Source organism: Capricornis sumatraensis, chromosome 7, assembly GCF_032405125.1.
Source record: "Capricornis sumatraensis isolate serow.1 chromosome 7, serow.2, whole genome shotgun sequence".
Classification (NCBI taxonomy): Eukaryota; Metazoa; Chordata; class Mammalia; order Artiodactyla; family Bovidae; genus Capricornis; species Capricornis sumatraensis.
This window is the reverse complement of record NC_091075.1, coordinates 106,631,603-106,775,781: the sequence shown is the minus strand read 5'-3', so window position 1 is coordinate 106,775,781 and position 144,179 is coordinate 106,631,603.

The window sequence follows — 144,179 nt, the reverse complement described above, 5'->3', positions numbered from 1 at the left end:
TCTGGGGCTTCCCAGGTGGTGTAGTGGCAAAGAACCTGGCTGCCAGTGCAGGAGATGGAAGAGATATGGGTTTGATCCCTGGGCTGGGAAGATGCTCTGGAGGAGGGCATGGCAACCCGCTCCAGTATTCTTGCCTGGAGAATCCCATGGACAGAGGAGCCTGACGGGCTACAGTCCATGGAGTTGCAAAGAATCGGACACGACTGAATTGATTTAGCATGTGCGATCTTTCTCACTTATTCGTGTATTCTTACGAGATGCCAAGCCTGGTGGTTAAGCAGTGGCAGGACAGACACGGAGGACACCCTTCCTTTCCAGAAAGTCACTGTTTAGTTGTAATGACAGTCACTAAGTTACGCTAATCATTTAATAGTTGCCAGTGTGATGGGTTATATGAGGGAGACTCTACAGGGGGCTGTAAGAGCAAAGTCAGGGGGACCGCTCTTATGGGAGGTTACCCTGGGGAGGGTCAGGGGAGGGTCTCCTCACAGAGGTTAGTTTTAAACAGAGACCAATCTGCAGGTTGAGGGGACTTTGCCCCTAATGCAGAGGGGCGGGACGGGGATGGGGAACACGCCATCTGTGGGGCAGCGTGTGCCAGGTCCATTCGGGGCTGGGAAGGGACAGAAGGCTGGTGTGATGTGGGGGCAGGGAGCAAAGGGGCAGAGGTGCCAGAGAGAGCAGGACGGGCGGCTAGGGACATCACAGGCCTCCCCCACGGCTGCCCCCCACCCCTAGCAGCTGGGCAAAGCTTAGCAAACATTGTCAGCACAAAGCTCTTATCCCAATACAATCCATCCGTGTTTATTCTGACGTGTCATGGCTGGCAGTATCCCCTTGGGCCTTCGGCTGTGGGTATTTGCAAATTGTCCTTTCACGGCTCTGCAGTCTGTGCTGTTAAAACCAGCTATTTTGTGCCCAAAGCACAGAAGCAATATGGTCCCAGTGGACTCTGTCCAGGGATCCAGGACAGAAGCTGGTGCAGAGCAGAGGGATGAGCCAAGAAAGAACCTTCTTTCGTAGCCTTGGTGAGCTCAGCACTGTCTTTTCTCCTTTCCTGATGATGCTTGGTCAATGGAGAGACAGTTCCCTAAAGGATGCTGTGTTTGATGGCGCTAACCTCCCAGAGTCCTCTCAGCATCCCCACTGAGTTGGGAATACCCCTGGTTTGTGGAGGAGAGAACTGAAGTTGGAGGTTAAGTGACTCACTGAAGGTGGGGTCAGGATTTGAACCCAGGCCTTGCTTAGGCTTCCAGCTTTCAGCACCACGTTCTGTGCTAGGTCAGTCAAGGGCAAGTCATTTAGATGGTGACTGTTTAGTACAGCCTCCTCTGACATGGGCTTTGGCTTCTGGGCGTTACCAGGGATCCTGGGGTGCCTGAGAGCTGTGTTTGGGTTCATTTCATAGACAGAGAAACGATCACAAGAGTGTTTGCTAGAGAAAGAGAATCAGTACTTTGGTCTCTCAAGTTCAACCATCAGTGGCTCGGCAGAGAATTTTCAAGCCAGAAAGGAGGTAGTCTTCCATCAGTCTGAGTTTCTGCTTCTTGTCGATGAGGAAATAGACCCAGAATGGTTGGGGCCAGCTGGTGGTGGGTGGTGTTGGGCTGAGTCCAGGACATCTGTGTCCCATTGGGTGGGCTTTTCACCTCAATCAACTCTGTTAACATTGACCCTACAGAGGCAGCCACTTCCCACTTCAGTCCTTTCCTGGATGAAATATCCCCACAAGTAATCCTGCCATGAGACACCTCATTAAATGACATTTCATCCCTGGAAACGTTCTTTAAGAAACACATGATTTTAGGTTTTCAGCTCTAAATCTCTCATGAGGTATTTCATACTGAAACTTGAAACTAGGGGAAGATTGGCAGGTAAGAAAGTGGGTGGCTAAGTGCGGTGTCTTGAAGGGCGGGTGCAATTCCATCCCTCTAGTTGCATGAAGTCAGATGAGAGATTAAGCTCTCCAAGCCTCCAATTCCTCACCTACAAAGTAGGCATAAAAATACTTCATTTCTCCTTGACCTTGCACGGTGGTCGTGGCCATGAAATCAATACAAAGAGGCAGGAGGTGGGGAACATCATTGTGGTTTTCATGTGAAGAGTGATTTTTCTAAAGCCTTAACAGAATCAAGTTACTCTTTTTATGACAATGTGGCAGTGGCTTTCTGTTGTCCTCGTTCATTCATTCATTTATTCAACTCAGATTGAACATCTTGTATGTGCCAGGCACTCTTTCAGGCACCAGGGACACAGCGAGGAACAAGGCAAAAGCCAGATCTTACGCTTACAAGGCCATAGGGAAGACAGACAACAGAGTAAGTAAACGGACTTGCTGTGTTTGGGGTGTGTCTGGGATGCCCTTGGACACAGAGTGAGGTAATGAGTAGCAATATTAAAGGTGAGCTGTCAAAGGCCGTCAAGGGCTGGGGGATGTTGAGCCCCGCAGCTTTTTACTCTATATGAGATGGAGAAGCACTGGAGGGTTTTTGAGCAGAGCAGAGATGTGATCCGGTTATGTTTTAGCAACTGATCATCAAGGTTGATCATAAACTGCGGAGAGAACACGGGCAGAAGCAGCAATTCCACCCGGAGAAGGTGGTGAGAAACAGTAAGCTACGATAATTCTATTATTAGCGTTTGGCTGTGTCTGCCGACTCACTCTCGTTGTTTTGTGATTGTAGAGTGTGAGCCCATTTTTGGTGGACACACTCTGCTGCTGAGGTTGAGGGTTACATGTTCAAGGAGATTTGGCTCATGCTTCTCCAGGCACAGCAGATACCCACCCCCAGCACCACTGGGCTACTAACTTAATTTCTAAAGCAATCAACAAGGATGGATTGATGATGCTAGCTAACCTGCCCTCTTAGGTTAATTCGTCTGCTGGAAAGGGGGAGTGTAACTGCTGATACTGAGGATGAATGCAAATAAGCCATGGGAATGTCTTAAAGGACAGTGTGGTTGAGAGAGATCGGCTTGTCAGTCAGCTCCCAGGGGTGGTGGAAGGATTCTTCTAGTCCATCCCTCTCTGAAGTTGTAGTCGGTTGAGGGTCCCCACTTCCTGGTGGGGTCCTCAGTTCTAACTTCCCATCGTGCTTGGGCTTAGGGCCTCATCTTCTGGCCCCAGTTAGCCCCTAAGGCCCCAGCCTCCAAGTTATCCAAGCTCTGCACCTCCCCCACCCAGGCCAGACACAGGTCACCTGTACTGTTGCTCTGACTGTCAGTTCTCATTTCCTGAAACCCTAGAAATTGCCTTTATTTGTTTTCAGGGGCTTAGCTCTGCATTTAAATTGAGTTTCCTGTGTTTTTTTTTCTAGCCCATTGCAGGAGGGTTATCTAGTCCCACCATATTGCTAGAAACCTGCCTGATTCCCTGTGTCACCATGAGTATCTCTTGACAGAGCCCATGTAAGGTCTGTCAGTGCCAGAGTCACCTTGAGAATGTGTAAGGGATCAAGCTGTCAAATCAGACCTGTGGGCATTTGGCCTGGGAACCTGCATTTTAACAAATGCCCAAGGTGATGATGATGACGCGCATACAAGTATGAGAACCTCTGCCTCTTTGACAGTTCAGGTTCATCAATCAACCTGGTCAACATTTATGAAGCACCTACTATGTGCCTGGCACTACACAGGCCTCACAGGTCGTGGAAATGAATGAGACGTTTTCTTTCTTCAAAGGGCTCCTGGCATCATTCAGGAGTTGGCAAGCTTTTCGCTGTAAAGGGACAGGGATCTTGTGGTCTCCTGCCTTAGAGGATATATCAACCGTGGGTGTGGCTGTGTGCCTTAACATTTTATTTACAAAAGCAGGTGGTGGGCTGGCTTACCGTGGTTTGCCAAACTCTGGTGTCATTAAAAGAGAAACATGCCAAATAAAGGCTCATAATGCATGCTGTTGCTGTAGTGGAGTTGTGGAGAGGTCCTGTATTCTTATCCGGAGAATCCCATGGACAGAGGAGCCCCAGGCTATGGTCCACGGGGTGTTCAAGAGTTGGACATGACTGAGCAGGCACACATGGAGAGCTATGGTGGGAGCAGGGGGTTTAAGGGATGTCCAGAGGGCTTTCCAGATGGGCTGACTCTGGAGCTGAGACTCAAGGCATCCAAGAGGCAAGCTGCAGGCTCTCCTTAAACATTGAGGTTGTTTGCGTTCTTTGCTATTTTAAACATCGTGGACCGTCTTTGACATTAACTTGTCTGATTTCTTCCTTAGGGTAAAGGCACTGTCTCAGGCTTTGCAGGCACATTTTCAAGATGTCCTGGGAAAAGGGAGGTTTGTATCAACACTCACACCAGCCAGGTGTGTGCCTGAGGGCACATCTTTCTCCCCTCTCATTCACACTAACTCACTAACTGAATTTCTAAAAACACCAACAAATACCAATTCATGATAAGACTCAGCCTAGCCTTTAATCACAAAAATTTAAACCTAGACCAGAAAAACTTGCTTGCCTTTTTATTTTCATGAGCTGGTCCAGAAGTTTTTCTAAAATTGAGATATAACTGATATAGAGCCCTGTGTGAGTTGAAGGCATAAAACGAGTGGATTTGATACATTCATAAATGGCATTCTGGTTACCACTTTAGCATACCCTAGCCTGAATTTAGCCTGGGCTTCCCTGGTGGCTCACGAAGTAAAGAATCTGCCTGCAATGCGGGAGACCTGGCTTTGATCCCTGAGTCAGAAAGACCACCCCCACCCCCACCCCCGCCTAGGAGAAGGAAATGGCTGTCTACTCCAGTATTCTTACCTGGAGAATCCCCATGGACAGAGGAGCCTGGTGGGCTACAGTCCATGGGGTCACAAAGAGTTGGACACGACTGAGTGACTAACACTTCCACAGCCTGAGCTCAAGGATGTTCCAGGTTTGTTTCTACGTGTTGGGCAACCTAGACTGTAGGATCTGGGAGCCTGAGTGTTCCTCACAGGGGGTGTGGCTTCTGGTGTCTGACTCTGGAAAAGGCTTGACTCTTCATCTCTTTGCTGTGTGAACAGTGCAGTCTGCCCAGCCCTCTCTGTGCAGGAACCAGCTTTTTACACCATGGCTAAAGGCACACCCACATCAGTAGAAAGGAGACCCGGGAGTCTGTTTGATCTCAGTAGAAAGCTGGCCCAGGCTGGCATGTGGACATTTGGAAACAGTGAACACAATTACCCATCTGTAGACCAAAAGGAATTCTTTTTTCCTGTAAGGGAATTGAAGGTATTTTGCCCATGGTAGCATTTCTCTCTAAGAGGCCCCTTCTGACTTGAGCAGTGTGGATAATCCTCCACAAAGCTTAATTCAAAAAAGAGGGCACCCCAGGAAGAGAAGCTGGGCTCGTGCCAGAGATACGTCTTTCTCTGGAGCTGACCTTTCAGCCAGAGGAGGGCGAGAGGCAGAGAATCACCAGCATTACCGATCAGGGTTCTTGGCCTCCTTGTGTGTGTGTGTGTGTGTGCAAAGTCGCTTCAGTTGTGTCCTACCCTTTGTGATCCTATAGCCCTGACTGTAGCCAGCCAGACTCCCCTGTCCATGGGATTCTCCAGGCAAGAATACTGGAGTGGGTTGCCATGCTCTCCTCCAGGGCATCTTCCCAACCTAGAGATCAAACCCACATCTCTTATGTCTCCTGCACTGGCAGGCAGGTTCTTTACCACCAGTGCCACCTGGAAAGCCCTTTGACCTCCTAAATCAATAGAAATGGACAAGAAGCCAGATGAGAAATTCAGGCAAGGTTTTACTGGGGTCCCTGCTGCAGGAGAGGGGAGCAGGAACAAGTAATGGGTTTCTTTGCTTGCTCCTTGAGAGGGGCAAGCTGGTTCCTCATAGTGGATGAGGGTAAGAGCGGGTCCAGGGGTCAGGCCGGAGGGGTAACTGAGGTGGTTTGCCCACCCTTTGGCTGTGCTGTGTGCCGGGGGCATGTGCAGAATCCTGTTTTTGCTCCTGGCTCTCAAGAAGTGGCAGTTGGGTTCTTTTGGTCTTTTTGTGTCTTATTGTCCATAATTTGCCTCAACTGTGCATGCACGCAGTTTTGGGGTGTTTTTTTTTCAGTCCCTTATAGTTTCTGTGTATTTTGTTGCTCAAGGACAAGTTTGTCCATTTGTCCAGATGGAAGCACTACAGAAAAGGGGTCAGGTTCCAGCCTGTCTCACTGAGGCCCTTCCCAGTTTTCTTGAGGCCTTTGCCATGGTTATTTCATCTTTGAGGTCAATGAGACCAGGCCTCGTGAGATTGTCCACAGCTAGCTGATGGCAGGGCTGGGACACGAACTTGAGTGTCCCGAGTGCTCTCTTCCTGCTTGTGATGAGTTGAATTGTGCCTCCCCCTAATTTGTACGTTGGAGTGCCCCTCACCTGGTACCTCAATGTGATTTTTTTTGGAAATAGGGTCTTGGCAGTTAGTTAAGGTAGGGTCACAGTTGAGTACGGTGAGTCCCTAGTTCAATATGACTGGCGTCCTAATGGAAAAAATACATGTGAAGAGACAGAGACACATACAGAGGGAAGATGAGGTCAAGACCTATAAGAACGTGATCTACAAGCCAAGGGATGCTTCAGCCTCCCAGGAGCTGGGAGGGGGGCCTAGGACAGACTCTTCTCTTACAGCTCTCAAAGGAGCCAACCCTGTGACAGCCAGACCTCAGACTTGCAACCTCCTGAACAGTGAGACAATAAATCTGAATTATTTAAACTCCTCCCCAATCCCAGTCTGAGATACTTTGTTATGGCAACACAAGGAAACGGACTCATCACTCACTGTAGTAACAGGATTTGGAGTTCTTGAGGACCTGCTCTGGGTGGCAATATTATTTATTGAGACTTGTATTCTCCCCATATTTTTTCCTCATTATCTCCTCAAAACTAGGGCAGAGATGGCTAACTGTTCTTCTTCCTTTTAATAACAGAAACCCAAAAGAGAGCAAAAGTGGCTCAGTCATGTCTGGCTCTTTGCAACCCTATGGACTACAAAGTCCATGGAATTCTCCAGGCCAGAATACTGGAGTGGGTAGCTTATCCCTTCTCCAGCAGATCTTCCTAACCCAGGAATCAAACTGGGGTTTCCTGCATTGCAAATTCTTTACCAGCTGAGCTACCAGGAAGCCCAGAAACCTCCTTCCTTTTTTTCTTTTTTGGCTGTGCTGGTCTTCATTGCAGCACATGGGCTCTGCTGTCCCCTGGCATGTAGGATTTTAGTTCCCCGACCAGGGAAACATATCTGCACTGCAAGGTGGATTCTTAATTACTGGACCAAGGAAGTCCTCTCCTCCCCAATTTTAATAACCAGAAACTACATCTCCCAGCTTCCCTTGCAGCTCACGTGTGGCCACGTGACTGTGTTCTCATCAATAGAAAGTGAGTGGAAGGGTTGTATGCCACTTCTGCAACATTTCCCTAAAAGGAACTTACTAACCCTCCAATTTCTCTTTTTTCCCAACTTCTTAGAATCTGGAATGTGGCCATGGATAGGCATGGTCAATTCCTGTCACATGGGCATAGAACAAGATGGAAGGAACCTGGTGGACCCCACCCAGCCTGGGCTGCCTGCCTTCCTCTGGGCTGTCATGAGACAGGAAGAAGCTTCTGCCTTGTTGGGGCCACTGTGTCTTAGGACCTATGGGTGACAGCAGCTTTACCTACTTACTATATATAACTCACGCGTTTGCCCCTTGCTGCCTTTGGAGACGGTGATGCTACCAGCCTGAAAGCAGATGTTGCCACTCAACCATCTGATTAGTTACTGTTAAAAACAGCTTTCTGGGAGTATAATCAGCATACAGCAAACTGGATATAGTTAAGATGCATGACTTGACATAGATTTATACCTGTGAAACCATTGCCACAATCATGACAATGAACCATCACCTTGAAAAGTGTTGATCACTGGTTTTCATTGTCCAAGAGCCCCAACTCCTTGATGGGGAGAGGAGAGAAGTGAGTTCTTTTGAGATCATTTAGAGGCAAGAGAGACCCTGAGCTGGGAATGGGACAGAGAGAGTGGAGCCTTATACTTGGAGGCTGAGAATCTGAGGGCCTGGGAATCTGATTTCTTAAAGAAGGCTCTCAGGTGATTCTAATACAGTCAGGTTGGGGAAAATCTGGTCTTGAGCCTTTCCTGGGAGATGTAGTGAGTCTAAGGCAAGCCAGGCTTCCATTCTTCATTTTGTGTTCCTTCCACACATCCATGTAGCCTCCCTAAAGAGAGTATTAACTTTATGTTCTACAAAGAACACAAGGAGAAAAATTTTGCTATTTTTCTGATTAACAGGGAAGTGGTCCAATTGGCTATACTTGAATTACATCCCCTGAATATTAAACTCTGGCTTCTTTAGTTTTCATTTGTTTTATTGGATTGTATGGATTTGTTTTAAAAGAGGATGGTGGGGAGTATTCTGGGATAGTGGCCATTTTTGCCACATACAGAAGGCCAATACTGCTTCCAGGAGACTTCAGTAGACACAAGGATACCTTCACTCAGTGGAAGGTTTTTCTCCTCCAGAGAATATCTGGGTTCAGAATTTATAACAAGCCTAAGGCTTTTTTGGTTCTTTATTTAAACAATGATTCCTCACTGTGCACTTCTAGTTCACAGCTTCCTTCCCGTGGTGGCAGTGTGGCTGCTTAGAATATAAATTCTTAGAGGATTCGCCAAAGCCCACAGGCACTTATGTTCTTCGCCGCTCTTAAAACGTGGTGATTTTCAATAAATAACCCACAGCCAAGGCATGGGGTTTTGTTTCGATTTGTCATAAAGAGTTTTCCAGCCTGTTTCTATTAAAGTGAGAGCATCTTAGTCCAGAGCTGATTCTGGGGGAGCCGGCTGCTGTTAGGGAGGCTTGCTCTTCCTGGGAGCATCTCTGGGCCCCGCAGGTATCCATCCTGCAGAGAATACACAGAGCCTAGCAGCACATGTCCCTAGCAGAGTGAATGCCGATGCGTTGGGGGAAACTTCCAGCAGAGAAGCAGCTTGGTGCAGGACCAGTGGCCGCCAGGCGATCAGTGCTCCACCTTGTATGGACATGCCTGGGAGAGGCGTCCGCAGAGGGACACTGCTCTAGGGAGGCTCTACAGACAAAGAGAATGGGGGTTCACAGGAAGAAGCCAGGCAACTTGTTAGGAAGGGGGAGCTAGTTGAATTTCCATCCTTCTCCACGAATGCAAATCTACTGACCTGGCTGAGCTCTCAGAGCAGGAGGGAATGAGCTGCTGAGCCTCCTGAGTTGTCTTTCCTCCATATCACCTCTATGCGACTTTGTGTGACTTTCATGGTCAAGGACTACCCTGGTGGCTCAGACGGTAAAGCATCTGCCTACAATGTGGGAGACCTGGGTTCAGGCCCTGGTGGGGAAGATCTCCTTGAGAGGGAAATGGCAACCCACTCCAGTACTCTTGCCTGGAAAATCCCATGGACGGAGGAGCCTGGTAGGCTACAGCCCATGGGGTTGCAAAAAGTCAGACATAACTAAGCGACTTCACTTTCACTTTCTTTCACTTTACGGTCAAGGAAAGAGTTCATAATCTGAGCACCTTGGACACAGAATGTGGGGTCCATGGGGGACCTCTATGACTCTATAGTTCAATTCCTATCTTGCTCTAAGGAGAAAGCACAGTTAAGAGAATTCATGGGATTTATCCCAAGTCACATAACGAATTTGTGCAGAGTTGGATAGACTTTCAAAATTTTTATATCTAGCTAAAGGCCCTTTGCCATGACAACCAAAGTTGTCTTTAAGTTCTAGGCAGTTTTGGGCTTTCACTTGAGCTCACAACGAGATTTCTGTTGTTTGTTTTTTTCCCAAGATTGCAGAATGTAACCTATGTCTTCTTTCTTTAAATTTTAATTTTTATAAAAATTTACATGTACCCAATGTAAAAGGGTCAAAAAATTTTCCTGTGCTTGCTGTGAAAAACAGAAGCCTCCTTTCCAGTCTTTCTGCTTTCTTCACAGGTCACAACTTTCAACAGTTTTGCCTGAGTTTTTGTTTTTAAATTACCTTCTTATTACAAGATAATGTGCTTATGTTATACTGATAGGTTTTTCGTTTTTGTCTTTTCACTGTGGAATATTGGGTTTTGTTTTCTTTCGTCCTCCTCTATCCGCCTCCCCCTCCAACCTTTGAATCTTTCCAGCTTCCCAGTGCATTTTATCTTCATTTTGCTTAGATTAATATTTGCCTTTACATTATTATAACCACATAAATGCTGTTCAGATATATCGGATTTTGCACATTTTTCTTTCTGAGAAAGTCTCTCCTGGAGATTTCTGACTTGAGCCAGTCAAGGTTCAAATGCAGAGTTATATTCTGGGCTCTCCATCTACCAGCATCCCAGGGCTTCCCACAGCCTCTCTCCTGTGATGAATCTTGTTTAGTTATGTGCTGGATTCTTTTTTCTTAATTGGTTTATTCCTTTTTCTAGAAATAAACATGCATTCTTGTGTAGGTTTCTGTTTTAGATTTTTTAATGTAAAATTTTATAAGGCTGAATGTCTGAAAAGATTCTATGTTATAGGGCTGAGTGTAAAATTCTGGGATAAAAATTACTTCCTTCTGAGTTAAAAGATTTTGCACCACTGCTTTCTGGGGTTGTTGTGGTGAAGATGCCTGATGCTGTCACGTTTCTTGTCCCTTTGCAAGTGATCTACTTTTTCTCTCTGGAAGATCACAGTATCTTTTCCTTATCTCTAGTGCTCTCAGATTTCTTGACGGTGTGTCTTGTAGTGAGTTGCTTGTTTACTGTGATGGACTTTTTCAATCTGAAAACTGCTGCCTTCAGTTCTGGAATATATTCTTGAAGATTATTTCTTTAAGAATTCTTCTTGTATTTTTTTTTCTTTTTGATAATTTCTGTCATTTGTATATTAAACTTCCTGAGCAGAACTCTCATTTTCTTTCTTGTCTCCACTTTTCTTCCTTTTTTTTTTCATTGCCATTTTCTCAGTTTTTGCAAATTTTTTTTTCGAATTCCTAAGTTTATTGTCAAAAACTTTAATCTTATCATCTCTATTATATTTTAAAATTCCAACACAGCTTTTTTTCGTTGTGGTTCCTTTTATACAGCAGCTTATTCTGGCTTCATGGATGCAATATCTTTCTTCTTTCTTCCATAGTCTATTTCCTCAGAGTTGCTTTTCCTCCCTGTTTGTTTGTGTCTCTATATTTCAGCTTCAAGAGTTCTTTAGAGGTCTAGTGATTGCCTCCCACTTCCTTCCTTCTGCCTTTGTCGCTATAATCATCTCTGAGCTGACCTACCAACCCTTGGTCTTTCTCATCTTCTAGTTTATTTTGCATAATCCTGTCAAGTCAGTCTTTCTCAAACGCTGGTTCAGCATCTTATTTCATTGATGAAAAGCCTTCAGTATCTCCCTAGTTCCTACTTCTTCAGACCTAAACTCTGACATTTTTAACATTGTTAAACTCTGACTCCATCAAAGCCAGGCACCGCATCTCTCATCCTTATAATATGGATGCCCTTACGTGGTCAGAGTTGTAATAATACTAATAATGCTAGGACTGCAAGGAGATCCAACCAATCTATCCTAAAGGAAATCAGTCCTGAATGTTCATTGGAAGGACTGATGCTGAAGCTGAAACTCCAATACTTTGGCCACCTGATGCGAAGAGCTGACTCATTTGAAAAGACCCTGATGCTGGGCAAGATTGAAGGCAGGAGGAGAAGGGGATGACAAAGGATGAGATGATTGGATGGCATCACCAACTCAATGGACAAAAGTTTGAGTAAACTCTGGGAGTTGATGATGGACAGGGAGGCCTGGCCTGCTGCAGTCCATGGGGTCACAAAGAGTCAGACACAACTGAATGACTGAACTGAACTGAACTGAATAATGCTAGGAGACACAGTAATTAATGATGATAAAGACTTTAGACATTTCCATACGCTTTTTACTTTTTCTAACAGCTCTGTGACGCCTATGTCATTATGCCCATCTTGCAGGTAAATACGTGGAGGTGCATACAGGTGAAGTGGCAAACCCAAGACAACAGAGCAGGTAAGTAGTAAAGCAAGGATGGTCTACATCTCAGTGCATCCACCACGCTGTCCACTCATAGACTTAGGTGATCCACCTGAGTGATGAGGCTTTATCTAGGCCTCTGGAGGAAAGTGGCAATGCCACACTCATTCATGTGGCACGTCTCCCACATCTTTCTGCTAAGTGCCAGCTCCTCTCTCTGCGTACAGCACACATTCTGCACCTCACTCACAAGTTTGTGAAAATCCTTGGCTGCTCCCTGGTGGCTCAGACGTCTGTCTACAATGCGGGAGAGCCGGGTTTGAGCCCTGGGTTGGGAAGATCCCTTGGAGAAGGAAATGGTAATCCACTCCAGTACTATTGCCTGGAAAATCCCATGGACAGAGAAGCCTGGTAGGCTACAGTCTATGGGGTTGCAAAGAGTCGAACATGACTGAGCGACTTCACTTTGCCTGCTCTGGTGCCTGGGTTAATGGAAGTTGCTTGCCATCTTCGAAGGCAATCAGGCTTGACCTCTTGCTTTATTTCCATAGAATTTTTAATAAACCAGTAATAACTCTGCAAGCCTTGCAGACCTCTGGCTTGAAAAAACAAACCTGGAATTGCTTAAGAGAGCAGTAATTTCCTATGAGCTGGGATTACAGGCTGTCTAAAGCTTCTTAATGAACAGCTAGCTACACTGCCTTTCTGAAATATGAATGTATTTTCCAATGCAAATTGGAAGGTTGTGCTAAGTTTGTCTTTTCTGGAAATTTTGGACTTCTAGAAATTGGCCAGTGATGGACCCTGGTGCTTGGTTATTTCTTTGGTGAGCCTTCAGGACTTTCTGTTACTCTTTTTCTCTCCATATCTTCCCCTGACATGTTATCCTTTTATTTTTATTTTTTTTCATAATTACAACATTTTAAGATTCAATCTCACTATTTTGTTGAAGACAACAAAATTTGCCCTAAGTGAAATCAAGTTCAAATCTTTCTCTTTTATTTATTTTTCAGCTGCTTTTCCCTTAGGCTAGAATGAGGAGACTACCTAAGCAAAACCCAGAAAACCTAGGTTCAAAGTTGATGTTAATTCACTGAATGATGTTGAACATGTCAAAGTACCTTTGAACTTGAGTTTTTCAAGTGAAATGAAGTGTTAGTTAGTCAATCATGTCCTACTCTTTGCAATCCCATGGACTGTAGCCCACAGGGCTCCTCTGTCCATGAGATTATCCAGGCAAGAATACTAGAGTGGGTAGCCATTCCCTTCTCCAGGGGATCTTCCAGACCCAGCAATGGAACCTGGGTCTCCCACACTGCAGGCAGATTCTTTACTGACTGAGCCACCGGGGAGGGTTAGACTAATTGATTCTCAAAGCAGCTCTGACAGTCTATAAATGAAGCATACTTGCTTCTGATTTTGCAGTTTCCGTGGGATCAGGGGATTGAAATAGCAGTGAACCCTCCTTGATGTCACCTTAAGACCCTACATTGAAAGTGATGAGGACCCTGTTAGGAAACTCCAATGGTACCTCCTCCAGGGAAGAAAAGTGGAGGATGCTTTGCAAGAAAGATTGTCTTGGCCTTTACCTCCTGATTTCAAACACAATGGTTCTGTTAAGCTGCTCCCCCCCCACCCCCATGAAAATAATTTTGTGGGAAATTGTGACCAGTGCAATTATACTGAACTTTCATAAAATGAAATGTTAATAAAATGGAGGTTTGACCAATAAAATTAAATTAAATGGGCCTGAAGGGAATTCTGTTTTGGAGCAAACTCCATGGGAAACAGGATGAAAAGGAAAATAATAATATTTTTACACAAGTATATGAATTTCTCCAAAAGTAAAAACATATAAGTTGCAACATCTTTGGCTTGCCTAGAAGGACTAAAATATAGTTGCCAATGATGTGAATCTAAGGACAGATTTCTTGAGTTCAGATTCCAACTTTGCTAGTTCTTATCTGTGGCCTTGGGTGACTCAATCTCTTTGTGATTCTGATTTCTGGTCTGTAAATTGAGGCTCACAACAGTATTTTCCCCATAATGTTGTGAGGGTTGGGGTCTACATATAATTGTTCAGTCACTTAGTTGCTAAGTTATGTCCGACTCTTTTGTGACCCCATGGACTGTAGCCCACCAGATTCTTCTGATCATGGGATTTCCCAGGCAAGAATACTGGAGTGGGTTGCCATTTCCTTCTCCAGGAGATCTTCCTGACCCAGGGATCAAACCCCCATCTCCTGCACTGACAGGCAGATTCTTTACCACTGAGCCACCTGGGAAGCCCGTGTATATGGCAGTTATTAATGCTAGGTGCCCATGAAATGTTCAGTCTACATTATCGATCACTGCTATTACAAAGCCACTAACGTGAGATAAAACTGTTCTTGAGATTATGTGTTCCGATTGCTGCCCTGAGCACAAAGTTTGGTTCCCTAATTTATCTAGGGGGCATCAGGAGCCTAGAGCTGTTGAAGGACTTCCCCAAAGCCACACAGCTAGTCTGCAATGGGAATAAAGAATATTAAGGTCCAGCACAACGAGCGACCAATAGACTCCACAATCCCTGCACATTTGTATAGGAACAAAGAGATGATGACCCAGAATTCTTGGGAAAAAAACATTCTGGTTAATTAAGCCAGCAATCACCTTCTCCAGGGGTAACCTAGAAAGTAAATTAGGGTAGAGGCTGCAAAAAACTATGGTCTAGTCCACCGTACCTGTTGCCAGTGGTTGCTCCCTTCCTCTTGTGCCTGGATTCCCTTATCCAAGAATCTCTGCGGGGACACTGCATGTGGCCAGGTGGCCAGGCCCCCAGGTCCTTCACAGCCACTCTCTATCTGCTCCTTCAGCCCCATTTGCTCCTTGGAGCCCAAAGCTCAGGACACAGCAAACTATCAGGGCTTCCCAGTATGGAATACGTCCTTGTGTACTCCTTGGAATGGGGACGTATGCTTGTCTTTTTAGGAGAAAACCCAAAGGTCACCTCCTCTGAGAACGTCTTCTGCTTCCTTCATATTATCCACTTGCCCCCCACCCAGTATCATCTTGTAAAACCCCTATTATAGCACTTGCCATAAGAAATCATACATTTCTAAAACAAAACAAGTCTGTCCCTCCAACTAGTTGGAGACCTTCTTGGTCTTTATGTTTTGATTGATTGATTGGCTGTGTCATGCAACATAAGGGAGCTTAGTTATTTCCCCCAAAAGTGAGGTGAAAATTGCTCAGTTGCGTCCAGCTCTTTGCAACCAAGCAAGAATACTCCAGGCCAGAATACTGGAGTGGGTAGCCATTCCCTTCTCCATGGGACCTTCCCGAGCCAGGGATTGAACCCAGGTCTTCTGCATTGCAGGCGGATTCTTTACCAGCTGAGCTACCAGCGAAGCCCCTTAGTTCCCTGACCAGGGATTGAACCTGTGGACCCTGCTTTGGGAGTGCAGAGTCTTAACCACTGGATTGCCAGGAAGGTCCCAAGACCTTCTTGAAGACAGGAACCAGGCTGCATTCTTTCCTGGACACCTGGTTCATTAACTGTCTTCACCTGCTTGCCTAGGAAAGTTCAGAATAACCAACAAACTGAAATGTTCCTTGACAACCAAGACTCCTACATTTTCTTTTTCATTTCTTTCTTTGAAAAGGCCATTCTAAAACTTTTTACTGAAATCTAATATACACACAGATAGTACACACATTATAAGTAGACAGCTCGATCAGTGACTTTCACAGGCTGGACACAGCTGTGAAACTGGTGTCTAGACCATTATCAGTTGCCCAGACCCCTTCTCTGGCCCCCTCTGGTCATTATCCATCTCCCCTCTGCCTCCAGAGAATCAAACACAACAAATCATGTCACCGATCAAACCCTCTGGTAGTTTCCTATGCTACTCAAAATAAAATCACAAGTCTCACCATGGATTTGGAGCCTTTTGTATTCTGGTCCTTTGCTTCCTTTTTGTCACTGTCTCATATGATTTCCCAGTTGATCAATGCACTCTAGACCTACTTCAGCTGGAAGGAGGAAAAGTCCTTTATCCTTGGGTAAGAGGCAAGAAGCCATCCTTGACCCAGAGATTCCTACTGCTCGAGAAGGCAAAATTACTAAGAAAGGCCCACTTATGAGCCCCAGGAGCACAGGGCATGCCTAATATTGGGCTGCTGCTACTGCTGCTAAGTCGCTTCAGTCGTTTCCGACTCTGCGTGACCCCAGAGACGGCAGCCCACCAGGCTCCGCCATCCCTGGGATTCTCCAGGCAAAAACACTGGTGTGGGTTGCCATTTCCTTCTCCAGTGCATGAAAGTGAAAGTGAAGTTGTGTCCGACTCCTTGCAGACCCCATGGACTGCAGCCTACCAGGCTCCTCCGTCCATGGGATTTTCCAGGCAAGAGTACTGGAATGGGGTGCCATTGCCTTCTCCAATATTGGGCTAGCAAGCGCCAAGTAGCCAGGAGCAGAATTCTACCACTGGGGGTTGAGCAGGGCTGTGAGGAGAGACAGCTCTGTGGTATAGGCTCATAACAGAACCTTAAAGCTAAGGGTAAAGTGGGGATATTGTGAAAAATCTTACGACAAGCCAGGCTCTACTCTAAGTAAAATGTAAAACCAGAGAAATTTGAATCTGGTGATGTATTGATGACAATCACAATAACAACAAAACTTAAAGCCAATTCAAAACCAGACTAGATTGAATCAGTCTTGAAAATAACAGCCTACTAGAAGAGATGTGCTCATTTCCAGGCATAAACACTGTTTATATTAGTCTCTACTGTTCCAAATATGAGGCTTAGAAATCAATTTTTAAAATAAGACACATAAAAAAGTGAGGAGAAAAATTTCAGTCAAGAGAAGATGCCATCAACATAACCAGACTAAAAGAGGGCCCATGTTCTGTAACTATCAGAGAGGAAATTCAAAGTAACTGTGAAGAAGGCTGAGCACCGAAGAATTGATGCTTTTGAACTGTGGTGTTGGAGAAGACTCTTGAGAGTCCCTTGGACTGCAAGGACATCCAACCAGTCCATTCTGAAGATCAGCCCCGGGTGTTCTTTGGAAGGAATGATGCTAAAGCTGAAACTCTAGTACTCTGGCCACCTCATGCGAAGAGTTGACTCATTGGAAAAGACTCTGATGCTGGGAGGGATTGGGGGCAGGAGGAGAAGGGGACGACAGAGGATGAGATGGCTGGATGGCATCACTGACTCAGTGGACGTGAATCTGAGTGAACTCCGGGATTTGGTGATGGACAGGGAGGCCTGGCATGTTACAATTCATGGGGTTGCAAAGAGTCGGACACGACTGAGTGACTGAACTGAACTGACTGATGACTAATTAGGTTAAAGGCTCTAGTGGGGAAGGTAGATAACACACGTGAACAAATAGCATTTCAGCAGTGAGCTGGACACCAAAAGAGTCAAAAAGAAATGTTAGAGATAAAAATATTAGTGAAATAAGTAGAGAATGCTTTCAAAATCTCATCAGTAGACTCAACATAAATGAAGAATCAGTATACGTGAATATAGGATAATATGAATCATGAAACTGAAATATGAAGGGAAAAAAGGAGAGCAAAAAAGCAGAACAGAGCATACAGGAGCTGTGGAACAACATTAAATGTTCTATGATATGTATCATTGGAATCTTAAAAGAAGAGAAAGAGATCAGGACAAAGGAATCTTTGAAGAGATAAAGCTGAGCATTTCCCAAAGGTAATGAAGGACAACAAGCTCAAGATCCTAGAAGCCCAGAAGACTTCAAGCAGAAGTAGAAAAAAAAAAATCTAGGCACATCATAGTCACACTGCTGAAAACTAAAAATAAAGAGAAAATCTTGAAGGCAGCCAGAGGAAAAAGGACACATTACATACCAAGGAACAAGGGTTAGAATTATAGCAGATGTGTTATCAGAAGCTATGTGAGTCAGAAGACAGCTGAGCAACATCTTCAAAGTGCTGAAAGAAAAAACAAATCTGTCCAGAGAAAAAAACGCTCAGAACTGAAAGAGAAATAGATAATTTTAAAAAGCAAACAAAAACTAAAAGAATTAACGAATAATGCCTTACAAGAGAATAATGGCCAACCAACTTTGAATTATGAAGCTGGCAAAGATATCCTTAAAAACTGAAAACAAAAATAATCCTAACTCACCTAATCTAATTCATATATATGATATGTGAATGTATAAATGAAATGAGGCATATCCATACAGTGGAATGCTATACTGCAATGCACAGGGATGAACCGATACAGGCAACAATGTAGATGAATCTCCAAAATCAAACTAAGTGCAAGTAACCGGTCATAAAATTACTACATACTATGTGATTCCATTTGTTAAATTCTATAAAATAAAAAATTATAGTGATAGAGCAGATTAATAATTCATGGGGCTGAAGGTGTAGGAAGGGGTTGATCATTAAGGGCCAAGGGAGATTTGGTGGGGGGATATGATGAACACGTTCTTACACTTGATTGTGATGGTGTTGCCCAACTGTATACACTGATCAAAGCTGGTTGACCTGAACATTTAAAATAGGGTAATTTTACTTATGTGAATTTATATTTCAAAGCTGTAAAAAATTAATTATTCTCAACTGAAAATTGAGCAAATGAATAAATCAAAATACAATAGTAAAATAAGCCTTTGGGTCTTGAAACTTCTATGAAAAATACTGTGGATCATCAAAGTATTTTAATGATCCAAATTAAGCTTGATAATTTTGGGGAAAATATGAATATAAGACAAAACATATTTCTAGACAAAAAAATCAAGCGTAGAAAGCCTACACTAAAGCAAACCTACACCAAATGTTAAAAGGAATTTCTCAGGCAGAGAAATGGCGCAGAGGAAAGGCACAGTCCCAGATTGGAACGCTGAAACTCAGGAAAAAATAGAGCGATGAATTGAGTAAATATGTGAGTAAGCGTAAATGAATATTGACTGTATACACAGTTAAGAGTGCCCTGGCGTGTTCAAAATGCATGTAGAATTAAACTATGTGACAACAACACAGAAGGCAGGCGAATATTAATAGAGTTAAAGCATTCCAAGTTCCTTTTATTATCCAGAAAGCAGTAAAAATACACATTTATATTAGGCCCTAATAATCAAAGAAGCACATTGTAATGTCCAGAGTAAGCACTGAAAGTGTAGCGAAGGAATGGATGACAAACATGCACAAGGAATAAGAAAATATTTGACTAATAAAAAGAAAGGGTAATATAGAATAGTTGGAACAAAAATGAGAAACAGTAAGATTCTGATTTAAACCAACCATATAAGAAATGGTATTAAATGTGAATGAGCTAAATAGTTCAATTAGAATAAATGTCAGACATGATACAAATAAAAATGCCCAATTTTATGTAGCTTACTAGAGCACACATTAAAAGTAAAGAGAAAAAAGTTGAGAGCAAAAGAATGAAAAATACTTCCCATGCAGCACTAAGCAAAAGGAAGCTAAATGTGCTTATACTAACATCCGACAAGGTAGACTTTAAGATGAGAAGCATTATTAAAGATAAAATGATGCTTCATAAAATCACTGATTCACTAATAATTTATAGCAATTCTAAATTTATATGCATGTTTAATAGCACAGCTTCAAAATTCATAGGGCAAAAATTGAGAGTGGTAAAAAGAGGAATAAAGCCATAAAAAATAAATAAAGTTACAGTGAAAGAGTTTAGTGAACTTATTCGATAATTAATAGAATACACAGATAAAAATTGGGTAAGAATGTACAAGAGTTAAATAATAGAATTACAAAACTGAATAGAATTGACGTAAATAAGATACTACAGCTGTCAAATGCAACAGTAAGTATCCACATAATTAAGTTAGAAAAAGGAGAGAACAAGCCCAAATAATGTAAAAGGAAGGAAATAACACAAGTAAGAGTAGAAATACCAATATAGAAAATAAGTATTAGCATTAGAATCAGCAAAGACAAAGGTTTTGTGATTTGAATAGTTCGATGTGCGCCTGGTGGGCTACAGTCCATGGGGTTGCAAAGAGTCAGACACGACTAAAAAGACTTAGCACACACACTCACAACATAGTTATTAATCTGTATACCTGATTCTGTATTTGAATAGTTCAGAATGTTATTGATAAAACACCAAAACGCCAAACTTGGTTTTCTGATACTTCATCCAGATTTCTTTCTTCTACTCTTAACAGTACTGCTCACTTCCTTCTTTTTGTAATTACTGATGAAAAAAACGGAGACACATTGGGCGTCTATGAAGTGCCAGCACTGCTGTAAGAAGTCTCCATGTTATGTCCCTGCATCCTCGTAACAGCCTGATGAGATATACCGATCTCCTCTGTGTAAGAGAGGGGCCAAAGGAGACTCAGAGATCAGCTGCCCAAAGTTACTCAGCCACACTAAGTGTAGGAGGTGAGATTCAAACCCGTGGAGCTGATGCCCGAACCTCAAGTGTTCATGGATGAAGGTGTATGAGGCAACTCTGTCTTCTCGCTCTGGGGCTATGCAGCCATCACGGCCGATGTGGTCCTTACCCTGTGGACACGCAACGGAGTGAGTGGTTCTCTTGGGAGGGGGTGTGGAACCCTAACATAGGAAAGAAGCCGGAGCCTCCGGTGGTCCACGGTTCTGCCAGGAGGAGAGACAACGTGTTAGGGTTTCCATTTGCTGGGGTCTGTATTAGCGTCCTGAGGGTGCTGTAACAAATTACCACAAGTTGGAGGACTGGAGTAACAGAAATTAATTCTCTCACTGTTCTTGAGTCCGGAAGTCTGAAATCAAAGGGTCGACAGGGCTGTGCTCCCTCCAAAGGCTCTGGGCAGAGTGTGATCCTTGCCTCTTCCAGCTTCTGGCCCCTGTGGGCAGTGCTGGATGTTTCTGGGCTTGGGGACACGTCATTTTAACTTCTGCCCCATCTTCACATCCCTTTCTTGTGTGTCTGATCTCCCTCTGCCTGACTTTTATTAAGGACATGTTATTGAATTTGGGGTCCTTGGTGGCTCAGACGGTAAAGAATCTGCCTGCAGTGCAGGAGTTCAGTTCAGTTCAGTCACTCAGTCATGTCCGACTCTTTGCAACCCCATGGACTGAAGCACGCCAGGCTTCCTTGTCCATCACCAGCACCCGGAGCTTGCTCAAACTCATGTCCATCGAGTTGGTAATGCCATCCAACCATCTCATCCTCTGTCACCCCCTTCTTCTCCTGTCTTCAAGCTTTCCCAGCGTCAGGGTCTTTCCCAATGAATCAGTCCTTCACATTAGGTGGCCAAAGTATTGGAGCTTTAGCAATGCAGGAGACTCAGGTTCAACCCTTGGGTTGGGAAGATTCCCCTGGAGAAGGAAATAGCAACCCACTCCAGTCTTCTTGCCTAGAGAATTCCATGGACAGAGGAATCTGGTGGGGTCCAGCCCATGGGGTCACAAAAAGTCAGACATGACTGAGCAACTAAACACTGCGTAGTCTAGTCTTAGTGTCTCTTGTTGAAAACCTCGATGTAGGCACTTCCCTGGTGGTCCAGTAGTTAAGACTCCATGCTCCCAATGCAGGGGACCCAGGTTCGATTCCTAGTCAGGGAACTAGATCTCACATGCTGCAATGTTTGCATGCTGCAACTAAGACCTAGCACAGCCAAGTAAATATTTTTTAAAACCTTAACTTAGTCACATTTTTTGCCATATAAAATAAAATTATTTCCCTTATCATGTAAGGTAACATTCACAGTTTCAGGAACTAGGATGTAGACATGTTTTGGAGGGCCACCATTCAACCTACTAAAGTGTTCCTGGGCTGTTGGGTTGCAGCTGAGTCAAGCTTGACAGTGTGTAGCAAATCTGCTGGGTGGCAAAGAGGAAGAGAATTAAGCTTGACATCAGAATAATTTGGAAAGCACAACAGCTATAATTACACAGATCATATTTTGCAGTTGAGGGCCCTCACAGATCACTAAAAATCTGTAGGCAATCTGTTGAAGGCTGAGTGGTAAAGAATCTGCCTGCAAAGCAGGAGACTCAGGAGACTCAGGTTCTGTTTCTGGGTTGGGAAGATCCCCTGGAAGAGGAAATGGCAACCCACTCCAGGATTATTGCTGGGACAATTCCATGGACAGAGAAGCCTGACATGCTACCGTCCATGGGGTCATAAAGAGTCAGACACGACTGAACACACTGGCCATTATGCAATCTGTTGAAACATTCAGGTTCAATGAAGACGGCTGGTTATATAATACAAGTACTACAGAATTATCGCCAGCTCACATTTTCTAAATGGAGCCACATGCTTTAATGCAGAGAACACACAGAGCGTCAAGTCTTTTTGTTCTGATGATATCATGGACAGGAGTATGTGACTTTGAGTCAGACCAGAAATTGAATCTTGGCTTCACTTCTTCCTTATTGTGGGAACTTAGACAGATCTGGCCTTTCTGAACCTTGGTTTTCTCATCTGTGAAATGGGCTACTTGCCTTGAAGGGCTATTGCGAGGCTCCCAGCATAATGCCTGTTCCGCAGAGGCTTTGTGAATGCATGGCTCTTCTCCTGGCTAGATGCTCAAGAAACAACACAGGAAGAGATCAGCCCAAGACTCACATTGGGTAAGGAGAAGTAACCAGAGTTTAGCCATCATCATTACCCCTGTGGGGGAGGAGGTGTAGACAGAGCTTTAAAACCCGTTTCTTTTGATGGCAGACTTCCATCAGAGGGGATTCACTGGGATGATGTGAGAGGTGATTTCTCATGCAAACATTAGTTCAGAAAGCACCAGCTCTCGGAATAGGTCCAGCAGGAGAAACAAATCTCATCTTTTGTTTTACTAATCTTGAATGGAAATCTAGCCGTTTCCTTCGCTCATGAATACAGACAGTGAACCACTGAAGCACTGGCAGTCCCCGTGAATATGTCACTAGTAGAAATCATAGGTATTTCACATCTCATGGTTATTTACTTGGGCCATTGCTACTTAGAAATGAGGCTTTATTTTATAGCTTTATTGAGTCGTAATTGACATATTACATGTGGTGATTTGCATACATACATTTATATTGTGAAGTGACTTCCACCATTAGGTTAGTTAATACACCCATCACCTCACATAGCTACCTCTGTGTGTGCATGTGTGTGTGTGTGTGTGTGTGTGTGTGTGTGTGTGTGTGTGTTGAGACCATTTAAGATCTATTGTCTCAGAAACTTTCAGGTCAAAAACATGGTATTGTTAACTATAGTCACCATGTCATACTTTAAATCCCAGAACTTATTCGTCTTCTAACTGGAAGCATGTAGCCTTGGACAAACATCTTCCCACTCTCCCACCCTTCAGCCTCTGGCAACCACCATTCTACTTTGTTTCTATAAGCTTAGTTGTGTTTTTTTTTTTTTTGGATTTAACAACTAAGGGAGATCATATGGTTTCTGTCTCTGTATGACTTATTTCGCTTAACATAGTGGCCTCAGGCTTCATCCATGTTGTTGAAACCAGCAGAATCTCCTGCTTTGAAGGCTAAAAGATGTGGTCTCTTTCCTCTGCCATCATGCACTACTGCAGCAAGATACGGTCTTGCCTCCCTCTGGAGAGGGTCCGGAAGGGCACCAAATTCTGCTCTTCCTCAAACATGCTGGGCACATTCCTGCCACAGGGCCTTTGCACTGTCTGTTTCCTGTGCTTAATACTCTTCCCTCAGTACCCACTGGACTCAGCCCCTGCCACCGTTTGGATTATGCCCCTCACTGCCTGTGAATGTAACCTTATTTAGAAATGGTCTTTGCAGATGTAATTACTAAAGTTAAGATGAGGTCATTCTGGACTAGCTGTTGTTCAGTCACTCAGCCGTTTCCAACTCTTTGCAAGCCCGTGGACTGCAGCACAGGCTTCCCTGTCCTTCACTATCTCCCAGAATTTGTTCAAACTCATGTTCATTGAGTCAGTGATGCCATCCAACCATCTCATCCTCTTTCACCCCCTTCTCCTGCCCTCAGTCTTTCCCAGCATCAGGGTCTTTTCTAAATGAGCCAGCTCTGAATCAGGTGGCCAAAGTGTTGGAACTTCAGCTTCAGCATCAGTCCTTCCAATGAATATTCAGGATTGATTTCCTTTAGGACTGACTGGTTTGATCTCCCTGCAGCCCAAGGGACTCTCAAGAGTCTTCTCCAGCACCAATTTTTTATGTTAATTTTTATTTTAAAATTTGTATTAAATAGAGTTGATTTACAATCAGTTGTAAAACTGATTTACAATGTTGTATTAGTTTTAGGTGTACAGCAAAGTGAGTCAATATTTATATATTTTTTCTTTTTCAGATTCTTTTCCATTATAGGTTATTACAAGATGTTGTATATAGTTTCCTGTGCTATATAGTAGGTCCTCATTGTTTATCTGTTTTATATATAATTATGTGTATATGATAATCCTTGACTCCTAATTTACCCCTCCTTCCTTTCTCCTTTGGTAACTGTAAGTTTGTTAGCTATGTTTGTGCATCTATTTCTGTTTTATAAATAAGTTCATTTGTATCATTTTCTTAGATTCCACATATAAGTGATATCATATGATATTTGTCTTTGTCTGACTCACTTCACTTAGGGGAATCATCTCTAGGTCTGTTGTTGCGAAATTTTTAAAACACCAGAGCTACTTAGCACCACTGGCCTCAGTTTCCTCATCCAGAAAATGGGATAATTCTAATATCCACCCTTTGAGACTTCTTGGTAAGGAAGCAACATAAAACAGGAACTTTGCAGAACAGTGCTCAGCACACGGGAACCAGATGGGGCCAGGAAGGGTGGGAGCTGTGCGGGGGTGTGGCGGTGACGCTGCTCACAGCATTTGGGGGTGACAGAAAAGAAGGGAAACTGAGCTCTAACACAAATCAGGAAGATGCTCACTCGGGCTCCCGACAGATCCACCAGCCGCGAACTTGCAAGCCCACTTCGAAACAACAACAAAGAGGCCGCTTGGGGCCTCCTGCCCCGCAGGCACCTCTGTTACGACTTACGGACGGGTTTTGAAGACTCTAGCGAAGAGCTGAATAATTGATTTTGAAATATTTGTGTTCTGGAACATGAAATGGAACCCGTTAAGCTTTTCATGTACCTTCCTCTCCTCCATAACAACATGGAGCTTATTTTAAACTCCAGAAATAACAAAAAGAACCCGGAGACCACCCCCTTAGACTAACTCCCGGCGGTCGATGAAAGGAAAGCATATCAAATTCATTTTGGGATAGAAAGGATTCTAAGAAATGGATTTTCACAATGTCAAAACGGGGCTGGCCTATGGATTTTCACAAGGATTAGACCAGCCTGCTTTGCCTTTAGGATGAATGCAGATGGTTAAATTCATTTCATTGGACTTATGGGAAAAAAAAATTTTTTTTTCAGGAGGGTTTAATGTTTTAAAACCATGTGAAATTCTTGAATAAAATGGCTTTTTGGTAAAAACTTTTTTTTACATTAATAGATTTAATTTTTTAAAGCAACTTCAGATTTATAGACCAAATTGAATGAAAAGTATAGACAGTTCCCATGACTCCCCTCCACTCGCATAATTTCCCTTGTTATTAACATCTTTCACTGGTGCTACATTCTTACAGTGGACGAGCGCCTCTGTGGTTTCACTGTGTGTGCTCAGTGGCTCCTGCGTACTCCAGGCTCTTCTGTCCAAGGAATTGCCCCAGCAAGAATACTGGAGTGGCTTGCCATTTCCTCCTTCAGGGCATCTTCCCAACCAGGGGGCTGAATTCTCGTCTCCTGAATCTCCTGCATTGGCAGGTGGTTTCCTTACCACCTAACCACCTAGGAAGCACCTGGGCATTCTATAGATTTTGACGAATGTATATGACCACACCCCCTCCATTACAATATTATCAGTTCAGTTCAGTTCAGTCTCTCAGTCATGTCCAACTCTTTGCGACCCCATGAATCGCAGCACGCCAGGCCTCCCTGTCCATCACCATCTCCCGGAGTTCACTCAGATTCACGTCCATCGAGTCCGTGATGCCATCCAGCCATCTCATCCTCGGTCGTCCCCTTCTCCTCTTGCCCCCAATCCCTCCCAGCATCAAAGTCTTTTCCAATGAGTCAACTCTTCGCATGAGGTGGCCAAAGTACTGGAGTTTCAGCTTTAGCATCATTCCTTCCAAAGAAATCCCAGGGCTGATTCCTTCAGAATGGACTGGTTGGATCTCCTTTCAGTCCAAGGGATTCTCAAGAGTCTTCTCCAACACCACAGTTCAAAAGCATCAATTCTTCGGCACTCAGCCTTCTTCACAGTCCAACTCTCACATCCATACATGACCACAGGAAAAACCATAGCCTTGACTAGATGGACCTTAGTCGGCAAAGTAATGTCTCTGCTTTTGAATATACTATCTAGGTTGGTCATAACTTTTCTTCCAAGGAGTAAGCGTCTTTTAATTTCACGGCTGCAATCACCATCTGCAGTGATTTTGCAGCCCCCAAAATTAAAGTCTGACACTGTTTCCACTGTTTCCCCATCTATTTCCCATGAAGTGATGGGACCAGATGCCATGATCTTCGTTTTCTGAATGTTGAGCTTTAAGCCAACTTTTTCGCTCTCCTCTTTCACTTTCATCAAGAGGCTTTTTAGCTCCTCTTCACTTTCTGCCATAAGGGTGTAGTCATCTGCATACCTGAGGTTATTGATATTTCTCCCGGCAATCTGGACTCCAGCTTGCAATATTATACATATCCTATTGTTCTAAACATCCTTAGCTCTGCCTATTCATACCTCTCTTCCACCAAGCTCCAAACAACCACGGATCTTTTACCTGTCTCTGTGATTTGGTTTTACGTTTTTCGTTGTTTCTTGTGTCTTGGGATATTAGCTATTAATTACAGGACCTGTATTGCATTTATAAAGAAATTAACTAACATGTATTAATGGTACAAATGTGCTTTTACTAAATGAGTACCAGATCAAAATAATTTGGAGACCACTGCCATAGCAATGAGCTGACCACTAAACAACTTTCAATCAGGGTCCAAAAGCTTCCATTCCTCAATGAAACATTTATTTTTAAAACTAATGTTTCACAACCAGAAAGTGTAGTTTTGAGTCTGCAAAGTGCCTTCATTGCTGTTTGCTCCTCTTGTTCCTCTGTGGGGCAAGAAAGGGAGGTATTTCTGCCTTCGTTTTAGTGGCAATATTAACTGACTCTCTTGCTCGCCTGCTTCTTTTTCCGATTTTCCTTTTTCTCCTTCTCTTGCAGTCATGGGCTCAAGAACAGAAGTTTTCTCCCACTGAACTCAGCTTGTCTTATAAACCTTCCAGTTACTTTGTTGATGGGAATGTTTTGTCGCCAATTCAAGGTTAACTCAGTCACTTCCGGTTTAAAACAGCCTTTTGGGGCCAGTAGTCTACTAATTCTGGACTCGTAGCTTCCTCCAAAATTCTCCCACATCCTGGGGTGATATAAATTTGGAGCTTGGGCTGCCAGTATATTGTCCAGAATTGTATTGTCAATAAATCCTTCATGTCTAGACTATATTTCATGCTCAGTAAATATTGAACAATTGACTAACCGTCTATTTGGTCTTGGCTCTGGAAGGTTAGACTCAGAAACTCCCCAAATGAACTCACATGTTCCTTCCCTGCTGCTCTTCCTCTGGGGCTCCCCATTGGAGGCATGACCCCAACGCATATCCATTTGTTCAAACCAGAAACCAAGCATCAGGCTGAGGAGTCAGCCCTTGGGTCCCTGCCAGGTCTGGGCTGTCATTCCCTCCTCATTGGTGCAAAATCTATGGGCTATAAAATAAAAATTCTCATCAGTAATCAGCTCAAAGAACAGCAGAGACAGCCATCTGTTAAATCCATTTATGTAAACATCTATGCCAGGTGGCTCAGTGGTAAAGAATCTGCCTGCCAATAACAGGAGACACGGGTTCAATTCCTGGGTAGGGAAGATCCCCTGGAGAAGGAAATGGCAACCCACTATGGTATTCTTGCCTGAAAAATCCCATGGACAAAGGAGCCTGGAGGGCTACAGACCATGGGGTTGCAAAAGAGTTGGACTCAACTTAGCGACGGAACAGTAACAGTCTCTGGTGTAGACTTCTTTGTGGGACATTCGAACCTCACTTTTGGCTTGTCTTTACCTTGGCCAGATCCTGGGAGACAGTGTCCAGGAAGAAGAGAAAGAAGCTTTAACTGATGATTACCACTCTTTGTCCCAGTTTTCTTTTTTTTTTTTAAATATGGACAATTTTTAAAGTCTTTATTGATTTTGTTACAATATTGTTTCCATTTTACATTTTTTGTTTGTGTTTTTTGGCTGTGCAGCATACAGGATCTTAGCTCCCTGATCAGAAATTGAACCCACACCCCCTGTATTGGAAGGCGAAGTCTTAACCACTGGACCACCGGAGAAACCTCCATACAGTTTTAAAAAGAAGATCCTTCCTCATCCCTTTGGTTTACAAGTTCTGTCTCCCAGGCTCAGAGAAGGCCCTGCCCTGGACAAGCGAGAACACATTTCTCTCTAAAGGGTCTGCTGTTTGCAAAACCAGGTGCCAAGCTGTCTTGGCTGCAGCTATTCCCTTCTGCTCCACTTTGCTTCCTCTGGGCGCTCCTAGGGCGTGTGAGGGGCAGGGCATTTTGAGGGATAGAAATTGACTGGAAAATTGATTTTAAGAACCTTTGCCAGTTTCAGCCCTTCACGACTCCACTGGAAAGAACTGCCCGAGCCCGTGGAGGATGGGCGTTCTGGGCTTGGGGGAGAGGAGCGTCAGATCCAGGCAAGGGGAGAGGAAGTTGCTGGACTAGACGTAGAAACTCGCCCCACCATCCAGCCATAACTGTGTCTGTCTCTGCCTAATCAAATGGCCCTCCTCCTCCTCAGTAACACAGAGGTTGGGGCAAACCGTCAGGGGAGGAGGCACCCCCAGAGGTCTGCAGCCCGTATGTCGGGGCGGTGGGGGGGGGCAATTATTGCACAGAAACCTTGCAACAGCCAAAGAGGGCATGAGTGGTAGGCCGTCAAACCTTGTTTTCCAAGGGACTCTGCCGGTGGAGTGCTCGGCCTTGCAAACATTTTAAGGGAAGCCATTTCCTATTTTCATGGTAGGCTTCAGCCCAGTGTTATCATCCCTGCTTTACCAGTGTGGAAAATGCAGATAAAGAAAGGCCAAGGTATTCAGTGAGTCGTCCAAGATTTTGTAGCCAATAGTGTGAGCCAGAAGTAGCATCTGGGCCTTGGAAATGCTCAGATTATGAAGGTGTTACCCATATTGGAGAACAGAAGGGCCTTGGGGCCTCGTTCTCTCCAGAGCAATGTTCTACCCCTGGACGAGCCCCAGGCTGTCTGTCAGACCAGAGCCTGTTGGACCATGGGACTTGGAGGGGACTTTGCACTCTCCAGTTATGCCTCTTGTTTTTACTGGGACTCAGAAAGATGGAGTGTCTTTTGTAGTGTCGTATACCTAGTTCATGCCAGACTTATCCCAAAGGTTTGGGACACAGTCAGAACTTTCTGCTTTTCCATAACCACCAGATGGAATAAACTCTGAGTTCTCCATAAACTTTATTCGAATACAAAAAAATAAAAGGCAGAACAGAGAAAATTATTTTTCCCATCTGGAAGAAGCATGGCAATTAGGATTTCTGGGCCTCCATCCATTTTTCATAAAGGGATGGTGGGGGAACAATATGATAAATAATAGATATTATCAAGTTTTCATTTCTATATAGTGCTCAACTTTTGCTGGAAGTTAACAGCTTGGCATTGCTAAGCACACTCCCTAGAAGCTGTTTTGTTCCTGGCCAATCAATCCAAAAATGGTTTTAAAAGTTTGGAGTGTAGTCTTGCTCCAAGACAGCTAAAATAGGTTGAAGATTAAGGCACAAATCCAATTTTACTTTTCTATTAAAAAATAGCATTTTTATTAAAATGTTATTATGAACTCTGAGGGGCATATTAGCTTTGCCACTGACCCATAATGTGACCTGGGAGAAGTGACTCACTTTGCCAGGCTTCTTTCTCACTGTGAAATGTATAACACCCGCCTCCCAGGACTAGCAGAGAATCCAATTAGATGAGAGAGTCTATGTCAGGCACACTAAGTAGGCCCAGAGATGGTCCTGTCTGTGACTGCTTCCGACTGTCAGAAGCCAGCCTGGGATTCTCAGCCCCTGGGAGTTGGAGCAAAGAATCTTTGAGAAGCCCGAGTTTGTAAATATAAGGCAGATGGACCCTCGTTGCTCAGACCACCTTGCTTACATAGTTCAGGGAGTCAGTTTCCTGTGTCCATTCTCTGAAATTCCAAATTGAAGAATGTTATCAGGAAAGACTGAACTCACTGCAACAAAGATCTGAAGGTAGGACAAAATATCAAGAGTCCTGATCAGAACAGGGGAGGAGGATGTATTTGTCGGAGTCCTCTGGAGAAACAGAACCAATGGGATATATAAATATATACACGTGTGATTTATTTAGATTTATTTATTTACTAGATTTATTTATTTATTTAGAAATTGCTTAAATGGTTTTGGAGGCTGGCAGATTTAAAATCTACAGGGTAGTTGGCTGGTTGGAGACCCAGGGAAGAGCTGATGTTGCAGTTTGAGTTCAAAGGCTGGTAAAATTCCCTTTGGCTTGAGGAAAGTCAGACTTTTACTCTAGTCAGGCCTTCAGCTGATTGGATGAGGCCCACTCACATTACAGAGGTCAATCTGCTTTATTCAAAGTCTCCTGATGTAAATACTAATCTCTTCTAAAACCATTTTCACAGAAACATCCAGAGCAATGTTTGCTCAAATGGCTGGATTCCGTGGCCGAGCCAAGTTGACACATAAAATTGACCGTCACAGAGGGTTGGCAGGGAAGGAACTGGTCTGGGCATAAGTTAAGAACTATTCTGAAACGTCTTCTGGATCCAGTTACCCTTGTATGGTGGGTATTTGGGGGAAAGCAGTGGTTGAGTATGGGAATGTGGGAAAATGAACCACAATCCTTGTATTTGATTGCTCCAAAGAACAAGAGTGGGTTAGCTGCAAGAGCAGATGTTACCCAGACTGCACCAAGCCCTTCCTCAACAGTGATATCTTGTGGCCACAGGGAGTAATGACAGTAGTGGGCAGATGAGACTCCATTTCCCAAAGGGACCACAGGGGCAAGAATAATCCCTTCGCGGCTGAGTGAGTCTCCAAGGATCCAAATAATTATGAGACAGCTGGCGGGGGAGGTTCAGTATGTAGAAAGGGATCCTCAAGAAGGAGATAAGAACTTCCTGCTAGTTGAGCACCACTGCCGCTGCTGCTGCTAAGTCACATCAGTCGTGTCCGACTCTGTGCAACCCCAGAGATGGCAGCCCAACAGGCTCCTCTGTCCCTGGGATTCTCCAGGCAAGAACACTGGAGTGGGTTGCCATTTCCTTCTCCAATGCATGAAAGTGAAAAGTGAAAGTGAAGTCGCTCAGTCGTGTCTGACTCTTAGCGACCCCATGGACTGTAGCCTACCAGGCTCCTCCGTCCATGGGGTTCTCCAGGCAAGAGTACTGGAGTGGGTTGCCATTGCCTTCTCCGAGTTGAGCACCACATCCCTCAGCAATTCAGTGGGAAAGTAGCAAAGTGTCTGCTGTACGCTGACTTGGTGAAGCAGACCACACAGGCTGCCTTATTAGAATTCAGAAGCGCTGCTTCCCTCACTGCGAGCATACACAGACATGGCAGAAGCCTCACAAGCGGCCCCCAGGCTTTACGTGACAGAGTTTGAGCTGAGGCTGCTGCTGCTGAATCACTTCAGTTGTGTTTGACTCTGTGTAACCCCATAGATGGCAGCCCATCAGGCTCCTCTGTCCCTGAGATTCTCCAGGCAAGAATACTGGAGTGGGTTGCCATTCCTTCTCCAGAATTTGAGCTACAGCTTCCTATTGGCTCAGATGGTAAAGAATCTGCCTGCAATGCAAGAGACCCGGGTTCGATCCCTGGGTCAGGAAGATCCCTTGGAGAAGGGAATGGACACCCACTTCAGTATTCTTGCCTGGAGAATCCCTTGGACAGAGGAGCCTGGTGGGCTACAGTCCATGGGGTCAGAAAGAGTCATTCACGACTGAGCAACTAACACTTTCCCAGGAAATCTGCGTAAGTTTAAGGCCAGTGAGGTGAGTTTCATTCAACATCTCAGGTTCAGAACTGTGGGAGCACCCCTCCTCTCTAGCAGCAGGTGCCTCCTGCCTGGTGGGAGAGGGGTGCGTGCCCGTGACGCTTAGAAACGTGACGTTTAGCAAAGCTTGCTGTGCATCAGGACTGGGCTAGGTGCTCCCCTCTGCCAAGTCTCCGTATCCTCTAACCACCCCGGCAGGTGGGTCTCGATGCCTCTATACTACTGAGGCACAGAGGGAGGTTCCGTTGCTTAGCCGTGGTCACAAACCCCTACAGGAGACAGAAGCTTGAAAAGGAGACGGTGACCCTTCTGGGTGCTGCCCAAGAAATGGGATGAACACTATGGATACTTTCTTGGGAAGCACAGGAACGCCGCCCCCCCCCCGCCCCCCAGAACTCCTTGGCACAAAGACAGTCTTTTTTCCACCGCAACAATTTGCTTTCAGGATTTTTCTCTGAAGCTGGCCCAGGAACATGAGTCTGATCGCTTTCCGTGGCTTGGTTACCGAGCAGTCTGCAATTATAAGATGGTGGGAACGTGCCACTTCCTCTGTAGAGACTTGGAGCACCCTCTAGTCCTCTCTGGGAGGACCAGGCTCCGCGGTGGGGGTGGGCGGTATCCTCCCCCCGCTCAGTACCTCAGCCCTCCGAGTGGTCACTGAGGGTCTCGGCACAGACGGTCCCACAAAAACAGCAAAACCACTTCTGAGTCTGTTTTGGAAAGGAAATACCTTACAATTTTGGGGTAGGCTCCTCGAATTAAAAGCATCAAGCTGCCTCCTATCCATCATATGTTAAAAAAATTTTTTTCCCCTTCAATAAAAAGTCTTACTGTCACGAGACAATGCTGACATAAGCTTTGACTTTAGGCTTCCTCGATTGAAAAGTCTAACACGCATATGCTGTGCAACATGGAGCAGGTCATTTAACCCCTCTCTGGGCCTCAGTTGCCTCCGCGCTGGAAAAGGTCCAACCTCTGCACTTGGTTGCTCCGGCGGGGTTTGATTGCATTCATGGAGGTGATAAATCTGCACACTGCAAAGAGCTGAACACTTATGAAATGCTATTATTATTTAATATTTTCATAGGTGGGTATTAGGACATAATAAAGGAGTTGTTGCCCTCCTGGGAACTGGCTGAACAGATCACAAAATTCATGGCCACGCAGGCCTGTGAACCCTGAGCATCTCTTCTCTGTGGGGGTGGGTGAGGAGGCTCCGGCACCCCTTCCTGGGGCATCTTTTCAAATCCCATGGAATCAGGAGGCGTGATCAGGGGGTGTGGCCTCGCAGTCTGCTTTCCCAGCTCCGGGTTCTGAGCCTGCAGATGTGACTTTGAGCAGCCCATATTTACTTCTTGGGGGGTGCTGGGGTCGTCAGTGAAGCGGTGACGATGGACTGTCCTCCTGCGGTGGTTATGAGGATTAAGAAAGTCACTGGGCAGAGCGAGGGATGCCGATGCAGGCGCCTCGCGGATGCTGAGCGGCCGGATAGTGCCGCAGCCCTCCCTGGCTCCTCCCATCCGCTGCCTGGCTCACAGCCCTGCAGGCACACGGCCCCTGGAGCTCCTGCCCAGTGACCACCACAGGGCCAGCTCCTTCTGTCTGCAACAGTCTGCAAGGAGAGGGACTGAGCCCGCCCCCTCCCAGAGCCCCACCACCGGTGCACACGCTTTGGCGCAGCTGCCAGGAAGTCAGGCTGTCTGTCGGAGGCGACAGCCCAGCAGGGACAACTTTTTCGTCTTCAAACCGATTTGGGTTTCCCTTGTGTGGCTCTGAACTTGGGCTTTCACGGGAGGGAGTCCCTTGTCCCTGTCCCTCCGCCCTGCCCTGGCCCCAGACCCAGTTCTTCTTCAGGTCTCTTGGTATGAATCTCCCCCATCCCCCTCTTTCTGAAACATAAATTCAGGCCACTCATAGGGCTCACCCTGGAGCTGCTTGGAGCCCTGCAATTGGGGGTCATGTCTCAGCCTCCACCGGGTGGGCACTGATGCTTTTTCCTGACCCATCTTTCTGGGGTTGGGCTAGTTGGCTACCCAGGGTGAACACCCACCCATCCACTTCCACGTCGCCCCAGCCCCAGAGGCAAGTCTGAGCCCCCGGCCCATCTCTCAGAGCTGGGTGCTGTCTCTAGTGACCCCACAATCCATTTCCATCTCAAGAAAAGATGCTTTCTTTTCTTGCTAAGACTGGAATCCCGCCCTTGGAAACGGAGCACCTTTATTCTATTTGATTTTTCTGTTTAAGCATTTTGATGGGTGAATGAGGACAGCAACTCCGAGTGTATCCATGAGCCCATCATCTTTCTCAGACAGTGCTGCTCTGGGGGGCAGAGCAGGTATGTGGCCAAGGTTGATCTTTCTCCTTCACCACTGGCTTCCTCTCCTCTGTGCTTCTTTGAGGTCAATGGCATAACTGTCCAATGGGTCATCTAAGTCACGACCTGGGTGTCGTATTTGATTCTCCCTGCTCCCTGGCTTCCTCTGGCCAACCAGGCGGTGGCATCGCTTGGATCTGTTTTTAGTCATCTGACAAACTTGGCCTGAGTCCTGGTCATGTGTCCAACACTGGGCTCTGGGGGTACCATGGGGTCCCTGTGCTCACCAGCTTGCAATCCAGAGGGCATCAAGACATAGAGGAAGTTATTGAATCAATAAGGCATCCACTGTGCACCTCGGGTTATGGGGGCAGAGTGGGAAAGAGACAGGCTTGGAGAGGCTCTCCTGATCTTGGGATCACACAGTGCCATTGATTGAGCCCTGCATCTCGCCATGCTGGAAATAGCATCCATCCCTGGACTGTGGTGGGTCCATGGGACACAGAGCTAGGCCAGGGCCCCATCCCTGACTTCACAGGGGTGGGCTCAGCCGTCCCCACAGGCTGTTCCAGCCCCGGCATTCCCTGGGCCAGGATTAAATGTTAATTTATCTTGGGGTCCGCTGACGGCATCTCTGGTTCCAGGCCGCAAGGCAGATTACTCTGGAATCTCAGTGGAATGAATCAGAGGCCTGCTTTTGGCAGTCAGCGTCTGAGACTTAACCAGGCAAAGATGACAATTTATGCTGTGTTGAAGAGAATGATAGCTCTCTTGTTTTATTGCCAGAAGCACACCGTGGGGCAGGGGCCTGGAGATGGAAAACCAAAGTGTGTCGGCTGGAAAACTTTTGTTTTTATTTATGAGACTGATTTGTATATGTTAAGGCCAATTGGTAGAAATTGGTCCATTTGCAAATTGGCAGACAGAGAAAAATCTTGATTTAGGATGAAAAGCAATGAAGCTAAGGCAATAAAAAAGAATCACTTTCATTAAGTTAGAAAAAGTAGACAACTGCTCAAGTTGGTTGTTTTTTTTTTCTTTAATTCCTGCTTAAATTTTCAACTTCTCTCATGGTGAAAGAGTTTGAAATAGTTTACAGAGACACAATAGGGTGGGCTGAAAAGAAATAGGTTAAGGAATCAGGAACAATAAGGATAAGATAATAGAATAGTCAGGGAAAAGATGATACACATAAGTACATGGTCCTCTGGGGGGAGGTTCAAATAGTTAATTTCTTTTTAATCTTTAATTGGGGTGTAAATACATATATTCCATATAGAAATCTTAGATGTTCCGCTCAGCTTAATGAGTTTTTGCCCATGTCTATACACAGGTGACCACCACCTACAAAAAGACTGAAAACTTGCCACATCCCAGTAGCCTTTTGCTTCGACTCAGCACCATTGACAAGATAACCACTATTTGAACTCTTTTCACTAGAGTTTTGCCTCCCTTAAAACTTCATGTAGAGGTTTCCCTGGTGGCTCAGTGGCAAAGAACTTGCTTGCCAACACAGGCGACTCGGGTTCGACCCTTGGTTGGGGAAGACTCCACATGCTGAGGGCAACTACGCGGGTGTGCCGCAGCTGTTTAGCCTGTGCTGTAGAGCCCAGGAACCCCAGCTACTGAAGCCTGCACGCCCTAGAGCCTGTGCTCTGCAACAAGAGAACCCACCACAGTGAGAAGCCCACGCACCGCAGTGAAAAACAGGCCCCTCTCCCGCATCCAGAGAAAAGCCCGAGCAGCAACGAAGACCCAGGACAGCCATAAGCAAATAAATAAAAATTATCTTAAAAAAAAAAAACAAACAAACCTTCATGTAAATAGAATCTCGTAAATAGAACCACAGAGCTGTTTTGTATCTGGCTTCTTTCTTTTGATCATGCATCTGTGAGATACATCCAGCTTGGTACCTGGAATTGGTCTATTCTTTTTTACTGCTGGGTAGTACTCCCACATATGTCAGGATATACTTATGCATTCTACTGGTGATGGATACCTGGGTCATTTCCACTTTGTGGCAATTATGCAGAAAGCTGCCACGAACCTTGTTGAGGGATATGAACACCCATTTCTGCCAGGAATAGGCTCAGGAATAGGATAGCTGGGACATATGGTATTATATGTAGACAATGTCAAGCATTTTTTTCTGAGTGGTTGTGCCATTTAGGACTTCCATCAGCAGCATTCGAAAGTTATCCCACATCGCTGCCCACACTTAGTGCTGTCAGTCTTTTTCATTTTAGCCATTCCCACGGGGGCGTAAGGTTTCTAGAAAAACATTGTTTCCTTTCACTGGGCAAAAGCATTGCTTTCCAGTGACATCCATTATTCATTAGCCCTGTTGGGAGGGTGGCGCATGACCCAGATGTCAATCAATCAATATATCATTTGGCCTTGACATGAAATCACTTTGGTATGAACCACTTTGGTGGACCAATAAGAATCTCCAGCCTTTTGCTGAGCATTTGGGTGTATCTGGCAAGTATTCAGCTGCAAGGGAGAGAGGGTCTAAAAATAGAATCAACATGAGTCTGTGAACCAAGAGGATGGTAGGAGCAAAGGCAGTTCCTGAAGGCATTGATCCCCAATTCCATTTATATCTGAAACTTCATCTACCACTATCATCTCAGTTCAGTTCAGTTCAGTCACTCAGTCGTGTCTGACTCTGTGACCCCATGGACTGCAGCATGCCCGGCCTCCCTGTCCATCATCAACTCCCACAGTTTACTCAAACTCACGCCCATTGAGTCGGTGATGCCATCCAACCATCTCATCCTCTGTTGTCCCCTTGTCCTCCTGCCTTCAATCTTTCCCAAGATCAGGGTCTTTCCAAATGCATCAGTTCTTCACGTCAGATGGCCAAAGTACTGGAGTTTCAGCTTCAGCATCAGTCCTTCCAATGAACACCCAGAACTGATCTCCTTTAGAACAGACTGGTTGGATCTCCTTGTAGTCCAAGGGACTCTCAAGAGTCTTCTCCAACACCAAAGTTCAAAAGCATCTACCCCTGTAGGCAACATTTTCCCTTTTATGTGAAAACCAGGTTGAATCAGGTTTTCAATCACTTGTCCTATTTAAATGCCCATCAGGTCCTAAAACCCCACTTCAGGTTTGTGACAAATACAACTCAGAGCTTCCCCTACAGGTGAAACATCTGTTCCCCTGCTCAGAGCCTCCCCAGGGGCTCCTCTGTTGCTCTTTGTCTGCTTTATTTACACATATCCTCCCCGAGGCAGCACATCTGTCACTGATATTATCCTGCTTGGTCACCTCCCCTCATCCTTGTGACCCTGGTGTAGGTTGTTGACATTCTATTTGCTCATCACTTACTGATGGAATCCTCCCCCTGATTTCCCCGAAGTTGGGGATAATCTCGGTTTTATCACAGGATAAGCTCACAGGAAACCCCAGCCCTAGCACAGTGCAGGGCCCATCAGGGTGACAGCCAATATATGTTGGTTGAATGAATGAATATGGCTGTATCTCAACCTTGATCTGGATTCCCATCTCCTTGACACTGAATGACCCAGTTGCCGGGTCAGTGCCCCAGCTCCAACCTGCTCGTCTTGGTTTGGATTCTTCCAAAAGCAGAGCCATGAGACACAGATTTAAGGCACAAAGGAAAGTGAGATAGGAAGGAGAAAACAGTCAATGAAGAATACGTCATACAGCAGACTGTGGCTTGTGGCTACTGAAAATTCTGGGAAAGAGGTATAGATTGGCAACTCAGGATTACCTTACCAAAGGGAGAGGGAGCTGAGGTATATATACCCTAAGTTTCCTGAGACACTGCCCAGGGGCTGCTCCTGGGAGGTGTGAAATCCCAGCACTTCCAGCTCTGTCTCTGGTGGCCAGAGAAAGACTTTGGGCATGGAATTACAAGTGCTGGTGGTGGGAAGTGCAGCAGTGTGCCCCGAGACGGCGAGGGCACTAGAATGGAGGTGTGGCAATCCTTGCGTCTGCCCCGAAACCCGACCCTGGCCCCTTCCCACGGCCCACTGTCCTAAGAAAGCCATTTTGAGGGATCAAGCACCTGCCTGGTGTCCAGTCTGAATCTATTGCCTCCTTTGCCATTGTGTGGCTTCATGGAATTGAGCAGGACATTTTACCAGGATGCTCTGCCAGGCTAAGCTTCTATTTACTCATCGATGACATGGGAATCACAGTCTGCAGGAGCACAGACCATGATGACTCCTCAGCTCCTGGTGAGGAGTCTGTTGTTGTCCAGTCACTAAGCCGTGTCCTATTCTTTGAGACCCCATGAACTGCAGCAGGCCAGGCTTCCCTGCCCTTCACTATCTCCTGGAGTTTGTTCACACTCATGTCCATTGGATGGCATCTGCTGATGGATGGCATCCGCTGATGCCATCCAACCATCTCATCCTCTGTCACCTTCCTCTCCTCCTGCCCTCAATCTTTCTCAGCATCAGGGTCTTTTCCAGTGGGTCAGCTCTTCGCATCAGGTGGCCAAAGTTATTGGAGCTTCAGCTTCAGCATCAGTCCCTCCAATTCAGGGGTTGATTTTCCTTTAGGATTGACTGGTTTGCTTTCCTTGATGTTCAAGGGGCTTCCCTGGTGGCTCAGATGATGAGAGGTCTGGTCCACAGCAAATTATCCTAGCATAAGTTTCCTACCTCTCAGCCGCAATGGTTGTATCTCCTAACAGGTACAGCCTGCACTATATGTTCCAGGGCCAGAAAAATAGAAGTAGAATGTGACAAGTCTGGATCGAGGGTTGTTTAAAACGCAGGCTGGCTCTTGGACCTCTCATCCATAGGCTTTGATAATCATGCTTTCCTGGAGGACACACCTTTCCCACTGTGTGCCCTGGGGGGCCCCCATGGCTGGGGGTGGTCCATTTCCAAGAGAGGATTAAACCATTTCTGAAACATCTTATGCACATGAATAAATAAAACTATTTTCCCAAGCCACCCAATGGAGAATGCCTTCTCAGTTTAATTTCAAACAGCCTCTCTTTGTGGGCTGGGCAGCCGCAGGGACCCTAAATGGGCTTCCCTTTGGTCCTGACAGAAGACGGTTAGAAATGCCTGGGGGACAGCCCCCATCTCCAGGAAGGATCAAATTGCCATGACATCTCTAGGACTCAGGCCCTCTACACTTGCAAAGACTTTTTGAGTTCAGCTTGCCTTTGATCCTTGAAACCAGCCCTACTGTGAGCAGACCAGAGCGGCTTCATTAGATCCATTTTAACAAGGATCAGGGAGGCCCAGAGAGGGAGAGCAACCCATCCACGGTCACACAGCAAGGCACAGCAGAGCCAGAATGGGGACCCAGTCTCCTGACTCCCGGAGGGCCACTTTCCCCACTGTGACTCTGCACCCCAATATCAAATTCTGACCTTCCGGAAGGGAGGCGACGCCAGTCCCTTCCTGCCTTTAAAGAGATCTCTCTTCTTGTCCCCGCCCCCTTCTTTTTAGTAAGTAGAACCATTAGTTTTTATTGACGGGACTAATGCTTTTCATTTAGGGCCAATTACAATAGGAAGGGAGACGCTTAAGGGTAACTGGGTGATGAAAGGCTCCCATTAGGGAACAAGCTCTCGAGCTGCTGTTTCCCATTTGTAATGCTGGTTCCACAGGCGAGTCATATTTAAGCCATAAACGCTGGCGCCCAGGGAGCACTCGCAGATTGCCTTGAGAAACCCAATACTTTTATCAAATCGCCAGATGGCCCCGTATTAGAGAAACCATTTATTTATTTTTTTCCCCTCTGAGCTGCTTCGATTCTCAGAAGCCGGCTCCATCTAACCCCATGGACCTTCCAGTAGCATCTATGCTCCTGCTTGAAATAATTGTTCCTCGGGTTTCACTGGCGCCCCCACGGCTGCTTGTAAATTCTTGCTCATTCCCACCCCCGCCCCCCACCATTTGGGGAAATTTTTGTTCAAGAGGAGAGACATGAATACAGAACTCAGTGCTTACCCAGCCGTGGGTGCTGGTTCCACTCTTCTTTTACCTTGAATCATTCGGCCCATACAGAACTGCTTGAGATGCACCCACTTCACAGATGAGACTGTGGAGGCTCGAGGTGGCCCCCTAGCTTGCCAGGAATGATGCCAACCCAGGCTTATCCAACTCTTTTCAAGGCTGCAAATAATTTGGAATCTACACTGAAAATTCCTAATAGTCTGATATGTATATTTACATAATCTTTTTTTCCTTTTAAACCAGAGACTTGGCAGGACCCGTGATTACGTAGAGGAACCCCAGATGATTATAGTGTGGTGTCTGGGCTTCGTGGAAGCTTTTGGCATTGCTGGCTGCCTTCTCTCTCTCTCTCTCTCTCTCTTAAGGTTTGTGAGAGGAAACTGGTGCTTGCCCTAAGCGGGCTGAGCAAGTGAGGGGCTGGAGAGCAGAGCTGAGGAGGGGGGAATGATGCAGGCTGGAGGCCTGGGAGGGGAGGGGGAACACAGACAGAGAAACGAGAGGTGTAAACACAAATCAGCCCCGGATAGAGGCTCAGAGGGTTGGGCAGGATGGGAATCCTAGCTGGGGCGGATGGAAAATGAAGAAGGAGGTCGGAATCCGCTTTGAATCCTGCAGGCGGATTGACTCCTGGGCAGTGGGAAAGGCGCAGGGTAGGGTCGGGGGTGGCATATTCTGCCTCCCACTTGAAATGTCGTTCCCAAAAGGAGGGGGAGAGTCCACAAGCACTGTCTGTCGGGGAAAGGGCTCAGGCAAAGCCCAGAAACTGCAGGGAAGACTCTGAATTCCAGGGAACGGATGCTAACGAGTAAAGGAAGAGATGCGCTCAGTGTACCGCGGGGGCGGAGAAGAGCTGCCCACATCTCATCCGCACCGCAGACCTTTGCAGTCCTGGGATTAGCCTCATTTTAAAGATGGGAACGTTGAGGTTTAGGGAGATGAAGTCATGGACCAAAATCCCCAAGCAAGTAAGTGGGAGGCTGAGGTTTGAACCCTTCTTAGGGTTCCAGAATCCGGCTCTCATCACTGCACACAGATAACTCCCGGGGAGAAGCAGGGCAGGGAAGGAGGCTCCAAGAAGGAGGAGGAGTTTGCTCCTCTAGATAAGGTCCGCGGAGAGCCCCACGAAGAAGCACTGGCAGAGGAATTCACCCTGCAGAGGGTAGGAGAGGTCTAGGCAGAGGGAACCGTGCAGGCGAAGGGCTGGGGGCTTCACTCCACTCAGTGGGTTTGGAGACCTGACAGGAGTTTAGGGAGGCTGAGGCAGTGGGAGTTCGCGGGTTGGGGGGCGGATAGAACAGAAACGGGAACCCCAGGTAGTCCTGCCTGTCAGCAAGGCTGGCGGCAAGAGCTCACATCCGTTTTTGCAAGTGATCGCTGATAGAACAACAGAGCATGCGCAAGAGCAGAGGCTAGGTGTCCAGTGTTTCCTCGCGTTCTTGGCCCCGCCCCCGTTTGGGTGTAGTGTCTACGAGGCTCCAGTAGTGCAGAATTCTGATGGACCCAAACGTATGAGAGGTCAGTGAGACTCAAAGCAAGTACAAGGTAAGATGGTTCCATCTACAGACTGCCAAAGGGGGAGTGTTAACAGTTCCAAGAAGCTACAATTTCTGTTCCAACCTTAACTTGTTTCAAATGCAGAAAAGAAGACAATGACATTCTAAGAAATCGAAACGGTCCACGATATCCTTTCTGTCTCACGCCATTTCCCTGTAAGAGCCACCTAGTGCTGTAAAGGATGGCATTCAAGCAAAGGAAGGGTGCTAACCCCCAGTTCCTTTCCCCTTAATTTTTTTTTTTTTTAAACTGGTGAGTGAGCTGAAGGTGTTGAGGGGTGATAGAATGTGCGTATGTCAAGAAGCGAAATTTAAAAACTGAGTTAGTTTTGTGCTGTTTCCACTTTTCTGGTGAGAACGAAATACATATGCTACATACGAAATACATATGAGCTATGAGAGACAAATGTGTGATTCGTGCCATTTGGTCTATAAGTCAAATATTCTTATATTTGCATTTAAAACTAGCATGCACACTATGAAGAGGAGTGGTAAAATTCATGCTGATCATATACAATTAGAATTTTTTTCATAAGATGTCGTTAAATAACAAATTAAAAAAGACTGGCAAGTCGAGAGAGAGACTGGAGGATATGGGAAGAGCTTATTACTTCCGTATCAGTCATGAATGGCACTTTCCCCCGGTTTCTTGAATAAGGGGCTCTGAGCCATCTCTAGCTTAACAATGGAGGGACTGTTAGTTTTGGGGTCCCTCAATGCTCTGTTGAGATGACCACCTTCCCAGGACCTGGCGCCTCCTTGGTCTCAGTTCTCCCACTGGTAAAATGAAAGAAACAGTGGATCAGAACGTTGGACCGAGACCAGACTTGGGCAGGTTGGTCTGGGTTGGAATCTTGGCTCTACCACCTTACAGCTGTGGCTCAGGACACCTGGTTTAATCTCCAGAAGCCTTGATTTTTAAAATCTGAACAGCAAGGACCCCAACGCTGACTGCAGGGCAGCGGTGACGGTGTGACATGGAGAATGCTGAGCTTGGCAGCAACTTTGAGCAAGCTGCCTCACCTCTGCCTGTTTCTTCAAGGGGAAAGTGAGGGAAGCAATGTTCTGTGGAGTTCTTATAAGACTGGCTTGGCAAGACAGATGGCAAAATAATGATTGGCTGAAAGTGAAGATGTTGGTCCTGCTGGACTCTTTACAGCCCCATGGATTGTAGCCTGCCATGCTCCTCTGTCCATGGGATTCTCCAGGCAAGAATACTGGGGTGGGTGGCCGGTCCCCTCTGCAGTGGATCTTCCCGACCCGCATTGCAGGCAGATTCTTTCCTGCCTGAGCCACAAGGGAAGCCCATTATTCTAAAATTGCTGTTGTGGCACATAGGTGTACAGGGTGCTGGGCACCCTGTTTAGTCTGCCCGTGCCACTTCTAGGAGCGGCTCCTCTACTTCAGGGAAGGGCTCCTTTCCCCTCAACAGGGGGTTTTCAAGGCAGCTATTTTACCACATGACTCCTCGCTCAGTCCCTTGATTGGTCTACAGGTGTCCCGTGGCCAAGCTGTGGCCAATCAGCTGCTGCCACCATGACATATTACACTTTCTCCATAAAGGACCAGACAGTGGGCTTGTGGTCTAGAAACAGTCTGTCACATCAACTGTATTCTGCAGTTGTAGGGCAAAAGCAGCCACATACAATATGTAAGTGAATGGGCGTGATTGTGTTCCAATGAAAGTTTGAGGAAAACAAGCTGTGGGTGAGATTGAGCCGATTGGTCTAGCCCTGCCATATACAATAGAACAACAGATAGAAAATTCCCTGGGCTAGAATTGGCGAAAGATAGTCAAGATCTGCATGTTAAACACACACACATACAAAGCACTGTTAAGAAAAGTTAAACAGGACGTAAATAAAGGGAGAGCTATACTGTGTTCCTAGATTGATAGACTCAAACTTGTTAAGATGTCAGTTTTCTCCAGATTGATTCAGAGACTCAGTGCAATCCTAGGCAAAACTCCAGGAAGCTTTTTTGATGGAAGTTGACAAGCTGATTCTAAAATTCGTATGGAGCTAGACTAGCTCAAACAACTTGACAAAGAAACAGAGTTGGAAGACCCACACTACTTGATTTCAGGAATTATTATAAAGTTACACAACAAGAGAGTGTGCTGTTGGCATAAAAATAGACAAATTTTTTAAAACCCGTAGTAGAATCAAGAGTCCAGATATAGACCCACCCATCCTACCCACCTGTAATATATAAGTCAACTGAATTTTAGTAAAGGAGTAAGGCCAATTAAATTTCTCCAAATAATGGATTAAATATCCAGATGCAAAAAAAAAAAAAAAAAAGCTTCAATCCTTACCCTGAAGCATAGAAATTTTAACTCAAAGGGATAATAGACTTAAATGTAAAGCCTAAAACTAAAACATCATAGAAATATTCATGGCCTTGATTTAGGCAAAGACCTTAGGTACAACACCATAAACACAGTACCTAGAAGAACAAATTGATGAATTATACTTTATTGAAATTAACAACTTCTGTTTTTCAAAAGATGTTTTGAAATCCCTGTTTAAAAGGTGTTTTAATCCCTGTTTAGGGATTAAAAAGACAAGCCACAGACTGAAAAGAAGATATTTGTAAATCACATATTGATAAGGATCTGGTATCTAGAATATATTTTTTAAAAAACTGAATTCGATAAAAGAAAATTCTAAAAATTAAGCAAAATATTTAAGCAGACATTTCATCAAAGAAAAGAGACTTATGGAAAATAAGTGTATTAAAAGATGGTTCCCATTCTTAATGATCAAAGAAGGGCACATTTAAGTCTAATGAGATACTAATACACATGCACTAAAATGGCTAAAATTAAAAAGGCAGACGATACTAAGTGCTGATGAGGACGGAAAGCAGCTGGTGCTCTCATACATTGCTGGTGGGAAGGCTAAAAGGTAAAGTTCTGGAAAAGAGTTTGACAATTTCTTGAAAATTTAAACGCATAGCTACCATATTACATACTCCTACTTCTAGCTATTTACCTAAGAGAGATGAAGGCGCATGTCCAGACAAATACTTGTGCACAAATATTCACAGCAGCTTTGTCTGCAGTAGTAAGAAACTGAAACAACCTAAATGTCTATCACTTCAGTTCAGTTCAGTTCATTTCAGTCACTCAGTCGTGTCTGACTCTTTGCAACCCCATGAACTGCAGCACACCAGGCCTCCCTGTCCATCACCAACTCCCAGAGTCCACTCAAACCCATGTCCATTGAGTTGGTGATGCCATCCAACCATCTCATTCTCTGTTGTCCTCTTCTCCTCCTGCCCTCAATCTTTCTCAGCATCAGGGTCTTTTCAAATGAGTCGTCTCTTCACATCAGGTGGCCACAGTATTGGAGTTTCAGCTTCAACATCAGTCCTTCCAATGAATATTCAGGACTAATTTCCTTTAAGATGGACTGGTTGGATCTCCTTGCAGTCCAAGGGACTCTCAAGAGTCTTCTCCAACACCACAGTTCAAAAGCATCAATTGTTTGGCTCTCAGCTTTAGTATAGTATAGTCCAACTCTCACATCCATACATGACCACTGGAAAAACAATAGCCTTGACTAGACGAACCTTTGTTGACAAAGTAATGTCTCTGCTTTTCAATATACTATCTAGGTTGGTCATAACTTTCCTTCCAAGGAGTAAGCGTCTTTTAATTTCATGGCTGCAGTCACCATCTGCAGTGATTTTGGAGCCCCCCAAAACAAAAGTCTGACACTGTTTCTACTGTTTCCCCATCTATTTGCCATGAAGTGATGGGACTGATGCCATGATCTAAGTTTTCTGAATGTTGAGCTTTAAGCCAACTTTTTCACTCTCCTCTTTCACTTTCATTAAAAGGCTCTTTAGTTCTTCACTTTCTGCCATAAGGGTGGTGTCATCTGCATATCTGAGGTTATTGATATTTCTCCTGGCAATCTTGATTCCAGCTTGTGTTTCCTCCAGTCCAGCCTTTCTCACGATGTACTCTGCATAGAAGTTAATTAACAGGGTGACAATATACAGCCTTGACATACTCCTTTTCCTATTTGGAACTAGTCTGTTGTTCCATGTCCAGTTCTAACTGTTGCTTCCCGACCTGCATACAGGTTTCTCAAGAGGCAGGTCAGGTGGTCTGGTATTCCCATCTCTTTCAGAATTTTCCACAGTTTATGGTGATCCACAGAGTCAAAGGCTTTGGCATAGTCAATAAAGCAGAAATAGATGTTTTTCTGGAATTCTCTTGCTTTTTTGATGATCCAGCGGATGTTGGCAATTTGATCTCTGGTTCTTCTGCCTCTTCTAAAACCAGCTTGAACATCAGGAAGTTCACGGTTCACGTATTGCTGAAGCCTGGCTTGGAGAATTTTGAGCATTACTTTACTAGCGTGCAAGATGAGTGCAATTGTGCGGTAGTTTGAGCATTCTTTGGCATTGCCTTTCTTTGGGATTGGAGTGAAAACTGACCTTTTCCAGTCCTGTGGCCACTGCTGAATTTTCCAAATGTGCTGGCATATTGAGTCCAGCACTTTCACAGCATCATCTTTTAGGATTTGAAATAGCTCAAGTGGAATTCCATCACCTCCACTAGCTTTGTTCGTAATGATGCTTTCTAAGGCCCACCTGCCTTCACATTCCAGGATGTCCGGCTCTAGGTGGGTGTGAGTGATCACACCTTTGTGATTATCTGGGTCGTGAAGATCTTTTTTGTACAGTTCTTTTGTGTATTCTTGCCACCTCTTCTTAATATCTTCTGCTTCTGTTAGGTCCATACCATTTCTGTCCTTTATCGAGCCCATCTTTGCATGAAATGTTCCCTTGGTATCTCTAATTTTCTTGAACAGATCTCTAGTCTTTCCCATTCTATTGTTTTCCTCTGTTTCTTTGCATTGATCATTGAGGAAGGCTTTCTTCTCTCTCCTTGCTATTCTTTGGAATTCTGCATTCAAATACTTTCCTTTTCTCCTTTGCTTTTCGCTTCCTTTCTTTTCACAGCTATTTGTAAGGCCTCCTCAGATAGCCATTTTGCTTTTTTGCATTTCTTTTTCTTGGGGATGGTCTTGTTCCTGTACAATGTCATGAACCTCTGTCCATAGTTCATCAGGCACTCTGTCTATCAGATCTAGTCCCTTAAATCTAGTTCTCACTTCCACTGTATAGTAGGTGAATACATAAAAAAAACTGGTCTGTCCATAAAATGGAACACTGGCTGGGTTTAATGAATGGACGGTTCTGGAGAAAGGCCTGAGGGCAGATCAGGAAGGGGAGGTGGGGCCGGGGACTTCCCATCCCCGTGCCTCTCAGAATGTCCAGAAGCAGCCTTGCCTCCTGCATGACTCAGCTTTCACCCGGTCTGCTCCAGCCCCCTGTGGCCCTGGCTCCATAGGGTGGCCCTGACCCCAGCTCCACTGGCACCTCTACTTTGTCCTCCTGCCAGGGGTGCTGGTGGTTCCTGCCATCGCTAATCTCTGTGTTACCTTGTTGCCTTAAAAATTCTGAAAGTGGCTTCTACCTTCCTGGTTAAACCTGGATGGACACAAATAATTTCTAAGGCTTCTTCTGCATTAAAAAGGAAAAAAATAAAATCCAAGAATTTAATAGTGGAATTTCAGACATCGTGACCACCAGTGAGGGAGATATTTGGGTGTCAGGAGAACCTCCTGGAGGCCTCTCCAAGCCCAACTCACAGACAGCATTCCTGTGCATCCTTCTGTGGCAGAACCTGTGGGATGAGGTGCACAGGGGGAGAATCCAGTCCCCAGCCCCAAGTTCAGGGGAACATTTCGCTGGGAGATCAGATGTGTTTCCATTTAGGACTTGACACAGATCAAAGTGAAGTGGCCGCACCAAGCTTTGTCGTCTCAATTAAAGTGATCTGAGGCACTTTGGGAGGACACACTTGCTCTGACCAGACTCAGTCATCAGCATCAGCTGGGAATTTCAAGGGGGACAGCTGCTGTGTCCCTGGGCATGCACATGCCTGCGAGCACTTTTGTGTCCTCAAATCTAGGGTCTTGTTGTGTCTGTTTAACTCTTCTGCATTTGAGATGCCAAGAGCTAAATGTACATGGAACGTTTTACTTTTTTTCTCAGAAGGAAAGTTGTTACTAATTCAATAATACCTATCATTGGCCTTAGAATTGAATAAATATAGACACTCCTCCCCAGAATCCCACCCCAGTTAATGTTTTCCCAAGAGGATGTTTCTCTTTTTTTTAATGTCCCAATTTTATATACTATCTGTGTCTCATAGTATTTTATTTTTTGTCAGTGTTTATATAAGAAAAAATGATATTTACATTCAAATAACTCAACGCAACATTTCTCCTAATAAAATGATGAATGGGAAAAGTCTCTAGTTACATTCCAAACAAGGAGAGTGTATTTCAGACAATGTTGATCCCAGAGGACTTCCAGATTCTTCTTAGTATGAGTGGTTCCCTACTGCTGTGTGCTTGTCAACAGTGCTTCCCTTGTTTTTGCTTGTTTAAACAATATGCCCCTCAAAAGTTGAACATGGGAGCAAGGAAAGTGATTACAGTGGAAGAAGAGATGTTACCACTGTATCAGCCAGCTATTGCTGTGTAACAAATTGCCCCAGAAGCTTAGTGACTTCAAGTAGTCATCATTCGTCTACAGGGTGACTGGAGTTGGCTGAGCTAGGCTGGGCTCAGCCAGATGTTTTAGGATGCACTTAGTACTGAGATGGGGAAAATGACAGGAAAAATAGGTTTGAGGGGATGGACACTCTGCATGGTTGGGTTCAGTTCAGTTCAGTCTCTTAGTCGTGTCCGACTCTTTGCAACCCCATGAATTGCAGCACGCCAGGCCTCCCTGTCCATCACCAACTCCCGGAGTTCACTCAGATTCATGTCCATCGAGTCAGTGATGCCATCCAGCCATCTCAGCCTCTGTTGTCCCCTTCTCCTCCTGCCCCCAATCCCTCCCAGCATCAGAGTCTTTTCCAATGAGTCAACTCTTTGCATGAGGTGGCCAAAGTACTGGAGTTTCAGCTTTCCTTCCAAAGAGATCCCAGGGCTGATCTCCTTCAGAATGGACTGGTTGGATGTCCTTGCAGTCCAAGGGACTCTTAAGAGTCTTCTCCAACACCACAGTTCAAAAGCATCAATTCTTCGGCGCTCAGCCTTCTTCACAGTCCAACTTTCACATCCATACATGACCACAGGAAAAACCATAGCCTTGACTAGATGGACCTTAGTCAGCAAAGTAATGTCTCTGTTTTTGAATGTGCTATCTAGGTTGGTCATAACTTTTCTTCCAAGGAGTAAGCGTCTTTTAATTTCATGGCTGCAGTCACCATTAGTGGTGATTTTGGAGCCCCTGAAAATAAAGTCTGACACTGTTTCCATTGTTTCCCCATCTATTTCCCATGAAGTGATGGGACCGGATGCTATGGTCTTCGTTTTCTGAATGTCGAGCTTTAAGCCAAATTTTTCACTCTCCTCTTTCACTTTCATCAAGAGGCTTTTGAGTTCCTCTTCACTTTCTGCCATAAGGGTGGTGTCATCTGCATATCTGAGGTTATTGATATTTCTCCTGGCAATCTTGATTCCAGCTTGTGTTTCTTCCAGCCTAGCGTTTCTCATGATGTACTCTGCATAGAAGTTAAATAAGCAGAGTGACAATATACAGCCTTGACGCACTCCTTTTCCTATTTGGAACCAATCTGTTGTTCCATGTCCAGTTCTAACTGTTGCTTCCTGACCTGCATACAGAGTTCTCAAGAGGCAGGTCAGGTGGTCTGGTATTCCCATCTCTCTCAGAATTTTCCACAGTTTATTGTGATCCACAGAGTCAAAGGCTTTGGCATAGTCAATAAAGCAGAAATAGATGTTTTTTTGGAACTCTCTTGCTTTTTCGATGATCCAGCAGGTGTTGGCAATTTGATCTCTGGTTCCTCTGCCTTTTCTAAAACCAGCTTGAACATCAGGAAGTTCACGGTTCACATATTGTTGAAGCCTGGCTTGGAGAATTTTGAGCATTACTTTACTAGCATGTGAGATGAGTGCAATTGTTCGGTAGTTTGAGCATTCTTTGGCATTGCCTTTCTTTGGGATTGGAATGAAAACTGACCTTTTCCAGTTAAGGACGTATTAAATTTGAGGGAGCTATTAGACATCCCAATAAAGGTGTCAAGCAGAAGTTGGACATTTGATCCTGGGCCTCAGAGGAGAGGAAAAGCCTGGAAACACCAGTTTAGGGAACATTTGCTGGTATTTAAAGCATGTGTGTGTGTGCTAAGTCTCTTCAGTCGTGTCAGACTCTTTGTGACCCCATGGACTGTACTCCAGTCTCCTCTGTCCAGGGGATTCTCCAGGCAAGAATACTGGAATCGGTTGCCATGCCCTCCTCCAGGGGATCTTTCCAACCCAGGGACTGAACTCATGTCTCTGGTATCTCTTCCATTGGCAGGTGGGTTCTTTACTACTCATGCCACCTGGGAAGCTCATTTAAAGCCTGAGATGGAATGAAGTTGGCAAGGGAAGAAATGTGGACAAGAAGATACCCAAGCATCTCCAAGACTGAGAGGATGGGGTGCCACATTTGGTGTGTGCCTTCGCCAAGGACCTGAGAGATTGAAACTAACGAGAAGTCGTGGTATCATTGTCTCTTCAGCTGGTCTCAAAGTGCTGACCCAAAGCCTGTAAGACAGCCCAAACCTGTGTTTGGTCAAACCAGACAGTATTTTTCAAAAAGTCTGAATGAATCACCAACATTGAAAAATTGAAGAATTTCAAGAGAAAGCCTAGAAAAAAATGGTTCACCAAAAAGTTCAGAGCTTTACTTCTCTTGACCAATTAGAAGATCTGGGAGCACAGGTTTATTCTTGCCCAGGAACTCTCAGCCAGAGCTGAGAACAGTTGCCCTGGAGACAGGTCACAGTCCCCACATTGTGCCACGGTCCCCACCACTTCCTACTGCCTCCCACCAACCCCATTTTGCTCACTTATGTTTCCCACCAAACCCCTGTGGGCCCTTGAGTCTGTAACCTTTAACTGAGTCTCTGGAAGTTCTCCACTTATTCCTACCTCCTGGCCCCCAGATTCCTATTCTCGGAGAAGAGGCATCTTGAACCTGCTCTGTCTGTGGCCCTGGAATCTGAGGGGAGATCACAGCCCCGGGGTAGCCCACAACTGACCTTTGATGGTTTGAAGCATGGCTTTGTCACTGAGGACCTGTGTGAAACATTTTGTATGAGAAATGGGGAGCTTTTTCCCCTTGGCTGTAAATGGGTTAGATCAGGGCCAAGTCTAGGTTCATGTTATGGACTAAACTCCCCCGGAGGCCTCTAGAAAATGAAAAGAGGCAAAGAGAAGGCAGGAGGAAGGCTTTCCTCTGCATCCCAGGCTCCTGGTGGGGCCTTCCCCAGGGCCACAGGTCTGTTCTGGGCACACCAAGGGCTAGAAGGACCACAGCAGGGAAAACAGCAAAGCAAATGTTTTTCTGAAGTGCTGTCCTCAAGGCCCAGAGGAATTTTAAACAGCTCTGGGTTGGTGTACTTGGCATAATTTGCCGCATTAAATACAAAACAGATTTCAGCGACTGCAGCTACAGAGCCCGTGATGGATCCTGGGCCTGGAACGTCGAAGGGAGCACAAATTGTCATTCAGCTTGTGTTGAATAAACAAGGAACCCTCCTGACCCCCCCACAGGAGACTGAGAGGTAGAGGAGTCACAGCACCGCAGCCACAAGTCTCTTGGCTTCTCTATGCCTCAACTTTCTCATCTCTGAAACGGGAGAGCAGTTGCAGCTGATAATCAAGAATTACAGTGGCCTTCCAGTAGTCATGTGTGGATGTGAGAGTCGGACCATAAAGAAGGCTGAGTGCCAAAGATTGATGCTTTTGAACTGTGGTGTTAGAGAAGACTCTTGAGAATCCCTTGGACTGCAAGGAGATCCAACCAGTCAATCCTAAAGGAAATCAGTCCTGAGTATTCACTGGAAGAACTGATGGTGAAGCTGAAACTCTAGTACTTTGGCCACCTGATGTGAGGAGCCAACTCATTGGAAAAGATCCTGATGGTAGGAAAGCTTGAAGGCAGGAGGAGAAGGGGACGACAGAGGATGAGATGGTTGGATGGCATCAGTGACTCAATGGACATGAGTTTGAGCAAACTCCAGGAGATAACGGAGGACAGAGGAGCTGGCATGAAGCAGTCCGTGGGGTTACAAAGAATGGGACAAGACTTAGCCACTGAACAACAACAACACACTGAATTAGGGTGGGCCTTAAATCCAATGCCTGGTGTCCTTATAAGAAGGTCCTGTGAAGACACAGAGACACAGAGGGATATGGCCAGGTGAAGATGGAGGCAGAGATTAGAGTGATGAGGCCACAACCTAAGGATACCTGGAGCCACCAGAACCTGAAAGAGACAAGTACTTTCCCCTGGAAGCTGGAAGAAGCATGGCTCTGTGGATCCCTTGATTCCTCAGCCTCCAGAACTGAGAGGGTAAATTTCATTGGCTTTAAACCTCCCTAATGTGTATACAGCAGCCCTAGGAAACTAATAGAGCAGGGTTATCACTGCATGGGTAAAGGGAGGGGTAAAAATCAGAGACAAACTAGAAGTGGAGTAGGGGTAAACGTTAGTAAACGATGTATAATTTACCGGGCGTTTGCAAGCTAAAAACAAACAAACTTGGCAGGGAAGGAGGAAGGGAATTGCTGCATTTCGAGTGTCTCTGAAGCACCAGGCATGTTACTAGATGTGGTTTTATGCCTGTTAAATGTGAAAGTGTTGGTCACTCAGTTGTGTCTGACCCTTTGTGACCCCATGGACTATAGCCCGCTAGGCTCCTCTGTCCATGGAATCATCCAGGCAAGAATACTGAAGTGGGCTGCCATACTTCCACTGCCCTGCACTACCCTTCTGCTCTGCTAGAGTGCAGCTCCACAAAGACCAGGCCAGACTTGAATTCTGGTGCTCAGGTCCCAGTGCCTGGCACAGAGTAGGCCCTCTCTTAATACTGGCTGATGAATGAATGAACAAATGCCTTGAGTTCTTAATAGCACTGATGTTCAAGGTATCTGATTCCCCTCTCCCCCTCACCCCGCCCCCCCCCACGACTCCTTTCTGAATTTGATTCTCAGACTCCAATCTCAGGGTTATACTCCCAGGAGAGAGCAAAGGGATTCGTCCTGAATGGAAGCACGTCTCCAGAGTTGCAGCTGCTGCTCTGATCTTTCTTCATGAGGAAATTGATCTAAAGGAGTGAAGGTGACTGCAGCCTCCACCTGCTGCCCCTCTGGGACCTGCAGCAGCATCCATCTCACAGCCACACCCCTTCCTTCCAGCCAATGGCTGCTCAGAGATGTGAGGTCCAGGGCTGGCCATTCCTGCCCGAGGATTCATATACAGATTTCTGGGGGGAAAAAAAAACCATGACATCAGTGGCATTTCATTAATCCATGGTAAATGTTTACTTTGAGCCAGTGAAGTTTTGAATATAAACAATTAAAAGAAGGTGTTCTGAGACATGCTTTCTTCGCTGCTGAAGTGAGTTTATTTCTGATTGATTTCTGGAGTCTATTTGGAATTTACAGTTTTGAAAGGAATTCTCACTCAAAGAGCTAAATAGTGGCAAATGGTGGCACATCTGTCTCGTGGTCTCAGGTAACTAATTAGTTAGTTACACAGAGGGGAAAAGGAGGGTTGTTTTTTCTTAGGTCTGAACAAAATCTAGTTAACCTGGCAGTCCAAGTTATAACACATTTGTGGTGGCCTCCAGTGTGTTAAAATCTGTTCTCCACCTATGTGAGTCAATATTATTTTTTGAATTCCTTTTCTATAGCAGTTAACAACTGTGTTAAAACATTGAAATATGAAACATGTATCGGCAATGGTCCTTAAAAACAAAAAGCAGCTTTAAAATCACTAGGTGAGATTTTCTAGGGTCCTGCCCAGCTCAGACAAGCTTGTGCAAATGGAGACTGTTATTTATTGCCACGATAATGGAGCTTCACCAATCACTCTCACACTCGGTGGCTCTAACAAGTAAGCATCTCGCCCATGACTGATTCTGGCTGGGCTCAGCAGGGCGATTCTTATGAGCTCGGTTGGTGTCTCTTTCATTTCTGGCAGTTGGTGGCAGGTTGGCTGATCTGGAGGGGCCTCAACTGGGACAGTCAGGGGCCTGGGGTACCCCACATGTCTCCTTCAGCAGGCCAGCCCTGGCAGGCTCTCACAGCCACAGCAGAGGAGCGAGAACAGAAGGGAAACACATCTGCACCTTCTCAAGTTTGTGCACACGTCACGTTCCCTCACACCCTTTGGGCTAAAGCACGTCCAGGGGATGAATAAAGAGACACAGGCAGATCTCAGGAGTTCTGGGGGTTCAGTCCCAGACCACTGCAATAAAGCAAATATCACAATAAAATGAATCATTTGAATGTTTTGGCTTTCCAGTGCACATAAAAGTTATGTTTATACTATACTGTAATCTTTTATGTATGCAATAACATGTCTAAAGACGATTTTTCTTTGTTTTTGTTCAGTTGCTAAGTCCATTACAATGCTTTGCAATCCCATGGACTGCAGCATGCCAGGCTCCCCTGTCCTTCACTATGTCCTGGAGTTTGCTCAGGTTCATGTCTATTGAGTTGGTGATGCTATCTAGCCATCTCACCCTCCGCTGCCCCCTTCTCCATTTGCTTTTAATCTTTCCCAGTATCAGAGTATTTTCCAATGAGATTCAGCTCTTTGCATCAGATGGCCAAAGTATTAGAGCTTTAATTTAAAAATACTTTATTGCGAAAAAATGATAACCTTCATCTGAGCTATAGCAAGTCATAATCTTTTTTTAATATTTATGTATTTATTTGACTACACCTTGTCTTAGCTGCAGCACATCGACCTTCTAGTTTGAGCATGTGAACTCTAGAGTTGTGGCACGTGGGATCTAGTTTCCTGACCAGGGATCAAACCTGGGCCCCCTGCATTGGAAGCACAGAGTCTTAGCTACTAGACCACCAGGGAAGTCCTAACAAGTTGTAATCTTTTTGCTGAAGAGGGTTTGAAATATTGCAAGAATTACCAAAACATGGCACAGAGACACAAAGTGAGCAAACACTGTTGGAAAAATGGTTCCAATAGACTTGCTCGACACAGGGTTGTCACAGACCTTCAATTTGTAAAAATTCAGTATCTGTGAAGCACAATAAAACAAGATGTGCCTGTAGCCCCTTTCAGCAAAAGGGACTGCAAAGTGCCCCAGCAAAGGAGATGGGAAGGGCTGTAAGTCAGGGCCATTGGTACAACCCTCTACCATGAGCCCCTTTCTAAGTCCTGCCATGGCTCATCAGAGGAGGAAACTTCAACTCTGCAGGGTCTTAGGGGGTCAGGATGAAAGGAGATTTTTCTCTTCTCTTTCTTCTACAGGTCAGTACTCCTTGGCAGCTCCTCTATAGCATATGCCTGGTGATAACCCACCACCCATCAGGCCCAAGACTAATGTATGGGATTTTCATAGTCAAATGAAGCAGATGCCACCTTCTCTCTCTCTCTGTGGCTCTTGCTTTCTGAGGATGCTCATTCTAGGGCATAGTGAATTCATCATGCACTTCATGTCTCCAGAAGGAAGATCCCCTGGGTCTCCCCACCCTGTAAAAGTGAGGTTGCCATACTCCAGCTTCCCAGCCTGTGACTCAGTGGGTAAGACAGCTTCAAGTCTAAGCTCTTGCCTTCTGGCCCCATTTCTCAGGGGACCCTGCTTGTCCTTCAGTCACCAAGTCCACACCTCAAGTAGGAATCATCCCAGTTCCATGTGTATCTCCATTCTGATGGACAGAAGGTAGCTGATAGGCCTCCTCTAGTTCGTACTAACCCCATGAGTGCTGTTTCCAAGGCAAACCATTCAACATCACAGTAATCCAGGTCTTTGCCCCAACTATTAATGTCAAAGAAGCTGATGTTGAATGGTTCCATGAAGACCTACCTACAAGACTTTCCAGAACTATCACACACACAGACACAAATGGTCTCCTTTTCATCTTAGGGGATGGGAATGCAAAAGGAGGAAATTAAGAGATACCTGGAGTCACAGGCAAGTTTAGCCTTGGAGTACAAAATGAAGCAGGGCAAAGGTTAATAGTCTTGCCAAAAAGAACACACGGGTCATAACAAACACCCTCTTCCAACAACACAAGACATCTACACATGGACATCACCAGATGGTAAATACTGAAGTCAGATTGATTGCATTCTTTGCAGCCAAAGATGGAGAAGCTCTATACAGTCAGTAAAAACAAGACCGGGAGCTGACTATGGCTCAGATCATGACCTCCTTATTGCAAAATTCAGACTTAACTTGAAGAAAGTAGGGAAACCACTAAACCATTCATGTATGACCTAAACCAAATCCCTTATGACTATACAGTGGAGGTGACAAATAGATTCAAGGGATTATATTTGGCGAACAGTGCCTGAAAACTATGGGCAGATGTCCGTAACATTGTACAGGAGGCAGTGACAAAACAATCCCAACGAAAAAGAAATGCGAGAAGGCAAAGGAGTTGTCTGAGGAGGCCTTACAAATATCTGAGAAACGAAGAGAAGCAAAAGGCAAGGGAGAACAGGAAAGACACACCCAACTGAATGCACAGTTCCAGAGAATAGCAAGGAGAGATAAGAAAGCCTTCCTCAGTGATCAAAGAAACTGAGGAAATCAACAGAATGGGAAAGACAAGAGATCTCTTCTAGAAAACTGGAGCTATCAAGGGAACATTTCATGCAAAGATGAGCATGATAAAGGACAGAAATGGTATGGGCCTAACAGAAGCAGAAGATATTAAGAAGAGGTGACAAGCATATACAGAAGAACTATACAAAAAAGGTCTTAATGACTCAAATAACCACGATGGTGTGGTCACTCACCTAGAGCCAGACATACTGGAGTGTGAAGTCAAGTCGGCCTTAGGAAGCATTACTGTGAATAAAACTAGTGGAGATGATGGAACTGCAGCTGAGCTATTTAAAAACCTAAAAGATAATGTGTTAAAGTGCCGCACTCAATATGTCAGCAAATTTGAAAAACTCAACAGTGGCTACAGGACTGGAAAAGGTCAGTTTTTATTCCTATCCCAAAGAAAGGCAATGCCAAAGAATGCTCAAACTACCATACAGTTGCATTCATTTCACACGCTAGCAAGATCCTCCAAGCTAGGCTTCTGTAGCAGGTAAACAGAACTTCCAGATGTTCAAGCTGGATATAGAAAAGGCAGAGGAACCAGAGATCAAATTGCCAACATCCATTGGATCATAGAAAAAGCAAGGGAATTCCAAGAAAACATTTACTTCTGCTTCATTGATGACGCTAAAGCCTTTGACTGTGTGGATTACAACAAACTGCAGAAAATTCTTAGAGGTAGAAATACCAGACTACCTTACATGTCTCCTGAGAAACCTGTATGCAGGTCAAGAAGCAACAGTTAAAACCGGGCATGGAACAATGAACTAGCTCCAAATTGGGAAAGGAGTATGACAAGGGCTGCATACTGTCACCCTGTTTATTTAACTTCTATGCAGAGTACATCATGAGAAATGCCAGACTGGATGAATCACAAGCTGGAATGAAGACTGCCAGGAGAAAAATCAGCAAACTCAGATATGCAGACGATACCGCTATAATGGCAGAAAGAGAAGAGAAACTTGATGAGGGTGAAAGAAGAGAATGAAAAAACTGACTTAAAACTCAACATTTAAAAAATTAAGATCATGGCATCTGGCCCCATCACTGCATGGCAAACAGATGGTGGGAAAGTGGAAGAGTTTCTTTTTTGGGGCTCCAAAATAACTGTAGACCATGACTGCAGTCATGAAATTAAAAGACACTTGCTCCTTGGAAGAAAAACTATGACAAACCTAGACAGCATGTTCAAAAGCAGAGACATCACTTCGCCAACAAAGGTCAATATAGTCAAAGCCATGGTTTTTCCAGTAGTCATGGACAGATGTGAGAATTGGACCATAAAGAAGGCTGAGTGCCAAAGAACTGATGCTGTCGAACTGTGGTGCTGGAGAAGCCTCTTGAGCTTCCCTTGGACAGCAAGGAAACCAAACCAGTCAATCCTAAAGGAAAGCAGCCCTAAATCTTCACTGGAAGGACTGATGCTGAATCTCCAATACTTTGGCCACCTGATGTGAAGAGCTGACCCACTTGGAAAGACCCTGATGCTGGGAAAGATTAAGGGCAGGAGTAGAAGTGGGTGGCAGAGGATGAGCTGGTTGGATGGCATCACTGACTCAATGGACATGAGTTTGTGCAAACTCTAGGAGGTGGTGAAGAACAGGGAAGCCTGGCATGCTGCAGTCCATGGGGTCGCAAAGAGTTGGACATGACTGAGCGACTGAACAGCAACAGCAACATGACTGTCAGTGAGAAGGAAGCATGGGCACATTCAAGATCCGTTTCTCAGATGCTCCTGAAGCGGTCAATGAGGGAAACACCCACTTCTCTGAGCCATGCTTCCTCGCAACCTGTGATGACGGCTGTGTGTTCACGAGTCCTGGCTGAGCTCTGTATGAGGCATCCAAGAACCCCAGGCCATGTTCCCTCCAGTCTCTGAGTTTGTCTGGGGAAGAGCAGGGCTGGCAGAGCCATGGGAAACGCTGGGACGGAGCCATTTTTGGCATCAGACATGATCATCTTCTCTTAACAAGGCCATAACACAATAGAAGGGCAGAAGGAAAACTAGACAGGGCCTGGAATTCCTCCAGAGCTCTTGGTGTCATTTTAAGGCTAGGATTAAAAAAAAAAAAAGTGAAGAAATCCCTTGGGATGACCATGTGGACTCTGGCGATGGTGGTGGCTGTGCAATATGGTTCTTTACATTTTCCATCTCTCTGGATGTCTGGCTCAGTGTTGATTGTTTAAAAACTAAAGTGTCTCATTAGGACATTAGTTAGAGCAATCCTTAGGAACAGGAGCGGGAAGGGGACAGGAAGCAGACTGTTGGGGCAGGAGGGTTTAATGGACTTATGTATATTATACTTCTTCTTTACATTAAAGAGGACTTGAGACATTGTAAGGGGATACATTTAATGCAATAAGAAAGGGGGGAAATGAGGACATTTGGGTGCAATAGGAAAGTAAGGTGGAGCCAAGCTAAGTTTGGTCTGCAGAGGGTGTCGTAGGTGGTGAGCATTTACACAGCTGAACTTCTAGGGCAACTGTGTTTCCTTGTGGCCAAAGCAAAGAGGCAAACACGATCAGGTGCAAGACGCACAGGGTCGATAAGATACAGGACACTGGCTCACACAATGGCTTTGCTACTCCTGGTACAGATAACTGAGAAAAAATTTTTCCCATAGAGTTTCAAAAAGGGGTCTCGCCAGCTTAGCTCAGTGGAGCTGGGACATCAAGCCTGTCCTGCCTTTGCCTGGGGAGGGCTGAAGTGGGGAAGGACAGCCAGGGCACAGAGAGTAAGGGGGCAGGCGGGGGTTATCATCACCCAGACCCTAGACCAGGCCCTGCCTAAGGGTCACCGTGGCTTGCTGCCCATTTCTTCGAATTGGCAACTTTCTCAACCACCAGAGACGGGGGACTAGGTCAGGGAGCCTCGGGGCCCCTAGAGCCTTCCAGGTGGTGGTAGGGGTAGGGGTGTGGGCTGGGGGGTATGAATGTGGGTCCCCTGAACCCCATTTCTGAGCCCAGACAAACCCCAACCTGGACCCTGTGAGGTCTGAAGTTCCCTCTTATAGGGAAGCAGGAAAGTTGGCTCTGAGATGAGCCATTTACAGAATACTTGGTGTCCAGAAAGGTAGAAAGTGAAAGTCATTACCAACACCTCACTTCTCCTTGGGGAGTTTACCTACCCCTCCCTTCCCAACCCCGCCTTCCCAGCCTCCAGAGATCTCAGGGCCACGTGACTGATACTGGCCAATGGAGTGAGAGAGGAAGTGGCCACGCCTCCCACCACGCCTCTTCCCCAGGTAGGACCTTTCCCATGCTTGCTTGTTCTTTCTCAGCCCCCTACACTGGACATCGACTGCATTGCAGTCGAAGATGCAGAGACGTCAAGTCACGGCGTGAAAGGGCTGCTTGGAGAGCCATCAGACCTCTGACAGACTGCGGCTTTAAGATTGAGGATTAGTCTTTTACTCCGGCAGATCCAGTGGGATCTAAGGCAGAAAGAGAGTGAATCGCAGGGCCCCCTTGCTGTGGATCTAGATGGGAGAGTTTCAGCTGGGCTCGGGAGCCTGTCTGCTTCTGTTTGAGTCTCAGCTCTGCCACCTGCTAGTCCATAACCTTGGGCAAAGAATGTGCTCTCAGTATCTCCACCTGCAAGTGAGGTTAATAATAGTACCTGCTGTGTAGGAGGCAGTGGGGATTTTAGGAGAATTCCCTGGTGGCTCAGCTGGTAAAAAATCCACCTGCAGTGTGGGAGACCTGGGTTCAGTCCCTGGGTTGGGAAGATCCCCTGGAGAAGGGAACAGGCTGCCCAGTCCAGTATTCTGGCCTGGAGAATTCCATGGACTGTATAGTCCATGGAGTCCCAAAGAGTGGGACATGGGTGGTCGACTTTCACTTGCAAGGTAAACAGCTAGTGCCGCGTGTTCATTCTATCACCTATATAGTGTCTGTTCCAATGCCTGACAGTGGGAAGGCTGCATACCTGTTAGCTCCCTCCCACCACCCCAACACCCCGCTTCTCCAGCCTCCCCTACCTTACTTCACCCCATTCGGTGGTGAGTCAAAGATCAGCCATAAGTACAGCGCATCCAAGGGGGTGTTACATGCTCAGTGCCCAGCAACAGGCTCAGAGAGGGGACTTCACTGTGAATGGACCCTGGGCTTGGAGAGGTGGGCCTACCTGGGTTCACATCCAGGCAACGCCAACTTTCTGTGTGACCTTGGGCCAGTCACATAGCCTCTCTGTGTCAAGTTGTCTGTGGAACCAGGACCTGGGCATGGACAATGCCTCTCTTCAGGTGCTCCGTAGCACCCTGTGACCAACAACAAGTCTGTGAAGGTGCTTTGGGAGCCCTGGGCGCCCGTTGGCTTCATGGCCTGCAGGGAGCCCATCTAGGGAGATGCAAAGTCATGCCTGACACCCTAGGGTGAGACTGGACACGGTCTCTGGGTGGGCCTGCAGCTGCCCTTGTGGCTCTGATAGGGGAGAGGGAGGAACCTTAATTTCTGGGAGTTGGTCCCCAGCACCTGCATCTTCTCCAGCTTTGCAGGGGCCAGGGTTGAGATGCCCCTTGTATTCTGCTTTATCCACAAGCATTACAGTCTGCTTTTCTCATGTCATTACAAATTCATTACAAAGATAAATATTTAATGACTGCTTAGCATTTCACTGACTAGATGACCCTACGTTTATTTAACCAGTCCCCTGTGGCTGGATGTTTCTGTTATTTCCAACCCTCTGACATCAACAACACCAGGATACATACTTTGATCCCTAATCTTTATACAAATATCTAATTATTTCCATAAGATAGATTCCTAGGAGTAGAATTCCCAAATCAAAATGATCTAAGACTCTTCGTGCAGATGGTCAAATTGCTTTCTAGAAATGAGCCTTTTTTGTAAGGAAGCGGAAATGAGCCATGAGCTCCAGAGGGGAGCTGGGACTGGCCTGTGGTCACCAAGCTGAGAGGGCAAGAACTCAGCAAGGCTGACCCTCCTGCCAGTGCTTATCTGCCACTGGCCCCTGGCATGGATCCAGAGGCTTGAATTTTTCTGGACCAGGGTTCTGACAGCACCTGAGGTGGGGTAGGGTGTGGCCAGGGCAGAATGGAGGGGGAAACAGCAGGACCTCATGTTGTGGGCATTACAGACTCCAGGGTGTCATCTCAGCCAGTTGTCATCAGCATTTGCTTGGGCTTCAGAACCAGAGGGGTGTGTGGGTGTGTGTGTGTTTGTAGATCAGTTCATTCATTGAAAAGAGAAGTAAATGTGCATATTTGGACAGAAGATCATCCCGTGTTATCTGTAACAGAGATGGATTAGAAATCACTTCCACGTGTCGCTCTAGTCGTGGAGGTGGGGCCAGGGCCCCCATTCCCCTGCCTGGAATGGCCCCTGCCTCTGACCCCCAAAACTGGCCTGGAACCCCGCCCTGAGCAACCCCCAGGGCGAGGGTCAAGAGGCTCGGAGCTGAGGGCATGGATGCCCACACCAGCCTGGGCGTGTCCTGGTTCAGGCTGCCGCCTTTCCCTTCCCCATTCAAACAGTCCAGAGACAAACAACCCAGCCTTAATTGACGGTCCCGTTAGCATGACAGCGGTGAGGACATCCATCCTGTGCAGTGTCTACGCAGGGCCCCGCGGCTGTCCCCTCCCGTTGGAGAGGTGTCACCAGGGTCAGCTGGAGGAGTGTCCCATCGGGGCCACCCCCCAGGCGTTGTTCTGAGCACACAAACTAAACAATCCCCCTGGCAGTTTGTGGGTTTAGGGAGAGACGAAAAACAACCCAAGTCATTTGTGCGGAAAAAAACAGGACACGATCGAGTCCCAAAGGCAGTATTTTATTTGCAGTGTTTCCTTCAAGTTGCAGGCCCCGGCAGGCAGGAGTAATATATTAGCTCCGTTGGTTTAACTGGACAGCAGCATGAGCTTGTAATAAGGATGTGGTAATACACCACGAGAATCTGTAGGCTCATAAAACTTGACCTTATAAATCTCCGTGTGGATCAATTCCATACAGCAGCCACTCCCCGCGGTGGAAGTCCCAGACTTATAAAGTGGCCGTTGATAACAGAACAGTTTATCCCCACCCCACCTCCTTCCTTTTAAACTCCTCAAGGCCGACTAATCAGGGCACGTTCATAATTTCCTCTTTCAACATGAATGCTACATTAAAACACGTAAGACCCAAACTGTTCTCTAGGATCAGGGAGTGGGACCCTGAGAGGTTAAACAAGCTCATTAACAATTAGGATAGAATGTCCCCAAGCAACTTCCTCTCTCCTCCCCCACTAGAGCTCAGTCTCTTTGGAAGGTGGGGGGCGGGGGAGAGTCTGTATGACCCTCTTACTCTAAATCAGGCGTTGGCAAACTTTTTCTGTACAGGTCCATGCATGCGTGCTAAGTCACTTCAGTCGTGTCAGACTTTAATGCAAAAAAGCAAAATGGCTGTCTGGGGAGGCCTTACAAATAGCTGTGAAAAGAAGAGGCGAAAAGCAAAGGAGAAAAGGAAAGATATAAGCATCTGAATACAGAGTTCCAAAGAATAGCAAGAAGAGATAAGAAAGCCTTCTTCAGTGATCAATGCAAAGAAATAGAGGAAAACAACAGAATGGGAAAGACTAGAGATCTCTTCAAGAAAATTAGAGACACCAAGGGAACATTTCATGCAAAGATGGGCTTGATAAAGGACAGAAATGGTATGGATCTAACAGAAGCAGAAGATATTAAGATGAGGTGGCAAGAATACACGGAGGAACTGTACAAAAAAGATCTTCACGACCCAGATAATCATGCTGATGTGATCACTAATCTAGAGCCAGACATCTTGGAATGTGAAGTCAAGTGGGCCTTAGAAAGCATCACTACGAACAAAGCTAGTGGAGGTGATGGAATTCCAGTTGAGCTGTTTCAAATCCTGAAAGATGATGCTGTGAAAGTGCTGCACTCAATATGCCAGCAAATTTGGAAAACTCAGCAGTGGCCACAGGACTGGAAAAGGTCAGTTTTCATTCCAATCCCAAAGAAAGGCAATGCCAAAGAATGCTTAAACTACCGCACAATTGCACTCATCTCACACGCTAGTAAAGTAATGCTCAAAATTCTCCAAGCCAGGCTTCAGCAATACTTTATCTTTCTGGGCTCCAAAATCACTGCAGATGGTGATTGCAGCCATGAGATTAAAAGACGTTTACTCCTTGGAAGAAAAGTTATGACCAACCTAGATAGTATATTCAAAAGCAGAGACATTACTTTGCCGACTAAGGTCCATCTAGTCAAGGCTATGGTTTTTCCTGTGGTCATGTATGGATGTGAGAGTTGGACTGTGAAGAAGGCTGAGCACCGAAGAATTGATGCTTTTGAACTGTGGTGTTGGAGAAGACTCTTGAGAGTCGCTTGGACTGCAAGGAGATCAACCCTGGGATTTCTTTGGAAGGAATGATGCTAAAGCTGAAGCTCCAGTACTTTGGCCACCTCATGCGAAGAGTTGACTCATTGGAAAAGACTCTGATGCTGGGAGGGATTGGGGCCAGGAGGAGAAGGGGACGACCGAGGATGAGATGGCTGGATGGCATCATGGACTCGATGGACGTGAATCTGAGTAAACTCCGGGATTTGGTGATGGACAGGGAGGCCTGGCATGCTTCGATTCATGGGGTCGCAAAGAGTCGGACACGACTGAGTGACTGAACTGAACTGAACTGAGGGACTGTAGCCCGCCAGGCTCCTCTGTCCATGAGATTCTCTAGGCAGGAATACTGGAGTGGACTGCCATGCCCTCCTCCAGGGGATCTTCCTGACCCGGAAACTGAACCCGTGTCTCGTGACTCTTGTGTCCCCTGCATTGGCACGTGGACTCTTTACCACTAGTACCACCTGTCCAGACAGTAACTCTTGGGGCTTTGAGGACCTTATGCTTTCTGTCACAACAGGTATTAACAATATGTAAACTAATGGGTGTGGCTGTGTTTTAATAAAACTTTATTTACAAAAGCAGACGGGCTGGATTTGACCCGAGGGCCAGGGTTTGCTAACCCTTGTTCTAAACGGCGAGTCCCCCTTCCTAAGTGTCTTTGTGCTGGCAACTTTCTCTCTGGCATGATAAAAGGAGGCCACCTATAGGATTTAGGTGGGTACCTGGGATTCCCAGCTTGGGTTACAAACATCGAACATGTGTTTGGTGTGCCAGACAGTTTTTTCTACGTCAACTCACTTGACTTCGAGAGAGAGGGGTCACTGCCCTCTCCCATTTCAGAGATGACAATACTGATATCCAGAAAGAACAGGTAGCTTCCCCAAAGTCATATACCTAGGATGGGCAGAGGTGGAATTTGAACCAGCAGCTCTGGGCCCATGTATACAGAAGGGCAGAAAACTCTACCATGTGCAAGAGACACTGCAGTTATACTTCGATTTGGCTTCCCTGGTGGCTCAGCAGCAAAGAATCTGCCTGCCGATGCAAGAGACATAGGAGACCCCGGTTTGATCCCTGGATTGGGAGGATCCCTTGGAGGAGGGCATGGCTTCCCACTCCAGTATTCTTGCCTGGAGAATCCCATGGACAGAGGAGCCTGGCGGGCTACAAGCCCATGGGGTCGCAAAGAGTTGGACACAACTGAGAACCCACACAATAGAGGTCACTGGGTCCTCACTCCTAACTCTGCGGCCTTGGGGGAGTTACTAAACCTCTCTCACCCTCGTCTACAAAAGGACCGTGAAGAACCTTCCTGCAAGATTTCACAAGGATTAAATAAAACATGTGGGAAACTTCTTGGGAGGTTCTAAAATGCTGAGTAAATGTTAGTTTATCTAATTTTCTTAAAGAGTCCAAGCCAATAACTTGACAGCCTTTTTTTCTGAATTAAAAGGCTCTCTGTTGGCATCGCCTTTGCACAGTCCCCGATTTTGGCAGGAGTCCCCCGCAGGTGGAACTGAATGTGAATCTGATTATAGTTCCCAAGTCTTAGCCGAAAGTGGACGTGAGCTCTGAGGGCCTGGCTGGCCCCAAAGGGAAGGACTTTGAACCCATTCGAACAGACAGGCGGGTGCAGGGGGCAGCTCCCTGCCGGCCATTTAGAAGAGGCTCCCGGCAGCATGGGGTTCTATTTAGGGAAGCCGTTTCCCCGTCTGGGCAGATGGCCTGCAGGAACAGGGGCTTGGCTGATCTGGTTTCAACTAATTCTATTAAACGAAAAGTTCTGTAGAGCAGATTCCTTCGCGAGCCTCTGTCCACATGGCGATTTAATCGAGTAAATTAAAACATCGTTGCTTTCTGTCCGGCTTTGCTGCTTTCTGTGGTGGCCTTGCAAGGAGGAGGGGAAGTCTGGATTTGTAGGGGTTTTGACCAGAGGTGGGGATACTGGAAACCCCTGGAGACGGAGGCAGGGCTCAGAGAGGGTGACATGGGCCTGGCAGGGAGAGGGTCTCGGCGAATAGAGGATTAGGGTAGTGGAGCTCACAGGGTGCCCGCAAAGCCTCCAGCCCATCCCCTGATGATGCAGATGGGGAAAGTGAGGCTCACAGAGGGGAAATGACTGGATCAAAGTCACCCAGGGCATCTGGAGCCAGGAGAGCTGAGAGCTTGGAGCGAGTGTGCCCAAATGCTCAGTTGCTCAGTTGTGTCCAGCTCTTTGCAACCCCTTGGTCTCTTACCCACCAGGCTCTTCTGTCCATGGGATTTCCCAGGCAAGAATATTGGAGTGGGTTGCCATTTCCTCCTCCAGGGGATCTTCCTGACCCAGGAACTGAATCTTGGTCTCCTACATTGAGCTTGAAGAAATTTGAGCGAATCAGATGCCTGGCGCACCCCTGCTCCTGGAGCCATGTCTCTCCCAGGAATCTCAGGAGGCCAGTGTGACATTGTCATATCCTGGGAAAAAAAAGGGATTTGTCTTTTCCTTTTTACTCAGCAAAGAGCTCGACTTCTTCCTCTGGGGCCCTGCCTGGGGTTATCTGTGAGGGTCTGTCTTCCCCACAAGTCCTCCGGGGGCACTTTGTGGCTTTTAGACTTCTGTTGAGGGTTAGCATCTTTCTGTATGGACGTCTCGTCGTTTGCAAAGCAGAAAAGAGAGCAGAGCTTAGCTGGTGAACCCTGAGCTCTATCCCCTGAGTCTCCCCTTTTGTGGCCCCCAAGGGGTCAAGCAGAGTTGGAAACTGACAATCCTTGGAAAAACACACACTCGGGATTTGCTCATTCCTCACTATCATGTCTGGGAAACCAAATAAAGATATGTGGCCTTAAATGCTCTGATTCCACTGGATTCCTGGTAAGATAGTGAGGTCTTTGATGTACATGCCCTTTACAGTTTGCAAGTCACTGATCACCCATTGTTGCATTTCTTTCCTCCCCCCCGTTCTCATGGGACAGCCAGGCCGACCTGAGGGTTGTCCCCATTGTCTGGATGGGGAAGCTGAGGTTCGGAATGGTGACCTGATTGGCTGTAAGGGGGTGGGGGTGGGGAACTCAGATTCCCATCAGGTTGCTGTCCCCGGGGCCAGTTGTCCACAACCAGGCACAGAACCACCTTGTAGCAGCCACAGGATGGAGTGAATGCCAGGGTGCAGGGCTGGTGCAGGGTGGGTCCTGGAGAGAACTAAAGATCAAAAAGATTTGGGTCTTTGTCCCTCCGACTCCCCATGCCTGTCATCTAGGCCCCATTTCTACCAAGTTTCCCATGGAGTTAGTTGATAAGGAGGCTCCTGGTGGTTGAGAAGGGCTTAGCAAGATGGGATTGCACCGTCCTGACAGCAGGAGATGAGTCCCCACCTCCGGGGGCAGAGGCCACTCGGAGGAGTTGGCCGGCTCGGGCTCTGCTGCCCGACCCTCTCATCCTCCTGGTGGCCATGAGGACAAGGAGAGAATCTTCCTGGGGTTCCAGGACCCTACCCCAGGGCTTTCACGAGCACCCGCTGAGCAAAATGGGTGCAGTGGACCTGCTTCCATCCTCAACTCCAAAGGGTGCTCTGATCTTATTGTCGTGAAAGTTTCGATGGGATGATGCCAATCTGCTCTTCCTACTCCAGATTCAGGCTGACAGAGCACCTCTGTTCTTCTTTATATTAATTTTGTTGTTGTTTTTCAGTCACTAATTCGTGCCAACTCTTTGTGACTCCATGGACTGTAGCACACCAGGTTGCCCTGTTCTTCACTATCTCCCAGAATTTGCTCAGATTCGTGTCCATTGAGACGGTGATGCCATCCAACCATCTCGTCCTCTGTCACCCCTTTCTGCCTTCAATCTTTCCCAGCATCAGGGTCTTTTCCAATGAATCGGCTCTTTGCATCAGGGGGTCTTGGGGCTTCAGCTTCAGCATCAGTCCTTCTAATCTTATGCATCACACTGCCCTCCTTCTCCACTGCTGATGGGCATACCTCTCTGGGCACATCGGGCTAATGGTCAAAGAAAGCCCCAGGGTTGCTGCCTGGGCAGCTAAGGAGCCTGCTGAGAAAGAGCAGACTCTAGGGCCCATCACTTGTTTAGGCAGGCACAGCAGTTGGGCGAGAACTACCTAGTGACGGAGCCCGGGTCCCTAGAAGAGAGAGGCCTGGGGGTCAGCAGCCTCACTCAGATCGGTCCCCTGCACAGACACCCAGGTGGCTCCCTGGAGATGACGGCTTCTAGAGAGAGAAAGGGCGTCAATCCACCCTGTGCCCGTAGAGCCCAAGGCAGCACTGCAGGGGACCCTCTACGGGTCCCACAGCAGGAGTGAGGATGTCCTTCCCCCAGTTCTGAATCTCACTGCGGGGCACCCTCTATGTGGGCACCCTGAGAACGCAGGGCTTCGCTGGTGCCACTTGCTGGATGAACTGGAATCGGCCTGTGAACACAGATACCAAGTGGATGGTGGAGAGGAGGAGCTTTTTCAGAGTCTGGAGGAGATGTCCCCACCACACTCTCAAACGTGCTGGGGTCCCTTTTGAGGCCACTGGGAACGGAATCTCAGCAGACTGCCTGAGCTGAAGGTGGGGGTGCAGCTAGTGACCTGTGAGGGTTCCTGATGGTGAGAGTCCCCTGCCTCTCAAAGGATCAAGCCTTGGAGGAAGCCAGCTCATTGGGATTTGGGGGAAATTGGGTTTGCATAGAGGTGCGATTATACCAGGCTCAGATGGTAAAGAAAAGTGAAGTCAGTCAGTCATGTCCGACTCTTTGCGACCCCATGGACTGCAGCCTACCACACTCCTCAGTCCATGGAATTCTCCAGGCAAGAATACTGGAATGGGCTGCCATTTCCTTCTCCAGGGGATCTTCCTGACCCAGGGATTGAACCCGGATCTCCTGCATTACAGGCAGACACTTTACCATCTGAGCTACCAAGGAAGCCCTGGCAGATGAAGATGGTAAAGAATCTGCCCACAATTTGGGAGATTTAAGAAGATCTCCTGGAGAAGGGAATGGAACCCTCCAGTATACTTGCCTGGAAAATTCCACGGACAGAGGAGCCTGGCGGGCTACAGTCCATAGGGCTGTGAAGAGTCAGACATGACTGAATGACTAACAGGGAAGAGGGATATGATTGCTCATCCTTGCAACAATCCTGCAAATTACAGATGAGGGCCCCGAACTCATTCATCTTGGGGAAGCATATCATTGGGGTATCTTTATCCCCTTGGTTGTTAGCACAATATTCATCATACTCATGCTGAGAAGCCTCAGCAGGAACTGTGAATACAAGCAATCCACCCAGAAAAATCTGGATTGAATCTTGGTCTGCCCCTTGTCACATGGAGGCTTAAGCAGGTTCCTCGACCTCTCTGAGCTCGGTAGCCTTGTTTAGAGCACAGAGGTGCCAGTGTCAAAGATCCATGTAAGAGTGAACAGCCAATGCAAACCATCAGCTGGGACCTTGGAAGAATGAAGTGTGGGAAGCTGTGCTTTTCTTCACACTTGTGAACACTGGGCTGTTGGAGACAACCCTTGGCATTCCTACTCTTTCTCCTGTGCAACATGTCTGCCCTCTTCAGCAAGTTTGGATACATCATCACTCAAAAGCACATTTGTCCTTTGAGGGGCTCTGTTCAGATATCTCCTCTGGGCCCAAGCAGATCAGATGTATGCTTTGGCTCAGACTCTGAGAAAACAGAAAAGTGATGATGTCCCTGTCGAGTTCATCAAATCCATCATAGCCCTAATTGTTCCTGAACTGTCCACAATTAAACCCTGGGATCCCGACCGTGTCCAGGTCACTGGGGCAGTGGGACTTGGGAAGCCAGGACCTTTGATGGCAGTTCTCAAACCAGCTGGACTGCTGGGAAGAGTCTCATTTCCCCAAGAAGATGTTTTAAAGATGTGTCCTCAATTCCGGACTCTTTCTCCATCTGAGCCGGCTGGCTGCTTTCTGGGGAACTGAGTCACAACAGCGTGAGTCTCTCTGGTTGTCGCTTGTGGGGATTTATGGGGGAGCTAACCATGATACGCCAGGGTGAATGCAGTCAAGATTTTGCTTGGCTGATGCAAAACTTTGCAAATGCTCCTTTTAGAGTTCACCCACCTCGTACGCCACCCACATCCAAAACAAGTTTCTGGGTCCCCAGTCCCCAGACAGCCTTAAAGAAGTGCCCCAGCTGGGCTGTGGAACCAGAGACTGCTGTCACTGCCTTCTAGGCTCCGCTGAACTTCCTTCCACAGCGGGGACGGAGGGAGGTTGATATAGAAGATGACCCAGTCGCCCAGCCCTGCCACTTTAAAAAGTTCTGCTTCGTGTTCAAGAACCTTTTCCTTCTGTCAAATTTCAAGCCCGAAATTTACTCAACATATTTTTGGTGGTTCATGTTTTATCCGTTTTTAATTAACTCATTTCGAAGCTTTCATACTTGCCCCCCAAATATTTTATTGGCATTTCATTGCCATTGTTTTCCTTGGGAAGGCTGCCGATTCCGCAGAGGAGGGTCACCAAGCAACATGGTTTGGCATTTGGACCCGCTTTTGTTCCCCTCTTCCCGCCAGCCCTCTCTGGGGCTCTTGCATTTACTGTTAAAATATTACAGAGGCCCACACCCGAGCGGCCATAATCCCTAGTGCTAGACTGTCTCTAATTGATTTAATTATTCATAATTGCTCAGCTGGGTTTATGCATACTTGTGCGTGATTACGGGGAACAGGCGGGTCTCAGAGTCACTGGGGGCCTCACACGGCCTGTGGACGTTTGGACAGCACCCTCAGAAAGTGGGAGTGGAGCCCTGTAGAGTGTTGACTTTAGGACAGTGCCACCCTAGAATGTTTGCTTAAAATGTTTGGGAATTTAGAACGTTCGCTGCCCATGGAATTTCAAAACAAAGGACAGACAGAAACATCAGCAAGGGTGGCCAAGTGGCCGAAGGGAGGTGGAAAGGAAGATAGACAGCAAGCCAGGATTCCACGTCAATAGATGAACATCAACTTGACCCTCAAGCCGTTGTCCCCCAGGGCTATGTGTGCCCCCACATGTCGGCAGAATCACGAATCCAGTCCTACCATATAGCTGAGACAACCTGTCTGGAAAAAACCAAATCTGCCAGGATCTGGGAACCTGCAAGGGAGGCAGAGTGGATGCAGAAGCTAATTCCATCCCAAGGAGATGTCATCAGCCTCAGGTCTCTCTAATTGCCCCCATACCGGCCTCCTTAATTAATTCAAGACGAGGAAATGATACGAGGCTCGTTTGCTTCATGGGGTGGCTTCCTGGTGACTAGTATTTGAGGCAATAAAAGGAACCGGAGCGTTTCTGCTTCCTGAAGGTCCCCAGTCATCCTCAGACTCGACCCAGCTCAGAACAGCCTCCCCCAGCTATGTCTATCGGAAACTAACGTGAAATGACTCGGTGGTGTTGATGGCACTGTGGCTGTTCAGAAGCTACTTCTGCTTCCTTCTGCTTGTCTGAGCATTGGGTCAGGTCAGGGCAGCACAGGGGTGATGAGTCCCATTTTACAGAGAAGGAAACTGAGGTTTGGAGGGGGTTAAGTGACCCAACTGAGTCAGACTGCTGAGAAGAGCAGCGAGGGTGTGATCCCTCACCTAGAGGACCTCCAGCTCACCAGAATGTCTCATTCCAGGCTCTGTGTTCCGAGGGAGGCAATGATTGGGGCCTCAGGAGCAGGTAAACCGAGGAGACTGAATACAGACCCTCCAAAACCAAGGAGGCAGAAGGCCTTTCCAGGTGGTTGTTATTTAGGCTTGAAGTCGTGTCCGACTCTTTGGCCACCCCATGGTCTGTAGCCCACCAGGCTCCTCTGTCCACGGGATTTCCCAGGCAAGAATACTGGAGTGGGTTGCCATTTCCTTCTCCAGGGGATCTTCCTGACCCAGGGATCAAACCCACATCTCCTGCATTGCAGGCAAATTCTTTACCTGCTGAGCCACCTGGGAAATTTCCAGGTTACATAGTGCTTTTATACTCACTTTCTCCTAGTCTTTTAAACAACCCTACAAGGCAAGTTATTTCTGTGGGCTCCGATGAGCCCCAGGGTGGCCCTTGAGGAAACTGAGTTTAGAAGAAACTGGGAGAACCAAGCGGGACCTCAAAGCCGAGTTCTCTGATGTTATCCCTCTGCTCCGCCAGGGCTCCCACCAGCAGGCGTTTAATCTGAGCTAAATCCTAAAACAGCCCCCAGGACTATGAGGAGTGGATCCCAGCTCTAATTTACTCTCCAGGTGCCTCATCAGATCTTTTCTAACAAAAATACAAAAATGGTTTTTTACATCCAACCAACCACACAGCTCCATGAACCTCGAGAGAGACGGACAGGCAGCTGTGGCCTCTGCAAACTGAAATGTAGTATCAAAAGGATGTAATTACAAGTATTTAGTACACGGATTCCGAACCAGAGGATACTGAGATGGCGCTGGAGCCAAAAAAAAAAAAAAAAAAGAGAGAGAGAGAAAAGAAGAGTGGGGGGAAAAAAAGGCTGAAAAACTCCTGACAATAAGCAATTCTTCATGGAACAAAACTATTACAATAGCCGGCCTTTGATCTTGCCCGTCTCCTGTTGCCAAGCGTATTCTGTCACCATTGGGCTGTCACCAGCGAGGGAGCACTTTTGAATTAAGCAGTCTACAGCAATTTAGTGCGCACTGGCTTTGAAGTGCCAACATCAGTCAGGCCAGGACTAACTTTTTTCATTAAAAATTTTTCAACTTCTCTAAGGGGGCTTTTTGCCTTTTTTTTTTTTTTAAGCCTGCCGGGGCACTGAGATAAGTTGAGCCTCCAACCCGTGGCCCCAAGACATCAAAAGGCACTCGGTCCAGTAATGCTGGAGGCGGCCGTCATTAAGCCCTAATGGAGTGCTTCATTAAGGCCCCTTCAAAGGCCCCCGTTTACAGACTCGGAGATTGACTAATTTACACATTGTGGGAAAATTGCTACCAGCTCTGCCCACACCCAGCAGGAGGAGAGACGCCCTCTCTCTTTGAAAGGTGGGAACTGCAAACGGGCCCTTTAATGGTAGCAAAAGACCCAATCCTGGCCCTAACTTTTGGAGCTGGCTGAAGCGTCTGTGCACTCACCCAGAATGGTGTTTGTCTGTCCGGAGGCAGGGTGGGACAGACACAGGTGTGCGGCTTTGGAGCCGACCGCTCTTAAACATACCTGGGTTTGAATTCCAGGTCTGCCCCATCAGCTGGGAGTGAGCATATGACTTAGCCTTCCTGGGCCTCAGTTTCTCTTATTGGAAAAATGGGTGTGATCAACTCACTGCCCCCGGCTAGGACAAGAGGTAAGAGCAGGGGAAGGGCCCGATGCACGCTGGCTGTTCTCACCTTAGCGTGAACATAAAGGAGAGCAAACAGCTAACCTAAAGCAGTGGCCATCTTTCCAGAGGCTCTCTTTGTGGGATTATTAATCAATCTGTAGGGAGATGCTTGCACCAAGATAGGCCTGGGGTCCACAAACAGATGGCAATATTTGCTGCTGTGAGTCAGACCCATTGGTTGTTGGAGAACCATGTTAAGCAGCCTTGAGGGTAGCACGTAATGGGATCTGTTTGTATACTTTTTCCTTTGTCATCAGAGCGATTTGGGAAGGACGTAAGGAAGCGTGCTCTCTTTGGGATGCTTTCATGTGGATGCATGCGTGCGTGCCAAGTCACTTTAAGTCATGTCCAGCTCTGCGACTCTATGGACTGTAGCCTGCCAGGCTCTTCTGTCCTTGGGATTCTCCAGGCAAGAATACTGGAGTGGGTTGCCATGCCCTCCTCCAGGGGACCTTCCTGACTCAGGGGGAGAGCCCAGTCTCCGGCAGCTTCTGCATTGCAGGCGGATTCTTCACCACTGAGCCACAGGGGAAGCCCCAGTGTGTGAGAATGGCTCTCAGCCACCGAGGAGCGCATGTGTCATCAGAGGCGAACTTCAGCATGGCTCTGCCCCGGATATGCTGAGCAACACTGGCCACGCTGCCCGCCCTCTGGTCAGCAGAGACTTCCGCAGGGATGAGCCCTGTGATGTCCCCGGAGCCTCTCTCCAGCCTGATGCACGGGGGTCCTCCCACCTGTTGGTACTCAGTGTGGTCCAGGGACCTTAGCATCACTAGGACCGTATAAGAAATGCAGTTTCTCAGCACCCCTCCCCGGCCTCCGGAACGGGCATGATCAAGGTGGTCTGGGCACATGTACAGTCGAAGGCCACTGCTCTAACCCTTCCTTTGGCCCAGGAAGACCCCAGTGACTATTGTTTCACCCAAGGGGTCCAGCCTGATTCTGGCCTGGAAAAGTCATAATTTGGGGACTGAAAACCTGGCTTCTCGCCTACCACCACTGGGATCCAGTCTTCACGTCAGCATCCTGCCACTTTTACTCTCTGGGGTCATCTGGGAACCTCAGCGAATGGAAGAAACCTCCACATCACTAACTGAGTTCCTACTGTGCGCCTGACACCCTGCCAATCACATCACAGCATCAGGAGTGGTGAGTAACTGAGGTTGTTAGTGATTTGGTCTTTCGGTTGAGTGGGCTGAGCGAAAGGTCAGGGGAGTTGCCAGAGGTAACACAGGCTCCCCCCACCCCAGGACCCCTTGCACCATACCCAACTCCAGGCTGCACAGAGAAACTCCGAGGGGGCGGAAAACTTCACTCCAGATAGGTCCCACAAGCCTGGTTAGGATGCCAGCAGAGGGGCCGGTGAGCTCGTAAGTCCCGCTGATGGTCACATCACCCTCCACTTTCTATTTGCCCATCTCCGTTAATTATAGAAAATAAATTCCACAGTCACTTCCTCTCTTCAATCTTTCACTTAAAAAAAAAAAAAAAAGGCCGCTCCCACCCCCTCTGTTCCCAACCTCGCGGGGAAGCCGCCCGGCCACGGGCTAGCATCGCAGCAAACCTCTTAGCAAACCGCAAATTTCAGAGGCCTCGTCACATCTGCGTTTTATCAGCTTTTTCCGGATAGTATTACCCCGAGCAATTGTCTGCAGATCGGCGGGCCGACAGCTGAGACGTTCAAGCGCTGAATTAGGGAGAAAGGGCCGGAGATAAAGCCGAGCACATGTATCCCATCAAAGTAATGAAAGCCTCCTGCCGCCAGGCCGCCCTGCTGCCTCCTTCCGAGCCGCCCAGCAGCCCAGCAGGAAGGCTGATTAACCCTTGCGGGGCAGAAAAGAAGAGCAAGGGTCATCCAATACCCAGGCTAATCAGGGCCCCAGCGGCGGGGGTGGGGGTGGGCAGGAAGGAGGCCACTCTGGCCTCAGGATCAGACCGGCTGCATTTCCTGTGGCAGAACCAAGCTTGGGGGGGCTTGTGGCTGGCGGGGGCGGGTGAGTGCAGCCTCTAATAGGGCCAGAAAGAGAAACTGGAGAGACTTGACTACTTCAGGAGCCTAAATGAAGAACTCGGTGCCCAGGAGGCTCCAAGCACTCTGGCTGGGTAGCCGGCAATCCTGAGAAGCAAGGGTGAGCAGTTCCCTATGTGGGAGCCTGGCCTTGCTGCAGATATCTTGTTTGCAAGAACTGGTGACTACTGTTTCCTGAGCACCTACTAGGGGCCTGGCCCTGACGGTGCTGCTGCGGCTGTTCAGTTCAGCTCAGTAGCTCAGTCGTGTCCGGCTCTTTTCTACCCCATGAATTGCAGCACTCCAGGCCTCCCTGTCCATCACCAACTCCTGGAGTTCACTCAAAGGACTTACCTAATCCCCTCATCTGCCAGAGGAGACAGGCTCAGAGGATTCCCTTGCCCTAGTTCAGACAGCTAGAAAGTGGCCCAGCAGAAGTTGGAACGAGAAATGCAGGCCTTGCTCTGTGACCTCAGATTGTCACCAATGCTCCCCTTGCTTACCACCTGACCCCATGGTGTCATACGCCTGGAGCCCCAGGTGTCATATACCTTGACCACTACATGTGTTTCCTAGTGAAAGTTGGGTGCCAGGTTGTCCCCCGTCCCCCTCTTCCCATGGGCCACTTGGGCATCTGTATCCTGCCCGCCAGAGACCTACGTGCTAGCTGCCTGGCAGCCCGATTCCTTAGCGGGGGCTTGGGGCCCTGGCCAGCCTGTCCTGCTCATGTTACCTTCAACATTAGCCCAACCATGCACTCAGGGACAGTCCTTTCTCCTAACACGTCTGAAGCTGCCATGCCTCACGTTTTAAATCATCGTGCTTCTCTTTACTAATGAGTTTGAACATCTCTTATTAGGCATTTAGGCCTGTCTTCTTTAGGCTCCACCTTTGGGCATTTTTCTATCAGACCTCTGTCCTTATTGTTGAGAGTTTCAGTATGTTCTCAATCATAACCGCTTGTCAGTTGCATCTGTGCCGTGTGCCCTGTCTGCTGCCTTTCCCTGTGGCCTCCTGCATCAGCTGCAATCCTTAATTTTGATGCAGGCAGATCCATCATTTTTTTTCTCCCTTCTGTCTGGCCCTTTTTGAGTCTTTTGGAGTAGAATCTATCTTGGGCACAGTGACGCCTTCTTATGCTTTCTTTGATTGGCTTTGTTATTGTAACGTTCACATCTGAAGCTTTAGTCCATCTGGAGCCCACCTTTTGAAAGGCTTAAGGGAGAGAGTGTGAATTTTTATCCACAAGAGACCACTCCTCAGCGTGCGCTGTCCGCTGATTCAGGCCTCGGTTTCTCAACTGGCTGTGGAACACCGCACCACATGGCAAATTCTCCATCGAAAACTTGACAAGACGGGCATCGTCCAGAACCTCATTCCCAGCTCCCTCCTGTCCCCAGTCCCACTACCTGAAGCTGCTGTGTGTGTTCGAGCATCGTCTCTCTGTTTTGTAGGAAATCACAGTGGACACAAAATAAACAAATCCCAGGGGACGCTTTCTAGAGGTGATGCTTTCAGTGCGCGTTTCCCAGCAGCTCTGTGAAGCCCTTGCCTCGTGGAGGATGGATGAAGCCTGCCTTCCGCCTCACGCTTTGCCCAGTGTTGAGTCTCAGGCTTGGTTTTGACAGTCAGGACTCCTCCCACCGCCCTTTGCTGCAGCATCCCAGCCAGCATGCAGATTCCCAGGGATCTTTGTCGGTGGTGATCTCTCTGCCAACGGTGCCTTCTCTTCCTTTCACCCTTCCCATCCTATCTCTGCCCCATCCACACATCTATTTTAAAAACTTAGATGTGTTGCATCTGCCAGGGTTCTTTGGAGGTAAGCAACAGAAAAGGACTCTGGCAAGTCTTTTTGTAACAGAAAATATTCATTTCCAAGATTTAGGATAGGTCCCAGAAGTTGTGAAACACTGAACTACTAGGCCTCAGAGAGACAGGACCTGGGGAAACTGGCTTCTAACTACCAGGAAGTAAGGAGAAGTCAGAACAACTTGGTGCCACCTACAGTGACCTCAAGTCACTCTATCATGCCTGAAATTCTCAGGAAAGAACATCTGATTGGCCCAGCTTGAGTTCCTCGCCCAACTCATAACCGAATCAAGTCAGGAAGCAGGACTGCGTGTCCACCATGACTGCATGAGGAGGGGAAAGCTGGAGCCCAGAGGAAAATTTGGTGCAGACACCACCACCTTTGGTGCACACTTTATCCCAGACACAGCCTGGATGGATGCTAGAGGCTACGGATGAATCCTGCAGTTCCTGCTGAAAGAACTCATAGCCCAGTGGAGGAGACTGGTTAAATAGAAAGTGCTTGAAACAGGGTAAAGAGTGCCGTGACAGAGGGGTCCCTGAGATCCAAGGAAGGGACTCCTGGATACAGGCGGGGCATCAGAGAAGGCTTCTTGGAGGAAGTGATGCCGAACTGAACGCTCACAGATCTGTAGAAGCAGGCTGGGTGAAAAAGACGAGGAAGGGTGTTCTGGGCAGAGGGGCATACAGCATGGGCAAAAGGAGGGAAATGCTTGAAATAGAAACAGAGCAGGGCCTGGAATGTTCCACAGGGGTTCCTGGGGCCCGTACAGGGTAGCAACAGTGGCTGGAAGAGTCTAGAATGCAAGTGGGAAGGGACTTTCCATGCTTCTGACCTAGCTCGAAAGCTTGTCAGTGTCCAGGAGGGCTGGGGGTTCTGCTTAAGACATTAACACGACAGTCCCAAAGAGCTAAATCGATCCATGGGACCAAATCCCTCACAAGTGTGTACCTGGTTCTATGTATAGGAAGAAAAACTCCAAGTGGAGGCAGGTTCATCCAAATGACTCATCTTTTCTTCCTCTGGTACCCAGGGGAGGATCTGCAAGATGCCACTCTAGGGGCAACACGTCTCAGGCGTCTTCTCCTGGCTGTTAACACCACCGGTCACATGGGAAACATGAATCCAGACCAACTGGGTCCTGTAATGGGGGAGACTGAGGCCCAGCAAGAGGAAATTCTCAGCCACAATCTGTCCTCATCTAGAGCTTGAGTCTCCTGTTGAGCTCACAGAGGGTCAACATAGAGCGATCAATTTTTGAGTGGAAAAAAATAACTTTTTGGTTTCATTTGAAAATGAAACCACACTGTTACCCCCTCCACATCCACTAGGGTGACTGTAATCAAGAAATGAGAATGACAAGTGTTGGTGAGGATGTGGAAAACTCAGAACCCTTGTGATTGTTGGTAGGAGTGTAAGATGGTGCCGCCAACCCTAGAAAACAGTTTGGGGATTTCTCAAAAGCTTAAATATGGAAACATAGTAGGACCCAGCATCTATACTCCTAGGTATACACCCAAGAGAAAGGAAAACAGATGTCTATACAAAACTTGTACATGCGTGTTCACAGGAGCATGATTCACCATAGGCAAGAGATGGAAACATCCTAATGTCCGTCAATTGATAAATCAATGAATTAACAAAATGTATAAGATACACACATGGACTTCCCTGGTGGCTCAGCTGGTAAAGAATCTGCCTGCAATGTGGGAGACCTGGGTTTGATCCCTGGGTTGGGAAGAAGGGAAAGGCTACCCACTCCAGTATTCTGGCCTGGAGAATTCCAGGGACTGTATAGTCCATGGGGTTGCAAAGAGTCAGACACAACTGAGTGACTTTTACTTTCTTTTCTTTTTCAAGATACACACAGATAGTCATGCAATCGAATATTATTCAGCCAGAAAAAAAGAATAAAATGCTGATGCATACTATTTGTGAATGAACTTGTAACCTTGATGCTACATGAAGGAAGCCAGACATAAAAGAACAAATATGGTGTAATCCATCTGCATGAATCAGCCAAAAGAGGCAAATCCATAGGAACAGGAGGTAGAGGAGTGGGTGCCAGGAGGTGGGAGAAAACGGGGAGTGACTGGGTAATGAGTACCGGATTTCCCTTTGGGGTGATGGAAATGTTTTGGAAGCAGTAGTGGTTTTGGCTGCACAAAACAGTGAAATCACTCAGTGTCACTGAATCACACACTTGAAAACGGTTAATTTAAAGCTATGTGAATTTCACTTCAGTAACAGGAATAACACATTGCTTATGGCTAATGATGTGGGAACATCTGTATTGGTTAAAGATGAGGTGGTGTGATAACCCAGCACCTGCTCTCACCCCATTTTAAGCCCTTGACGGCAACCTGATCATGGAGGTCACATAGTTGTTCCCATTTTGAGGATGGGAAAACTGGGGGCTAAAGGGCACGCAAGGAAGCATGAAGCTGGGATTTGAACCCAGGCAGTCCGGCTCCAGAGTCCACGTAAGAAAGTACACGAGAGAAGCCTCTTTGGTCACAGGACTGGACTCAGTGCCAGGGGGCACCAGGGTGTGAACCCAGTGCTCTCTGACTTTCGATCAGGCCCATAATCTCTCAGATCCTTGACATCACACCCCTTGAGTGGGGTGGGTGTGCCCGATGCTGCCAGTGGGACAGTGAGGTCGAGGTCCTGTGGAGGGACCACCTGCCGGGATCATACCCACTCTGCTCGCAGGTGCCTCTCCTGGGATTTGGCATGCTTGAAACAACATTTTGGTAGCTTCCATCGCCAAGGGTTCTCTAGGCAATCTCCATCAATGAAAGGACCGCCCCTTTCACTTTTGCTAAGGCCTCTGCTCCCAGGGACAGGCCCATGTAATTACCAACTTGGCCCCCTGCTGCATGGTGGGTAGTCACTGGATTCTTTCATGAATCCTGCAGGAGATGGATTGGCCCCAAAGTGAATCTATAAGTGCAAATCAGGGATAAAGGTAAGGGAGTGGAGAGTGGCCCACATGAATTCCTAAGTCTGGCTCCCAGAGGGGCATCACCTGTCTGGCTACATGCTGGAAACATCTGCATGGACCACTTGGACCTGAGCATTTCTTTCAAGCCACTGATGGAATTCTGTTTTGCCCACTGAATGTTTCTGGGGATGGTGGACTGGTAATCGTGGGGGCCTAGCATGGTATGTTTAGTCAGGGAAGCCAGTGTGGTCCCAGGAATGGGCCATTTTCTTTAACATGAAATGTTTGTTTTTCTGTCTTGTGGGCATGGAGCCTTTCCTGAGCCAAAATGTATGTAGCTCACCCATAAAAAGTACTTTTTGTCAGAAAGGAAGGATGAAACCTTCTGTCTACTGGATGCCTGCCTCCTGGCATGCTCTGCTCCAGGCAGGCCCGTGAGATTAGCACATCCATCTAGGCAGTGGTTATTTTTTCAGGTGGGAACCTGAGGCTGGGGTGGTGGTGGGATCTCCTGTGTGGGGTCACAAGGAGAGTTGGAGTAGAATCAGGAAACCAACCTGCTCTGAGTCTGAAGAGTGAGTTCCTTCCACTCTACCAGGGCTTTCCTGCCTGGGGCTGGGAGATGACTAGGATCGTGGGCCTGGGGGTTGGCCAATCCCTATTTCCTTTGCGTGGAGGGGTGATATGTTTCACATATGACAACCCTACTGTTCTGTGGTTGTATGTGATACTCTTGGCCAATAGGAGCAAAATTATTTTAAAGGCTCTGGGACTGGAGGGAAAAACTGCTGTAAAGGGCATTATTGGGATGACTGGTGAAATTTGAATAAAGACCATGGATTAGATAATAATATGGTGCCAATGCTAAAATCTCTGACTTTGATAACTGCAGTTGGTAATTATGTAAGCGAATGTCCTTATTCCTGGGAAATGCATACAAAAGCACTCAGGGGTTGTTTCCATTATTTGTTATCATTTGATAGCACAGAAGCCTAAGATGGCAATGATTGATTACATCTCATGATCCTGTGGATTGGCCGGACTCAGCCAGGCGGTTCTTCTGCTCACGTGGCTGCATTCAGCTGGAAGCTTGGCTGGGCCAACACAATCCAGATGGCCTCACCCTTTCCACATGGTCTCCCCCATCCATAGACTAGTGTGAGCTTTTTTATATGATGGCTGGGCCCCAGGAGAGCTACCAAGTTATTTTAAGTCCTGGAAACAAGGAGACCCCACCCAGAGAAATGATCTACAGCCCTCAGGGGCTTAAATGCCACAAGCCATCCCTGGGCACGGCTCCACTTAGGGTGACCCCCAAGGATACCTGCTACCAGCTGAATAGGAGAGTCTTGTAGTTAGTTGCCCACGGCCTGGTTCTTGGCTACCTTAAAGTCTTTAAGGGGAGCTCTCCTTCCACCATTCCTGGGGGTGGAATCTCTTTTCTGATGGATGACCTCTTGTTCAGACAAATTCTATTTCAAAAGAACAACACTGACAATCCATTTCCGACCCAGAAAAGTGACGAGTTCCCTTTTCTGCAGGAAGAGAGCTGTAAATCCTGATGAAATGGGTGTACTGGGGGGCATTTTGTCTTTGTGGAAAACCTGAACGTCACACAAAGACTTGGATTCCAATTCTGGTTCCATCACTTTTATTGCTGGGTGGGGATTTCTTTGGAAGGAATGATGTTAAAGCTGAAACTCCAGTACTTTGGCTACCTCATGCGAAGAGTTGATTCATTGGAAAAGCCTCTGATGCTGGGAGGGATTGGGGGCAGGAGGAGAAGGGGACGACAGAGGATGAGATGACTGGATGGCATCACAGACTCAATGGATGCAAGTCTGAGTGAACTCCGGGAGTTGGTGATGGTCAGGGAGGCCTGGCATGCTGTGATTCATGCGGTTGCAAAGAGTCGGACACGACTGTGCAACTGAACTGAACTGAACTGAACTGGGCAACTGAACCTCTTTGAGCCTCAGTTTCTTCAGCTGTAAAATGGGAAGAATAATTTCCATAAAGCGGTTTTCTGTGAGAATCACATGAAATGATAGCGTTTAGGTTCCTAGTACCGTGCTCATCACTGTCAAACTGGGAAATGGACCCCCAGCCATATGGGTGTGCCCGGTACTGAGGGGTTCCTGGAACGCCATGAGACCAGGGTGGTGGGGACGAGTTGGTCACCCTGCATGGCAGGTCTCCTCCCCTTCCCTTCTCTGTGCCTTGGTTTCCCCAGCATGCAGATGCAAGCAGGACTTTATCCTTGTGATGCCGTCACAGCATTGAATGGATTAAGCATGCATGTTACATAAACTCAAAACCAGCTTCCCTGGTGGCTTAGTGGTAGAGAATCTGCCTGCCAATGCTGGAGACATGTGTTCGATCCCTGGTCCAGGAAGATCCCATATGCTGTGGAGCAATTAAGCCCGTGTGCCATAACTATTGAGCCTGTACTCTAGAGCCCAGGACCCACAACTACTGAGCCCACGTGCTGCAACAGCCAAAGCTTGTGCACCCTAGAACCTGTGTTCTGCAACAAGAGAAGCTACTGTAATGAGAAGACCGCTCATCACAACTAGATATTAGCCTTGCAGTTCCAGGCCTTTCTCACTAGTGGGGCTGGGTGGGGATGGAGGGACCATGCCCAGCAAGCCAGGTTCATCTTATAGGGAGGACTAGAGAGGAGGGCCACCCTTTCTGATGTGCCCGGTTCGTTGCTAAAACCAAGGAAGTCCTAGGCAAACTGGGGCTGTTGGTCATCCTACTTGCTACCCTGCTCCAGCCTCAGTCCCCTACCTGTGAAATGGGGACAGGAGCACCTTCTGCTCTCAGTCCATTCGGATGCTTTTATAGGTGGATACCAGAGACCAGGATCAGGTGGCTTAGAAACAGGAATCATTTATTCCTCGGTTCAGGAGGATGGAGGTCTGAGATCATAGCACCGGCAGGTTCATGTCTAGGGAGAGCCTGCTCCTCACACACAGCCGTCTTCTCACGTGATGTCATGTGGCAGAAGGGATAAGGGAGCTCTCTGGGGTCTCCTTTATTAGGCAATAATGCCATTCATGAAGGCTCTGACCCAAGTCCCCACCTCCACCATCACATTGGAGATCAGGGTTTCAGTTTGGGAAGTTGAGGGGGCACAAAGAGTGAAAAATCTGGCTTAAAACTCAACGTTCAAAAGGACTAAGATCATGGCATCTGGTCCCATCACTTCATGGCAAATAGATGGGGGAAAAGTGAAACAGATTTTCTTTTCTTGGGCTCCAAAATCACTGCAGATAGTGACTGCAGCCATGAAATTAAAAGACACTTGCTCCTTGGAAAGAAAGCTATTACAGTCCTAGACAGCATATTAAAAAGCAGAGACATCACTTTGCTGATAGAGGTCCAACTAGTCAAAGCTGTGGTTTTTCCAGTAGTCATGTATGGATGTGAGAGTTGGACCATAAAGAAGGCTGGGCACCGAAGAAACGGTGCTTTCAAACTGTGGTGCTGGAGAAGACTGTTGAGAGTCCCTTGGACAGCAAGGAGATCAAACCAGTCAATCGGAAAGGAAATCAACCCTGAATATTCATTGGATGGACTGATACTGAAGCTGAAGCTGAGGCTCCAATACTTTAGCCACCTGATGCGAAGAGCTGACTCATTGGAAAAGACTCTGATGCTGGGAAAGATTGAGGGCAGGAGGAGAAGAGGGTGACAGAGGATGGGATGGCTAAATGGCATCACTAACTCAATGGACATGAGTTTGAGCAAACTCTGGGAGATGTTGAAGGACAGGGAAGCCTGGGGTGCTGCAGTCCATGGGGTCGCAAAGAGTCAGACACGACTTAGTGACTGAACAACAACAACTTCAGATCCCAGCATCCCCCAAGTCAAGCTTCCTTGAATGAACACTGAGTCCTTGCTGTGTGCCAGTCTAGCATTTGTCTCTGAGAATTCATGACTGGACAAGACAGACCTGGCCCAGGAAGGGGTAGATACAGACAGCGCATGTGAAAGCAGAGGCAAGATGGCTTCAGGTGGTAATGATAGGGTGGAGTGGGGTCTGTGGCAGAAAGGACTCGGGAGGGGCTGGGAGGAGCCTGTGAATCAGAGACGGCCTCTGTGAGGAGATGAACGTGAGCTAGGGGCCAGAAGAAGCCCATTTCAGCCAGAGGCCCTGAGCAAGAGCATAACAAGTGCAAATGCCTCGAGGCAGGAACAAGTGTGTCTGGCTTGCAGAAATAAGGGTGAAGATTAAGGCCAGAGAGGTGGGCAGGGGCAGCATGTGAACTAGGTTCAGATCCTAGCCCTGCCTCTCATGAGCTAGGTGGCCTCACTTAACCTTTCTGTATCCCCATTCCAAAATGGATCTGAGAGGACTTTCCCTGGTGGTCCAGTGGCTAAGACCCAGCACTCCCAATGCAGGGGGCCTGGATTCAATCCCTGGTCAGGGAACTAGACCCCTCTAAGAGTTTGCATGCCGGAACTAAGACCCAGCACAGTCAAGCACATAAAGAAATATTTAAAACAAAACCCTGAAGTGGATCTGTGCCCAGGAGATGAAAGGATGGGTTGAGGCAGGCCTAGAGGGGTCCATAGCACTGATCAAAGAAGGCAGGAGGGCCAGACAAGTAAAGCAAAGGGGCCCAGAGCCTGGGGCAAGGCTGCTTATGTTCAAACCCCAGGCCCCACTTCCTGTTGTGTCAGAGAATCAATCAGTGTCTCAAGAGTAATAATAACCATCATATTGGGAGGGATTGGGGGCAGGAGGAAAAGGGGACGACAGAGGATGAGATGCCTGGATGGCATCACCGACTCGGATGTGAGTTTGAATGAACTCCGGGAGATGGTGATGGACAGGGAGGCCTGGCGTGCTGCAATTCATGGGGTCACAAAGAGTCGGACACAGCTGAGCGACGGAACTGAACTGATGGGGTTGTTGGGAGGACAGGGTGGATCAATACATGGCAGTTAGCACAGGGCCACATAACGGCTGCTGTCCCGGCTGTCATTGCAGGAAACAATCGCCCACCTTAGGTCCTTGCACCCCCAGCAGGACCACACAGCTGCTGTGTTACCTTGCCCAGTCACTTGACCTCTCTGAGCATCAGATTTCCATTAATCATAATCACCTAGTCATCCACGTCTCCCCTGCTCCTGGAGGCTATGGAGCAGCCTGGTCCGAGGCCAGGGCATGGGGGCTGGTTCCCTGCCTGCCACCTGCCCACATGTGGTCTGAAGGTAGATTCTTCTTCTCTCCATCTCCAGGGCCCGCTGTCCAGGAACACCTGACCTGTCCATGCATCAGAGAAGCAGCATGGTATGAGGGGAAGGACCTTAGTGTGAGAGGACTAGGAACCCAGGTGTCAATTTTAGCTCCTCCCTTCTCTAGGAGCTTGGGCAGGAGTTTCAAACTCTCTGCGGGTCAGTGCCTGATGGGAATACTGGTCCTGCAGAGCCAGGGTGGGGGTCAAACCAGATGTCAGGGGCTGAAGCCTTTGTCTCTTCCTTCCCCATCTCCACTGAGCTGCTCCCCGCCACCCCATTGCACTTCCCAACACAGACACCCAACATTGTGAGATTCTCTTGGCTTCCTCTCTGGCAAGCCTGCCCCACTTGAGTTGGCTGCAGTCAGCATTTGGCTGAGACCATCTCAGGAAGCTGGCTTGGGGCTGGATGGGGTGTAAGGAGGGGGTAGCCAGGGCTAAGAAGAAAGCCAGGTGGGGCCCAAACACCCACAGTTGTCTTTGAGGCCAAGCTTCTTCCCTCTCCTGGCTCCCCAAGGGGGTCCTTGGATTCTGAAAGTCAAGCTGGCAATTCCAAAAAGACCATACACCTGCCCATCAGCCCCAAGCTCCTGAAGCCAGACAGAGCCTTGGAGGACAGACCTGAAGTCACACCCTAACGTGGCCACTTTCAAGCTCTGTGACTTCGGCAAGTTACTCAGCTTCCTTTCCCTACAACTCCAAACCCTAATTTCAGTCTCTTGCCTGCCAAGGTTCCGTCCCAATAGCAAACTGAGGAAAGGAAAGAAAAGAGAAAAGAAAAGAAATTATTCCTGGGACAGGTGGAGAGAGTACAAATTCAGCCCCTCACCAGTAACATGCTTGGGCAAGTGACTCAGCCCCTCTGGGATCGGTTTTCTTATCTGTAAAATGGGTGTAAGATATCTATTTCTCAGGTATTAACTTATCAAATAACATGACGCATGTAAAGCACTTAGCCCAGTTCCTTGCATATAGCTGATGCTTCTCCCCCCACCAAAAAATTTTATTGTCATCATCATCTCCATCATCACTATCGTTACCATTATCATCTTTGCCATCATCTCCATTACCACTACTGCTAGCATCATCAGTAGCATCTTCATTATCATAATCATCTTTGTCATCACCGTCACCATCATCATATCACTGTCGTTATCACTGACATCACTGTAACTATCGCCACCGTCAGTGTTATTAATAGCATCATCTTTATCACTGTCGTCATCATCACCACCACCGCCACCAGCAAATGGGCTGTGGGTGTCCCCATGTGACAAGTCTGCCTGGTGAGTCTGCTGCATGGCTTTTGGATTTGAAGCTGATTTTCTCTGACTTGTGGTAGTCCAAACTAGCACCCTGGCATTCTTTCCACTATTTATTGTTTTAGAAAACAAACCAGAAAATTGCTTTCTTCCCAATATGGTTTCCAAATACCAGCATCAGGATTTTCCACTGGCATCTTGGAATGTTCTCATCAGAAATCTTCAAGGCATGATCCTTGAGGCTGGGAGCTTTGCCCAAGGCCTGTCTGGGAAAGGAGTTCCTAACACTAATACCATCTGCTCATGCCCAGTTCTTTCCAGCTAACAAAGGACTTTCAAACCATCCTAACCAACAATACAAGGGCCTTGGGAGGGGAAGGGTATGAGGAGGGTGCACTGGCCTGCTCAGGCTGTCGTCACAAAACGTCAGAGACAGTTGAGCACTTCAACAACACATTTATTTTCTGGAGGCTGGAAGTTCATGAACGAGGTGCTAGCAAGTCTCTGATGAGAGCTCTCTTCTCGGCTTGTAGACGACTTCCTTCTCGCTGAGTCCTCACAAGGCCTTTCCCCTGTGCCTGCTGGGAGGGGGCGATGGGCGCACAACTTCTGCTTTCTCTTCCTCTTCTTAAAAGGATCAGATTAGGGCCCCACCCTTATGATCTCATTTAACCTGAATTACTTTCACAAAGGGCTTCCCAGGTGATGCGGTGGTAAAGAATCCGCTTGCCAGTGTAGGAGATGCAAGAGTCGCAGGTTCGATCCTTGGGTTAGGAAGATCTCCTGGAGTAGGAAATGGCAACCCACTCCAGTATTCTTGCCTAGAAAATTCCATGGACAGAGGAGCCTGGTGGGCTACAGTCCCTGGGGTCGCAAAGAGTGGGACACGACTGAGTGACTGAACATACCTCCATAAATATCCTGTCTTCATAGACAGTCACACTGACATTTGGGCCTTCCAGGTAGGAATTCCGGGAGACACAGTTCATTACGTAACAGAAGAGAAGATAAATTTATAAAAAGCCTACTACATTCCTGGCACTGTATCAAGAACTTTCATAGACATTGTTTCATTTGAGTTTGGAGACAAGCCTGCAAGACAGGTAACATAATCCTTGTTTTAAGGATGAGGAAACTGAGACTCTGAGAAGATAAGCGAGTGGCTCAAAAATCACAAAGCACCACCTGGGGTTCTAACTCGGCTCTGCCTGACTTTAAATACCATACTCTTTTTTTCTTTTCTTCTCATATCAGTGGTTCTCAGACCCCCACAAACATCTGGGGGCTCCCTGAGGTCTCCAAGGTAACAACTCTTCACGTGATTGTTGTTTAGTCGCTAGGTACTGTCCAACTCTTTTGCGACCCTGTGAACTGCAGCCCTCCAGGCAACTCTGTCCATGGGATTCCCTAGGCAAAAATCCTGGAGTGGGTTGCCATTTCTTTCTCCAGAGGATCTTTCCACCCCAGGGATTGAGCCCCCATCTCCTGCATTGCAGGCAGATTCTTTACCACTGAGCCACCAGGGAAGCCCCCAACTATGTTCACACTATAGTGCTATTAGTATGCTATTATAATGCTAGCAGTAGTATTAGTGATACTATGTAGTATTCTAATATTAATATTATGACTAATACTAAGTGGGGGTTCACTGTGCTGACATTTTACTGATGTTGCAGTGCCAATGATGAGCAAACCTGATTCCCCAACTGGAACAGCAGCACTGGCCCCAAACACTACTATAGTCGTTCTACTGTTCGCCTCTATGTGCTTTTTAGTGAAAAATAAAATCAGATTCCTTAATTTTCTTAACTCTCAACCCTCAAGTACGCATCTTTTTAATATTCTGTGTGACAAAATTGCGACTGAAGTATGACTGTTGCCTTGAGGAGAAGCAACTTCAATCGTCTGGGTTTGAGCTGCACTAGCTGCTTTTTTCAAGAAGCACCATTTACGTTGAAAGACTGATTGACAGGCTAACTGTGGCCATGTGGACCTGGATTGGGGGTAGATATTTTTTGAAAATGAATGAAGCAAGCAATGAACGGTGTTTGTTGCCGATGAGAAGATCTGAGTTTTTGACAACATTTAGAATTTTGGAAAACTAGATTCTACTACTGTGAGCTTGATTACTGACTCTTTTTCCTCATGGTGGTATGATTGAAGTGGGCGGTGAGATGAATGAATGTGATTTTTTGACATTATATCATTTAACAGGTCAACATTTGGAAGATCTCAGAAGTCAGTGATCCAGGATTTTATAAATGACCAATGCAGGAAGTTTCAAAATCACACCTAGGTAAAACAATCTGTTCAAAGGGCCAGATAGACCCATGGATGTTAATATAATAAAACTCCAAAAGTTCATCAATGTGTTTTCATATTTCATAGCACAACTAGCTGTTAAAATACTACCATTTGTCAAGTTTTGTGTGGAATCAAGAAATTAGCTGAAACATCTATTAAAATAGTCCTCCCTTTTCTAACTCTGTGTGAGGCCAGGTTTTCTTCATCTATTGCAAGCAAGCAACCTACTGCAACAGGTTGAATGAAGAAGCAGCTATGAGAATTCAGCTTCTGTTAAACCAGATGGTAAGCAGATTGGCAGAAGTAGAAGACCATGCCACTCTTTCCTCTGAGTTTTTTCAAAGTTAAAAGTATGTTATTCATGTTAATAAATGCAAGAGATTTGTAATTTTTAAATAAATCAGTAATGCTCTAAAACATTTTGAGTTTTAATTTCTAAATGTCAGTAGATGCAACATGCACAAAGGCTTTTTGATATGTTTTCAATAATTTTTAAGAGGGCAAAGGGATTCTGAGACCAAAACGTTTGCAAACTGTTGCTCATACCATTTGGGGGTTAAGAAAATGGAAGCTCAGAGAGATTAGGCAATTTGGCTGAGGTCACAAAGCTAGAAAATCCCCCAACATGGTGGACCCTGTTGAGGTCCTCCAGCTGCTGGCAGACAGACTGTGGCTGTAAGCCTCCTTGGGGACCTCCTGGGCTGAAGAAATCTCAACCTGGACCTGGGTCAGATGGAGGAGTTGAAAGTCACACTTCTCTCTAGGGTCAGCTTCCACCTAATGCCAGACCAAAGAGGCCAGGGAGGGGAAAGATTGGCCGGGGCAGCTCTGGCTTCTGGATGGAGGTGTGGAAGGAGAGGAGGCTGGGGAGGGACAGGAGGCCACAGACAGCCCTGATGTGGGTGGAGGAATTTAGACCTGATCAAGTGGTGATGGTGCCACGCAGCCTTCATCAGGATCACAGCTGGCCTCCTCGTGGGTTTGAGAAAGTTCATGGTGGAGGACAGAGCCCTTATATCAATGTAGAAGAGCAGAGTTGAGCTTACAATTCTAGGTCTTCCTACCTTCATTGAAAGTGCCATGAGAACTGTGAAACTGGCACTGTAACGTGATTCCGTGTCGGGGGGGCGGCGATTATGATCCGAACCTCTATTTTCAGGGGCAGAAGTCTATGCAGCCACTCTGAGATCCACGGTTCCTCCCTAGGACCATTCAGTCACAAGTTCTCGCAACCCTGCTTGCACACCTCCAGGGACGGTGAGCTCACTACCACCCGAGATGGCGCCCTGCTTTATTGTCTGTTCTCCCGCAGAAGTTGAGCTCATCCCTTTGCTGAGGGACTTCCCCCTTGTTTCTCTCTTGTTTTTATTGCAGCCTGCTTCTCCTCCAGACTTGTCTTCTTACTGACTCTCTCTCCATATGTTTTGCCATTTTGCACTGCCTGCTTCCTTCTTTCCTCTGTTCCCCACACCCCCCAAATCCCACCCGCGCCTACCCTCACACAGCTATCCCTCGACCCTCACTCCCTCACCTCTTCCAGAGCCCTCCTGTGTGCCAGCCATGGGGACACAAGGGTTCATTGGATCAGTTCTGCCCTCACCAAGCTCATGATCCAGGGGGGCCATTGTCATATGGTCCCTCGACCCATACAGAGCATATGGCGTGCAAGGGGTTAGGGAGGGGTAAGACGCCATTGATAAATGTTTCCTAACAGCAAGGCTGGGGAATCACATCCTCAACACGAAATTTAAACCCAGCTCTGCCCAAGTGTGAACAAATCTCCTCTCTCCCACCTCCAGCTGTGTACACAGATGACTTCATCTTTCACAGCCTCGGTTTCCTTATCTGGAAAATGGGCATAGTATTTTCCACCTCTCTAACCCGTTGTGAGGATGAAAGCAAATAATGTGCCTGAGCCCCTGGCACACAGTAGGTTCACAGGCCTGGTGACTTGGGGTCCTACTGTCCCCGCTCATCGGGGCCTCAGAGCTGCTCTTGTGTTCCAGGAAAATGCCGGCGGGTCGGATTAGGGACATATGTTAGCAACTTTCCAGTCAGCAGAGGTCTGCCCAGCAATTGGCCCTGCCAAACTCTGGGCTTCCCTTAACTGATTTGGACACAGGCAACGGCTGCAACACAGACCTGCAGGCTCCTCCCATAACCCCCACCTCCCTGGTGCCCAGGGAGGAACCACAGCCCTCCAGGGACACGGTCAGGCCAAGCAAGGCAGACGGATGCAGGCCTGGATGGCTGATCTAGGAGGCGAGCCCCGCTTCTGTTTATTTAAATACCAGAGTTGTTAGCCTGCTTCTATCGGTATTTCCCCGGGGGCTGGGGGAGGGCTACCCTCCACCATCTGAGAGGCAGAACCTGGGCTTCTGTAGCAGACATACCTGGACTTGAGCCTCAAGCTCCCAGATGGTGCTGGTTGTAAAGAACCCTCCTGCCAATGCAGGAGACGTAAGAGACGTGGGTTCGATCCCTGAGTCGGGAAGATCCCCTGGAAGAGGGCGTGGCAAGCCCTTTCCAGTATTCTTGCCTGGAGAATCCCATGGACAGAGGAGCCTGGTGGGCTACCATCCATGGGGTGGCAAAGAGTCGGGCTTGACTGAAGTGACTAGCACGCACCCTAACACTTTCTAGTTATAGTCCTTGGGGCAAATAGTGTCACCCCTCTGAACCTCAGTTTCCTCTTCGGTAAAGTGGGAGTAAGATGACCCACGTTCCTTAGGGTGGTGGCGTGGATGAAATGAGATAAAAGGTGCCAAGAGCTGCGCCTGTGATGGTTGGGGAAATGTTTCTATGGTCACTTCCCACTGAGACCAAAGCCAGGGGCAGAGGTGATGAGAATCAGATCTCCTGTGTGCACAGGAAACGATGAACACAGTGCAGGTGCTACAAACCCCCCCAGAGGCAAGGTGGGCAGAGGGCAGCGAGCAGCCTGGAGAGGGCCTGGCAGGCCAGAGGCCTCAATATACGTTCACTGGCTAGAGAAAGAAGGGGCCACCCAGGAGCACCTGGCCTTCACTCCCAACTATGTGAAGACTGAGAAGCCGATGGGCTCTGCAGGGGCCTGAGGCAAGGCTCAGAGTAAGGAAATCTCTCCTGTAGCCAGGGCAGCCCAAAGACAGAAGATGACACCTCCACTAGGAGTGAGCTCCCCGTCATGGTGGGTGTGCAAGTCTGGTTGGGAGAACTGTGGACAGAGATGTTGTAATGGGAGCTTTGCATCTGTGGTATCCAAGGCTCTTTCCAACCAGAGGGTCTCTGATTCTAGGAGAAGCATTCTTTTCCAACTCCAATATCAGTGGTGGTCTGATGGTGGTCTGAGGCAATGGCAAACAACCTCCACACTTGAGTTGATTAACGTAATGGATGTTTATTTTTTAGCTGAATAACAGCCCAATGCAGGCGCTTGCCACAGCCTTCCTCTGTGCGGTGACTTGGCACCAGGCTCCTTTTATCCTGTGGTTCCACCATTCCTCCAGCCTCTGAATTCTTAGCTGGATCCTCCGCGTATGGTTAGACAATAAGAGGAAGGAAAGAGTGGAAGATTGCATGGAAAGGTTTTATGAACCAACCTTGGAAATGGTGCACCTAATATCTCCCCATGTTCTATTGCCCTGTGTCATGCTTCTCTGGTAGCTCAGAAAGTAAAGAATCCACCTGCAATGTAGGAGACCCCTGTTCGATTCCTGGGTTGAGAAGATTCCCCTGGAGAAGGAAATGGCAACACACTCCAGTATTCTCACCTGGAAAATCCCATGGAGAGAGGAGCCTGGTGGGCTACAGTCCACGGGGTTGCGAAGAGGCAGACACGACTGAGTGACTAAGCACGAACATGCTCTATTGGCCAGAACTGCAAGGGAGTCTGGGAAATGTAGTTCAGTTGCGTGTCCAGGAGGAAGAGGAACTGGGTGTGGTGAGCTGCCAGTTAGTCACTGACACAGGACACAGGGGGCCCACTCATTCATTCATTCATTCTAGGAACAGTAAGCCCTTACTATGTGCCAAGCCCTGCTATGGGATATATACATGGATCAGACACAGTCCTGGTCTCCAGGAGTCCAAAGCCTCACATTCACAGCCAGGATTTATCAGGCAGCTATAGCCGTATAGTTTGGCTGGGATGTTGGATGCCCTTCATCATACAATAGCACCATAGTATATGAAACAGGGCCCTTGCTCCTACATCTATAAATTAGAGAGAACACTGCTTACCTCAAAGAATAATACATGCCAAGCTCTTAGCATAGCACAAGGTGAGCCCTCTAAAAACGGGAATGGATCTCCTAACCCAACTCTAAAATGCTCAGAGTCAGGAGATGCTGGGGACCACCACAGTGGTGGCATTCCAGGCACCCTAGTGGGGTGGGGGGAAGATCTGGTCACTGACAGAGGAGCCTGGCTGCTCTCAAATCCTCACATGCAGTGGGACAAGCAGAGCCTCCCAACCTGGGCCCTGTTCACTTCAAGGGAATGCCTGAAGCAGGCGTGTGTTTCCTCAATTCCCCAGTGTGACAGCCTCCGTGGAAATAACATCAGAGGAGTTTTTCTCTCCCTCCCTGAGGCAAAGCAAAAAGAACTACACCCCCTGCAGTTCTATGAAACAGATGCCAGAATGGGGAACGAAGGATCAGAGAGGTTGAGCAACTTTCCTGCAGTCACAGAGCTGGGTGGAAAAGCAGAGATTCCAGAGCCTATGTCAGACTGCTTAATAACCCAGTTCTCAGGATGTGAGGACAAAATTTGCAGGGGAGACCCTAGTTCAAATTCAGCCTCCTTGTAAGCAAGAGCTGATTTCTCTGGAAATAGGGGTAATGAAAATGTCTTCCCAGAGAGCAGTTCAATGAGAGACACTGTGTGTAAGATCTGGGTCCTGGTCTGGAACTCAGCAACACCAAGCTGGATGTGTGGTGGTTAAGAACACAGACTCTGAGAGGCAGGCTCCACTGCTTAGAAGCTGCAGCTCATTGGGAAAATCACTTACCTTCTCCGCGCCTCGGTTTGCTCATCTGTTGAAAGCGGATGATGAAATATCTAGTAAATGCCTGTGAGTGTGATTCTTGTTATCATTTGTGCACTTATGAGGTGGATTCCTGGCTGTTTGTTAAGTTACCTGATCTTTGCAACTGGGTAAAGAGTGTTTATTTTTTATTTTTTCATTTTTATAAAATTTTGTTACTTTTTCTTTTTGAAAAGCAAGCCATTGTTTTTATTGCTCAAGAGAGTGACATAAGAAAATGTTTAATTTTTTATGAGGCCCTTTTAATTGAAATGTAGTTGTTACTATTTTTTTAACACCAAAAACATTTTGTATTGGGGTACAGTCCAATATTGTGATAGTTTCAGGTGAACAGTGAAGGGACTCAGCTGTACATATACATATATCCATTCTAAAATTAAAATAAGGAAACTTTAGACAGTATGTTCAGTAATGTTTATCAATAAAGTATTCCTTGTAACAACTTTTTAAAAAAGCTAGACAGTGTGTTCAGTAACATTCATCAATACATGATTCCTTGTAACAACTTAAAAAAAAAAAAAGAAGAAGCTGTGTCAAGCTAGACTTTTGAGTTTTTCTATTCTTCAGGTCAGTTCAGTTCAGTCGCTCAGTCATGTCCGACTGTTTGCAACCCCATGAATCGCAGCACGCCAGGCCTCCCTGTCCATCACCAGCTCCCGGAGTTCACACAAATTCACGTCCATCGAGTCAGTGATGCCATCCAGCCATCTCATCCTCTGTCGTCCCCTTCTCCTCCTGCCCCCAATCCCTCCCAGCATCAGAGTCTTTTCCAATGAGTCAATTCTTCACATGAGGTGGCCAAAGTACTGGAGTTTCAGCTTTAGCATCATTCCTTCCAAAGAACACCTGGGGCTAATCTCCTTCAGAATGGACTGGTTGGATCTCCTTGCAGTCCAAGAGACTCTCAAGAGTCTTCACCAACACCACAGTTCAAAAGCATCAATTCTTCGGTGCTCAGCTTTCTTCACAGTCCAACTCTCACATCCATACATGACCACTGGAAAAACCATAGCCTTGACTAGACGGACCTTTGTTGGCAAAGTAATATTTCTGCTTTTCAATATGCTATCTAGGTTGGTCATAACTTTTCTTCCAAGGAGCAAGCGTCTTTTAATTTCATGGCTGCAGTTACCACCTGCAGTGATTTTGGAGCCCCCCAAAATAAAGTCTGACACTGTTTCCACTGTTTCCCCATTTATTTTCCATGAACTGATAGGACCAGATGCCATGATCTTAGTTTTCTGAATGTTGAGCTTTAAGCCAACTTAAAGCCTAGTCATTTTAGCTCTGAGGAGTGTTTTCAAACTGAAAGAAGGCTGAGTCTAGGAAGCCAGCTGCCTTCGTTTTACAGATGGGGAGACTGAGGTCTGGAAAAGGCAGAAGTTGCCCAGAAGCTCCAGCTCACTCTGAGTCCTAGTGCCCAGTCCTGTGTGTCTTTCCCTCCCCTTTTTGTTTCAGGAAGTGGCACCAGGCTTTGGTTAACTTGTCTCATGGAAAGAGCAGAGACCCAGATGCAGCAGATCCTGGGTCATGATTGGAAAGCCACGTTGGTATCTGGCTGTTGCCGGGCTTTGCCTTTTTCTGGAACTTCATTCCCCTTCCCTCTGTCTGCCTTATGACCCGCTCATCCCCTCTAAGACCAAGACACCTACATCGGAGATTTGTAGCCACAACTCCTCTGCAGCAGCAAGGGGTCCCAGATGGTACATTTCAATCCCACAGCTGTTTATTAGGTGCCAGGCCCTGAAGCAGGGGGATTTGATGGTAAATGAAACAGGCGTGGTTTCTGCCCTCACCATCAAGTAGGAAGACAGATGCTAAGCAAATTATCACAATCGAGCTGAAGGCTGTGTGACCTTGAGCAAGTTATGTGACTCCTCTGAACCTCGATTCTCCATCTGTAACATGGAATGAATAACAGCTATTTAAATCCCAGAGTTGACATGAGGAAGAAATAAGATAGGGAATGATAGCGACTAACACCTCAGTAGAAGTTCTAGAAAGTGGAATTCTTCCCCCTAATTGGAGAAACACTGCACTTGAATTTCTAAGGCTCCTTGCATAGCTAGAGGAGAAGAGGATGTGGGTGGACCTAGAGATGATCGTACCAAGGAAGTTAAGTCAGACAGTTCAGTTCAGTTCAGTCTCTCAGTCGTGTCCGACTCTTTGCGACCCCGTGGACTGCAGCACACCAGTCTTCCCTGTCCATCACCAACTCCCGGAGTTTACTCAAACTCACTTCCATTGAGTCGATGATGCCATCCAATCATCTCATCCTCTGTCATCCCCGTCTCCTCCTGCCTTCAATCTTTCCCAGCATCAAGGTCTTTTCCAATGAGTCAGTTCATCAGGTGGCCAAAGCATTAGAGCTTCAGCTTCAGCATCAGCCCTTCCAATGAATATTCAGAACTGGTTTCCTTGAGGATGGACTGGTTGGATCTCCTTGCAATGCAAGGGACTCTCAAGAGTCTTCTCTAACACCACAGTTCAAAAGCATCAATTCTTCAGTGCTCAGCTCTCCTTATAGTCCAGCTCCCACATCCATACATGACTACTGGAAAAACCATAGCTTTGACTAGACAGACCTTTGTCGGCAAGGTAATGTCAGACAGGAAAGTCAGACAGAGAAAAACAAATGTATGATATCACTTATTTGCGTAATCTACAAACAATGATACAAATGAACTTATTTACAAAACATAAACAGACTCATGGATTTAGCAAACAATCTTATGGTTACCAAAGGGCAGGGAGGGATAGATTAAGAGTTTGGAATTAACAGATATATACTACTATGTATGCATTAGATAACCAACAAGGACCTACTGCATAGCACAGGGAACTTGCAATATCTTGTAATAACCTATAATGGAAAAGAATCTGAAATATATATATGTAAACTGAATCACTTTGTAATAACCTATAATGGAAAAGGATCTGAAAAAAATATATATATGTATGTATATGTAAACTGAATCACTTTGCTGTATACCTGAAACTAACGTAACATTGTAAATCAACTATGCTCCAATAAAAAATAAAATATAAAAAAGGAGAGAATGTTAAAAATAAATAGAAGAGCATGCACTGTGCCACGGGCCATGGTTCCCCCAGCTTGGTGATTCCATCAGTTCAGATTCCATCCAACTTGGTGATTCCATCAGTGTGAGGAGTTGAAAGCAAAGCTTACTGGCTCATAATGCACCACTGAGCCTCTGCATTCTCCAGATAATCTACTTTATGTATCTGGCAAAATGGCATCAAATCAGAAACACACTTCCCAGAGATGTTGGAAATGCATGGTCCTTTCTTTAGAGCATTTATGACTGTAAAAGCCCTGTGATTTGGCCCTGTTTCCCGTGATTGATCCCGAGATCCAGAGAAGTACGGCTCTGCCATCACCTGGGGTCAGGGGTGGCCCTGCTCCACCAACACAAGATGGGCATCTGTGGAGGCGCTTCTCTGAACCTCAATTTCCTCATCTGTGAAAATGGGAGCAATCCAACTGAATTACTGGCATGTAATCGAAACCCGAAGGAAACTGTGTTTCACAGACATACCTGCAGTGCCTAGAACAGAGCGTAGAGCATAGGAGATGCTCATTAAACAGTTATTGAATGGATGGTGCATAAGAACTTGACAAATATTTGTTGAAAAGTGAAAGTGTTAGTCACTCAGTCATGTACAACTCTTTGTGACCCCGTGGACTGTAGCCCACCAGGCTCCTCTGTCCATGGGAATTCTCCAGGAAAGAATACTGAAGTGGGTTGCCATTTCCTCCTCCAGGGGATCTTCCCAACCCAGAGATCGAACCCCTGTCTCCTGCATTACAGGCAGATTCTTAACCATCTGACCCACCAGGGAAACCCAATATTTGTTGAAGACAGAAAGACAAACATCAAGCAATTAAATGTAGGTATGAAAGTATGTCTTTCCAGCCTTACAGCTTTCCTGGAATCCCTCCTTCCCCCTCCGTTCCTCTCTTCCTTCCTTCCTTCTTTCTGTCTTCCTCACTCTTTTGTAGCTGAGCCCTTGAAATGCAGAGAGGTTAATTGTGTGTCCAGGTTCATAGATCTAATTAGAGTCTGCCTCTGATGTTTGGGCCTGGTTTTGTCTGGCCCCATGTGCCTTATACTTTCCACTGTGTCTGGAAGTTTCTTAGAAGCCTCTGAAAGTATCAATTAGGAATGCACTCAATAGCAGCTTAAGCAATAAAGATGTGTATTTCTCTCCCAGCAGGAGCAGTGGGAGGTAGCTGTTCAGGGCTGGAGCAGCAACTGAACATTATAGCATAGAACCAGGGTCTTTCCATCCTCAGACAGTTGGCTTTTCATCCTAATTTGTGTTGCTTTCTGGTCATAAATGGCTGCTGCAGCTCCAGACATCACGACCAAGTTCAAGGCAGGAAAGAAAGGAGGGGGAGGAGCATTTCCTGAAGCAGTTTCTTTCTTTCTTTTTTTTTTTTTTTTGGTCAACAAAGCAAAAAGGTACCTAGAGATGGATGTGTCAGCTGACTTCCCCTTCTGCCTTTGTTGGCTAGCTTTGTCCCCTGGCCGACCCTAGCTGCAGGGGAGGCTGAGAAAGTGAGCGCCCAGCAGAGGCTGCTGGGATGGCCGGGGCTGGTCCAGATCAGTTGTTGTCTCATAGGGTTGGGCTCGCTACTGCTCTGAGCAAAGTTGGGGTTGGGAGAGTGAGGGGAGAGGAGGAGACTGTTGGGGAGTTCAGACCAAGTGACTTCCTGTCTGGCAGGTGAGGAACCTGAATGCAGGACGCCCCTCAAAGACAGGCTCCAGGTATTATCACTGCACTGACTCTTTGACGCAATGTGGCACAGGCAGGGCTTCTGGAAGGTGCCACATGCATGGGAAAGACAATGTACTGTGATCTGCTGGCACGGCAGTCCCTAACCACACCGGGAGACGGAATCCCCTTCCTTGATGTGCTTGCAATGCTTCTGATTACATATCGGAGAGATGATAAAGTAAATGGTCCTACGAATGGTCCTTGACTGTATCCTGGATTTAGAAGAAGAAACAAGCTCTGAAAGGCATTATTGGGTTCACTGGGGGCGATTTGCATATGGATTATAAATTAGATAATTAAAATTGAATCAAACTTAAATTTCCTGAGTGTGATAATCACAATTGTGGTTATGCTCTTGTTTTAGGAGACACATGTTGAAGTAGTTAGAGGTAATGTCATTGATGTTTGCAAACAGCTCGCCACAAAGTATATATGCATATATGCATCATACACTAACATATATACTGACACACATATGCATAACTACATGTATACACACATAAATATACAACTATGTGCATAAATATACATACAGATATATATATAAATATACATTATGTATATAAACAGAGAAAGCAAATACAGCAAATGTTAATGTCTGGTAACATAAATGAAGGGCATATGGATGTTCGTTCATGCAACGTTTTACTAGACTTGAAATTTTTCAAAATGAAATGTTAGGAAAATAATAAATTAAAATTTTTCGAAGAGGAAATTTCTAGAAAAATATTAAAGGAATACACCATGTGTTAGCATGCATTACCTCAACATTCAAAATCTCTCCAGTGGTCTCCAAAGCCCCCATTTGGAGACCACCAATGTCGATTTAGAGGGTGTTTTTTCAGCATCAGTTATCCATAAGCTTCAATTCCCTCCTATGTAAAATGGGATGCTTTTTATATCATCCTGGGATGGCCAGTGCTGGCCTTCGGAGAATATGGTGAGAATTGTATGAAATAAGGCTCACAAGTTCTTTGCACAGAAGCCAGGTGACCAAGAAGCCTCACTGTGATATGTGTTGCCAGTATCACAGTCGTGGCCCGTAGTAGGGCCGTTGAGAACTGCATGTAGCTGATTCAGGCAGGTCGCGTCACCAGGCTCGGGTGTCCTGGTCTGCCCTGCTCCAGCTTTTGTTTCTTGCCATGTCTCATAGCCTGGGAGAGGTCTCCTGGATGGGAGAGCTGGAGACTGTAGCCACAAAAAGACATCCCCACCCAACACACACACACACACACACACACACACACACACCACTATCTCATTATCATTATTCGCTAAGAGCAATTTCTAGCATCTCTGGGCCCAGAGATCCTTGATGAGCAGAGTCCAGGGCTGGGAGAGGCAGCCAAGCCTCCGTACATCGGGATGGGGCTGATTCCATTTTCCGCTCCTTGCATCCATCAGAGGCCATGAAGTGCACCCTGCCCACCCCACCCCCCCACCCCCACCCCGCCCTCACCTCCAGTGTTCAGAGCCTGGCAGTGTGGAGGGGCCGAGCATCCCGGAGCAATCTTCCCAGCCATCACCATCACCATCACCATCCGGGCTGCCAGTCCCCACCTCCAGGCTCTGCCGTGGGCCATGCTAATCCCATTACCCACAAATGAAGATGTAATCACAGCTCTTTCAGAGGGCTTCCAAGGCTGATCCCTCTTTGGAAAGAGAAAAGAAAGTGCAATTGTCCGAGCCACTGACTTCTGAAGCTCCCGCTGCGAGGAGGGGACACAGAAGTTTCTTGGCCGGCAGCCGCTCTGCTGGGAAGGGGCGGAGGCAGTCTGAGTGTGGAGCAACAGAGCAGGGTGGAGGTGGACCGAGTGTGCCGGATTCCACACCGCTTGCACCGCTTCCTTGACTGGACCTCCAAACTCTCTGCGTCTCATTTGTGCATCTTCCAAACAGTGCTAAAGAGTCTCGTTGGACCTGGTGGTTCAATAGCTGTGGGTAGAGGTGAAAGGTACCCAGATGTGAGGGCCCCATTGATGTTAGCAGTATGTTAAGTTAGTAGTGGTAAACTTTACTGAGTACTTACTGCTGTTGCTGAGTCGCTAACTAGAGTCCCACTCTTTGCGAGCCCATGGACTGCATGCAGCTCGCCAGGCTCCTCTGTCCTCCACTATATCCCGGAGTTTGCTTAAATTCATGTCAGTTAAATTGGTGATGCTATCAAACCATCTCACCCTCTGTCGTCCCCTTCTTCTCCTGCCTTCCATCTTTCTCAGCATTGGGGTCTCTTCCAATGAGTCAGCTCTTCCCATCAAGTGACCAAAGTATTGGAGCTTCAACTTCAGCATCAGTCCTTCCAATGAAAACTCAGGGTTCATTTCCTTTAGGATTCACTGGGTTGATCTTCTTGCAGTCCAAGACGCTCTGAAGAGTCTTCTCCAGCACAATTCAAAAGCATCAATTCTTCGGCGCTCAACCTTCTTTATGGACCAACTCTCACATCCTTACATGCCTTCTGGAAAAACCGTAGCTTTGACTATAGGACCTTTGTCTGTAAAGTGATGTCTCTGCGTTTTAATACACCACGTGTCTAGGTTTGTCATAGCTTTCCTTCCACGGAGCAAGTGTTTTTTTAATCTCATGGCTGCAGTGACCGTCTGCAGCGATTTTGGAACCCAAGAAAATAAAGTCGGTCACTGCTTCCACATTTCCCCCTTTTATTTGCTGAAACTGGACGTGCGCGAGCACTTACTAGGTGTCATTTTTCTGATGCCATTGTCATTTTCACTTTAGAGACCAGGAAACTAAAGCATAGAGGGATCAAGTAGCTTGTTCAAAGTCGCAGAGCTGGACAGTGGTAGGCAAGCTCAACGGCCAGTTAAAACAGGAACACGAAGCTTCTTCTTGAAGTACTGTTGCTTTTGAACAGAAGCAGTGGTATGTGGCCGACAGCAAAGAATCCTATTTTTTCCCCAGGAACAAGGTCATCCTGCCCTTTGGCCGTGCCCTCCTAGGTCCTGAGGTTCAAGAATTGACCCATAACTTGCAGTGAGAGATGCCCAGGCCTAGGTTCTTTGTGCGCCTTGCTGCCCTGCAGTAACGGCAACAACCGCTGTCACTGAGCATGCGGAGGGCACTGTGTGCCGGGCACTGTGTGCCAGGCACTGTCTTTTGGGCTTCACACACAATAAACAATCGGTGACACAATGGGGAATGTTTAACAACCAGCTCGCTTGGGAAAGCCCCTCATCTGTTAGCACTTGCCAGTTTCCATGGTGTAAAGTGCTCACACCTCCCACCATGGCCAACACAGCATGGAACTGGGGAGGCATGGGCAGAGCTGGTAGTAAGAGTGGCTCCAGTGAGGGTACAGAGGAACCCTCCCACACCATCGTGGGGCTGTAAACCGGTACAGCCACTATAGAGAACAGTATGGATGTTCCTTAAAAAACTAAACACAGAGCTATCGTATGAGCACGCACTCCCATTCCAGAGCATCTATCCTGAGGAAACTATCATTTGAGAAGATCCATGCACTCCAATGTTCACACCAGCACTATTCATAGTAGTCAGGACGCGGAAACAACCTAGGTGTGCATTGGCAGATGAATGGACAAGGAAGATGCAGTGCATATACACAGCGGAATCCTGCTGGCCATACAAAGAGTGAATAATGTCATTTGCAGCAACAGGGCTGAACCTAAAGATTGTCATACTAAATGAAGTCACTCAGGAGAGAAAGACAAGCACCATATGATATCGCGGTATCTAAAGTGGAATAAGGAGAAGGTGGAATTTAAAGTATGATGGAAATGAACTTACGAAACAGAAGCAGACTCACAGCCAGAGAAAGCAAACTCATGGTTACCAAAGAGGAAGGGAGATGGGGGAGGAAGGAATCTGGAGTTCTGGACCAGCAGACCCCAACGATTATGCAGATAGAAAAAAAGCTAAATCCTACGGTGCAGCGCAGGGAACTGGAATCTGCCTCCCGTGCGTGCGTGTGTGCCCAGTCACTCAGGTCGTGTCCGACTCTTTGTCACCCCATAGACTGTGGCCCTCCGGGCTCCTCTGTCCATGGCATTCTCCAGGTAAGAGTACTGGAGTGGGTTGCCATGCCCTCCTCCAGGGGATCTTCCCAACCCAGGGATCAAACTCACATCTCCTGCATTGCAGGCAGGTTCTTTACTTACTGAGCCACCTGGGAAGCCCTGTCCTGTAATAAACCATAAAGGAAGAGAATATGAAAAATAACATGTATATGTATAACTGAATCAATTTACTGTACACCAGAAACTAACACAGCATTGTAAATCAACTCGACTTCAATTTCAAAAAGTGGCTTCAGCATATCAACTGTTAATAACTCACAGCATCTGATGCCCTGAGCCTAGGTCTTTGTTCTAACTCTTCTTGTCCCGATTTCCCAGGGCCAGATCCACATTCAGCCAGACAGCAAGGTTCTCAAGGGCCAGGAGCCTGACGCAAAGCATTAGCAACAGGCACACACTAAGTGACAGCAAATATTTGGAGAGTTGAACCTAATGCTTTGATTTTAGTGGAATCAACTATTAAATACTTTGTCCAAGGTCACACAAGTAACCAGCAGCAGAGGGCACAACTTGAAGCCATGACTCTTGGCTTTGGGGGTTATATCTTCAAAAGTTTCAGTGTGAATTCTGAGGTTATTGCCACATCTGAGAAAGGAGATGAAAGGTTCTGATCATCCCTGGGAAGAAAGCAGAGGGGCCGTGCGTGTACACTTTGCACCATCGATGTACCAAGGTGAGGATTGCAAAGCACTTCCTAGTTTTTGAGATTTTTTCACTTGCAGGATCTCAATGGTTCCTAAGTTCTGGTAGCGTTCCCTTCAGGGCAACCCAAAGGTTCATTGGTCATGAACCTTTCAGAATGTTAATACTTAGGCATATTATTACTTATTAATACTTATTTATTTTTGGCCACACTGCATGGCATATGGGATCTTAAATCCCCAATCAGGGATTCAGCCTGTGCCCCCTGAAGTGGAAGCATGGAATCTTAACTACTGAACTACCAGAGAAGTCCCTTTTAGGCATTTATTTTAATAGGTACCCAGAAAAATTTCTAACATATTATATTAGAAATAGGTCATTGCAATTGACAAGCAGCAAATGAGTGGCTTCAACGAGAATAAAAGCTTACCTCTCCTTGGGTAAAAGTCAAGGGCTGGCATGGCACTCTGCAAGATCAAGTCCCTACCTCCTCCTATCTCTGCTGCGCAGGATTTCCATTTTCAGAAAGGTCATCTCAAGGTCTAATCTAGTTGCTGCAGCTCCAGCCATCAGGCCTACATTCCAGACAGCAAGAAACAGAACAGAAAAGGAAAAAAAAAACACAAACTCATTCTTCTCCTTTGACTCATACCTTTTGTTCCCATCATTTGATCAGGGCAGGTTATAAAACCACACTTAGCCTAAAGAGAGGCCAGGACAGTAAGTTGTTATTCCAAGCAGGCTGGTGGCCACACAAAGAAATCAGGGTGCTTCTACAGGGAAGAAAGGGACAGTCATTTTGGTGTAAAATACCTTGGTCTTTGCTACACACACACACACACACACACAAACTGTAATTTCATTGATATTGTTGCTTACTATGAGATTCAAGTTTTTAAAAGATAAGAATTGAAAGAAAGTTGTTAAGTAAATGAAGTCCAGGTGGCATGCGGATGTGGTAACAGTCGGGAAGGTGGTCAGAAGTGGAGAATTTGGCTCAGCCAGCAGAACAGCTTTCCTTGCTCCTCTGGGACCCAGAGGTTGGTGGTCAGTAGGGTGTGAAGGAAAGGCTGGGGCTCACGCTCACCACTTCTCACAGCTTTTCCCAGGACTTTGGCAGCCACCACTGATGGCTCCCCCAGCAGCACCCCAATCTTGCTGGTCCATCCCCCCCCAGAGGTTGCAAAGATGGGACACTCAGTGCCCCAGTATCCTGGCAGCTTGGGGTCCCCCTGGAGACCCAGGTCTGGCCAGTGAGAGGTAAACAATAAAAGGTCAAAACAAGACAGGGAACTGCCCTGATGTTTGGGACTATTATTGATGTCAATATTGACTCTGGATCCCGGTGGATTTCAGAGCCACACACACTGCAAAGAACTGGTCACAGCTGCTCCAACAGCTTGAAATGGAACTCAACCAATAACTTGCATTTTGAATGGTGAAAAGGAAAACAAGTGCCAAGGGTAATGCCTAGCACATAGTGGGCACCTAGTATATATTTATTTTCATAAAAATTCCACCCAAGTGCCTTTCTCCTGTGGTCATTCTTCTATTAAAAGTGTTTAAGACCTGGAAAGGCTCAAACCAGTGCCGGCACACAGAAAGTCTTCCGTTATTGTTAGTTACAATTCTTGTTATCATAGCCTTCTGGGGACCGTCATCATTCATTCATTCAACAGTCATCTAATTGTACACCCATGTGTGCCAGGTGCCATCTTGGCCCTGTAGAGTCAGTAGTGAAAGAGGTTGGGCGGTCCAAGAGGGAGGGGGTATATATATTCATATAGCTGATTCATTTCACTGTACAGCAGAAACTAATACAAAATCGTAAAACAAATAAAAAGGGTGAGTTTCTGTCCTACAGCCCAGGTTCTAAACCATCCATCCCACAATTAATTAACAAGGATTGGGATATGTGCCAGGCGCCACGCAAGCATGAAGTAGGGACACTGAGCTTAGCCTGGGGTGCCCTAGAGAGCAGCTGTCACGAGCTGGGACCTCAGGAACTAGTTGGAGTCAGCCTAGCTTTGAGTAGGGAAGTCTACCCAGGACTGCTCAGTAAACCGTGCATGAAGGCCAGTGGGCCAGCTTGTCGGGCCTCGGCTCCCAGGCCCAGAATTTGAGACAAGGCCAAACTGACTCAGAGTGGGCCAGGCATTGGCAGATGCCTCTGCACTGAAGGCTGGGTACCACTCCCGGCCACCTCCCTGACCTCCCTGGGCATCCCCTTTGTGTAACAGCTGTCCCCCATGCCGAGCCCCATGGGATCCAGTTTCTGCGGAGGTTGACTTGCAAAACCCAGTGTATTGTCCTGAAACAGCAGGCTCTGGGGAGGGCTCAATGCAGTCGTGGCTGGCACGTCTCTGTATTTCACCCTGAAAAGAATTATGTTCCCTCAATAGATGGTGCCCATTATGTGCCAACATCCAAGGCTTTTAATTGACTCAGGCGTAATTAATGATTTGGAGAACATTCACAGCTAGCCTGGGGCTCCAAGAGAAGGGAGTGCGGGATGGCTAATAACATGAAGGATTTTATGGGCACGTTCCGTTCAACTGTTGCTAGGTCCAGGGTTGCGATGCCTTTGAAGTGTGACAACACAGGGTGGAATGGGAAAATGTTTGATGAGAAAACCCAGATTTGTCCCCTGTCTTGCGTCTTCTTTCCTGCTGCTCAAGCCGGAAGATGCAGCTTGAGTCACATCCACTACCCGCTTTTTTGTTCCGTTTGAAGAACACCCATTTCTTTCTTGGTCCTGAGCGTCCTTTGACAGAGATCCCTGATCGACCTGTCTTGTCCTTGGCGGTTTCAAGAGGCTTCAGTTTGTTTTTGTTCCCAGGGAATTCTGCAAGATTTCCGAGTGTCTTCTTCAGTTTCTAAGATAATTGAATGCAAGTTCTGTGAACATTTCATGGGGATTTCATTAGCATGCCATGAGAGGTAGTTAAAAGTTCCATGGAAGTTGAGGGAGTGTTTCTAGTAGAATTCCATCATATTTCTGTGAGAATTCATTAAGGATCACACAGCAGCTCTGGGAGGTTTTCATGAAAATTCATTGAGAATTCCGCAGGTCTTCTAGGACCATACTGTGGGACTTGGGGAGGAGTTCTGTGAGAAAGAGGAGCAAGCGATGGGAGAATTCTAGGGGCAGCCTCCCAAAAGTGTAGCAGGCCCTCCAGGAATGCTTAGGAAATAGGCCATGAAGATCTGCTACAAAAATTCCATACAAAAGTTTCTGGAATTCCATTGGAATTCTTTGAGAATGTTGTAAGAATTTTAAGAGCATTCATAATAGACTTTTCTGTAGGAGTTGCTATTGATTTAGCCCTGCTTTTCATTTGTGTCAGAACTTGAGCTTCTGGATCAGTGAGGCTACCAAGAAAAGTAGCCCCTAGTTTGTCTTCTTTTTCTCTATTTCACTAAAAACAAACAAAAAAAAAACTTTCCCACTTAAAAAATACAAGAAACATCCTTGCTTTTGATACCTGCTGAGGGTCTGAAAGCAATAGGTAGATAGATGACTGACTATGGAAAGATTAAACAAAAAACTGGAAGAGTTGGGATCCTTGGAAGAGGGAAAAAAATCATCAAATCTCCTTCCTCTCCCTAAGAATGCTTGTTGTGAGGAATATTTGTTGCTCAGCCTATTCACACATGGTCTGGTGTCAAGAGCACTGGAGTAGGGGCCCGGCGTCCTGGGTACTAGTTCCAGCCTTGCCATTAACTAACTGCTTAACCTTGGACCGGTCTCTAGTTTGTTTCTCCTTTTGTGAAATAAGAAGCACCGGGCTAGGAAACCTCCAAGAATTCTTCCAACCTGGTCAGCCTGTGATTCTGCCACACAATGGTGGTGATGATGATGGTGGTGGTGCTGATGGTGATGACGGTGACTCTGGTGGTGGTGATGCTGGGAGTGGTGAGTGGTCATGGTGATAATGGTGAGGATGACGACGATTGTTGAGATTATAATGATGGTGGTGATGATGGAGGTGATGGTGGTCCTAGTGGTAATAATGGTGGAGATGCTGATAGCTGTTGAGATTACGATGATGGTGGTGATTTTGGTGGTGGTGGTGATAACAATAATTGCCATCATCGAGCACTTACTATTACTGCTATGTTCTGGTATTGTGTTAAGTAGTTTACTTTCTCTTTTTTCAGTCCCTATATCAATCCCATGACATAAGAACTATATCTTTTTATGCCTTCTAGTTTATAGATAAGGATACTGAATCTCCCAGAGATTTATCAAGATCACATGGCTAGTAACCTGTAGAATCAGCTTCCAACAGACAACTCGCCCCACTTCCCAGACTTCTCTTAGGCACCACACAACGTTGTTCTTTCTACCACTTGCTGCCCTAATCTTTAGACGCTGAAGAAATTTCTCCAATGTTTGATAACAAAAGCAGCAAATAGGACTTGTCAGATCAAAGTCTCCATGATGTTTTCAACCATCAGGAACTCCTTTTCCCACCCCTCCTTACTTCCTCATCCCTGTTCCATCACTTCAGTTTGACCTACTTCTTTCGTTTGCTCATTCCTCCTCCAGAATCCCACCAACCACATTCCCCATGTGTTCCATCCTGCACACACTGCCTGGTGATTTTCTACAAACCATATGTTCTCATCACAATGTCATTATGCTCAGAAGTCTCCAGCATCTCCCACCAACGGCTAAGAGACTAAACCAAACTCTTGACAGCTCCTTGGTATATTCTCCAGGACCTCCAAAATCTGGGTGTTTCTTGCCTAACCAGTCTCATCTCTTGCTATAGTTCCTTAACACCCCGGGCTAAATTCCACCTCTGTGACTTTACTAGGAAGACCCTTCTGCCTAGAATGGCTTCCTCCTCCTCCTCCTCCCCCCGCCTCCTCCCACACTGGGGCTTCCCAGACTTCTCCAATGTGCATCTCAGAACTTTCACATGTTGTTCATTACAAAGTAGCATGTTCTCATGCAGGGCAGCTTATCTTTTGAGTCTCTTTTCTCTTGTGAAATGGACTCAGGGTAAATCCCTGAAGGTGAAGACCACATCCTCACCCAGACCTGGCCCTGCAACTGACCAGCACATGACCTTGGGCAAGATACTTTACCTCTCCCAGATACTACCCTCACCTCATAAAAGACAAGAATGGAAACAGTAAATCCTAGTTGGCGGAGGTAAACAGCGATATGAAACGGGATAAAATGGAAAAATCTTCCTGGTATACTTTGAAAGTTTTAGAGATGACTGGGTGTCAAGCACAAATATGCTGCTGGAGTGGCAGAGGTGTTTGGCAAGGTGGGTCAATTCAGTCCCCCCACTCCATCCACATCCCCCAGCACATTGCCGAGGACCTATAGTATTCCCTTGTGGCTCAGCTGGTAAAGAATCCGCCTGCAATGCGGAAGACCTGGGTTTGATCCCTGGATTGGGAAGATCCCCTGGAGAAGGGAGAGGCTACCCACTCCAGTATTCTAGCCTGGAGAATGCTATGGACTGTATAGTCCATGGGGTCGCAAAGAGTCGGACACGACTGAGCGACTTTCCCTTTTCATTTATAGCATAATAGTCTGCATTTGGAGCTTGGCATCATGGACACCTTAAATTCTTCTTATCTCCTTTAATGATCCCAATTCCTTTCAGGAAGCTGCTGCCACGATCCCTGTGCCACCGTGGAGGACACTGAGGCTTAGAGATAGCCCTCGAGGCTGTGTTGGTCCATCTGACTTACTCCTAGCTGCTTGGCTTTGCTGCCCCTCCACTGAGTCGCTGAATAGTCCTTGACTGAGCAGATCTCCTGGTTGCCTGACCTGGGGTGTCTTTGTGCACAAAAGCAGACCACACCCTTTCCTTCGAGGAAAGCCAGCTGTCCAAAGTCCCACAAGAAGTGATTCCTAACTGGCAATGGGACAGACTGACCTACAGGTTGAGTCTACATTCCCCTTGCTCAAGAGGGGGTGTCTTAAAATGTCTATGGACCTTTATAGGAAGAGAGTAGTTTTGTAATAATCACTGGATGCATCATGTCAAAGCCAAGGAGAAGGTCTGAGCTGAGAAGGACTTTAGTCCCTCTGTTCTGAAGGAAACATGGGTTCAGAGAAGAGGAGTGATTTGCCCAAGCCCTTGGCAGAGCCAGAGGCGGATCTGTAGCCTCAGTGGCAACTCATTGCTTGATGTCATGTCTAACCTCTCCGAGTCCTGTTTCTGCAAGACTTTGCCGTCTTGGTGGACTAATCTCACCAGCTTCCTTGTATTTTAAGGGGTGATAATGTTGTGTCTTATTATGCCTTCAGACAGCATCTGTCATTATCATTTACAATATTCCCACCATGTTTCCAGTCCTGCTCTTGTCAACATGAAAATTATAGTCAAAACATGAAGGAGACAAAGTCTCTTTTCTCCTTAAGGAATTCAGTGAGACATAGACACCTGACAGGGGTCAAGTCAAATAAGGACTTGTTTTTCTCTCACATGAGAATTCCTGAAAGGGCAGGTCCAGGATCTGGGACTCGGGGCGCATGCCTCCTCCACTGTGGACTCCAACATGAGCGTTCTTGTCCTCATGGTAACAGGGAGTATTCTCCACACTGACCCTCAGGGTGTCTTTCTGAACAGGAAAAAGGGATAAATGCAAGGGGCTAAAGTGTCCATGCCAACTGGTTCTTTCCTGCTTAAGACCTTTCCTGGGAAGTTTCTCCCCACACCTTCCACTGGTCACTGCAAACTTCATGAGAGGCTGGGAAATTGTGTGTGTATCTGAGTTAGTACATTGCTAAGTGAGTGAAGTTGTTCAGTCATGTCCAACTCTTTGTGACCCCATGGACTGTATGTAGCCTACCAGGCTCCTCCGTCCGTGGGATTTTCCAGGCAAGAATATTGGAGTGGGTTGCTATTTCCTTCTCCAGGAGATCTTCCCAACCCAGGGATTGAACCCGGGTCTCCCACATTGTAGGCAGATGCTTCACCATCTGAGCCACCATCGAAGTTGCACTGCTAAATGTACCCTAAAAGATTAGAGTGTTCTTGGAAAGAAAGAAGGAGAGTAGATAGTGACTAGATTACCTGCCATCTATGTCACAACAAGGTCAAAAAGTTCCTAAAATTGTATGCAAATTTAGAATATTTATACACGATTTTCTGGGAAGAGATTCTATAACATTCCCTAAATTTTCAGGAGGATGCATTGGTTGGGGAATCTTTGACACAAATGGAGATTCAAGAGACAGAAATTCTAATAGATGAACTTGGGTTCTTCATGCCCACCCCTAGTCAATTTATTGAGGGTTATCAGTGTGGGGCTGTGGTGTGGAACATTAGGTAAACCATACAAGCTTCTGAGGCAGAGGGTCTGATTTACAGACCCAGTGCTTCCGCAGTTCAGCTGTGTGACCTTGGCAAAGTGTCATAACACCTCTGAGCCTGAGTTTCTTGGTTAGTTAAAGAGGAGGGGAAAAAAACTACCTTTAAATTTTATAAGAAGACTTCTTCTTCTTACAAAGCAGTAGAAATAGGGATAAGATTTAGCCTTCCCCATAAACCCAGATAAAGCTTGTAAAACAACAGTTTTTAGATATCGGACATTCAGTTCAGTTGAGTTGCTCAGTCGTGTGCGACTCTTTGCGACCCCATGAATCGCAGCATGCCAGGCCTCCCTGTCCATCACCAACTCCCGGAGTTCACTCAGACTCACGCCCATCAAGTCAGTGATGCCATCCAGCCATTTCATCCTCTGTCGTCCCTTCTCCTCCTGCCCCCAATCCCTCCCAGCATCAGAGTCTTTTCCAATTTAGGCAGTGCAATCCCTGAAAAAGTGAAAACAAACAACAGCTTCCTTACAATTGCACAGATTATTGCCTAGAGGCCATTTCCAGAGAGTTGTGCAGGGAAGTGGACTCCAAGTGAAACTCGGCAGGGGCCATGGGCTGGAGAATGGAGTTGGGAGTTCAGGTGTACAGTGAGACTGGAGTATTCAGGGCAGAACACTAGCAAGGATAGAATACACAGAAAAATCTGCAGACAGTCCTTCTGGAATCTTCACCTGAGGTCTGCTCAGCACATGCATCTTTGGAAACCACCGTCCACTAAGGCATGAGAGGGAAAAAAAAATCCTTAGAATTTAAATGGGACAGGAATAGTTGGAGTTCTCATCAACCAGGGTAGAAAAATCTTATAGTTCAAAGGACTTTAGGTAGAATGTGCAGAAGGGTATTTATTGCCTCAGGAGTGGGTAAAATTAGCTCTAGACTAAAGGCCTCCCTGATACCATCTAAAAGATTAAACACAAGCACCCAAAGGAACAAATAGTTTCCAAGTCACTTAACTATGTCACAGAAAAAAAGCTCAAGAATATGTCAAATATAAAAATATCTTGCACACAATAAAATAAAAATCATAATAGGTAGCATAAAACATTACTAGGAATGTAAAGAAAAAGAAAAATACAATCAAAGGTGAGAAAAATCAATCATTAAAAACAGAACAAGAAATGGCACAGATCATTAAGAGGCAAGTATCCTAAAAATAACCATGAATACCTCCAAGAAAGCAGAGTAATGATGGGGCATACAAGATCAAGATCTGGAAGATGTGAGGGAAAGCACCTAAATCAAGCTTCTAGAAATGAAAACTGCAGTGTCTCAGATTTTAAAATTAAAACATTGTGTGGAATTAACAGCAGATTAGAAACTTCAGAACAAAATATTAGGGAACTTGGAGACATAAAAACAAAACTATGAAAAGTGAAACAGAGGAAAAACAAAAAGACTCGGAGAAAAAACAGTTAACAATGCATTAGCGAGCTGTAGTACAAATTCCAATACGTGAGTATAGGTGTGATTGAAGGAGAGGACAGACAGGGAATAAAACAGACAATAGAAGAACTACAACAATAGCTAAAAACCTTCTAATTTGATGAAAATTTTAACCAGCAGAGTCAGGAAGCACAATGAATCCCAAGTAGAAGAAACATCAAGAAAACTTTCAGCAAGGCACATCATAACCAAATTGCTTAAAGCAAGTGACAAATGGAAAATCTTAAAAAATAATCTATTTTTTAAAAGATACATTATATATAGAGAAACAATAAGAACAATAACCGCAGATTTCTCATTGGAAACAATACAACCCAGAAATAAATGGAGCAAAATCTTTAAAGAACTAAAAGAAAAAAAAAAACCACAAATACATTTTTATACCCAGTGAAAATACCTCTAGAAAGAGAGGTGAACTATAAAAAGAAGTTTAAGGTTAGGAGAAAGGACATACAAAAAAGCAGAGCAGAGTATTAAAGGAAGCCATTCAGGCAGAAGAAAAGGCATTAAATGGAAATCTGGATCTATACAAAGGAAAGCAGAGCACCAGTACATATGTTGTTAACTGTAAGATTTCTTTCCTTATCTTTGCTGCCCTTAAAGCACAATGAACAGTTTAAAGCCAAAATACAATAATAGCTGTGTATTATGTGGTTTATAATGTGTGGAAGTTGACTGTATGATAACAATAGTACAAAGGCCTGGAGGGGGTTGAGTCCTACCCTGTACGTGAAGTGGCATAACTTGACGATAAACTGGAGTAAGTTAAAAATGTAAACCAGCAGTCCTAAAGCATTGCTAAGAAAACAAAACAGAATTGTAACAAATGAGCCAACACAAAAATTATAAAAGCATCATAAAAATAATAATAAAATAAATATGCCAGAAAAGGGAAAGGAAGGACAAAGAACAAATGAGACAATTTAAAAAGCAAATAGTAAGATGGTAGATTCAAACCTAACAATATCAATAATTACATTAAATGTAAATAGTCTGAAAGTGAAAGTGAAGTTGCTCAGTCGTGCCTGACTCTTTGCGACCCCGTGGATATTAGCCTGCACCAAGCTCCTCCGTCCATGGGATTTTCAAGGCAAGAGTACTGGAGTGGGTTGCCATTTCCTTCTCCAGGGAATCTTTCCAACCCAAGGATCAAACCCAGGTCTCTCACATTGTAGATAGACGCTTTACCGTCTGAGCCACCAGGGAAGTTGTAAACAGTCTAAACACTCCAATTAAAAGAAACAGATTGTAAGATTGGATTTAAGAAAACAAAACCCAACTATTATTCCCTACATACAACATTCATTTTTATAAAAAGGATAGGAAAAGATCATCCTTCAACTAAGCAAAAGAAAGCTAGAGTAATTACCTTAATATCAGACAAAGTAAATATCAAAAAGAAGAATATTACCAAGGACAAAAAGAATGATTTCAAAATGATAAAGTGGTCATTCATCGGGAGGAAATAACAATCCTAAAGATTTAGGCTTCTATCAATAAAACTGTAAAATACATGAAGTAAAACTGATAGAATTGAAAGGAGAAATAAATGCATAATCAGTGACAGACTGGAACACCCCCTCTCAATCTTGCAGGAACAAGCAGAACAAAAATCGCTGAGAACATAGAAGAGCTGAATAACTCTATTACCTAAGTTGGCCCAGCTGGCATTTGTAGAGTACTCCGTCCAGCAAGAGCAGCATACATCTCAGGTGCACGTGGGGTACTCACCAAAAGAGACCACACTCTGAGTCATAAAACAAGCCCTAATAAATTTAAAAGGGTTCATCCTATATAAAGTATGTTCTCTAATCATGATGGAACTAAATTAGAAATTAATAACAGAAAAATGCTTGGTAAACTCATTTTTCAGTGGTACTTCAATACTGACATTCTCCATCCACTATCCTTTCCTTTTGAGCATCTCATAGAGCTGCTATACACCTTCTGTCAGGACCAACAACTGATTTTTGCCAAAGTGACAAGGTAACTCAAGAAGGAAAGGATAATTTTACAATACGTGATGCCAAAACAGTTGGATAGCCATATGCAAGAAGATGAACCCTGATGTTTACCTCAAAGCACATGCTAAAACTAAGATGAAATAGATAATAAATTTAAATGTAAATGTAATCTACATGTAAGAGCTAAAACTATAGAACTTCAAGAAGAAAGCACAGGGGAAAATCACAGTGACTGTGGATTTGGCAGAGTTCTTAAATGAGACACAGAAGCCACAAAGTATAAAGAAACTATAAAATCAAGCTGCATTTCATCAAGTCAAAATATGTGCTTTTTAAAAGACACTCATAAATGAAAATACAAGCCACAAACTGGGCAAAGTGTTTTGCAAAATGCCTGTCAAAAAAGGGCTTTAAAATACATAACGAATTCTTACAACTCACTAATAACTCAAATTATTTTTTTAAGGGGCAGAAGATGTGAATAGTCAGTTTAAAATGTAGATGGGAAATATTCACATGAAAAAATGCCCAACATGATTAATCAATAGGGAAGAGCAGATTAAAACCACAAGGACATATTAATACCACTCATCTGCTAGAATGACTCAGTGTAAAGAGAGAGACGGTGCCAAGTGCTGGAGAGGATACAGGGCAACCAAAGTCTCATGCTTTCCACTCTGGAAAATAGTTTGGCAGTTTCTCAAAAAGCTATACCTCTGCAGAGACCCACCCATTCTATGATTAGGTATTTTACCAGGAGAGATGAAAACATATGCCCAGAAACACTAAACACAAATATTCATAGCAGCTTCATTTGTAATAGCCACAATCTAGAGAAAATTCAAATGTCCATTGGTGGGAAAATGTGTAAACTAATTGTGGGATATCTATCAATGAAATATTACTTAGCAGTTAAAAAGGAATGATCTTTTGATACATGCAACAACATAGATCAATCTCAAATTCATTACACTAAGTAAAAGAGGCCGGACAAAATGGTACATCCTGTATGACAACCATTGACATAAAATTCTAGAAAATCTGTAGTAACAAAAGGTCTACAGTTGCCTGGGGTATGAAGTAAGGAGCAAAAGATTCCAAAGAAACATCAGGAAGTTTTGAGAGAGGATGATTCTTATGTTCATCGATATCATATGGTAGATTCAAGGTCATGTACATTCATAAATATTTTATGAAGTTATACACTTGAAATATATGCAATTTTTTACATCAGTTATATATAAGAAAAAAGGTATTTTTAAGAAAGGTTGCCAGGAAGAGAAACTGAAATAATGGATAAGAAAGATATAACAACATAAATTATCAATTCCAAACATAACATCATTTTCAGTAAGAAGAAAATAATCCCAAAGTAAAACGACATCCTAAGGAGAAGACCAACAAGATCAGACATCTGAATGCTTTTCCTGTTCCAAGGCTTGGCCTTAGACGTCTGCAGAAACCAACCCAGTACATCCCTGTCAGCAATCTCCTAGGCAGAGTAAAGAAACAGAATCACAGAGAAGTGACGTAGCTTGCCCAAAGTCACGTAACTAGAAAGTAGTCAAACCCAGAAGATGGGTCCAAGCAGTGTGACTCAGGACCCTGGACTCCTGACAATGACGCTTCGCCACTTCTCTTCCTATCTCGTGTGTGTGCTTAGTCACTCAGTCGTGTTCAACTCTTTGTGACCTCTGGGCTGTAGCCTGACAGGCTTTTCGGTCCATAGAACATTCTGGGCAAGAATACCAGAGTCTATTCCAGGGGATCTTCCTGACCCAGGGATCAAACCTGCATCTCTTACGTCTCCTGCAGTTGGCAGGTGATTCTTTACCACTGCACCACCTGGGAAGCCCTCGGGTTTGAATAGTCTGTAAATTAAAAGTGGTAAACAAACTTGGGAACTAAAGTTAAATACTACAGAGGGAGATAAAGTAAATCTGAGATAAAGTCAAATATTTAATTCTTATCTTTTGCCCATCTAATTATGGTGATATTTTATTCACTGGATTTGCCCAGCTTAAGAGTTTGTAACCATAATTGGTAAGATGAATTCTCCCTGCATTTGAATAAATAGCTTACTGAGCAAATTAATAGTATAAATACGACTTCAAGGGGGACTATGTAAGAAAATAACCATTTACATGCACCTTTAATCAACACGCCCATGCACCCTTTGACTAATTATCTCTTATTCACCCTTCAAGTCATAAATCAAGCACCGTGTTGTCAGACTTGGTTTCCTTCAGTAGATGAAATCGCTCCTGTCTCTTAATGCTTCTCATTCAGTGAGCTGAAAGTAGCTGCAATTCTGTTCACAGTCTTACCTCACAGATGGGTTCTCTGTGGGAAGCTCCACGGTTCTTGTCACCATGCCCCTCCTACCTGAGCTGTAATGTACTTTCGTTGCTAGTACCCCCATTACCACTGCACTCTTTTGGGGGTGGTATAGAGTTCTAGAACCTTCCAGAACTTTCTGGGTGGTTCCACGCATCTAGGCTAACACTCTTGTGAAGCCCTTGACTGACACACTCCTCCTGTCTTGCTGGCTGCAGCAGAACCACAGCACAGGATCAGCTCACCTGTGAAGGGCTCTGACCCAAGCTCCTGCCTCCCAGCAGAACGGCCCCCTACTCCTGTGCTCCAGTCCGGCGCCTTGTTGAGACTCTGGGCCCTGCTGCTGTTTGCAAGCAGGACGGCCCTGCTCTCAAGGATGCAAGATTCTGGGATAGGGACCAAAAAGTCATAGTAAGTCATGTGGGAGACAGGAAGAGGCTAATTGGGGTCAATCTTGTAAATGAAATTTCACATTGGGAAAAACAGCTTATACTTCAAAAATTTAGTCTATTAAAACTATGAATTGATTCCTAGGACTGGTCCAGACAGATGAGGGCTGACCCTTCAGGAGGTCTTGACAAAGGGAGGACAACGGGATACACTATGTAAATGGTATCTTTTTTTTTTACCAAAATGCTGGAGGAATTCATCGGGGCTTGCAGAGGCCTCTCCCAAGGTTTTGCTATTCACATTACTCTCCTTGAAAGCTCCCATAAAGTTCTCATGGCTCTGGGTTTGCTCTTCATCAAATGTGCTCTGATTTAATGCCACCCGGTCTTCATTTGTCTCCATTTTGCTTGTAGCTGGAGAAATTCTTGAAAACCAGTAGTAGGCAGAATTATACTCTCAAAGTTGTCCATGTCCTAGGCCGAGGAACCTGGGACTATGTCACCATCCACGGAAAGGGGGACCTTGATGATGTGATTAAGGTTGATGAACCTCAGAGATGGAGGTTACCCTGGATTATCCAGGGTAAGCCCAATGTAGACACAAGGGTCCTTTTTAAAAAAGAGGCAAAGAGTCAGATGTAGAGAGAGACATACAAGAATGGAAGCCGAGACCAGAAGATGGCTTTGAAGATGGAAGGGTTTGCCACAAGCTAAGAAATGCAGGTGATCTCTAGATGCTGGAAAAGGCAAGGAAGTGGATTTCCTCTAAAGCTGCTAGAAGGAATTTATCTCAATATTAGCCCCAGCGAGACTCATTTCAGATTTCTGACCTCCAGAATTGTAAGATAATATATTTCTGTTGCCACTAAGTTTGTGACAAGTTGTTGCAACAGCCACAGGAAACTAAGAAAAAAACATTTTTACACTTTTGTCCACTTCCAGGAAGTCATCTTTGAAAGCTTTATGCCGCAAACTGAATTATGACCCCATTCCCCCAAATTGATGTGCTGAACCCTAACTCCAATGTGACTCTGTGTGTGTGTGTGTGTGTGTGTGTGTGTTTAGTTACTCAGCTGTGACCAACTCGGCAACTCCATGGACCGTAGCCTGCCAGGTTCCTCTGTCCATGGGGTTCTCCAGGCAAGAATACTAGAGTGGGTTGCCATTCCTTTCTCCAGGGGATCTTCCCGACCAAACCAGGGTGTCTCTTATGTCTCCTAAACTGGAGGGCGGGCTCTTTACCACTAGCCCCACCTGGGAGGCCCTTGAAGTTAATTAAGGAGATCGCCTTAGATCTTAGCGTGTGTGCTCAGTTGCAGTCATAAGGATGGGCTTCGGTCTCATAGGACTGGTGACCTTATTAGAAGAGGCTGAGGCTCTCTCTCAAACAGCAAGAAGGCAGCCGTCTGCAAGCCAGGAAGAGTGTTCTCACCAAGATGTGCTGACCCTTTGACCTCAGATTTGCAGCCTCCAGAACTGTGAGAAAATAACTGCCAGTCGTTGAGCCCCCAGTCTGCGGTATTCTGTTACAGCAGCCCGAGCAATTTCCTTTGCAACTGCAGTAGATGCTGTGATGCGTTCTGATATCAGTGTCCCTCCTGTCGTCCCAGCCCTCACCTCGCTGACAGCAGCGTCACCCTGGTGGAACCTCCTTCAGTGGGGCAGATCGAATGGAATGACTGGTCAGTGCCAGGGCGGGCAGAAGCCTGGCCTTGATTCTAGACAATCTGAAGGTCATCCCAGCCACAGAACCTCTGCAGAGATTGTATCAAAGTTCAGCTTCTCTGCCCAGAGTTTCTCCCCTCACTCCCTGAAAGGTGGTGTTGCCTGGATCACTCCTCAATAAATTCCCTGCCTGCAAATTGTTGTCTCAGAGGCGGCCATTTCCTGGGAATTCCACCTAACACAGCAAATGCTGCTGAGCTTGCATCGCTTGCTGCCAGGAGGGGCAGATGGCCTGGGGAGCTGAACCGGCTTCCTCAGAGAGAGATGCAGCTTTGTGGTTTTGGCCAAATGACTTCTGGAGTTAGAGGGAGGGCTGCTGGCTGGAGATGACATCACAGGGGTCATTTCATCAGCGTCACTCCCTCTTTGGAAAGGCCAAGACTCGGATAATGAACCCAGGTGTAGAGGGGAAGCCTTGAACTTGTCTTTCTGTATTCGCACATCGCCTTCAGGTCAGCCCAGCTGCCTGCGGAATATCAGCCAAAGAATGGACCCTGAGAATCACCCCACAAACCCTGTCTGGATCTCTGACCCCCACATCACGACATGAAACAAAATAACGTTTTCAGTTGCTAGGTTTGGGGTCCTTTGGTTTATCTGGCTGTAGCCGATGGGACCACGATTCCCTCTACCTCTGGATAGTCACTCACTCAGAGGCGAGAAGTCTTAGGAGATGACTAGCAAGTACCCCTGCAGAGTCGTGGGGAGATCAGAAGAGCCAAGAAAACAGTTCAAGGCCCGAAGATGCGTGAGGCCCCACGCTAGGTGCTCCCAACTCTGCTTCCCTGAAGTCTGACACTAACTGGAGGAGGTAGCAACGCCTCTCCCCATTCCACAGAGCGGCACACTGAGGCCTGGAGAGGGGTAAGGCGACTCGCTCAAAGACACACCATTATCAGTGGCGCCCCAGTACTCCTGTTGCTAGGCATCCTTTAGAACTGCCCTTCTTTGGAATTGCGATGAAAACTGACCTTTTCCTATCCTCTGGCCACTGCTGGGTTTTCCAAAGTTGCTGACATTTTGAGTGCATCACCGATTCAATGGACCTGAACTCGGACAAACTCCGGGAGATGGTGAGGGACAGGGAGGCTTGGCGTGCTGCAGTCCAGGGGGTCGCGAAGAGTCAGACACAACTTGGCGACTGAACAGCAGTGCTTCTGTGTTCATTCATTCACTGGGGTCTGCTGAGTGTCTCCTGGAAGCCAGGCTTCAGATGAGGTGATGAGGATACATAGGTCAAAAGACGAATTAAGTTAGTACCAGGGGTTGAGAGTGGCTTTGAAGGTAGAGGATACAGATTTCACTGGGGTAGTCAGCGTGGGCCTCTCTGAGAAGGGGAGGCTTGAGCCAGTACGGAAATGGTGAGGGTCTATAACTGTACCACTCTGAACACACCCCATCATGTCTGATTCTGAAGCTAAGCAGGGTCGGGCCTGGTTAGTACTTGGGTGGGAAATGACGAGGGCTGGAGCCAGTGGGTCTGGGGCCCAAACGGCAGCCTGCAGTGGAGAGATGTCCCACAAGCTCCCTAACCTGGTTTGAGAAGCTCAGGCCCCACTGGCCGTGCTGGGCACCAACCAGACCCTCAGTCTGGGACAGGGCCGGGCAGGCTCCCTGGCTCCAGATAATGATGCCTCCGCGTCGCCCACGCGGGCGGGCGCACCAGCTCCGGTGGCTCCGTGTTAATTGCTCCGAGCACAAAGGGCCATGTAATTTGGATCAAACGGCCCTTCCTTCCCAGCGAAGTCTTAATTGTGGCACATCCCGCTGCCCAGGGGTGAGCAGAGTCAGGAGCACTGCCTCTGGGGCCGTGCGGTCAGTGTGCTGGTCTCAGTTCACCCACTGGCCGATGTGTGTCGCTTAAACCTCTTCAGTCCTCAGTTTCTTTGCCTATAAAATGAAAGTGAAACCCGCCCCCTGACCACATCATGGCCCTGGAAGTGAGGATTGAGTCAGGAAGATGGTATAATTCCTTAAATATGTTCCGAATCTGAAGTTCCAGCTACACTGGACAATTCACTGATCTCTGTACACACACTGAATGCTCATTCATCCATCTTCATCTGTTAAGCATTTCCTGTGTGCCCATTTTGTGTGAGGTATGGGTTTTGGAGTTGCAGAGATCACTAGAATGGGGTCACTGGCCTCTAAAGGCTGACAATCTGGAGAGGAGATAGGCAGGGAAACAGGAAAGGATAAATAGAGAACCACCACCCTGCAGGGAAGGGGAGTTTGGGGTTGGGCTTTGAAGCTTGAATAGGAGTCTACCCCTCAAAGAAGTGAGGGAGGAACCCAGTGCAGAGAGGCAAAGCAAGTTGCGTGTGTTGGGAATGGCAGGCAGCGAAGGGTAGACCAGGGGCTTCCCTGGTGGCTCAGATGATAAAGAATCTGCCTGCCAATGCCCAAGACAAAAGTTCAATCCCTGGGTCAGGAAGATCCCTTGGAGAAGGGCATGCAACCCACTCCAGTATTCTTGCCTGGAGAATCCCATGGACAGAGGAGCCTGGTGGGCTTCAGTTCCTGGGGTTGCAGAGTCAGATATAGCTGAATGACGAACCCTTTCACACTTTCACAAGGGCAGAGCAAGTGAGCAGGGGAGGATGCATAGGAGATGAGCCTGGGAATGCAACATCTGGATTGAAGGGGCCTCTGCAGGCTGGCAGGAGCTCTGGACTTGATCCTTCAGCAACTGGGAGCCATGGGAAGATTCTCAGCCACGGAGAGAGGGAATGAGCTTCATTCTGGGAGAAGGATCCCGAGTGGCAGGCAGTGTGGAGGGTGAAGTGGTGAAAGGCTGGGGTCAGATAAATCGGTGGGAGGCAGATGCAACGGTGTAAACCAGGCAACATTTATCCATTCAACAAATACTCTTTGGACACTTACCAAAGGCCCTGCCCTGGATAGGTGCTGTGGGTACATTCTCGTGGGAGAAGAGCATAAATATAAACACATAAGGAAGTGTGGGATCCTGAGAACTGCAGCATGGATTGATGTGGGACAACTGGATGTGGCTGGTTGGTTTGGCTCCAGTATCCCTGCTCACCTCAGCTGCAGGGACTGCAAAGCCCAAAACTACATTTCCCAAAATTCCTTGTAAACCGGGGCTCTGAGACAAACTCAGTTCCATTAAATTCATATGATTGCTGAAACAGGAAAAAAAAAAAATGGAATTGAGGCTGGGCCTTCTTTCCACTGATTTAGGCTACTTTTTATTGGCATCCAGGGTGGTTTTCCAGAGAAGGCAGGGGCACCCCACTCCAGTACTCTTGCCTGGAAAATCCCATGGGCGGAGGAGCCTGGTAGGCTGCAGTCCATGGGGTCGCTAAGAGTCGGACACGACTGAGCGACTTCACTTTCACTTTTCACTTTCACTCATTGGAGAGGGAAATGACACCCCACTCCAGTGTTCTCGCCTGGAGAATCCCAGGGACGGGGGAGCCTGGGTGGGCTGCCGTCTATGGGGTCGCAGAGTCGGACATGACTGAAGTGACTTAGCAGTAGCAGTAGCAGGGTGCTTTTCTGCAGCCAGCAGCCTTATAGGGAGTCTGGGTAGGGACAGAGGGCAGGGACCGTTTCCTTCCTCTGTGTTCCGGTGCACAACACTGGCATCAAGTTTGGGGAACAGAACTGTTGACGTTATCAGTCTCCCTAGAGATGATGTGAGCCGTAGGTCTGCAGGGACTGCATCTTCGTCATCTGAGTCCTCGTGGACGGACACGTGGTATCCCATCCCTCCCCTCTGGCAGGGGTGCCAGGAGCCTCATGGTCTAGGCCAATGTGGCAGGTCTGTTACCAGGAGCTGTGGGCACTGCAGGGAGGCACAGGGAGGGAAGAATGCCTTGGGAGGCCTGCAGAGTGGCCACATGATCGGCATTGCCACCCAAGCTGCCTTCTCCACGTACCAGCCTTCCCTGTGCACAGGAGGCCCATGTGTCTGGTGGGTTGTGGGTGGGCTGCACCATGTGGGCACACAGCAGGTGTCTACTGACGCCAGTAAAGAATCTGCCTGCAGTGCAGGAGACCTGGGTTCGATCCCTGGGTCAGGAAGATCCCCTGGAGAAGGAAATGGCAACCCACTCCAGTATTCTTGCCTGGAGAATTCCACAGTCAGAGGAGCCTGGCAGGCTACAGTCCATGGACCCGAAAGAGTCGGACACGACTTAGCGACCAAACTGCCACCTGATACTGAATGCCCAGCACACCTCCCTGAGGGCTAGAAGCTCTTGGTTCCAATCCCAGCTCTGCCGATTTCCAGCTGTGGGACCTCGTGTGAGTGTTATAACTTCTTTTTCTTTTTTATTGAAGTAAATTTGACCTGCTGCTGCTGCTGCTGCTGCTGCTAAGTCGCTTCAGTCGTGTCCGACTCTGTGCGACCCCAGAGATGGCAGCCCACCAGGCTCTCCTGTCCCTGGGATTCTCCAGGCAAGAACACTGGAGTGGGGTGTCATTTCCCTCTCCAATGAGTGAAAGTGAAGTCGCTCAGTCGTGTCCGACTCTTAGCGACCCCATGAACTGCAGGCTACCAGACTCCTCCGCCCATGGGATTTTCCAGGCAAGAGTACTGGAGTGGGGTGTCCCTGCCTTCTCCGAAATTTGACCTAGAGTGCTATATAATATTGGGCTTCCCAGGTGGCTCAGTGATAAAGAATCCACCTGCCAGTGCAGAAGACGCAAGTTTGATCCCAGGGTTGGAAAGATCCCTTGGAGTAGGAAATGGTAACCCACTCCAGTATTCTTGCCTGGAAAATACCATGGACAGAGAAGCCTGGTGAGTTACTGTCCACAAGAGTCACAAACAGTGACTGAGTACACATACACATACATTGTATCACAGTAGTTTCAGGTGCACGTCATGGTGATTGGATATTTTGTTCATTATGAAATTATTACTATGATAAGTCTAATTACCATCACTTACCATACAGAGTCCCATCACTTCATGGGAAATAGATGGGGAAACAGTGTCAGACTTTATTTTTGGGGGCTCCAAAATCACTGCAGATGGTGACTGCAGCCATGAAATTAAAAGATGCTTACTCCTTGGAAGGAAAGTTATGACCAACCTAGATAGCATATTCAAAAGCAGAGATATTACTCTGCCAACAAAGGTCTGTCTAGTCAAAGCTATGGTTTTTCCAGTAGTCATGTATGGATGTGAGAGTTGGACTGTGAAGAAAGCTGAGCGCCGAAGAATTGATGCTTTTGAACTGTGGTGTTGGAGAAGACTCTTGCGAGTCCCTTGGACTGCAAGGACATCCAACCAGTCCATTCTGAAGGAGATCAGCCCTGGGATTTCTTTGGAAGGAATGATGCTAAAGCTGAAACTCCAATACTTTGGCCACCTCATGTGAAGAGTTGACTCATTGGAAAAGACTCTGATGCTGGGAGGGATTGGGGGCAGGAGGAGAGGGGATGATGGAGGATGAGATGGCTGGATGACATCATCGACTCAATGGATGTGAGTCTGAGTGAACTCCGGGAGTTGGTGATGGACAGGGAGGCCTGGCGTGCTGCGATTCATGGGGTCGCAAAGAGTCAGACACGACTGAGCGGCTGAGCTGAACTGAACCACACAGAGTTATGACGATACTGTTGACTATATTTGCTATGCTGTGCATCTCATCCCTGTGACTTGTCTATTTTCTAGCTGGACATTTGTTCCCCTTAATCCCCTTCACCTATCTTGCCTTTCCCCCTATACCCTCCCCTCTAGCACCACCAGTTATGAGCAAGGTTTTTCTCCAGCTTTATCTGTAATGGCAAAAACTAGAAGCAACATAAATCTCTGTTAGTGGAGAACATTAAAAGTTGTTTAAAGTAGTAAGTTGGCTCAGTGTGTGTTTTGGTATGGAAGATACTCAAGATAACCAAAAAAGGTACATTTCAGGTCAGTATATATTATCCCACTTATGTGAAAAAAAAAAAAGGAGATTGAACCGTATATTTACGTACTCATACTCTATGCCTCAGTTTTCTCCTCTCTGAAATGGGCCAGCTGCTCTTAGCGTTCATCACAGGTCCAGTTCCCTGGCAAACAGATTCATGTGCAGACAGAGAGAGGGAGGGAAGAGAGACCTGGCGGCGCTGCAGTTATTAATATACTATGGGCTCAGGAGAGGGACCAGGAGGAGGGGTGGCCCTTTAAATAGAGCTGTCCCCTCCCTGCACTGGGGCTTCTCCTCCTTCCTCCCCTTGAGCAAGATGGATCTCTAGCTGAGGGCCTGTCTGGAGAAGGACTCAGGAGACAGCGTGGGCCACCAATGCTCCCTCTCCAAAAGTGGGGAATGAGGGACCCCTCCGGAAGGAGGATCAGGTCCAAGAACCTCTCCATCCACTGCGGGCCTGCTGGGAGAATCGGCTGTTGCTATTTGTTAATGAATCCAGCAGCCACACCCCATCTGATGTGAAAAGTTACTGTTTTACTTGTAGGGGAGCTGAGTTTGGCTTCCCAGGTGGCACAGTGTTCAAGAATACGCCTGTCAATTCAGGAAACCCGGGTTCAATCCCCAGGTCGGGAAGATCCCCTGGAGAAGGAAATGGCAATGCACTCCAGCATTGTTACCTGGAGAATTCCACGGACAGAGGAGCCTGGAAGGTACAGTCCACGGGGTCGCAAAGAATCGGATGCAACTGAGCATGCACACACACTGAAGTATGGGGCAGGCTGCCCGACCCTGCAGGTGGAGGTAAGGGAGGCGGTGACCTTGGGTGAAAACAGCCTTGTTCCCAGATTCTGGAAAGTGCCTCCACTGTGAACAGACGGATCAGTTGGAGCAAACTCAGGGGCAATGCCAAGTTGAGAGCCGGGTGACTGGGCCTGCCTTGGATCCAACCATGTTTCCCAGATAAATAAACTGCACACCATGCAATTCCCCACTTAAAATAAACCTGATTTCCCCGTGGAACATAAACTACAGCTTAGCATTTCTTGGCAGCCAACAGTTTCCAGAATTTCATGCAGGTTAAAAATAAAAATGTAAAGCATTATGATAATCCCTCCTGTTCTTGTGGCACTTTGCAGTTTGCAAAGTACTTTCCCAACCATGTTTCACCATACAGCCCCCAAACCATCTTCGGAGGGTGCTTGTTTTGTTCCCCATGATAGATGGGGAAACTGAGGCACAGAAGGCAAAGTGGGTGAAGCAAGATCTCTGGGAAGAGCACCTCCCTGTTGAGCGCCCTTCCACTTTGCAAGTCGTTTTCATTAAGAAGCAGGGATTGGGTTTAGAGAATGAGCCGCCTGTGTGTGATGTTCTTGTCCGTGAGTTCGGTGAGACTGGGAAAAATATGCAGCCTCAAATCAGAAGAAGCCCAAACCTCACTGACCTAAATAAGGTTGGAATTGGTGTTCTCATCGTTCAAATCTAAACCTCGGGGACATTTTTCAGTCTAAATTGTATTTGGTGTTGATACCAGTTATGGTTCAACAGGAAAGAGGTGGTGTTTTTTGTGTATGGCGATTCAGAAGATTTAATCAGGAGACAGCTTCCGGGGTGGGTGGTGTATACACAGGGTTTCCCAGGTGGCACTAGTAGTAAAGAATCTGCCTGCCGATGCAGGAGACTCTGGACTTGTGAGTGTGATCCTTAGGTCGGGAAGATCCCCTGGAGGAGGAAATGGCAACCCACTCCAGTATTCTTGCTGAGAGAATCCCATGGACAGAGGAGCCTGGCAGGCTACCGTCCATGGGGTCACAAAGAATCGGACACAAGGTAGCATCTGAGCACACACACCATGTATACACAGAGATCCATTGGTGGTGGCTCAGCCTTGATTCCAGACCCATTTGGGGGCCAAGTTCCAAAAACCTGGGGGATTGATCCACCCTGGAGGAGAGAGAGAAGGAGGTTCTCTTTCCGTTGACTGGGGACTGTGTAGCCTGGGAGGCCAGACCAAGGTCACAGCTGGGCTCAGGCAAAGAGGTGTGGATAAACAAAGGCCTTGCCAGAATTCAGGTCTCTGGAAGCAGTGACTTGGAAGGCCTCTCCCACAGGTAGAACCCAGAAGAGGATGGGATCTGGGGTCTGTGGCCATCACTGCCAACTGTTCGCCAGGCTATGGCCCATGGTATCTGGAGTCCCAAGTTTGAACACACATCTTGCAGAGTTGTCAGCCTCAGATTCACCATTGGCTCCGCCATCTACCAGCTGGGTAACTGTGGACCTGTTACCCTCTTTGAACTCTAGGTTCTTAATCTATAGCAGTAGACGCCTTACCTGTGGTTGTCAGTCTAGGGTAACAGCAAGGTATTCCCAAAGTATGCTCACAGATAAGCATCTGAGAAAGAAATGTTGCCATGGGATGTGCTGGGGTGATGCCATGAGGGAGCTCAGCCATGCTGAGGCACAACATAAGCATGTAATTCCTGTCTCCTCTTCCAGGAAGTCCTCCCTGACTGATGCCATCCTCTGGCTAGTTAGGCGGCCCCTTTAGGCTCCTACCTACCAACGCCAAAGCCTCTAGCATGGTGTTGTCCAGTTTACTTCTTCAGGGTCTGTTCATCTGCCATCCATCCAGACTGCAAGATCCTCGAGGGAGAGCAGGACCTTGAGTTTTTCTCCCTGTAGCCCCAGACCTGGCACATTTCCTGGCACCTAGGAAGCTAGTACCTTCTGGTGCTGATGACTCTGCCAATAGCGGCAGAATGAAAGAATGAATGAACTGGCGCTCCAGCATCCCTGAAAGGCAGATGGAGCAACCAGCGTTACTGCACCCTAGAGAAAGGGAAACGGGAGCCCTAAGAGTTGAGGTGACTCACTAAGGATGCATGGAGGCCACTCAGCAGTTGACTTTGGGTGAGAAAGTTCCAAGGACTTCTGTAGGATGATAAATCCTGGGGCTGTCTTTTTCTAACTGACGATGGAGAGCACTGCTCCATGACCCTTGAGAATGACTCCTGGCCTGAGAAAAACCAGAGGAGGCCCAGCGGCCTGCAACTGGCCAAGGGGGCAAAAAGGGGCTGTTTCTCAGAAAATAATGGTGCCCAAATCCCTGTTCACCTTGTTTAATGCTCCAAATTTTCTGAGAGGCCTAATTGAACATTCCTCCGTGGAACCCTCTAGGTGGAACAATTAACCGGCCTCTTAGCAGCGAGCAGTTCCCTGGGCAGGCCCCAGATTTATGTCTCGTGGGGAGGCAGCCTATTAGCTGTGGTCATAAATCTCAGGGCCCTGGCTGGCAAGGTGGATTTTAATAAAATCATAGGGGACAGAGCCAGGCTAGGGCGGCAGATTTCCGGGGGGAGAGCCAACATTTGCCCGTAATTAATCGGGGCCCTTTTGAGCTCTGGGGAGATGCCCAGGATTTTAATGAAAATTCAGGAGCTGGAAGCAGTGACCAGTTGGCAATCAAGCCGGTATCCTGCTGGGAGGAAGATCAAGAAACTGGGGGGAGCCCAGGTCGCCCGTGCCAAGGGGTTTTGGTGGTAGGTGATATTCAGTGGCCTCTGGGGTGATTATTCTGGTTGTTTAACTAGCAGAATACTTTCATACCAGTTGGCAAATTGCTTCTCCAAGCCCCAAAGGGCCTCTATTTCTCAGGGACCCTTGTCCAAGAATCCCTGGACCTCCCCATAAGCCAGAAACAAAAGTGGGAATGCCTGGCCTGGCAAGGGGCTTTCTGACTCTGACATAGGCCTTCATTCTTCTTGGTCAGTGCTCAGAGCCTTCCTTTGAACTTGGCTGACCTGTTAGCCAAACTCTCCCATTCTGGAGACCACAAAGGCCCATCCCAAAGCTTCTTTTCATCTCTCCCCTTCTCTCCTATCTGCATTCTCATGCATGTTTCTTTCCATCCCTGTTTTGAGCTCCAGACTCATACCCATCTGCTCCCTTATACATCTAATGGGCATCTCCTATCTAACATGTCCAAAACCAAATGGTTTTTTCTTACCCCCACCCCTTGGCCCCTCCGTCCTCATCTTAACCAATAGAGCTACCTTCACTCCATGTGCACAGGCCAAACATACAGTAGGGTCCTTGAGCCCTCCTTCCCATTTCTTTACCCCTCAGCAATTAGCCAGACCTTCCTCCAAAGATCACATCACCATCTTTACCAGTTCTGCCCTGGTCCAAGCCCCTTGTCTCAGTGAGCACTGGCTGCCACAATCAAATATTGTAGACTGGAGCATTTAAACAATAGATATATATTTCTTAAAGTTCTAGAAGCTGGGAACTCCAAGATCAAGGCTCTGGTTGATTTGGTTCCTGGTGAGAGCCCCTCCTGGCGTATAGACAGCCACCTTCTCACCAGCAGAAAAGGACAGATTTCTGGCGTTTCTTCCTCTTCCTATGGGGCTTCCCAGGTGGCTCAGTGGTAAAAGCATCTGGTTGTCAATACAGGAGACTCAAGAGATGGGAGTCTGATCCCTGGGTGGGGAAGATCCCCTGGAGTAGGATATGGCAACCCTCTCCAGTATTCTTGCCTGGAGAATCCCATGACAGAGGAGCCTGGTGGGCTACAGTCCATGGGGTCGCAAAGCGTCAGACATGACTGAGCATGCGTGCACTTCCTTTTCCTATAAGGACACTAATCCCATCATGGGGCCCCACCCTCATACTCTCATCCAAACCTAATTGCCTCCCCAAAGCTCCACCTCCTTATAGTATCATATTGAGGGTTAGGGTTCCAGCATATGATTGGGAAGAACAGAAACATTCAGCCCATAGCACCCCAGTGGACTCCTGCCAGGATGACTGCAGAAACTCCTAATTTTTATCCTTGTTTCCATTCTTGCCTGCCTGTTTCCTCTACAGAGCAGCCCAAGAGAGCTTTAAAAATGCGAATAAGGTCATGTCACTCCTCTACTAGGGACAGTGAAGGGCCTGGGATTTTAACTGCTTGCCAGCTAATGAGTTAGCCCATCACAGTTTCATGGATGTTGGCAGAAGCCATGAGGCTCTTGGGTCAGACACAGTGAGTGGTGTATTACTGACAATGATCACCCTAACCAGGGCATCATCATTTACCCGAACCATTTCCCCAAGCCCCCAGTTCCCACAGGGTGATGCAACAGGGCCAAGAAATTACTTCATGGGCAGTGGGTTGCATTGCACTAAAAGAATCCCAAATTAGGGAGCCCAAATATTTTCTAACTAGCTGTAAGCAAACCTGCCCAAACTTTGCCCCAGAGGGAGATGTTTATCTTCATCATAGCAGATGATAAACGGATCTGCCCTCTGCTTGGGAGGCAGACACTCCTCTGTCTTCCAAAACTGTTCGCCTACAAACATCTTTGAAAAGATAATGCGGAACAAAGGCCGTCTGTACTTCTGATAGTCAGATGTGCAGAAATCGACAGACCCACAGAGGACTGTCATTGTGTTCGTTATCTACTGTTGTGTAACAATATTGCTACAATCTTAGTGGCTTAAAACAACCTATATTTATTATCTCCCAGTTTCTGTGAGTCTGAGGTCCTTGTGGTGTCACGTGGAGTCTGGGTTAGACACCAACCCTAACTCTGTTGTGGTCCAGGCACTAAGTCAAGTCCCACTCTTTCTGACCCCGTAGACTGCAGCTTCCCTGTCCTTCACTATCTCCCAGAATTTGCTCAAACTCATGTCCACTGAGTCAGTGATGCTCTGTAATCATCGCATCCTCTGCCACCCTCTTCTCCTTTTGCCTTCAATCTTTCCCAGCATTGAGAGTCTTTTCCAATTAATCGGTTAATATCCCAAGACACAAGAAACAACTTAAGGCAAATGTGCACGCTAAGTCACTTCAATCGTGTCTGACTCTTTGCCGCCCCCTTGGACTATAGCCTGCCAGGCTCCTTTGTCCCTGGGGTTCTCCAAGCAAGAATATGGGAACAGGTTGCTGTGCCCTCCTCCAGGGGATCTTCCCAACCCAGGGATCGAACCCATGTCTCTTGTGTCTGCTGCATTGGCAGGCAGGTTTTTTACCATTAGCGCCACCTGGGCAGCCCCAACCCCAACTCTGCCTCTTGCTAAATAGCCTGGCTGGAGACACTTTCTCTATTGGTTCATCTGAGGTCAGGGGGTTACCAGGACGGTGGGCTGCAGCACCGCCTCCAAGAATCCAGCTAACCCTAAGCAGGTGTGAATGTGCTGGGCACTCGGGAGGGCTCGCTGACTGGCAGCTGTTGGCACCACTTATAGCAGAGTTGAGGCCTTTTGCAAGGCTGGACCTCTGGGTGGGTCGCCATATTTTATTATGGGACCCGTCTCCTACAAAGGGCAGGAGCATCATCACATTCTCTGTGAGGACACTCAGACATTCTCCAACTGGACAAGTTATCAGTATCACAGATCACAAAAGAGTTCTACTTGTTTGATAGCTTTCTTTGTGGAGCATTTTGAGGAAATTTAAATCTAGTATAGAATGTCCATGCAGATCCTGGATTTCCATCTCCAGAGAACAGGGGAGACGTCTCCACCATCTGGGGACTGCTATGCCCGGGAATCAGAGGTGGATGGTTATTGGAAGCAAAGCATTCCCTGCAGAAGAGAGCTTTTACTACCATCTAATAGAAATTTCTCACAGGGACCTGTTATTGGGCTCCTGGGTCATGGAATGGACAGTGTTTTAGGGAGGACTGGATCAACCAGCATTCCCTTTACCGAAACCCCCTGACCTTGGTTTCCCCACCTGTAGCTGCTGCTGCTGCTGCTAAGTCACTTCAGTCATGTCAGCCTCTGTGCGACCCCATAGATGGCAGCCCACCAGGTTCTCCTGTCCCTGGGATTCTCCAGGCAGGAACACAGGAGTGGGTTGCCATTTCCTTCTCCAATGCATGAAAGTGAAAAGTGGAAGTGAAGTTGCTCAGTCGTGTCTGACTTTTCGCGACCCCAAGGACTGCAACCTACCAGGCTCCTCCGTCCATGGGATTTTCCAGGCAAGAGACTGGAGTGGGGTGCCATTGCCTTCTCCAGCCCCATCTGTAGAAAGGGAGCAAAATCTCTAAATCTGGGTGCACTTGTGAGGATGACCTAGTTAGAGAGTGGAAGATGCTTTGTCTGTCTATCCCAGGTGCAGAGCTAGGGCACCATAAGTCCTGGGTCTCATCCCCACCCCAGGCCCCCTGCACACTCCATCACTTTGTACCAGCCACTCCGTGAGCTCCTACTGTGTGCAGGGAACCATGGCAGGGATTGCAGGGGAGAGAGGTGAGGCAGACAAGGTCCAGCTCTCAGAGTGATGTGAGGGATTTGTTGATTCCTTGTATGGAAACAGAAGAGCTGGCCTGGCAACAGGCCTTTCAGCATGGAGATGGAGAAGTGCGCGCGCGCGTGTGTGTGTGTGTGTGTGTTCAGTCCCTAAGTCTGACTCTTTGCCACCCCATCGACTATAGCCCACCAGGCTCCTCTGTCCATGGGATTTCCCAGGCAAAAATATTGGAGAGGGTTGACTCTTCCTACTCCAGGGGATCTTCCCGACCCAAGGATTGAGCCCGTGGCTCTTGTGTCTCCTGCACTGGCACACAGATTCTTTGGAGGTGAAGAGGCAAGGCCTTTATTTGGCTGTGTGTGGCAGTCCTGGAAGGAGGGCAGAATTGGTTCTTCAGGTGGAGACTCTCAGATGCCCCCAAGACAGACATTAGGAATTTGGGTGGGGACGGTGGGTACCGATAGACAACCATTTTCAAAGCAATTCCCAGTCCTTCAGCCCAGGAGTCTTATAGACCTTTAAAGACCCCACCCCACAGGCTCAGGGACCTGAAAGACCATCTAGAGTGGCTGATCACTATCATTTTTACACACGAAGAAACTGAGGCACAAACAGGGTGAATGGTTAGCCTGAGGCCCTGGAATTCCCTGGGCCTCCCTCTGTCTTGGGATGGAGTTATCAACTGACTTCTGTAGTTTTGTCATTGAGCCACCTGCTGATCCCTGGTGTTACAGCTTAAATGTAGCTTTTCAGGGAGGTCACTTCTGACTTCTCTCCCTGGCACTCCTATGAGCCCAAAGAAGCCTGCTCTGTGAAGCCTCACACATCCTTCTGGAAGCTTCTCCATTCAAGTCTGCTTTGCTGGCAGAACATCACTTTTGCATCTCACCTCTGGTCCCGAGGGCCTGGCTCAGTGGTGCTAAGCAAGAAAGTGTGTGAATCTCTTTCCAAAGCATAAATCCAGCAGTGGGAGTTGGGCCAAGGAGGTTCTTTAGTGTTATATTCAGGACAAAGCCCACCTTTGATGTGTCCCCCTTGTGATGTCACACTGCATCCTCTGGGATTCCAGTGGACACACCAGAACCCCACGGGTCACTGGACCTTGTCCTCATGCGTGTGTGCTCAGTCGCTTCAGTTGTGTCCGACTCTGTGATCCCACGAACTGTAGCCCGCCAGGCTCCTCTGTCCACAGGATTCTCCAGATAAGAACACGAGTGTGTTGCCATACCCTCCTCCAGGGAAACTTCCCAACCCAGGGATCAAACCCAAGTCTCTTGCGTCTCCTGCATTGGCAGGCAGGCTCTTTACCTCTAGTGCCACCGGGAAGCCCTGCATCTTGTCTACCTCACCTGTTTCTCTTGCAACCCCTGCCGTGGTTCCCTACGCACAACAGGTGCTCATGGAGCTGCTGGTGCAAAGTAGTGGAGTGTGAGGGAGGTCTGGGTTTAAATCTAATGCTGCCATCCAAGAGCCAGGTAGGCTTGACCTCCAAGGGCTTCAGCTTCCTTGTCTGAAAAATGGGAGCATGTTCCCTGAGGTACATGGGTGGGTTAGATGAGGTAATGTTACGACAGGGCTTAGCAGAGTGACTGGCACATAGTAGGCACTCAGCTGCAGTGTCCAATTTGGTATCTGTTCATTAAAACACCACCCGCCCACACACACAGACACGCACACAGTCCCCTCAGTCTTAGTCCTTCCATGGTGACCTGCAGGCCCTACACTTTCTGCCCCACCTATAGATCAGTCTCTCCTGCGAAGGAACAGCCATGTCATCCGCCTCTAGCCTCTTCCCACTGGGACCCCTGCCTTCAGGGCCCCCCTCACTCTCTGAGCAGCAAAGACGTTTACCTCTCAAGTTATCACCTCCACTAGGAAACCCTACTTGGCCACCTGCACAAGAGAATCCAGTTCACCCCTCAGGTAGATCTGATCATCCCCCCCACAACTAGATCTGAACACCCTCACTGGTAAACCTGACCCCCCCCATAGCTAGATGTGAACACTCTCACAGGTGAACCTGACCCCCTCACAGCTAGATCTGAACACCCATACAGGTGAACCTGACCCCTCGACCCCCTCACAGCTAGATCTGAACACCCATACAGGTGAACCTGACCCCCCAACCCCTCCATAGCTAGATCTGAACACCCTAACTGGTGAACCTGACCCCCCCACAGCTAGATCTGAACACCCTCACAGGTGAACCTGACCCCCCAACCCCTCCATAGCTAGATCTGAACACCCTCACAGGTGAACCTGACCCCCCCACAGCTAGATCTGAACGCCCATACAGGTGAACCTGACCCCCTCACAGCTAGATCTGAATGCCCATACAGGTGAACCTGACCCCCCAACCCCTCCATAGCTAGATCTGAACACCCTAACTGGTGAACCTGACCCCCCCACAGCTAGATCTGAACACCCTCACAGGTGAACCTGACCCCCCAACCCCTCCATAGCTAGATCTGAACACCCTCACAGGTGAACCTGACCCCCCCACAGCTAGATCTGAACGCCCATACAGGTGAACCTGACCCCCCAACCCCTCCATAGCTAGATCTGAACAGCCATACAGGTGAACCTGACCCCCCCACAGCTAGATCTGAACACCCTCACAGGTGAACCTGACCCCCCCACAGCTAGATCTGAACACCCCCACACGTGGATCTCATCACCCTCACAGGTGGATCTGACCCCCTCCACAGGTGAAACTAACCACCACTACGGGTGGACTTAGTCACCCTGCAGGTGAGTCTGACCACTTCCTCCCTCGTTCACTCCCTGTCAACCCGTGCGTCTCTTTGTTTGTGTGTCTGTCAGTCTGGCCATGTCTGCTTGGTGGCTATGCCTGTAGGACTCAGCCCAGGCCGGGCACACCCACGGGGCTAGAACAGCCTTTCAAAGACCCAAAGGACCCAGGAGTGGGCGCCTCTTTGATACCCGCCTCCTCTGATCAAATGATTTCAATCAAAAGCACAGGGACACCTCCTGGCTCCCCAGTTTGCCCATGTAGCTTTTCTCTCCTCGAACCCAACAGAGGCCCCCACCCCATTACAATGAAGGATCAAGGCTTCACCCAGCTGCTGGGCCTCCTAAGAGTAAAGCAGCATAATTATATCTTAATAATTGCTTTGCAGCATAGGATTTTAATTACTAAATGTGTGATAACTGCTCCTTAAATGCCCATGCTCTTTAAAAATCCTAATTTATAATTTAAAAAGCTGACACTTCTCCGAGGGCTTTATTTTATCTTGTCGGGAGTAATGGAAGAATAAGTTATTGAAAACCTTTATTTTTCATTAGCCTTAAATTCAACGACAATTAATGTGCCCAATTTGATTATAAACTGCACAAATTAAACAATAAAGAGCTGTCTAATGAGAAATTAATTATGAGGAAGGGAAGGGGCGCAGGACTGGATAAAAGCCATAACTTACAGCCCGTGGCAGGATGTGTCGGGTTTTAAAGGAGATGAAGGGCCCTCTCCTCAATGTGTGTCTTTGCTGATAGGCTCCATCACAGATCAGTTGATCCAGAAACCATAACAGGCTAGTAATTGAAACTGCCAAAATCAATAGTGCTGACAGCCTTAATTAAATTAAATATGGCTGTGATGGGCTCCCAGCGCCCAGCAGCAGCCGGCCACTTGACCCTCCCGCTGAGCAGGCCTGATCGAGTGGCGTGATGGATCTGACCCCAGGGGACAGTTGGGGACCGGGCTCCTGCAGAAAGCGGCTCTGGGAGGAATGAGGCCGGCGAACCGCCCCGCCCCGCCCCTTGCTCATCTGGCTGGGCCCCGGGAAGGGAGGACAGATAGGAGAGGGTGGGTGAGACCAGGATGCCTTCCTCCTGTCAGAAGTTGGGAGGCCTGGGTCCTGAAGGGTGGAGGGCAGAGAAGCCTCCAGAGTGAGAGGAAGCGGAAGCAGTGGACGAAAGTTAGAAGTGGGGGTGGGTCCCTTTTGGATGAAATGTTGCATTTCCCACCCTTCTCCCGGGGGGCATTCCGTGGCCCCGAAGGAGAGACTAATCAGACCTGGATTCAAATCCCAGATCCTCCACATAGGACCCCTAGGAACCTCGGCCGAGTGACTTGACCTTGCCAAGCCTTACTTTCCTCTGCTGTCAAATGGGTGCATATGCTCAGAGAGTTGTAAATGATGGATGCAAAAAATTCATAGCAGGGACAGGATGGCCTCTGGTTTTGCGATGAATGAGCAGAAACCCAAGAGGCGATGTAAACCGTTCAGATGACACAGAATCAGAAGCTCTGAGCCGAACCCAGAGCTCCTTCCTCATCATCACGGGGCTGCCCAAGAATTAAACATATCTGATGTTTGGCAAGTGCTCCTTTTTGGTGAGGAATCTGACCTGTGAGGCAAGGACAGGGATTGTTAGCTTTGTTTTACAGAAGAGAAAACTGAGGTTCAGAGTGGTGAGGAAACTTGCCCTACCTCACCTGGTCACAGCGGGCCAGAGCAAGGGGTGGAACCTTGCCAGGCAGGTAGAATGGGGACCCAAGATTGAAGCCCAGGACAGACAGAGGAACCCCAAGCCCTGGGGTGAGGCCCTGCCAAGCTCCTAGAATCTGGACTCTTCCCTTTTCCCCCCCAGACCCCTGATAAAGGGGCTAACTGGCTAAGAAGAAGAAATATAAAACCAGCAGCAGCAGGTTTTTGGTTTTGAGGGTGCTCTTATAATTCTTTTTAGAAAAAAAAATCACCATCAAGTTGATGATAACAGAAACCCACAAAAAGATCAAAGACACACACTGCCTGTCCGGTTACAACTGTGAATTTGGGTAAAAGATATTTGGTTCCTTGGATGCCTTGCAGGAAAGCACCACTGCACAGGAATCAGGCAAGAACTGTGGATTTTTTCCTCGAGAGCCTCAGGTGGATTCCTATCCTGCCCCATCATGCACCCACTGTGTGGCCTTGGATATGTGACTAGACCTCTCTGCTTTTCTTCCCCACCTCCGCCCAAGGAGACAAGCATGGATGCCCTGCCTTCTCTCAGAACTGACATGTAACCAAAGGAGCAGTGAAAAGGCTTTGTAAACCAGGAAAGGGCTTCATAAACCAGACAGTCTGGAGCAAATACAGTCTCCCCCTGTCTGTTGTTTTTGGTGTTCCATTTGCCTTAGCCGAGGGTCAACTGAAGGAAAGAAATGTACATGATCACTTTTGGAGACATTGTTCTGTCCTTAAAAAAAAAAAAAAAATCAACGACTACAAAAAAAAATCTTGGCCTCATAAACATTGGTTTTCACCGTAGGAAGCTGAACAAATAAATATCTTCACAGTTTGCTGGGCTGTCGGCCGACTTGAGCTGACTTCTTACACGACATGAAATAGACAGCTCGGTAACCCAGTGTTTATGTCAGCGCTAACAAACTGTCCCTTCATTATAGGCCTGCCGGAGATCAGAGGCCTAGATTATTGAAGGAGACGCCTTTGAGATGCCCAAACCGTTGCCGTGACAACCCCCAGAGGGCGGGAGATGGCGAGGGAGGCGGTGGCTGACTGTTGGATGGCAAGGGCTCTTCAGGCCGGAGTGGGGATAATCCCAACCCTGGGGCAGCTGAGTGGAGGGCTCCCTGCACAAGAGACTCTCAGCTCACCTGCAGAACCACCCCTGTCCACGGAGACCTTGGCGAGCAGCCGGGGTGCTCAGGGCCATACGGCTCAACCATGACACTTTTCTAAAAGCTGGTGAAAGAGCAGTGTGGGTAAAATTTCCCAGCCTTGGCAGCTAGCTGCTAGTTATCATTCACGACCATAGTTCCCGTGCAGTGCCAACAGCTCAAGCTTTGCCTCAAAGCCACCTGTGTTGAACCTCGGTCCAGCTGTGTGACTTGAACTCTCACTCAACCTCTCTGAGTCTTGTGCTGACAACATCTGCTTCGCTGGTTTGCTGCTGTCCCAGGAGGACCTCCCAGAGGTCAAGCGCGTGGGCTCTGGAGCCACAGCATTGGAGTCTCAACTCCAGCTCTGCCACTCTCGAGCTATGGGACCTTGGGCAATCACCCACCCTTCTGAGCCTCCATTTCCTCATCTGAAAAATGGAGATCAAAGTACCCAACTCAAATGCATCGATATACATGAGGCACAGATGCAGCTGATAAATGTTTATTATCTAATATCCTCAGGACCAACAGACACGGAGAGGACTAGTGTCCCCAGTCTACACACCAAAAGGAATCTGAGGCCTCCCAATGGTTAGATGACCCTTCCGAGGGTTGTCTCTGCCCTGAAATTTACATCCCAGCTTGTCTGAGTGCAAAGCTGGTGCTGGCTCCTCTGTGAACCACGGTGGTTGCTACAGGGAATAATACATCACACACACAGCACACACACACACAGACACACGTGCCACCATATATCATGAATTGCTGGTGAAATTATGGATCCACTGGGGGAAAATTACAACAGGTAAAAAAAAGCTCTCACTGAATCAGAGCCCTTCACTGGTGTGAGCCTTCAAGGGCTTGAGGGACGACGGGCCAGGCTGCCCTTGCCCTGCAGCCAGCTTCCCCAGGTCCCCGGGGTGGTGGCATCAGACGGATGTGGTTTGCTCCCCCGATCTGGAATGATGGGAACTGCGGCAAAGAAATGCAGGGCAGATTAATTCCATCAGGTAGAGGGCTTAAAAACTGACCTTGGCTTACAGAATTCATCCACAAATCTCTCAAGCAACGAACTCATTCATTTAGCACATTGTGACTGGAGTCCTGCTTGGTGTGACATTAAATGCTGGTTGTTATTTTTCAGTCAGTAAGTCATGTCTGACTGTTAATGACCCCAAAGCCTGCAGTATGCCAGGCTCCCCTGTCCTTCATTATCTCCCGGAGTTTGCTCAAACTTATGTCCATTGAGTTGGTGATGCCATCCAACCAGCTCATCCTCTGTCGCCCCTTTCTCCTCCTGCCTTCAATCTTTTCCAGCATCAAGGTCTTTTCCAGTGAGTCAGCTTTTCGCACCAGGTGGCCAAAGTACTGGAGCTTCAGCTTCGGAATCAGTCCTTCCAATAAAATATTCAGGGTTGATTTCCTTTAGGATTGACTGGGTTGCTCTCCTTGCAGTCCAAGGGACTCCCAAGAGTCTTCTCCAGCACCATAATTTGAAAGAATTAATTCTTTGGCACTCAGCCTTCTTTATGGTCCAGCTCTCACATCAATACATGACTACTGGAAAAAAACATAGCTTTGACTAGACGGATCTTAGGTGCTGAGCATGCAGGTAAATAAAACACGATGACTTTGGGTCACCAGGTGTGAAAAGGAGTCTGAAATCAAGGCTACAATGAAATATCACCTCGTCCCCATTAGAACAGTGTGCAGTCCATCCATACAGTGGGGCATAATTCAGCCTTTAAAAAGAGGGAAACTCTTGACACCTGCTACAACTTGGATGAAATGTGTGGTCACTAGGCTAAGTGAAATAAGCATCAGTTGGTCACCAAAAAAAAAAAAAAAAACAAATGCTACATGATTCCCCTTATATGAGACAGTTAGAGTCAAATGCATAGGCAGAAAGTGGAACAGTGAGTGCTCAGGGCTTGGGGAGTAGAAATAAGTTGCTTAACGAGACAGCTTCACTTTGGGAAGATGAAGAAGTTCTGAAGATAAACGGCGGTGGGAGGCTACACAACAGTGTGGATATACTTAACCCCACTGAACTGGAGACCTTAAGACGGTTAAACTGGCAAGACTTCCATGTATTTTACCCCAGTTTTAAAAAAGAAATTTGGAGAGGAAATAAAAGATACGGACAGAGGCCAACTCATCAGCCAATCAGAATTGATTAAGTTCCTACTGTGTGTCAAAGGAGGCGGCTGGCACGGTGAGGACATGGAAGGCTTGCCTGGAGAGGAAGAAAGGCCTGCCCTCCCTGCCACGGCGTTCCTCACTGCGGTGTCCTTCTGCACCACCTGGGCCTTTGTTGAGATGCTGTCTCTGGTTCCCTTTGACCAGACTCTGATTTCTAGACTGCACACTCCAACCAGCTTCCAGCTGATGGGGAAATGCTGCTGCTCCACGGAGCACACCCTGAGTGGCCAGGGTGCAGACACCACCCTCGAGTGCCTGGTGCATCTCATCCACGGGCCCCTGCGAGGGAGAGGGCAGGCAGAAGCTGGGGCCAGGCAACCCAGCGTTTGAATCATGGCTTCATTGTTTATGTAAATCAGGGTTCTCCAGAGACACAGAACAGAGTTGGGTGGATAGATAGAAAGGTAAAAATGCTTACAGCTGCATCTGTAGCTCTGTGTCTAGAACTCTGTGTGTGTCTATATCCATACGTGCTTAGTCACTCAGTCGTGTCCCACTCTTTGCGACCCCATGGACTGGGGGCTGACATGCTCCTCTGTCCATGGGGATTCTCCAGGCAAGAATACCAGAGTGAGTTGCTATGCCCTCCTCCTGAGGGATCTTTGCAACCCAGGGATTGAACCCAGGTCTCCTGTATTGCAGGCAGATTCTTTACCATCTGAGCCACCAGAGAAGCCCAATATCTATATAGCTATCCTATATAGATAGACAGATGAGAGAGATTACTCAGGTGAAGTTTCTAGGGCACAGTCTTTTTTTATATATATATTAACTTTTGTTTTTTTAAAAAATAAATTTATTCATTTTAATTGGAGGCTAATTACTTTACAATATTGTAGTGGTTTTGCCATACATTGACATGAATCCGCCACGGGTGTACATGTGTTCCCCATCCTGAACCCCCTCCCACCTCCCTCCCCATCCCATCCCTCTGGGTCATCCCAGGGCACTAGCCCCGAGCACCCTGTCCCGTGCATCAAACCTGGACTGGTGATTCTTAGGGCACAGTCTTAAGGACAATTCTTTTCTCTTCTCCAAACCTCAGTCTTTACTCTTCAGCAAAGAGCATCATCTTTGGATGGGAGAAGGCCTACCCACACTATGGAGTGCCACCCACTTTACTCAAAGTCCAAAATTGGTTTACTCAAAGTCAAAATTGGTTTATTTTTTTTTTAATCTTTGATACAATTTAAAAGGTTGCTTTCCATGAAAGTTATTAAAAAAATATTCGCTCTGATTCCCACATGGTCTAATACAGCCTTGAGCCTATCTTACACCCAGGAGTTTATGTCTCCCTCTTGCTCACCCCCATGTTGCCCCTGCCCACAAAGGTCACCTTTAGCTTGTTCTCTGTATCTGGGAGTCCGCTTCCTTTTTGTTACATTCACTAGTCTGTTGTAATCTAAAAGATTCTACATCATTTCCTCTGTCTGTAAAGTCCATTGATACAAATGTTAATCACACCTAAGAAATGCCTTCACAGTACCATCTAGGCTGTGGTTCAGCTGAACAACTGGGCTCCGTAGCCTTGCCAAGGTGATGCGTTAACCATCATACCCTCACTGGCTGACGGCAGAACTGCTCTGAGCCTCAGCACCCACCTCTTTAGCATGAGGCTAACCAAGTCCACAGTGATTGTGTGTGTGCATATGTGTGTGCTTAGTCACTCAGTCGTGTCCGACTCTTTGCAACCCTACGGATGTAGCCCACCAGTCTCCTCTGTCCATGGAATTCTCCCGGCAAAAATACTGGAATGAGTTGAATGAATTTCCTCCTCCAGGGGATCTTCCCAACCCAGGGATGAACCTGGGTCTCCTGCATTGCAGGCAGATGCTTTACCCTCTGAGCTATTAGGGAAGCCCATAATGGCTGGCACCCAGGAAGTTGAGAAGCATCCTGTCCTTCCAGCCTCCTCAGAGGAGATGTAGCTTGGGAGCCAGGCATCCCAAGGGACCACAAGGGTCTGCGCTCAGGGAGCCCAAGAAGGTCTGGGATAGGGAGAATCAGGCCCGGCAGACAAAGCAGGGGATCTTCCCTGGAGGGAAGGGAACGCATTCCGGAGACAGAGCTGCTGTAGAAAGAAGGAGAGCAATCCCAGACACCAGAAAGGGGGGCTGCTGCTGGGCTGACTGCATTTCTCTACCTTAATTGTTCCCAAGGAATAAACCTGCAGTGTCGGTATCGGCAAGGAGGAGGCCAGAGACCCTCAAGTTCAGACAGCCCTCCAGAGATGCAAACCAAGGTCCCCTTCTGCAATATTCTGCAAGGATTTTCTTCTCAGGCTCATCCACCTGTGTTCCATGAGCAGGGAACGTGTGTTTGTTGACCTTGCAAACCAGGGCCAAGTCTCTTTGCCTGGCCTGCAGTCCCCCACGGTCTGGCCTCTGCCTCCCCTCTCTAGCTGGGTCTGCTCAGCACCCTCCCAACTCTCAGGTGGAAGTCCAGGTCCCACTGGACCCCTCTGCACTGGGGTGAACATGGTCATCCCACCAAAGTCATCTTACCTGGCACATGTGAATATGACCTTATTTGCAAACAGGATCTTTGCAGATGTGATTAAGATGAGGTTGTACTAACTCAGGAGCGTTAAGTACTCTCACAGGGTTATGCAAACATCACCTGTCTCCATTTGCCCAGCTTTCTCATGGGCCACACAGAACTGGGTACCCATTAAGCAGTAATTGTTGGTCCCTTCTTTCCCAGCCTCTGGGAACCTCTATTCTGCTTTTTGTCTCTATGGAGAAATTTTCTTTTTAGTGCAACAGTTTTGTTGATGATATAAACAGTTAGATGATATAAATTAACTTTTCTACTTCCTTGTAGAGTGTCGATTACAAATGCATTTCTTTTGAACAAGAAGTACCACATACGTTAATGTAAATTTCAAGTTATTTTTGCCCTTCTAAATAAACAAAAGATGAGGGGGTACTAGTTTAGGGTCGACCTTAATCCAATACGATTGGTGATCTTCTCAGAAGAGAAGAAACACGGACACAAGGGAGAAGCCTGTGTAAACGACGTAGGAGCTACAATGATGCCTCTACAAGCCAACCCTCTCCAGTATTCTTGCCTGGAGAATGCCATGGGTGGAGAATCCTGGCAGGCTACAGTCCATGGGGCTGCTAAGAGTTGGGCATGACTGAATCGACTGACCTACAAGCCGAAGCTTGTAGATATAAGCCGAGGACTGCTGGCACGCACCAGAAGCTGAAAGGAGGTAAGGAAAGGTAGCTCCCCAGGTTTTCAGAGGGGGCCTGGCCCTGCTGACACCTTGACTTTGGATTCTGAACCCCGGAACTGTGAGAGGATAAGTCCCTGTCGTCTGAAGCTACCCAAACTGTGGTTCCATGTTAAAGCAGCCACGGGACGCTTAACACAGTTGAGGGACAGCTTCCCACCCACCCCATCATAACGCCTCCCCCAGACTACCTTCTTCTAGCGCTCGCCAAAGACGTACCCCCCTGCACTGGGGTCCCCAGCCCCAAGTCCAAGTCCAAGTCCTTCCTTGCCCTCAATACTGACTACATCCCACTGTCATTGCCTGGTCCTGCCTGCTTCCCCCAGACAAGGGCCTCCAGGATGAAGGCCCCCTTTCCCTTTCGCACCATTCTTGCCTCTCAGATTCCCTGGTGGCTCAGATGGTACAGATTCTACCTGCAAAGCAGGAGATCCAGGTTCAATCCCTGGGTCGGGAAAATCCCCTAGAGAAGGGAATGGCAACCCACTCCGGTATTCTTGCCTGGAGAATCCCACAGACAGAGGAACCTGGTGGGCTATGGTCCATGGGGTCGCAAAGAGTCAAACAGCTGAGTGGCTAACACTTTTCCACTTTTGCCTCTCAGTACTGCCTGGCCCACTGCAGGGACCCCGTAAATGAGTGTAGCCCCCACCCCTTTCCCCCAGGACCAGAGTCTGGAGGGCAGACCTCAGCACAGCACCTTTCTAGGGACTGGGCTCACCTCTGAGGCCATGACAACGTGTTTATTTTTGGCCTCTCTGACCTGGAGGTGTAAACACATACCTGATCGAGACACCGCCATTCCTATCTTGGACTTCAAAATAAACTCATCTCCGTAATTGATGGTCTGCACACATCACAGGCCCTTATTAAGCCTGGCAGGGCCTCAGAAGGGCAGGAAGGTCGCCCAAGGGCATGGGGAAAAGGCTCCTGGCTCCACTCCCCTCTGGGCAGAGTTCTCTCACCCCCTCCCTCTAAGAAAGAAATCAGCTCCTCCTCCTCCCTTCTCCCCCGTCCTCCCCTCCTCCTTCCATCCGGTTCCCCTTTTCCTCTTCCTCCCCACTCCTTTCTCCTCCTCCCAGTCCTCCACCCTCTCCCCCTCCTCCCTGGCCTCCTCCATCCTTTCCTGCCTTTGAAGGGACCATCCCTGTCCACAGTCACTCCCACCAGGAGCTAGGCAGTCCCTTTCCACTCCCGCCCCACCCACATCCAGGCAGTCACCCAGCTTTGTCAACTCTCCCTTCCCTGTATCTTTCTGAGTTTACCACGCACCCCTCCCCCTCGCCAGACCACATCCCCACAGCCCTCCCTGTATCATGAAGCAGTTCCCGCACTTGCTCTTGCTTCGTCTCTCTCTCCTATTCCACCCTCTTCACTGATCCACGGGCGTCTCTGCCTGAGCCCTTCAGTGGCTCCCG